General features: G+C 39.0%; 2 protein-coding genes and 2 pseudogenes across 5 annotated transcripts; 3 read left to right on the forward strand and 1 right to left on the reverse strand.

Moving 5' to 3' along the window:
* The first annotated feature begins 5,607 nt into the window (after positions 1 to 5,607).
* Positions 5,608 to 58,088, forward strand: RBM25 (RNA binding motif protein 25). Of its 4 annotated transcripts, none has more exons than XM_045822282.1 (19): positions 5,608 to 5,796; positions 14,534 to 14,654; positions 20,234 to 20,283; positions 22,035 to 22,202; positions 26,050 to 26,107; positions 29,298 to 29,458; positions 35,860 to 36,045; positions 37,614 to 37,667; positions 37,927 to 38,010; positions 41,447 to 41,733; positions 44,157 to 44,379; positions 44,485 to 44,574; positions 46,658 to 46,731; positions 48,222 to 48,372; positions 50,135 to 50,459; positions 50,822 to 51,096; positions 51,418 to 51,516; positions 52,431 to 52,478; positions 56,495 to 58,088. In XM_045822282.1, the coding sequence occupies exons 2-19, from the start codon at positions 14,549 to 14,551 to the stop codon at positions 56,585 to 56,587; spliced, it is 2,532 nt and encodes an 843-aa protein (XP_045678238.1). In that variant the 5' UTR covers positions 5,608 to 5,796; positions 14,534 to 14,548; the 3' UTR covers positions 56,588 to 58,088. The 4 variants fall into 4 exon arrangements, with proteins under 4 accessions (XP_045678238.1, XP_045678239.1, XP_045678240.1 ...); XM_045822283.1 differs by lacking the exon at positions 5,608 to 5,796 and adding an exon at positions 9,748 to 9,803; XM_045822284.1 differs by lacking the exon at positions 5,608 to 5,796 and adding an exon at positions 13,279 to 13,327.
* Positions 43,020 to 43,332, reverse strand: LOC123808044 (annotated as a pseudogene).
* A 2,989-nt stretch (positions 58,089 to 61,077) lies between the features above and the next one.
* PSEN1 (presenilin 1) lies at positions 61,078 to 121,648 on the forward strand. The gene is made up of 12 exons (XM_045822242.1): positions 61,078 to 61,217; positions 70,918 to 71,000; positions 71,094 to 71,233; positions 88,378 to 88,631; positions 91,976 to 92,117; positions 100,888 to 100,955; positions 102,866 to 103,086; positions 108,433 to 108,531; positions 111,172 to 111,258; positions 114,503 to 114,676; positions 115,694 to 115,812; positions 117,118 to 121,648. The coding sequence occupies exons 3-12, from the start codon at positions 71,147 to 71,149 to the stop codon at positions 117,271 to 117,273; spliced, it is 1,407 nt and encodes a 468-aa protein (XP_045678198.1). The 5' UTR covers positions 61,078 to 61,217; positions 70,918 to 71,000; positions 71,094 to 71,146; the 3' UTR covers positions 117,274 to 121,648.
* Positions 79,637 to 79,752, forward strand: LOC123809079 (annotated as a pseudogene).
* Positions 121,649 to 121,896: the final 248 nt, after the last annotated feature.

The following is a 121,896-nucleotide window of genomic DNA, read 5'->3' on the forward strand; positions in this document are numbered from 1 at the left end:
ACTCAGTGGATTGAGCATCAGCCTGCAAACCAAGGGGTCTCCAATTTGAATCCCAGTCAGGGCATATGCCTGGTTTGCGGGCCAGGTCCCGAACTGGGGGTGTGTGAGAGGCAACCAACCACACATTGATGGTTCTCTCTCCTTCACTTTCTCCCACCCTTCTCCTCTCTTTAATAATAAATTTAAAAATTTTTTAAAGTAAAATATATAATTTGCTACATTGAAAATATATGCAATGTGTATGTAAATTATGAAGCATAATAATAAAATGAAAGCCAGTAAACTGACCACTGAATTTATGAACTAGAACATGACCAAAAACACTGAAGTGAACCTGTGTGTTCTTTTCCAGTTTCATCACTGTTTCATACTCCAAAAGGGAAATAGTAACTCCAAGAGGTAATGATTACCCTGAATTTTTAATTGATTATTTTTTTGGTTTTTAGGAAATAGAGTTTTACCACATGGGTATGTTACTTTAAACAACAGATTACTACTTATGCCTGTTTTCTTATCTTTATAGTAATGGTATCATACAATATATAGATTTCTGACTTGCTTTTTTCACTCAACATCTTATAACTGTAGTTTATTCATTCCCTTTTTATATAATGCTTATGTGACTTTTTATAAATATGTTTATTCTCTTGTCAGATATTTCAGTAGTATTTTTTTTTCCTTTATGAACAATGGTGCCATGACCTAATTTTTTTTTTTAACATTCTTGAATGTGTGTCTTGGTGTATATATGCAAAAATGTCTCTACAAAATTAGGAGTGAAACTGCTCCATCACAAGGAAAGTGCATGCTTTATTTTTCTAGGTTATGCCAAAGTAGTTGTACTTCCACCAGCGATACCTAAGTGTTCCTATTCTATATCCTTGTATTAACAGACTTAATTTTTACTAATGAAATGGCTTTAATGTGACATCTCACTATGTATAGCCTTTCTGTGATTACTAATGGAGGGGAGCATTTTTCATATTGGATTCATCATTTGTCCTGGTTAAAGCATGGCTCAGAACAATACTTCCTCCCAGAAGCCTTCCCTGACTTCCCCAGATCCACAGACTAGACTAGGTGCTACTTCCAATACTATGTATAGTTTCTGTCATTATATTTTGACTAACTCTCCATTTTTAAAGCTACTTGAGTATCTCTTCTCTAGAGCCTAAAGCATAGTATAACTCATCATTTTATACGGAAAATTGCCCACTAAAAATTATTTTATTTTAAAAAAATATTTAATGTTTTATTTATTTATTTTTTAAGAATTTAAAAAAATATTTTATTCATTTATTTTTAGGGAGAGGGGAAGGGAAGGAGAAAGAGAGGGACAGAAACATGCGCTCCTTACTGGGGACCTGGCCCACAACCCAGGCATGTGCCCTGACTGGTAACTGAACCAGTGACCCTTTGGTTCACAGCCCATGCTCAACCTACTGAGCTACACCAGCCAGGGTTTATCTTTTATTTTTTTAAATATATAATCTTTATTATATTTTTTCCATTACCATTTAGTCCCCATATACCCCATCCCCACAGCAATCACCACCCTGTTGTCCATATCCATGAGAAAATTGCCCATTTTTCACACTCAATTCAAACTTATTTAGAAAAAAGGAATTTATTGGGTTATATACTGAGATGCCTAGAAGCATATCTGACTTTAGGAATGACTGAATCTGTGGTAGGCAGTTAGACAGACATCAGCAGAGCAGGGACAATGGGCCAGGTATAGAAGGTCACCAGGGAGGAAAGCCCCAGGTGCCTAGCAACTGGGAAAACCAGGAATCTAGCTCTCAGATTTATCTTTCCTCCCCTAGCATAGTGCTGGTCATGCGATTTAGATCCCCTGACCTTTCATATTGGTGGTCATGTGGCTGGCACCTTCCCCTGATCTCTTCTCCCTAGGCATGTTGCTAGTTATGCAGGTTAGACCCCCTTAGAGGGGGAATAAACAAGGGAGCCAGAGAATAGCCCTTAAGCATTAAGCCCCTAGGACAATGAGGTTCTGAATCCCATAAAATACATCTGGGCTTCAGTCAGGTTTCAGTTCCAGGCCCAGAAAAGCAGCAACACCAGACAAATGAAGACATGGCTGACACGAGGATCAGCTGCACTGACTGATGACCCTTTGTGCTGGCACCAACCGATAAGCAGAGAATCAGCAGAGACCATAATCCTGAAAGGACACACTTGGAAAACTGATAAATATTCTATTGGGATCCTCCCCTGAGACCTCCAGATAAACACCCTCAAGATGGAGGACCCAGTGGGGCTCTCTCCCTGGAGCACGCTCCTGCTATTCCTCACCCCCTTCCCCCAGGCACGTTTTCCTTGCCTCTGGTTCTCCTAAGCTCCAAGGGCCCTTTCTTTTGCCTCTGTCACTTGTTTCCTGAGCCCATTTCATTTTTTAAAAAAGATTTTATTTATTTTCAGAGAGAGGAGAAAGGAGGAAGAAAGAGAGGGAGAGAAACATTGATGTGTGAGAGAAACATTGATTGGTTGCCTCTTGCTTGTCCCCAACTGGGGACCTGGCCCATAACCCAGGCATGTGTCCTGAGAGGGAATCAAACCAGTGACCTTTCCATCTGTAGGCCAGTGCTCAATCCATTCAGCCGCACCAGCCAGGGCCTGAGCCCATTTCTTGTACAGCTCACTTTTTCCACCTGTGACTTTTAAAAAATTTATTTACTTATTTATTTATGTATTTTTAAAGAGGGGAAGGGAGGGAGAAAGGGAGAGAAACATCACTGATCAGCTGCCTCTGGTAGGCTCCCAACAGAAGACATGACATGTGCCCCTGCAATTGAACTGGCGACCTTTTGGTTCACAGGCCAGTGCTCAATCCACTGAGCTACACCAGCCAGCACTCACCTCTGGTGACTTATAAATAAATTTTCTTTTATAGTTTGAGTCTTGACTCTGAATTATTTTTCAGCCAGTACTTAAGGACCTAAGTTGCTGAACTGAGGTTCAGTCTGACTCTGCCACTAGTGCCTGGTGTGGTCTTCACGGTCGCCAACAAATCCATGTTCTCAGATTATATTGTCAAAAATCTCTCACCATCTCTTAACTGCGTTTTCTTCTGTGATGGTTTTATTCTTGTCCCCACTGGTTCCAAGTTTAACTCCTCCCATTTTTAAGTGAAAAAGATAGCCTCCTCCACTCCTGCACTTTTTTTCCTTTCTTCTTAGCATTATTCCTGATAAGATGAAGGAGCATAGTGTAATGGTTGAGAGCATGGACTCAGGAACCAGGCTGGCTTCATCACTTACTCTTTGTATAACCTTGGGCCAAGTTATATAACCTCTCCAAGACTTAGTTTACTACTTCAGTAGGTTACTGTGAGGATTAAAGTTGCTGATATTTGCAAGACGCTTAAAATAGTGCCTGATACAATGTAAGGGCTAAAGCAGCAGGCTTTGATTGGGTTATAAAGTCTATCCCTGTGTCCTAAGGGACCTGGCTATGGTTGGGGCTTTCTATTCAAACTACAGATATCTGAAGTAGTGGAAGGATGATTTCTTTTAAGAAATTTAGAGTGCCATTCCTGAAGATGGGAATAAATGTTGGGCCAACATGAACAACAAATGTATACTGCAAGAAAGTTAGCAAACTGTTGCTTGAGATAACTTCTTTCTCTTATTAAGGTTTTATTTACTTTACTATTAATGTTTTTTTTTTTCATTGATTCTAGAGGGAGAGGAAGAGAGGGAGAAAGATATGTGAGAGCAACATCAGTCTGCAGTCTCCTGCGCGTGCCTGGACTGGGGATTGAACCCACAAGGCAGGCATGTGCCCTGCCCAGAAATGGAACCAGCAAACTTACCCATTTACAGAATGACACTCAACCAACTGAGCCACACCAGCCAGGGATATGTTTTATTTTATTTTAAATCTTTTTTTATTATTGTGGTTTTAAGTAATATATGACTTTGTGTACAGTGTCTCTAACCACACAAAGGGATACAGAATAACCTGAGAGAATTTTGTTGTATGCCTCTGGTGGTGAAAAAAAAAAGGTACAAATTGCTCTTTTCATTTGCAAAAATAATTCGCATTTGACTACCACTTTACTGAACAAAGCGTTTTCGCCTTAATTTAGTTCTTGCAATAGTTCTGGGAAATATTTTGCCATGTATAATGCACACTTTTTTGCCCAAATTTTTGAGGGAAAAATAAGGATGTGCATTATACATGGGTAGTACTAATTCTGTATCTATATGAATGTTTTTAATTATTTTGTTATGCTTATGCTTTGAAAGAATAACTCCAGAAAGCAGTAACAATATCCATATGCAAAATAACACCCTCAAATATGATAATCGGTTTTCTTTCTAAATATAAATAAAAATTGAATTAAAAAATTAAAAACGAAAGGTATTTTTTCCTGAAAGTTTGGGTCTAAAACGTGGGTGCACATTATCTGCAGCAAAATACGGTAGGGTAGGTGTTATTAACACACCTCAATGGTAAGGAAACGCAGCAAGCAGAAACACAGATAGGTGTGTATTTTATAGATGGTAGTAATGATGCAGCCTTTTCCGTTAGTTTCCCACTGCATTTTATTTTCTGTTGGTACTCATCACGTATGATAATTTCTTTTATTCAACAAATATTTACTGAGCACCTGTTCTACGCACTGAGGATATAACAACGAACTACCCAATTTCTGTACCCCTTAAGTTCACATTCTAGTGGGGTAGGGGCAGACAGACCATAAAATAAGATTTAGTACAGTAGATGGTGATTTGTGCTATAGAGTAGAATTAAATAGGAAATGCAGATAGGAACTGTTTAGGTATGTTTCAATTTTATATCGTGATCTCCAGATAGTAATAAAATCTCACTCCCATTTACCACACATTTAGCCCAGCATCAGTCATTTTTGGAGACAATAACTTCATATTGAATAAATTATAAGCCTTCTTAAAAGCAAGCAGTGGGAGGGAAAAGTTTGTAAGTAGATAGTGTCCATGAAGTACATGTATTGAATAACCTAATCATCTGCAATTAGTGTCTATTAATCCAATTAGCAAAGTTCTTTTTAGCATGTTTATATTACAGAATGAAAACTGTGTTAAGCGCTTTTAACAGGTCGATTTAGGTATTTCAAACACTTAGCTATCTCTTTTGGCCCTACTGGTGAGCATGAGCTTTTGTGTGCTCCTAAAACAACGAAAACCAAAAACCCACACGGCCAGTTCTCCGGGTATCAAGAATAGTTTTCTAGGGAAGAGCGCCCTTTGGGGTTTCTACTGAGGTGCTGGGTGGTGGCGCAGTTAGCAGTCCATCGAACCTGAAATGCTGAACTAATCCCCAAAACAAACTAAGAAAAGTGAGACACGCTCTAACCCCCACGTAGTGCCCAGCCAAAACCTTGACCTCAAGATGGCGTCGCGTAGTCACAAGATTCAATCAGCTCCAATCAAAAATGGCAGGGTGGGTCGTAATTTACGGCTTGAGCCTTTCTAGTCCCCACTAGGCTCTCCTTCTCTATGGTTATTCGCCGGGGCGTGGGGATTGAGAGCCAACCATAAAGGCTCTCTATATGCGTTCTTCTCTATGGTGCTCCTCTCCGCTCCCCCGGCCGCAGTGCACGCCGGGCAAGAGGAAGACCTCCAGAAGCTCCCCGCGCAGCGCGGCTGTGTTTGCGTTGCGGCCTGTGCGAGTAGTCGCTTTGGAACCAGGTTCCCGGCGAGCGGCGCGCAGAAACCTCGAGCCGGTGGATTCGTCTCGTAACCCAGAGCCCAGAAAGCCTTGAAGACAGTACCGTTTCCTCAGCGGCGGGTGAGTTCACCCCTATGAACGCTTGTGGAAACCGAGTGCCTCGGCTGCGGGAGGAAGGAAAAGACGGGGAGGCTCCGCAAGGGCCGGGGTGGGACTAGGGTAAAGAGGGGGGCTGGGTGGGGGAGGGGAGGGGAGGGGCCGGGCACGAGGCTTGGGTTTCTTCATTTCTCTAAGGTCTCGAAAACCAGTGGGCCCGGCAGGAGCCCGTGGAGGCCGGACCTACTTACTGCCAGTGCTTTCCTTCTTGCATTGTCGCCCACTTTCCCTTTTCATTTCACGGTCGGTCGCAGTGAATCCGGTAGGCTCTTTCTGGGATCCACGTTTGCCACAAAACGATCGGTCTGCCTTTGGGGAGCCATTCTCGGAAGCCCCTTTCTGACCCGAGCCTACGGAGCCCTGAGTTGGACTTTCCGGGCCTAGGACTCGCTTGGCCTAGGCTCTGCCTAGAAGACAGCCAGCACTCACCCTTTTTAGAGAGGCGGTGGCCACCAACGGATTTCTTTCCCTTCCTCTTTGATCATTTAGAGCCCGCCCCTGAGTGAACTGCCGCCCCTCTCCGCCCCCCGAATTTAGCTAATGCCCACCTTTTTAAGCACCCTCCCGGTTTGCTAGTCTAAGATTGTGATGAGTATTGTGAGCCTGCCCCTTCCTCCATTGGAGGTTGCAGTAAACTGTATCTCCATTCATTCTAGGCGATGACCAAGCTCCACATAAAATGTGTTACTTCTTTCTCATCCTTCTTTGGTCTTCAGTACTGCTTTTTAAGTACGTTTGTCGAAATAGATCTAGGAGTATGAAGATTATTTTGAAGTTATGTAATACGGATTTATATTGCCATGGAAAAGCCAATTTGATAACTGGGCAGAATGGAGCGGACCAAAAGGAGGGAAGAGATTGGACTTTTGCACCGGACCACTGTAGTGTGAAGTACTGTGAATTACATAGTTAGCAATAGTATATAAACAACTTTTATATTGCTTTGGGAGATTTAATTTTTAAAAGATTGTTTCCAAAAATATGCAAGCCTAGAGAGGCATTTAGTTGGTCATCAATTACACATGATTCAAGTAGATACTGTACTATTCTCATTTTAACTTTTCTTAAATCCTTTGTTGTCTACATTTGTAAAGTAAGGATTGTAATAGTATTCACCTCTTAGGTTATTGGGATTGGAATTAAATAAGAAAAATACATGTAAAATTCTTAGTGCATTATCCAAATAGCATAGTGTTTAGTCTGCATTAACTGGTGGCGTTATTTAACAATTTTCAGTGATGTACAAGAGCCTAACCCTGATTCTAACATTCTTTCAGTGTACTGTGAATAGATAGTGAATAGACTAAAACTCTAACTTTTAAAGTCAAAGTTAATCCTTAACATGAAATTTCTCATTGGTATGTTATTACTAGAAAGAGGCACTGTGACACAGTGAAAACAGCCCTTGGATTGGTAATTTGAGGATTGTGGGGACCTTGGGGTCCCCAGCCACTCACTGTGTTCCCTTGGACGAGTTAGCTTTTCCATCTGTGAGAGGAGCATAAGTGTATCTGCACAAGGTAATTTGGGAGATTAAAAATAATATATGTTGAAGGCTTTTGTAAATGAAAGTAAATACAAATGTTAGTTGCTATTTTTATTAAATAATTCATCTTCTTGGGGTCACACATTTCCTTTTTTTGGTCACCAGAGTGGACTTCTTTCTTTCTTTCTTTCTTTCTTTCTTTCTTTCTTTCTTTCTTTCTTTCTTTCTTTCTTTCTCTTTCTTTCTTTTGGTAGAGAATTAAAACGCTCTTAGGAAGAAAATTATTATCCCGCTGTTACATATAGGCATCATGTGTTAATGGTAGTTTGACTAAGTTTATTTTGTGGTGTGCTATCTTTTTATTTCTCTGTGTTAAGGCTTTTAATATATTTAAAAAATAAGTTCATTTTAACTTTGGGTAACTACTTAAGATCTAATATAAATTTGGAATTTTCAAATACTTTCTTGTCCTTAGACTAGCTATATATTTTTCTTGCTTATACATGATATAGGGGAAAACTTTATTAACTGTATTAAAACTTTGGAAGCAGAAGTAATCATTGAGTCTTTTAAGGTCTTACAAAAAATTCTGTGTACTTCTTAAATCTCTTGATAGTCTTTGACACTACCACTGTCAGTCACCATGATTTTGATTGCTCAAAGATTTTGAGTAGCTTTTTTCCTACTTTTTAAATTTTGAAAATAAAAACCATTTCCACTAATCAGAATGAATGAAACTGCTTTTTTAAACTTTATTTTTACATAATTTCAAACTTAAAAAAAATTACGAGTTGTACAAAGAATTCTCAAATATCTTTCACCCAAATTACACAAGTGTTAACATTTCAGCAATTTGCTTTATCCTCTCCCCTTTTTCTCTATATTTTCCTTCTGAAATGTTTTGCTACTAAGTTATATTTGTGGTGTTACTTAACCCCTAAACATGTATTTCCTAAAAACAAGGACATTGTTTTATTTAACAACAGTACAATGATCAAAACCAGGAAATTAATATTGATGCAGTATTATCTAATCTACAGATCCTATTTTGCCTGAAATATCCTGAATTGGTATTGCTTTTTTTATAGCAGCTTTATTAAAGTGTAATCAACATAAAATTCAGTCATTGTAAACTTACAATTCAATGATTTTTAGTAAACATGCAGAATTGTGCAACCATTGCCCCAAAGGATCCCTCTTTCCTGTTTACAGACAGCAGGGTGGAAATCTCAGAAAATGACTCAAAACACTTTCTTTCATATGTGAAAAGCTTTCCTGTGAAAGAAAATGTTAGTTAAGCATTTCCCATTCATCTTTGGAGATAAAACACTTTTTCCTGGGAATAGTTTCGAAAGACTCCAGGTCTGGAAATTCAGTTTGAGAAATGATGTTTTGAGGGGCTTGCTTCGCTTAGGCTGGGGTGGCTTTGTCAGTCCCCTGTGTCTCACCGGCTATAAGCAGGCCAGGAAATGGTGCACGCTGCACTAATTCTTTACATGCATCCTGGAGCCATTGGACTAGTGGCTAAACAAGTATGTAACTTAAAATTTGCTCTTTCAGAATTAGTAAAGTAATACTTAGAAAAGAACCTGCCACATAATCAGAGCTATATATTTATTGAGTGAATGAAAAAGTTGTATAGGAGTATTTGCTGAGGAGAGTCTATTGGTTCATTTGCTTTTTACCATGTCAGAAATTCGGCACAGGGTCCTGATGGGGTTAGACTGTAAATCTCTCCCTGGTAGAAATATTTTGTTTTTATCAGGATAAATCTGCAGGGGCAGAGGAATGTGTATAAGCAGTAATGGTATTCTCAGGAGTGCAGAAAAAAAAGTGTAAAAGAGTATAGTGAAAAAGCAGAATACACTCAAATGTTGAATGGTAGAGATAAATCTTACTTAGAAAAAAATTTTTTTTTTTGCAGAGGGGAGACCAAATTTGTTTAGATAAAATTTATATACAGTAAAATGCACCCATTCTAATTTCAGTTAATTTTGATAAATGCATAAACCTGTATGACCATTGCCACACTAGAGATACAGAACATGTTCGTCATAGGTTCTTGTTTTTTGTTTTTAATATTTACTAGGTAAAAATGCTTTGAACCTTCTAAAAGTGCAGCACAACTATTCAAATAACTTTAAAATGCTATGTAAATCTTTTCAGTCTAATAAAAATAACCTCTCCATCTCTTCTTCTTAAATCCCACATACATGTGCTTAGCAGTTGGCTACCTTCATGTTATATCCAGAATCTAACAACTTCTTACTACTTTCACCATGCCACCTGTTCCAGACCACCCTCTCTCATCTGGATTATTGCAGTGCTGGTTTTTTTTTTTTTTTTTTTTAATCCTCACCTGAGGGTATGTTTATAATTTTAGAGAGAGAGCAAGGGAGAGAGAGAGAGACATCAATGTGAGAGAGAAACATCGATCAGTTGCCTCCCGTACGCACCCCTTCTGCGGATTGAACCTGCAGCCAAGGTATGTGCCCTGACTGGAAATCCAACCCCCAGCCTTTTGGGGTGTGGGACTGTGCTCCAACCAACAGAACCACCCAGCCAGGGCTGGAGGAGTATTTTGTTTTGACCCTTGTTCACCAGTCTTAACACAGTGGCTAGGAATAGTGAAAATATAAGTCAAGTTTAAAAAAAAAAAACCCTTTTAATATTTCCCAAAATCTTTATAGTGGCCCACAAAGCCCTATACCCTCTTCTAGTAATATTCAGCATTTATTTCTGTGTACTCTGCCCCAGCTGTTGGCCTTGCTTTTCCTTTTGTGAACCTTCCTTGTCCACCTCTGGCTGTTTGTATTTGCTGTTTTCTTTGCTTGGAAAGCTATGGCCCCCCAGATATTAAGAGGGCTTCTTACCTCAGCCTTGTTCAAGTGTTTGTTCAAATGTTACCTTGGAAAGGCCTGACTACTGTATTTAAAGTAAAGTACTCCCTAGCTAGCTCTCTTCTCCACTTCATTCTAGAAAGTAACGGTCAACTTAGAGTATTGCAATTATCAACTATAGGTAAAACCTGATAAACTTTGTTTATGGTTATAAAAGTTTATTCTTAATCATTTTCACATATGTTAAAATATATAAAACTTTATGTTGAGTCCTGGAGATGTGGCTAGATTGGAGTGTCTTCCCTTAAAACAAAAGGTTGGCCCTGGCTGATGTGGCTCAGTGGATTGAGTGCCTGCCTGCAAACCTAAGGGTCGCTGGTTCGATTCCCAGTCAGGGCACATGCCTGGGTTGCAGGCCAGGTCACATCCCCAGTAGGGGTTGCATGAGAGGCAACCACACATTGATGTTTCTCTCCCTCTCTTTCTCCTTCCCTTCCCCTCTCTAAAAATAAGTAAGTAAAATATTTAAAAAAAAAAAAGTTGTGTGTTTGGTCCCTGGTTGGGGAGCATAGGAGAGGTAACTGATAAATGTTTCTGTCTCACATTGATGTTTCTCTTCTCTCTCCCTTCCTCCCTTCCCCTTACTCTAAAATCAATGTACATGTCCTTGGTGAGGATTAAAAAAAACAAACCTTTATGTTGAGGTAAGTGGTTGAGACTCATTTTAGGATCTTTAAAATGAATAATATTTATCAGAGATCACCAGAAATGTTTGTTTTTTGAATTTCCATAAAGAGCCATTATCTTACTAAGATTACCTCTACCTTTGAAGTTCAGCCTATGAACAAGCAAGTTTTAAAGGATTTGAGGTAAAAGGGAAATATTTTATAGAAGAATTAGAACTCATTGCAATGGGTATATTGGCATAAACTAAAACATAACCTGGTTAACTCTTTACAGAATGAATTATACATTTAAAAACCATGAAATAGTGTTTAAATACCAAGAACTAAGTTTTTATAAGAAATACTGTTTATATCTAACACTTGGGGAAAAGGGATTCTGAAGATGAATTCATGGCCCAGTCTTTATAACTGTTGTGAGGCTAGGCACTGGGTCATTGTTAACATCATTCTGGGCACATGGGGGCTTCTTTATAAATTTGTTTAATGAGGTCCTCAGAGTTCATTTGTTTACTGATTCATTCATTTATTCAACAGGCATTAATACCAACAGCCCTCCTAGGAAAAGTGCTGAGATAAGAGTATTATAATACAGGAGCTTCTGTAAGTAGGACAGTAGCCCTATTTTAAAAGGAGATAGACTCTTGCCTTACAGAATATTTGTTTTTATTTTTGGACAGAAGTATTACAGATGGATTATGTAGAAATACAACACATTTATAGTCTTAAATTAGTTGTGCTTTCCTTTCTTAATTTATGCTGATAGCTACTTATATTTTAAAGCATTTCTAGTATTAGCTAAGTATGTGAAATGATGCTAGGAATTTATTTTACCTGTAAAACCTTCCAAATATTTTAAGTGTATTGTATTTGCTGAAGTTGAAGTTTAGATTTTACAGAATACTTTATACATCGACTTAATTAAATCAAAAGAACAATCTGAGGAAAACTACTGTATTTTGCCATGTATCATGCACACTTTTTTGGCCCACATTTTTGAGGGAAAAAGGATGAGCATTACACATGGGTACAATGATTACACACAGTGGTTATAATAATCCTGTGTATAACGCCCACAAAACTTGGGTGTGCATTATACATGGCAAAATACTCTATGAGCACAAAAGACGTGCTTCTCTATGACTTGCAAAGAAATGTCTAATAAACAGCTAAAAAGATAAGGGAAATGCAAACTGAAACGAGAGTATTTCACCTATCAGGTTGTTATAATTTAAACACTGATTTACTCTAGCACTGGTGAGGATATGAGGGAAGGACATACCCATATACTAGCAGTGGGACTATAAATCTGCACTGCAGTTCCAGAGGATAATTTGGGGATAATGTGTGGATGCATACAGGGGTGATCTGTATTATACCGTTGCACAGGTGCATAGGTACATGTCCAGTTTGTCATGTTCAACATTATTTGTAAGAGGTAAAATGTGGAGCCAACCATTAATGTTGCTTAATTAATTATTGTATGTCTGTATTGTAATAGTTTACTGCCTTACAAAGAACGGACTAGAACTTTATGAACTTACCTAAAGAGATGTTAATGATAAAGAGGGAGAAATGCACGTAACAATGTAGTATGATTATATTGTTTGCAGAAAAACACAAGTGATTGTGTATTAGTTTGTGTATAGAAAGATACTTAGAAGAATACAACGATATATACCAAACTGTTGGGATTAGGGGCGAGAAAGTGGAAGACATGCACTTTTTATCTTCCCTCTTCTGAAGGGTGAGTAAAACAATGTATGATAAAAGAAAATAGTAGAGACAAACATTTTTTAAAAGCTTCTAACAACTCTTAAACTCCTTCAATTACAGCATGTAGGTGGGGGACAACAGAATATATGCTGTTGATCAGGTCACTGCCTTTAGTGGCATCACTGATAATAAATCAACCCACTTACTTTGGTTGCTTTTTAAAATTGGTGCATGGAATCCACCTAGGACATCCTAATATTTTTCTACTTTCTCAGACAGATGTGGATAGTTGAATGTGTTCAGGAGAACATAAAATTTGAGGGGAGGAAAAGTCTTAGATATTTAAGTATTCCTTTAACTAAAAGTAAAAAATAAGTTCCTTTAAGCAGGGGTGTCCAACCCATGGCCCACCCCCCCGCCCTCCAGCTGCAGGCCACGTGCCCTCCATGATGGCTCTGAATGTGGCCCAACACAAAAATCGTAAACTAAAACATGATGAGGTTGTTTTGTGAGCAATGTGTTTAATGTGTGGCCCAGGGACACCAAAAAGTTGGACACCCCTGCTACGTTATTGAATGGTAATATCACAAACCAGATGAAACAGTTCAATGTGTTCTTGTGTTTTTCTTTCTTTTAAGATTTTATTTGTTCACTTTTATAGAGAGGAGAACGGAGGGAGAAAGAGAGGGAGAGAAACATCAAGGTGTGAGAGATACATGGATCAGTTGCCTCTCACACGCCCCCGACCGGGGACCTGGCCTGCAAACCAGGCATGTGCCCTGACCAGAATCAAACTGGCGACCCTTCAGTTAGCAGGCTGGTGCTCATTCCATTGAGCTACACCAGCCAGGACTGTGTTGTGTTTTTAAAAATCAAATGCTAGCATCTGATTACTATATGTCAGCTCTAATTTAAAAGAGCTTTACATTCCAAAATGAAAAAGAAAAGATAGATAAAATCAAATGCTAACATCTGATTCTTGAGTTTCTTTCATTCATTCACTTACTAAATTTCATTCAAGAATGGTTAAGAGGGTTGCTTTTTATGTTTAAGAAAAAATATGACTTATGTATCCCCCTTTCCAGGGGGGGCCTCAGGCTACTTTCGAGCAGGTGCTTGGCCTGGGCCAGACACTGGCTGTGGCCTCACATGCCACATACTGCTCTCCTGCCTATAAAAAAGGGGAAAAAAGAAAAATTACAACATTTAAAAAAATTATTGATTTTTAGAGAGAGGAATGAAGGAGAGAAAAAGATTGACTTGTTGTTCTACTTAATTATGCATTCATTGGTTGCTTCTTGTATGTGCCCTGACCTGGGATTGAACCTGCAACTTTGGCATATTGGGAGGATGCTCCAACCGACTGAGCTACCCCATGGAGTCTATGATTTTTTTTTCTCATTGTTATAAATTTTATTTTTACATTTGAATGTTTGGTTGCTCTGTGACCTGATGTCAGGAGATTTCCCCCATCCCCACATTCATTGCCCAGGTTTGTAGGTGAGGAACTGGCCCACACTGAATCAACAAATACTGTGTGACTTTGTAAATTAGTCTTCAGACAGGTGCTAATAGGTATTTAAAAAATGGATGCATCAGAACAGTTTTTAAAAGTAACTGTTAGAGATCTTCCTGGAATCTGAATTTGGTTTAAAAAGATTCATTGATATTTGGTATTTAGTTTTTGGATATTAACTGAACCTCAAAATTTTTTTCTTCCTTTATATGTATTCCCATACGATTGTAGGAGTCTATCCTGAATTTAGATCGTGTACATTTTGGGAACTTATTTTAGAAAAGATCTAAATTTTAAAAATTCTCAATGGACAGACAGAGAAAAGAGGGTCTTTGCCAACTCCTTTGGGTAAGAAAACTTTAGAATTTTGCAGATACTCTAAACATGAAGGCCAACAAACCAGACATACCGAATTGTAGAGTTTTCAAATAAAATGATTTGTTACGATTTCTTTTTTTAGACTGCTGCAGTAAGAATGTCTTTCCCCCCTCATTTGAATCGCCCTCCAATGGGAATCCCAGCGCTCCCACCAGGGATCCCACCCCCACAGTTTCCTGGCTTTCCTCCACCTGTACCTCCAGGTAATTTTGTGAATACTGTTGTTTTAACACATACTTCTGTCTTCTGTCTTTGCATTATTTACGTTAGGAAGATGGTATGTATGTGACTATTAGTAAAGATATCTGTTAACATCATTTTGGAAATGTGATCTCATTTTACTGTGGCACTGGTTTTCATATCTGGTTGAGTATAAACTCATTTGGGAATTTTTTTTTAATTACTTAAAAAATAGGTAATTGAGCCATGGGGTTCAAAAATTAAAAGGTGTACAGTTAAAGATTTTTAACACATAACTGTTGTTACTATCCTTTTATGGAAAGAGGAAAACAAAGCAGGGTTCTTGGTTTCTTCCTTGTCCTTCCACATAATTTCAAATGTACATTGCAAGAATAAGTATGCGTTCTTTTATTCATTAGTTTTTTTTCTTTCAATACAGATATGCAGTAATATCCTGTGTAAACTGTTCTGCCCCCTCCTTTTTAAAAAGATTTTACTTATGTATTTTTAAAGAGAGGTGAAGGGAGGGAGAGAAACATCAATGTGTGGTTACCTCTTGTACACCCCCAACTGATGACCTGGCCTGCAACTCAGGCATGTGTCCTGAGTGGGAATTGAACTGGTGACCCTTTGTTTTGCAGGCCAGCACTTAATCCACTGAGCCACACCAGCCAGGGCCCCCATTTTAGAAAGACCTTTCCAAATCACTATATAAAAGTTTCCTGTTTCCAAAATTCTGTGAGGTAAAAATAGTTTTTCAGGCCCCATCCCAACCCACTGAAGCAGATTCACAGAAATTGGGGGCCAGCAATCTTCAGTTTTAACAAGTTCGCAGGTGATTCTAGGTATCCATTTAAGAGAACCCACATTTGAGAACCATTGTCTTGAAGTACATAATTAACATTGCTTGGCTTGAGAGGAAGTTTGCTTTTGGTTTATGGTCATAGTATAGAAATTTTTATATTGGGTTGAAAACGTACAAAATCAGTTTCCCTTCCAAAGGATGATGAACGTTCTTAATTTGCATATTAGAAATATTCTGACATGGAGTCTGTAATTCAGGCTGAAATCATCAGTCTTCTAAATCGTCTAGAAATATTTTTTTCTTTTTTTAAAGATTTATTTTTTTAGAGAGGGGAAGGGAGGGAGAGCGGGAGAGAAACATCAGTGTGTGATCACCTCTTGTGCCACCCCATAATGGGGAGCTGGTGTACAAGCCAGGCATGTGCCCTGACTGGGAATTGAACCAGTGACTTTGGTTCACAGGCTGGGACAAAATCCACTGAGCCACACCAGCCAGGGCTCATCCGTAAATACTTCTGTTTGAGGAAAGCTTTTATATCAAGGACTTATAAGTTTTTAAGACATTTATGCATTATAGTAAGCTGTTTTAAGTTTTTCTCATAATCCTGAATGTGTTTTTGTTAACCATCTGCTGCCACAAGTGTAATATGAAAGTTTATATACTATCAGTTTAATGTCCCATGTAACAATCACTGAATTTTAGTCAGTAATTTAGCTGCTCTGTAATGGACTATGAAGGAATTTCTTCTGAAAGGGGGATTGAGAAGATAATGTTAAAACTGGATAAAGGTAATTGTTGACCATCAAATATTATTAAGTACAGAAGCCTGAACCACTTTAATTTGACCATCTATTTTTTTTGGGGGGGGCGGTCATATATCCTGATTTTCCAAATTTATGGTATTATATCTATTTTTTAAATATTTTATTTATTTACTTTTAGAGAGAGGGGAAGGGAAGGAGAAAGAGAGGGAGAGAAACATCAGTGTGTGGTTGCCTCTCACATGGCCCATACTGGGGACCTGGCCCATAACCCAGGCACGTGCCCTGACTGGAAATCAAACCAGCGAGCCTTTGGTTCACAGCCCGTGCTCAATCCACTGAGCTACACCAGCCAGGGCAATATAATATCTATTTTTAAAAATTTGTTGGTTTTAGAGAAATATTAATTTGTTTTTCACTTGTGCATTTATCATTTGATTCTTATATATACCCTGACCAGGGATCAAACTTGCAATCTTGGTGTGTTGGGATAAAACTAAACAACTGAGTTGCATGGCTAAGGCAAGATCCATTGTTTTTAAAGATTTTATTTACTTATTTTTAGAGAGATGGGAAGAGAGAGAGAGAGAGAAACATCAGTATGTGAGAGAAACATCTCCCAGTTGCTTCTTGATTGCCCCCACCCAGGGACCATATGCCCTGACTGGTAATCAGACTGGCAACCTTTCAGTTCTCAGGCTGGTGCTCAATTCACTGAGCCACACCAGACAGAGCAGATCGATTTTTTTAAAAGATTTTATTTATTTTTTTAGAGAGAGGACAAGGGAGGGAGAGAGGGAGGTAGAGAGAAACATCGATGTTTCTCTATCCATGTGGGAGAGAAACATCGATAGGTTGACTTTTGGTCATTCCCAGCTGGGGACCTGGCCCACAACTGAGCCATATGCCCTGACTGGGAATTGAACCAGGGACCTTTCAACTTGCAGGCTGACGCTCAACCTACAGAGCCACACCAGCCAGGGCAGATCCTTTTTTTTTTTTTAAATAACCTTTAATAGTAACCATGATACTTTAAAAAAAGCCCTTATGTTACAGAGTTGAGGGAAGAATAGTTTACTTCCCGTTTCTTTGTGAAGAAATTAAGGGATTGGGAATGAAGCTCAGTCATTTGCTCAGAATCTGGAAAGACTGTAAAAACATGAGTGCTTCAATTTTGTTACTAGTAGAATGGCTTTATAGACTATTTTAAATTCCTTTGAACTTTTATTATTTTTTTTATTTTTAAAGATATTATTTACTTTTTAGAGAGGGGAAGGGAGGGAGAAAGAAAGGAAGGGAGAGAAACATCAATGTGTGGTTGCCTTCCACGTACCCCCTACTGGGAACCTGGCCTGCAACCCAGGCATGTGCCCTGACTGGGAATTAAACCAGCGACCCTTTGGTTCACAGGCCAGCACTCAACCACTTAACCACACCAGCCAGGACTGAACTTTTAAAGAATAAATGTTAAATGCAACATTTACTGATAAACACTATATCAAATGTAACCAGAAGTGTAAGATCATTGGGACATTCTTCTTCTTTTTTTTTTTTTTTTAGAAAGACATTTTGGAAGGAAGGTGAATTTTTTTTTAAAGATTTTTATTTATTTTTAGGGAGAGAAGGGGGGAGAGAGAGAGAGTGAGAAAGAGAGAATGAGAGAGAAACATCAATGTGCGGTTGCTGGGGGTTATGGCCTGCAACCCAGGAATGTACCCTGGCTGGGAATCGAACCTGGGACACTTTGGTTCCCAGCCCACGCTCAATCCACTGAGCTACGCCAGCCAGAGCTGGGACATTATTCTTAAGGCTACTCCCTGATTTGTTAAGGTGAATCAGCATTGCAAAGCCAGATTTCCAGTGTTCTTGCCTGGTTTGGTCAGTGCCATAGTAGCGTGGGCATTAGTTCTTAGAGTGGTAATGCTGTTAATGCTGATTCTGCTTGCAACAGCATACAGTATTTCTTTCTAGGGAAGCATAGTTGGTTGATAAATTAGATTTTAGTTGCATCTCATTCACTGCTTGCATTCTATGTGCTGCGTCAATACTTTAAAAGGTAAAAAAATGAAATGGTATGCTAAACTAGTGTAATATTTGGAGACCACAATACCTATGCAATGTTTAATTTCCTTGACTTAGCTTGTAAGTGGAATTAATTGAACTCGTGAGATAATATATGTGGTGATCACATACATTAAATTAGAAAATAAAGTTGAAAAACAACCATCATTTTCCTTAAAAAGTAATGTATGTATATAGGAAAAGGAAGTTTCCCCCCCACAGTTCCTGAGTTTCCTTCCCCAAAGACAGACTTGCTTTCTTACGAACTTTGGGAGTGTAGCTCTCCAGAGATACGCTCTGCATATCGCAGTGTGTTGACTCCTTCCCACTTCTCTTTCCTTAGACCCTTGACTAGTATCACTCTCTTCACACTTGGTGCACTCTGCCTTTTTTCACTCTCGTGTGTGGATTTTTATAATGGTAGCAGTATAATTTTTAATGTAATTTCTACACCGCATGTTGAGATAAGAAACGTACAATAAACTTTTAGTAACTGTTGAAAAAGAAAAAATTTTTTCAATTTGTCTTTTCTGAATGGTCAAGGGCACCACATAGATTACAGTAGTGAACAAGGGAGTGTTCGGTGTTTTTCAAAGTTAAAAATGAAAAATTTAGATATGCATTGATTAATAGTAATTTTGAGCATCTACTGTATTTAAGTGCCCCACAAATGATCTCAGATAATCTCTCAGACACTCTAAGGAAATCATTACCTCACTACAATTGAGGAAACTAAAGCTGAGGTTAAGGAGCTTGCCCAGGGTTACATATCTGAAATAATAAAACTAAGAACTGAACCTGTTTACTTCTGAAGCTTATGGGTTTTTGTTTTTTTTGGGTTTTTTGTTTTTTTTGGTACAATCTTACATAGTTGTAATTGATAGCTATCTTGATTTTTAGAAAAGATTTTACTTACTCACTTTTAGAGAGAGGGCAAGGGAGGGAGAAAAAGGAGGAGAAAAATGCATGGTGCATTGGCCTGCACCCCAGGCATGCGCCATGACTGGGAATTGAATCCACGACTTTTCGATTTGCAGGCTGGCATTCAGTCCAATGAGCCACACCAGCAAGGGCACAATCTTGATTTTTATCTTTTAGAAAACCATGAAGTTCCTTTGAGTAAGTTATATTGAAAAGTAAATGGGTAGTGTTAGATGTTTAAGAGTTTATTACCAGTCTTAGGTGGATAATTATCTTAAATTGATGCTAAATTTGAATTGAGGAGTGATTTCAGAACTTCTTGTGCTATACTTAGAAGCATTTTAAAACTTGTATTGGAAAAGTAGACACACTCTACCCTCATTGCAACCTTTTTCTTAGTTCTCAAAAGTAAGATTTCTTTATTAGTTACCTGCACAAGGACTTGCAGTACAGTGGCTATTGGTGAGTAAGCAATGTAGTTGAAAACAAAAATCCAGTTGTCAATAGTGGATAGCCCATTGACAGCTTTTAAACCCTCAGAGCAGCAGCTTATGAGATTTTTCTATTTGATGGTGACTGAGATTACTGGTCTTTTTTGCATGTTTTCTGTTTTTATTAAAGAATCAGGAATAACATTCTTCCTAGGTTTCCAGATTAGTTTCTCACTTGATAGTTAAGAAACTTTTGAAGGATTTTTCATTAATATTTGTTAACCCATAAGTGAATTTGTGTTTGTGAGAGTTGCTGATTTTGAGGATGTACTGAACCCGATGAACATGAATCAATATCTAGTTTTATCCTCTTTAAGACAAAAGCATGTCGTGTTGGCCTTTTTGCTTTTAGAATAGTTTTTATGTATATAAGTTTATACAGATTGACCTGATACCACATTACTTTTGAAAAGAAGGCATTCATCAGTATCTCATTAGTCCTACATTTTTCCACCTAAATTAACTATGGCTGAGAATACTTGTACGTATGGCACATAGTTGATAGAGAATACAGTCATATATAATTGTGTGCTTACATACAACTCATTATGCTCTTTCCTTAGGAACCCCAATGATCCCTGTACCAATGAGCATTATGGCTCCTGCTCCAACTGTAAGTATAATGTTAAGGAGGAATTAGGAGATAACAGTAGTGATAGTACCTTTAAAGCTAGAAATCTTGATAACCTTAAATTATTTTAAATGTTTAAAAGAATACTAGGAAGGGTGTGAGCATCCATTTCTATCCTTCTCTTACTTGATTAAGTACCATTTTCACTCAGCTGTGCATATGTGTGGCTGTCCCTAAAATATACTCCCTAAATAAATAGTTTTATGGTTTCTCTCTCACTTCTTTTTAATTTTATTTTAATTGTTGTTCAAGTACAGTTTTCTATCCTTTACTCCCAGCCCAGCCCACCCACCCATCCCTCCCCACTTCTCTCTTATTGTTTAGACTCATTTATTTACTAGTTCAGATTTAGGACATTGGCTTTTTAAATTATTCCCTCATCTTTTTGTCTTGGTTTTGAGAGATAAGAGAATGGTATGACATATCTGGTCTTTTTTATTAAAAAAAAAAATGTAAGAGTGATCCTAGCCGAAATACAAACTTTGAAATGAAATTTGTGTTGAATCTATTTCTATTCTTTCCTCCCACCTCCCTAATTTTTAGCCTTTCCCAAGCTATTTTTTCCTCTTTTAGTATGATACCGTAGTTTTATTGAGGCCTTTCTTCTGGGGAAGTGTTTCATCATTTCGTCTTAGGTCTTGAATAATTAGCACATTCGTTAAAGCTTCTGTAGGCTCGAAGGGTCTTAGTTAAGAATGTTAATATACTATAACACATGAATAAATACCCCTCTCACCTGTTATTTAACAAGGTATTTCTTTTAGTTCATTGGTAGAATATTAGGCTTCATTTGGAATTCCACTATGAGAGAGGGTAGGTCTCATTATCTTCAACTGTTTTTATACCTGTGGCTTTTGAAAAGGGAGGGGAATGGTGTCATTCACATTAGAAGGAAGGTGGGAAGTAAGTGGACAAATAAGAATCTGCGGGTGGGGTGGTGGAGTGCAGCTTTTCTTGCACTAGACACTATTTTTGGTCATTTTGGAAAACTTCCGTATGACAGGTATGCTTAGTCTCTTGCATCTCATCCTAGGAAAATGGCATTTGGGGTTTGAAGCAGCTCCCCCAGTTCACCACTGTTTATTCAGTGCCTAATGTGGGTGTTTTGCTAAATTCAGTTGCATGTAAAATGATGAGTAAGACTATTCCTTCCTCTGGGAAGCTGAAAGTTATAAAGGGTAAATTTTAAGTGTGAGGGAGTGCTATGGGAGTATTTGAATATTCTGCAACAGGATTAGCAGGGGTGACTGAAATTTGCTGTTATACTAGTATAGTTATAAAGAAACTTCTGGGTATATTTGATAATTTTAAATCATTTATGATGTTTTAAACAATAAAAAATTCTCTTAAAGTTTCTATCGAAGTTATTTTTGCTTTTCCAAGTTTTTAAAAGAAAGGTAATTCAACAGTAGGACTTTACTTGTCATAAATGTTTGCATTAATGACAAATGCTGTGTGCTTTAGGAGCTTTAGATTAAGTATGTAGACCTTTTAATAATGATGTGCTATATACAGGGTGAGGAAAAGTCGGCTTATAATTGTATGAGAAGCAGTTTATTCTTGTATTATTATTTATTAATTATGATATCATTGTTCATATGAACAACTGTGAACCTGCTTTTGCCCCACCCTGTTTTCACTAATTTTCATTGATGTTTTTTGCCTAATGTTACATTAAACATGATAGGAAGTTTAATTGCCAGATCAAATTTTATTGCCTTTCTTCCTTCTAGGTCTTAGTACCCACAGTGTCCATGGTTGGAAAGCATTTGGGAGCCAGAAAGGATCATCCAGGCTTAAAGGCAAAAGAAAATGATGAAAATTGTGGTCCTACTACGACAGTTTTTGTTGGCAACATTTCTGAGAAAGCCTCAGACATGCTCATAAGACAGCTCCTTGCTGTGAGTCAAACTGTTTACTTCTCATTAACATTTTTTTTTGTTGTTAATTTTAAACTTGGGAAAAAGTAGAAAGAGGACTTCGAATAATAATTTTCTCCTTTTTATTTTGAAAATTTTCAGTCTACCAAAAAAAGTTGAATAGTACAGTGAGCACTCTTGTAACATATTTTGCCACATTCACTCTGTCTATAAACATACACTGCATACTTTGAGTAATCGGAGAGTAAGTTGTGACCTGACATTTCCCCTCTGAATACTTCTTGTGTCTCCTGAGACTAAAGACACTCTCCTACATGATCACAAAATCATTATTACACTTAGGAAATTTAAGGATGATACAGTATTATTAACTAATATACACAGTTCTTTTTTAATTTTTAAATTGAATTTCATCAATAATTTCCAGAGTGGCTGTTTTTGTTTTTGATCTGTGATCCAGTCAAGGCTTATACATTGCATTTGATTGTCCCACCTCCTTAGACGGCTTGTTTAATAAAGAACAGTTCCCTGCCCTTTGTTTGGTTTGCTTGTTTTATTTTTTGTCTTTTATGACACTTAACGTTTTTGAAGAGTCCATTTTTTTTAACAATATCTCTCCCAATTTGAATTTGAGTGATTGCTTATAGTTATATTTAGAGTAAGCACTCTGCAATAATACTTCGTGGCTATTATATTGTTCTCCTTGCCACACAGCAAAAGGCATATAGTGTCTCTTGGTTTTATTTTTGGTGCTATTTAGTTACTACTTGGTTAAGGTGGTCAGCTCTCTGCTTTGGGAGGGTACCTCTTCTCCCTTTGTCATTAATAGGTAATCTCTGGGTTTATATTTGAAGATTGAGTTCTTTTTCCCAGCAACCTTTATTGACTGATTGCTTTTTAAAGTTGTTATTGCATGAAAAGTTGTTTTGACTTGGTAAAGTCATTGGTTTTCTTTTTTGTCTTAGTTTTACAAATTTTGTTCTGGTGATACATGCACATTATTAAGTGAAATAATAATGAATGATTTTATAATGAAAACAGTTCCCATACTTCAGTAATCTCCCCTTTTCTTGGAGAAGTTAGTTTTAAACCTTTTCCTTTTTTATTTTATAAGTAATGTACATTGCCATTTATTTTGTAAATTGTATGATCCTTGCATCAAAAAATGATTAGAAAATAGCCCTGGCTAGTGAAGCTCAGTGTGTTGAGCGCAGCTGTGAAACAAAGGGTTGTTGGTTCGATTCCCATTCAGGGCACGTGCCTTGGTTGCAGGCCAGGTTCCCAGTAAGGGGTGCATGTTTCTCTACCTCTTTCTCCTTCCCTTCCCCTCTCCCTAAAAATAAATAAATAAAATCTTAAAAACAAGATTAGAAAATAAAACACCCACAAAACTGAGCTTTGTCAGATCTCAATATTTTGTGATAAAGTTGGCTTCGGATTCCCCCCCAAATAAAACATTACAATCGAAAGCCCCAATTCCCATATCTTTCTTTCAAAAGGTAAATTGCCAGAGATAGTGCGCTGTCTTAAATTTAGAGTTTATAGTCTCTGTATATTTTTGCTTTAATTACATATTTATAGATTGGTTAAAATTTGCAATTCACAAGTTTTAATTCAGTATTTCTTCACAGTTTGCTTTTTTCACCTAACATGTAGCTTTATTCACTGCTATGTATTGCATTGTAGAAGCATACCATGAATTGTCCATTTTTTACTCACGGTCACACAGATTGTTTCCATTTTGTTTATGTTTTGCTATATTATTACTGGTAATATCATGTCTTCATAGGTGAACCTAAAAATATTTTATTATATATTCTCTTGGAAGTGGAGTTTCTGAGGTAGGGCATGCTTATCTTCAGCTTTACAAGATAATGCCAATTTTTCCCAGAGAGGAACATTGGGAAGACATTTAAAAAAATACCTTCTTTGACATATAATTTATATATCATAAAATTCACCCGTATGATGTATAATTCGGTGGTTTTTAGTATATTTAGAAAGTGGTACAAACACCACCACCACTAAATGGCATTTTTTAAAAGATTTTATTTATTTATTTATTTATCTGTTTATCTATCTATTTATTTCTAGAGAAGGGGGAAGGGAGATAGAAAGAGAGGGAAAGAAACATCAATGTGTGGCTGCCTCCCATGTGTGCCATTTCCCGCCCCCCCACCAGGGACTGGGCCCACAACCCAGGCACGTGCCGCGACTGGGAACTGAACTAGTGACCCTTTGGTTCTCAGGCCAGCGCTCAATCCACTGAGCCACATCATCCAGGGCTCTTTTTGTTTTTTGAAAGATATTATTTTTTAAAGAGGGAGAGGGAGAGAAACATGGATGCACATTCCAACTGGGGCCCTGACTCACAATCCAGGTATGTGTCCTCACTGGGCATTGGAGCTCTCGACCTTTTGGTTTTCCAGATGAATCCCTCTGAGCACACCAGCCAGGGCTCCAGAGCATTTTCATCACCTGAAGTAGAAACCCTGTAACCATTAACAGTCATTTCCCATTGTGTCCTCACCCCAGTCCCTAAAGCCACTATTCTACTTCCTTTCTCTATGGATTTGCCTCTTCTGGCCATTTTATATAACAGAATCAAATATGTGGCCTTTTTGTTTTCTTTCAGTTAGCATAATGTTTTCAAGGTACATCTATATTATAGTTCATATTTGTACTTCAGTCTGTTTTGTGGTCTGATGTTACATTTAGCTGCTATACCACATTTTGTTTATTCATCAGTTGATTTATAGTTGGGCTGTGTCTACTTTTTTATTGTGAATAATGGTGTATGTGTGTAGAGGTTTTTTCGTGGACATATGTATATTTTTTTCAGTTTGAGAAACCCTTTTAAAAACCTGTTCCTGATTTATATGTGCAGCCTAGTGTTTTACTTCTAGGTTTTCTTTGGATTTTTAAATTTATCTCTCCCTCCCTCCCTTCTTTCCTTCCATTGTTCTTGTAAGACTTTTCTTAAGTGTCTGGTGATCTTTGTCCATTCGTATTTAAGAGTAAGGGATTAAAGGGCCTTTGTATAAGCTGCATTTCTAGAGTGCTGGGCATCATTATAGGGTAACCTAACCAACAGCCAGTAGTTTTAAATATTAGTATGTGGATATCTTTTTTCTTTTTAAAATATATTTTATTGATTGATTTGAGAGAGAGACAGGGAGAGAGAGAGCAAGAGAAACATTTGATATGTTGTTCTACTTATTTAGGCATTCATTGGTTGATTCTTGTATGTGCCCTGACCGGGTATTGAGCCCACAGCTTTGGCATATTGGGACAACTCTAAACAACTGAGGACCCGGCCAGGGCTGTGGAGGTCTTTTCTTTAAGGCTGGTGGGTTTCTCTATAAAACTTCGAGTTTCATGCCCAGTGAGCAAATATATGATTGACTGCCTATGTGTGTTGGGTGAAGGACCGAGTTCAAGCATTTCCTTATACTTTCACTTTCTCTTCCTGTTACCCACTCTCTGTATCTGTAGATTTCTTTGTTCTGTTGAATGAGTTACTATCCATTCATTCTGCTTTTTCAAAATTTTGTTGAGTTTTGCTGCTGTTTCCTCATGCTATATTGTATTAGACCTTAAGGTTTTGTACCTTTATATTCTTTCATTTTTATTTTAGTGGTTTCCCTGAAGGGCGATGTGAAAAATTCATTCATATTCAGCTTTGACATTACATATATATTTCTTTCATGTAATAGATTTGTGGGAATTGAATTTTAAGAAACTCAGTTGCTGATATGGTCTTTTTTCTTTTCAGTTATTTTCCTAGTGAGAATATTATTGTGCTTTTTTTGCATTATAAGTTCATTTATTTTGTTATGTAGTGACAACTTTTTTTTTCCTTTTTAAGAAATGTGGCTTGGTTTTAAGCTGGAAGAGAGTACAAGGTGCATCTGGAAAACTTCAAGGTAGGTACATTTTTCCTTATTTATTGAGATCATTTTAACCTGTGTGCATAAATCACTTTCGGCATGTTTTATTCTCATTGTCCTTAATCATGGGAGTATTCTATTAGCATTTTTTGTCTTATTGGAATAGGATTAAAGGCAGTTGAGAAGATGTTGCTGAGCATTGAGACAGTGGAAAAGTATAACAAGAAGGAGATAGGAAAGAAAAAAAATTATGCAGACCAGCTGGTTTCTTCTAAGATTACAAAGCTCTTTTTTACTGAGAGCAGGAGTGATTAATCGAGATGGGACAATTAGGACTTACCCAGAAAGTAGAAGAAAGACGATGAGATGGCCTGGTAGTCTTGAAAGCATATTGTTCTTTTCATGCTTGTTGATAGAAACACCTGCTTGATAGGCTTTCTTTAAACACCTTTTATTATGGAAAAATTCATATATGTTAGAATAGGAAGATCAACTCCCATGTATTCATCACTTGGTTTTAACATTTATCATCAACTCTTGGGCAATTGTGTTTAACCTATACTCCACCCATTTCTTCCTTATATTATTTTTAAGCAGACTTATGCATTAGATTATTTTGTCTGTAAATATTTTAGTGTGTGTCTCTAAAAGATAAGGGCTCTTTAAGAAACATTAAAATACTATTATAAGACCTAAAAAAATTAACTTTTTATTTCCCCTGGTGTCCTAGGTTTTTTTTGTTTTGTTTTGTTTTGTTTTTTAAACTATTTTTCTTCATATCATTAAGTCAATATTGACAGACCCAACATTGAGTCAATACCCAGTCAATGTTCAGATGTCCATTTCCCTCAAATATCAGGTTTTTTAATAGTTTAATTCGGGAACTGGGTAATAAGATATACACATTACAGTTGGATGACTTTTTTTTTTTAAGATGGAATGTCAGTTTTATTTTTTTTCCAGGTTTTATTTATTTATTTTTAGAGAGAGGGGAAGGGAAAGAGAAAAGAGAGGAAGAGAAATATCAATGTGTGGTTGCTTTTTGCACGTCCCCTATTGGGGACCTAGCCCACAACCCAGGCATGTGCCCTGACTGGGAATCCAGCTGGACACCCTTTGGTTTGCAGGCCAGCACCCAGTCCACTGAGCCACACCAGTGAGGGCGGATGACATATTTTAACTATCTCTTTTCCCTTGAAATATTTGTTGGAGAAACTGAGTCATTTGCCCACTAGTGTTTCTTTAGTGTGGATTTGCTGGTTGTCGATCTAGTAGAATAATATGCCATGCATCTTATCCTCTGTATTTTATGTAAACTGGTTAGTAGTTGTATCTTGAGACTTGATCAGACTTGAGTTTATGTTATTTCTTTGATGCTTTTATTTGTAAGAATTCTCTAAAAGTAATCTTCCATAAAGAGATATGTAGGGTATCTTTTTTTTTTATGGTAGCAGTTGTTGATTGTCAATGCTTCAGTGGATTTATTGATTGGGGTTTGCAAAATATGATAGTCTTGAAGAATTCTATCATTCCTTCATTTGAAAAACAAATATTCTTTACTTATTAGTAGAATACTTCTATAAGGATAAATTTTCCCCTTCATCTACTCTTTGCTTACTTTAAGGGTATAATTTATATTGAAAACCAGGACACATGCTTTGGATCTTCATTTTATTTAGTAAAAGCTTGTATCTTCAGCATCCTCTAGCAGTGACTTTTCTTTTAAAGAACTATTTTGAACTTACAGATTGAAGCATAATGAATTTATTATTTTACTTAATAGGGATTAATTGCCATTATTATTGTGGGTTAAGCTTAAGCTCTGATCAGTTAGTTTCCTCTGCAATTTTGGATTTCCATTGGTTTTGGTACAAGCCTGCCTTTGTTATCTGGCATGACAAGACATTCTGAGCTCACTCAAGTAGATTTTCTGCCTTGGACTTGAGATTAGCCATTTCTCTAAGGAGCTCTGGTTCCTTTTAGTAGGAAACTGCTTTCAACATCACAGTCTAGGAATTAAGTGTACTCAACTGTAAGAGTGGTTTGGTCTTTGCTTTTACATCTTTCCAGTACACATTAATTCGAATTTTGGACTAAGAGGTTTTTATTTATTCTTTTCTGTCATATGTCTGTATTTCCTTTCTTCTACACTGAGAATCCTGATTTTCAAGGACACCTGGGATAATAGACTACTTAATAATTACTGGCTTGCTTCACCTCACATTTCACACGCAGTAATTTCAGGCTAATACCAATGCTGTCATCAAAAATACAGTTACTGAAATTTTCGTTTTTATTGACAGATCTTTTTTTTTTTTTTTAAGATTTTATTTATTTTTTAGAGAGAGGAGAAGGGAGGGAGAGAGAGGGAGAGAAACACTGATTGGTTGCTCCTCACACGCCTCCAGCCGGGGACTTGGCCCTCAACGTGGGCATGTGTCCTGACTGGAAACCAAACAGCGACCCTTCGGTTCATAGGCTGGTGCCAACCCACTGAGCCACACCAGCCAGGGCTATTGACAGATCTTTTTGTCCTTAAGATATGTCACACTAAAAATGTATGGTCAAATGTCCAATTTCAAATTCACTTAGAATAGTTTTTCTCTGTTTGGTTATGTCATTAACTGTGTACATATTTGTATTTATTTGTTTAATTTAACTTTCAGTGTTTAGGTTACTTTTTAATTCTGTTTTATTATCTCTGACTTAAAGGCATGGTAATAATAGTGAGACTAGCCTAGTTACTAAAATGAAACAGATGTAGAAAAATTAGATGAGTAACTAGGATAAGAGATCATTACTTTTATGTAATGAAGTTTACAGTGAAGTTTAGCTTCTCAGAAAAGTGCTTTATTTACATTGGAACAGCCTGTTCTCCTTATTTGTAGGTGTTAGTCTGTATGGAATGAATTCGTGAAGTAATTAATAGTCTCAATCATCAAATTTGTTCATTTTATTAACTTTTTTATCAGCACTTCTAATACGTAGCAGTTTGCCTGATTAGAATTTTTTTCCTTTCCCCTCTTTTGTCTTCTCGCTTTTGGTTGAGGATGTAAAAGTGAAACCCCTGTCAAAGGTAATTGAAGGAAAGGGAGGAGTGAAATAACATGAATAATCCTTACATAGTATTACAATCCTTGGTCTCTATTGAGTTTAATTTTCCATACATTTTTTTGTCTTTCATAATTATATTGACATTTTATGAATTCTTTACATTTACTGCTAGCCTTTGGATTCTGTGAGTACAAGGAGCCTGAATCTACCCTCCGGGCACTCAGGTTATTGCATGACCTGCAGATTGGAGAGAAGAAGCTGCTTGTTAAAGTTGATGCAAAGACAAAGGCGCAACTAGATGAATGGAAAGCAAAGAAGAAAGCTTCTAATGGGGTATGTTTTCCATAGTGTTATCTTTTCTAGGTGAAATGTGCTCTTTTAATGTAAATACTTAATATAAATGAATCTAATATGGGGCTTTACAAGATCATCATGCTTGTGACTAACATGCAGAAGGGTGTTTTTAGAGTTTATAGTTATTTTAAGTCTTTTATCTACCCACTGTGGGTGGATGACTGTTGGTTTGCTTGTTCCAGGTTGGGATGAAGGTAGTAAGGGAGGCTGGACAAGGTTAACTTGCCAGAGAAAACATTGGTACAGACTATTCCAAACAGAGCTAATTCATTAAGGCAGCTTTGTAAGTAAGTACAAAATATATTTCAATCTACACAATTTTTATTAGTTGCCCTCTCCTTTAGAAGTACACGAGTTCTAAAATATTTAAAATAAGTATCAGTATTATTTTCCTCAGATTGGTGGCTGTATAAAGCGAAGCTAAAGTAAAGGAATTTTTGTATGTTGTGTTGTATGTATTATTACTTCTTCTCAACAAAGCAAAAAATACCTAAAATCTGAGCTTATATGTCTTTGTTATCCCTTTCTAGTTCCTTTTAGCACCTCAAGTTGAACAGATCCCAAATAGATTTATTATTATCTTTCTGTCTCCACAAAAACAAAACAGCCTTTTGCTTTTAAGTTTTATTATCATTCAAAATAGAATAGGTTTTTAGGTTCCCCTCCCTTTACAACAAATTGTACTTTGTTAAAAAACTCATAAAATAAAGCTATAAAGGAGAAATTATGTATCACTCATAATCCTATCACCATTAGTAATAACCACTGTAGACATTTTTGTTGCATATTCTTCTAGACAGTTTTCTGTATGGATGAAGGTAGTTTTGGTAGGAGTAGTTGTATTTGTCCTTTCATAAACACAGGATTGAATTCTAAGTATTGTTTTGTAAATAGCTTTTTTCTTACCTTTCCTTAGACTTTTAATAATATTTTAACTCATTTCTCTGCATTTAGTTTTATCTCATCTGACTGTTACAGTATTGCCTATATTTCAGAAAAGGAACTATAGTTATGCGAATCCCCTGCTCATCCATCCTTAATGGTTTTGAGTTTCTTAACAGTTTAAAGTCCATTTTCTTAACATAGCACTTATGGCCTGCCTCAGTCTACCTTTGTAGTGTACCCCGTCAGTCACCCTCCATTTGGTCACGTGTCCACACAAACTTGGTTTCTGCTGACATCTCATGTCCTTTTTGCCCATGCATGCTCCCTGTTGAAATTCTGTTCATATAGTTAGTATAACTAAAATGTTACTCAACTCGTGGAGACTTCATCAGTCCTACCCCTTGATTCCTCTCAGGCAGAATTAAATTCTTGTTTTTATTTATAGATTATAGAGAGGCCAAGGGAGGGAAGGAAACATCAGTATGTGGTTGCCTCTCATTTACCCCCCTACTGGGGACCTAGCCTGCAACCCAGTCATGTGCCCTGACTGGGAACCGAACTGGTGACCCTTTGGTTCACAGGCTGGCACTCATTCCATTGAGCCACACCAGCCAGGGCATATTCTCTCTTATATCAAGTAGGTTTTTACTGTTGTTCATGGCAGTCTGCTTTGTAGTATATAATATTGTATCTCTTTCTCACAGCCCTTTATACCCTTTTCATTCCCGTATCCTTCTCCCCATTTTTTGATTATGAGGTAGGACAAGAAGTTCACAGTGTGTGTCCCCTATATCTTGTACTTCCACAGAACCTAGGAAAAAGTCTTTCCATAGCAAGAATGGAATGCATATTTATTGAATGACAATTATAGTATATTGCTGTCCTGATAATCTTACTGTTCTTAGCTAGCTTTATAAGGAAATAATAAAACACAGCTTCTCTGGAGTGTAAATTGTATTTCAGATTAGCGTGTTACCTGTCACATCACTAAAATCTTTAAGAAAAAAAAAACTATGCCACAAGAGTTTTCAGATTTTCCTTGCTGTGATAATTGATTTCTTATTTATTTCCACTAATGAATTAATTGATTCATTGTTTTTGCTGTGTTTATTCAGATGCTTGTGAAGTGGTTTAATTTGTAGTATTTGCAGGTAATGTGCTCTGAATATGAAGTAAAGCCCTTCACTGTATATTTATATGAATAAGGAGATGCACAATTTGTGACTCTAGCAAGTGGAACCACAACTTAAATCTGCTTGTATCTTTCTTCAAGGATAGAACTGAAGCCACCTCCAAAAGAAACAATTATTTCAGATAAAATGAAATAAAAAAAATTAACAGATATTACTCCTGGGTACAGTTGTCAATGGTGCCCAGGTACATGACGTCACAAGACAAACATGGCATTATTTTGCTGAAATGTCAGTTTTCCACAACAATTTTGATTTTCAAAAAGTCAAGGGACTATCAGATAAACTTTAAAAAGTAACTTAGGCAAGTATAACTATATTGTGAAGTATAGAGTGCAGATTTGTCATTTTTCAGGATAAAATATGAGAGGTTACTTGTTTTTTCTCCTTTATTGTTGATTTGTTGAAGAGATTTAGAGAGCAGTGGCTTAAGATGGATGATATGAAAATTGAGACATTAAGAAATTTGTATGTTACTTTATTCAGGCATTTTTCTGATTCTAAACAGAAGAGAAAACATAGTTACAGAGTTCCCTTTGACCAAAAAAGAAACACAAACTTGTCTAGAAAGAGAGACTTTTTTCTGATCCAGAGTTTTAAGAGGAATTATGTGTCTCGTCTATTACCTTGACTGGAAGTTTTCATTGAGATTTTTCAGAATTTGTAGAAGTAACATTTTGACCTTTAGTAAAAATATTTAATTTATGGTAGCCATGCTGATCTAGTCCACCTCCTGTTGCTTTCTGGCTGTTCAGCAGTAGAGGTAGAGCTAGCTGCTTGATTGTCACAGGGGGTGGTTGTTAATCACGCATTCAAGAATGAATTCTTACAAGTGCTGGAAGTACAGATAATCTCTGGAAGGAGCCACTTACATTACATTTTAATTGGTGATAGTTGCTATAAGTAGGAATATCTTCACATCTTTGCCTGCAGATTAGTCTGGCTGAATCTACTTTTCATCAAAAGAAAGAGCTCTGCATTTGCTTAAGTTCCCAAAGAAGTTCTTGTTCTAAATGCCAGAGGAGCCTAGAAGACCTGTTTTCCAACTTTATAACTAGTAGCTTTACTATTGAAGCTATTAAATTTTCCTCTCAAAGGAGCCAAATTAAGTGGGCCACATAAATATCTCAGATATTTAATGGGTTTCTGTGATTCTGTTGTACTGCTAAACCCTTCATCTTTTGCTGTGCAGTATTAATTGAATGCACTTTTTGTGTCTGAAGTGGAAGGAGAAACCTGAAATCAGGAAATTGTTTATGGTTGAGGACCCAGAGGTAGAGCAACTTGAAACCAAAAATAACTGTTCTTTCTATGATATATCTGGTTATTTTTGTTTTCTTACATTTACAATTAGTTAAGAGATTTGGGCTGAATAGCTTTCCTTCTAAAAATGTACGTTTAAATAAAAGGTTTTATTTATGTATTTATTTATTTATAGAGAGAGGGAGAGAAACATCAGTGTGTGGTTGCCTCTCAGGTGGCCCCCACTGGGACCTGGCCTGCAACCCAGGCATGTGCCCTGACTGGGAATGGAACCGGTGACACTTTGGTTCACAGCCCCGAGCTCAATCCACTGAGCTACACCAGCCAGGGCTTTTAAAAAATATTTTATTTATTTATTTTTAGAGAGAGGGGAAGGGGTTAGAAAGAGAGGGAAACATCAATGTGTGGTTGCCTCTTGAACACCCCCTACTGGGAACCTGGCCCACAACCCAGGCATGTGCCCTGACTGGGAATCAAACCAGCAACGTTTGGATTCACAGGCTGGTGCTAAATCCACTGAGCCGCACCAGCCAGGGCCATTGAAAGGAATTTAGAATATAGAGGAAAGCTAAAGACAGACTTGGATGCTCTTCCATAAAGTATATTTTCATAATAAAGAACTTAGGTCTCCACAGTTGAGGGTTGGGTGAAATAGCCATGTGTGTTTCAAAACCTTCCATTTCAGTGAAAAGTTTACTGGAGGGTATACTCTTTAATTTCAACCTGTGGAGAAGAAGAGTTTCACTGGTAGGATTTTAGTGAAAGTCGCAGAAAGACCTTACTGTGATAGATGATTGATCTAAAGTAAGAAGGGAACACATCACCAGAATTATAGTTACAATATTTTTTAAAAACTATTTTAGTTGTTTACTTACAGTTCTTGTGTAAAGCATCTTGTCTTTATTTAAGATGCCAGGTAGAAAAGGTTGGCAACAAGAAGATTGGATGAAGAGGCAGGTTTGAGAAAGAAACTCTTAACAGTGGTTAGTTTTATAATATTGCACAACTTACATTAAAGTTATTTATATCACAACTTTCTCTTCTTCATTGTTAAATGCTTAAGGGCAAGGTTATTTCTTTTGAATTTTGAATTGCTTGCCATTTAGCATAGTATTCTGCATATGATAGGCTCTTTGTTGAGTAAATTCATTTAAGAAATAAATGCTTGTTGAGTAAGTATTCGTTGGAGATAGCTTTCAGAATGCTGATGGTTAAGAAATAACTGTTAGATTATATTAAGAAGCCACAGGGTTATTTTTGTCTTTCTTACACTGACAATTAAAGTCAACCTTGAGTAGAGTTGTATGCATTGTGACTAGGAGCCAGCGTTTGTGCAGAAGAGCGTGGTTCATGTTTGTGTATCTGAAAGTGTGCACTGTATATGTTTACCAGGTAAACTGATATGTACTTTGGGGCATGCATGTGTATACAGTTTTAAATTAGAAAAGTTTTTGTGCACACAAGTTTTTGTGCACACAAGTATGTGCACAAAAACTTTTCTAATTTAAAACTGTATACACATGGAATTGAGAGTTTCAGGTACACTGATACGTACTTTGGGGCATGCATGTGTATACAGTTTTAAATTAAGAAAGTTTTTGTGCACACAAGTTTTTGTGCACACAAGTATGTGCACAAAAACTTTTCTAATTTAAAACTGTATACACATGGAATTGAGAGTAACCAACTGGAAAATTATCCAGTGTTCTGAGGTCATTCTCTAAATTTTGTGGTCTAAACTGGATTAACTCCTTAATCAGGGGACTTGAAATAAAACTTAGAAACAAGAATAGTAGTACATTAGAAGCCAGTAATTTTTTTTTCCATATTGACACAAGTAACAGTCTAGACTTCTTTTTTAAATTAATGAAGTTTTATAGTCAGTTGCTTACTTGTGAGAAACATTACAATGTGAATTTTGTGTGTGCTTTTTAAAAAGGTTTTTATTTATTTTTAAAGGGGAAGGGAGGGAGAAAGAGAAAGAAATATCAATGTGTGGCTGCCTCCCCTGTCCCCCCTACTAGGGACCTGGCCTGCAACCCAGGCATGTGCCCTGACTGGGAGGGACTCCAACTGGTGACCCTTTGGTTTGCAGGCCGACACTCAACCCACTTAGCCACACCAGCCAGGGAGAATTTTGGGGTTTTGTTATGTTACATATGCAAGTCATGGGGGAGAAAGATTTGTGCAGTAATCAGTTGATTCTTACTTAGTGTATATGATTTTTATAGGTGATATTCCCACACTATAGAAATTATAAAAAGCAGAGGGGAAAAAAGAAGCCATTGTCTCAGCCCCTGACCTACCTGATGCTTGCATTTTATTGTATAAAATTTTCCAGTGTTTTTTGGTTCAGTTCACCTGCGCATGCTTTTAGTTTAAGTAGTAGCTAGCGTATACATAATATTATACTTTGCTTTTTTCATGTAATTAAATTTTCAACTGTTAAGTTATTTAGGAAACATTCTTTGTGCAACTATTGAGCAAGACAGTCTGAAAGATTGGGAAAGCTTCGCAGATGTTTAACGCAGTATGCTAGTCATGTGATTTAAATTTCTATGGCTAGTTAAGGATCAGAGTATTAGCTATCAAGGGAAGAAAGGACAAGAAAGTGATAAAGTACCAACATCAAAGGAAGAAACACTAAATGCTGTTTAAATTCTAACTGGAGGACTATGAAAGAGCAGCACAGGATGAAGCACTCCACCTTAGTGTATTTTATTATCACCATTCTTTGTCAGACCAAGCTAACTGAACAGTAGGAGGTCCAGCTTGAAAGAAAATGTTTGTTTTTTATACCCATTTCTTTTGAATAAACTTAGAGAAATATATAAAACTAAAACAAAAGTTTAGTTTTATAAAGTTAAGAGCAGAACCAAATCTACATTTAGTTAGGACTACAGGAATGTTTTAGAGAAGACATTTTGTTTATTTTGTATACTAACTTGTTTTAGAATGATTTTCATTTTCTTGGTTGATTTCTTCCTTCCTCCCCCTCCAACTTCTGAATTTGCCTTGTTTTTGTTTTGTTTTGTTTTAAAGAATGCCAGGCCAGAAACTGTCACTAATGATGATGAAGAAGCCTTGGATGAAGAAACCAAGAGAAGAGATCAGATGATCAAAGGGGCCATTGAAGTTCTAATACGCGAATACTCCAGCGAGCTCAATGCCCCATCGCAAGAATCTGACTCTCACCCAAGGAAGAAGAAGAAGGAAAAGAAAGAGGACGTATGTGTTACTGATTTCTGACAACAGTCATTTCTACAGTTTACTTTTTATGGTGTCACTCATGTGCTTTCATTTCACTTCAATTTCTGAGGGAAAAAACAGAATGACTAGTATTTATAATAATATACTGTTCAACCTCATTTGACCAATTAAGTTTACTTTTTTAACCAAAACATTTGTTTTCCATGTTTGAAATGTACTGGCATGGAAGCTTCTGCTTTGCTTTGGATTCAGATTCAGTAAGGTGAAACAAACGTTGAGTGATGAGGTGTAGGGACTGATATTAAGGGTTAAAGTGAAATGTTTTTGTTTTTGTTTGGCTATGAAGGAGCTGGCCATGTTTTGCCTTACTCTCCCTCATTATCACTCTGTCACTGCTCCGAGCAGGATGCTAGTCTCATTCACTTGAGGATTTTTACCCATTTTATAAATTTTTAGCCACCTCTCCTTATAAACTATGTCTCATATCCTCCGTGCACAATAATGCTGTTTAAATTCTAACTGGAGGACTATGAAAGAGCAGCACAGGATGAAGCACTCCACCTTAGTGTATTTTATTATCACCATTCTTTGTCAGACCAAGCTAACTGAACAGTAGGGGGTCCAGCTTGAAAGAAAATGTTTGTTTTTTATACCCATTTCTTTTGAATAAACTTAGAGAAATTATGGGGAGTGGGTTTTTTTTTTAAGATTTTATTTATTTTTATAGAGAGGGGAAGAGAAGGGAGAGGGAGAGAAACCTCAACTAGTTGCCTTTTGCATGAATCTCTGCTGGGGCCCTGGCCTGCAACCCAGGCATGTGCTCTGACTGGGAATGGAACTGGTGACCTTTCGGTTTAAGGGATAACAGACATTCAGCTCACTGAGCCATAATAGTTAGGACAAGAGTGATCTTTGAAAATGTTAGAATTATGCTATATTCATGGATTGCCTATGCCAAGAAAAAGTACTGTGAAACATACTGGATTTAATATCAAGGTTCATATTATTTTGGATTTTATTGCCGTATTAGGCCATCTTCAATGCTCTTTGTGGCCACATACATTTTTATTACTTGGCTTGTTCTTTCTCATGTGGTCGTAAATACCTGCCTGGTGAAATGCCAAAAATTGGGAATAGTAATTGGAAGAGTTAGTCAGGTACAGGCTAATTGAGGCCTGTGGAGTGTTCTCCCTTCCTCAGTAATGGAAAAGGAGAAAATAACTAGACAATGATGTTGGATATGAGTTTGGAAGAGAGGATCAAAGAAATCCTGCTCTATGGCAGAAATTATAGACACATTTTCTTGGTATGATTGTTTCCAAATCTGAATCAAAGAAAGAGCCCTGCTAGTATGAGACCATCCTCACTTCATTGCTTAGGGGAGTTGGAGGGAGAGGAGGTGATGGAAAAGGTTATAGAGTGAGTGAAATCCGTTCTTTATTTTCCAATAATTTGAAATCCAGAAAATGTCACAGATTCTGAATTGTTTATAATATAAACTTACAGAGCACAGTTTTGCAGAGTAATGTGAACTCTTACTGCTTTGTTTGTTTGTTTTTAAAAACTCTTCCTGGATTTTTTCGCAGATTTTCCGCAGATTTCCAGTGGCACCTCTGATCCCTTATCCACTCATCACTAAGGTTTGTTCATGTTGTAGGCTTTTACAATAACTGTGTTTACTGCTAATTGCCAGATTTGTGATTCTTGTTTATATGATTTTCCCTATTTAACTTTGTTAGATTCGTTACACTTATTTGTAACAAATTAGTAACACTTATTTGTTACTATATTCTTTTAATTTATTTACCTCTATCTTTAGTAAGACCTGTACAGATATCTAACCTTTATTTTCATTAGACTGATGTTTATGCATTCCCTCTTGTCCCCTTTGTGTTTTAGGAGGATATAAATGCTATAGAAATGGAAGAAGACAAAAGAGACCTGATATCCCGAGAGATCAGCAAATTCAGAGACACACACAAGGTAGTATTCTTGTTTTTTCCCTTGATACCAATCTAGACTTTTTACAGAATCCAAAGCAAACAGACAAAAAAAAATCAACCTTACATTAGGATATACTTTTAAATGCTTTTTATAGGTTTAATTGGTATTTAGATAGAAAAAAAACAGAAGACCAATACCATATTAAAGTGGACCATGACTTACTGTACTTAGTTTTTTCAGTTACTTACTACTCTGCAGTCATCTCACTTTAATATGAGTGAAATCTGATTTTATTTTTAGATTTCAACATAAACATCAAGGTCAGATTTAAACTAGATTCAAGGGGGCAGGATAACATACACTGTAGTGTATTTCTGGGGGCAGTTATTTAACTTAATCTTAGGAAAACCATTTCTTTAGAGCTGAGGTTAAAATTTAAGATTTATATTTGCATAGATTTAGTTGAGAGGGGGAGATTTAAAAAGTAGGTCAGTGGTTACCAGACTTACCAAATTTTAGATGCATGGAAGAACTGTAAATGCCCATAAAGCTAATCTATTCATTGACCCCCCACCATTATGATAGAGATCATATGGTGACTAATGCAAGATGAAACACTCAGCTTGGAAAGTAACAAGGAATAGGATGTAAGTATGAGCTTCTGTTTTTTATTATATTTATGGATGCCCCCTCAGAAAAATATGCAAAGGGGTAACTGGCTTGGAAATGGGTATTTGTGCATAGTAAATCCAACTCACGCGTTTCGCCTATTGAAAGCTTCTCTCAACGACAGTGCCTCTGTGAATGTTCACTGATGTTGAAGGTGATGCTTATGGACAGTGAAATGCAAACACTGCATGAAATATATTTTAATGTTACAGCTAAGATATTACTGGTTCTTCCTCATAAGACTGAGTGACCTTTAATTCAGTGAAATGTTGTGCCTATATTTTCTTTTATTTAATCTTAGTTTTTCTTACTGCTTTCAAAATTCCAAGTTGACAATTAATGCCATTGAATCAATGCTGCGAAACACTTATTTTCCAGGCCCAGATCTAGCTGACACACACAGTGCTTTTTCAAGAATTAAATATGTCTAAAAGCACAAATACAGTTCTGCCGAATCGATTTTTAGACTTAAAAGGGTAGTCCATGGGAAGTCAGTTTAGAGGAGTACTTTTGGTTAGGTTTAATATTGAAATCCAATGTCTGAGTAACCTTGAAAATAGTATACAGTTATGTGTGTGGTTTACTCCCTTTTTGTTATTTGTTTAAACCCTGTCATGTCATTGGTAAAAAAGTATGGTGAAGTTGTGTTCTTAATTAATTCAAGATACCTGCTTCAGAGTTTTGAGAAGCTGTTAGGCATTTGCCTAAGATTTAATTCACTACAGGGGGAATGTTTTGAATTTCCAAAACGTGCTTTAACAAAGTCAAAATGGAAAAGAAAAAATGTTTATTTTACTGGGTGGTATGGTTAAAGGAAATGTTTAAAACTTGAGTAACAAAAAATGAGCTCAGTGAACCTTTGCATGTTTTGGTATGAGTTTATTAAATAACCGCAGACTGTCAGGGTATCAGCGTGGCAGGGGGCGTCCATTTACAGCACGGACGAGTCTGAAGAGAGAATAAGGTAAGATTTACGATTTTTTCCTATCCTTCTCTCTTCATTGTTTCGTTACTTTCTTACATCAGTTTAGTCTCCATTTCCTCTTTCTTCAGTCTTTGTCTTAAAATATATATGTGTGTGTGTTTGTATCTATTTATTGCAGATATAATCTTTTAGAAATGTATTTAGTATGAACCAGATTCACTCACCTTTTCATTTACTTAGAACAAAACCTTTGAATTGAGTTTGAAACAAATTATTTACATAAGTGAAACTATACACTTAAGAAATTAAGTAGTGCAGTGACTAAGCAAGAGTTAAAAAATTGAGGAATTCTACAAAAGAAATTATTGGAACAGCTAAAATAATCTGTAAGTATTTATCTCAGGAATAAATTTCTTTATAAGTGTATGACACTGAGGTAAGTTTTATGTAGTCTAGCCTCATTGTAAAATTTAAATTTTTATAATTTTATAGAACTGTTTCAGAAATTAGAATTTGACCCTCTAAAGAGCTTACAGTTTCTGTCTTCTTTCTACCATTTTCTTTTTCTCTTTTCCTTTGTAATTTCAATGTATTCAGTTTTAGCTTTGCCTACATTCTACTTTGATAAAGACTGGCACAGCAGCTGAATATATTGATTTCTCACGCATTAGCCTTTCTTTCATACTCCTCTCTCAGTTCTCTGGTCCATGAGCAAGAGAAAAAGAGTGTAACAGGTAAGATTGCTTTTTAAAGTTGTTTTAAATGCTTTACATGACTGAGAAAAGAAAAAAAATGCACATTTATTGCTAGTTTATTTCAGTGACTCTGATCGTGGAACCAGAGGGATAAATATGTTTTGTTTTTGTTTTGTTTTCCTGTTTGGGGTATTTTCTTTTTCTTTCTGAGATTGTATAGAAATCGTGTGATACACTGGTAATCTTGTCAGGGTGCAAACTTGGTCTTACTTTGTTATTTGGTTTGTTTGTGAACCATGTACTTGCTCTTCCTCCCAGAAACATAGCTTGTAGGCAAGGTTAATCCAGTGTTGGCGATCCATGTCCTAGCACAGCATCTGTAAGTTCATATGCAATTGTTCCTTCCAAGGATGGATTTATCACTGTCAATATATTTTTATTGTCTTATAGGCATAAGGGGCGTAAATATGTTGCTTTTATGGTTAAGTTAAATAAAACTTATTACAATAATGTACATTTTTTTGCTTGAAGTGAGTGATTTTCAAACTTTTGCATTTGGTGGGCTATCCATCTTGTAATGATGGGAGTAAATGTTTCAACACAGATAGTAAAGCAGATCTTGGCTGAATTCACCTTGCCTTTTGGAGGGTGGGCACACCAGAGGGTAGATTATTTAGTTGGGTTACAGTGGCCTCTTTTCCCACCTCTTCTTTAAAACTGTAACTAGTAGCCTTTAGGTAATGGGAAGTCTGGGGCTGAAATTAGTATCAGTAGTCCTGGTGATTTACAGAAATTTATAATGGGAAGAATTACATTTTAGCCAAGCGATTGTATTACCAGAAATTATTGTGAACCAACACATTTGTCATGGTCATTTTAGTTATTACGTAATCGTTGAGTGGCCAGCCACACTTGACACAATCTCCCAGCATCCAAGATTGGAGATACCTGGTCTCGGTAGAGTGTATGGTTTTGCACGAAATCTAATTAGTCTTGTGATACTTTAGTTTAATTTGTCAAGTAAAACCACAAGTATTTGATCATAAAGTACCAGTGGGTTTTTTTTTTGTTGTTGTTGCTGCTGTTTTTTGTTGCCCCTCCCCCCCAATGTTGGGCAGTGCGCCGGGGAAATTCTGAATATGGGAGCTACAGAGTTAACTCTAAAAGTACTTTTATTGGTTTCTAGAAACTGGAAGAAGAGAAAGGCAAAAAAGAAAAAGAAAGACAGGAAATTGAGAAAGAACGGAGAGAAAGAGAGAGGGAGCGTGAAAGGGAACGAGAAAGGCGAGAACGGGAACGAGAAAGGGAAAGAGAACGTGAACGAGAAAAGGAGAAGGAACGGGAGCGGGAACGAGAACGGGATAGGGACCGTGACCGGACAAAGGAGAGAGATCGAGACCGCGATCGAGAAAGAGACCGTGACCGTGATCGGGAACGGAGTTCAGATCGCAATAAGGATCGGAGTCGATCAAGGTAAGGCTTCGTAGAAGTTACTGTGTTCCTGATAGCTTTAATCGAACTGCAGGTTAGCATTCTTAGGACTATTTATATACATGTGATGAGAGAACTTAGGCACAGAGCATGCCCGGCTTGCTATATTGCACATGTAAGAAACACTGGTGAGAGTAACAATTTTCATCTTTAAAATTAGTTTCTGCGTTAAGCCAGTTTTTACACACACTCAGAACACACACCACTGTTCACCCAGTTCTATGGGCAGGCAGGATTCTCTGTTGTCTTCCTGGGCCAGTGGCCTTTTTTTCCCTAGTTAGTGTCTCACTGAGGTCCTGTATACTGGGAATTCAGCTCTAGCACCCCAGCGCTCCGCCTCCGGTGTCCTTTATTGGGTCCTATAGTCCTCTGGACTCCTGAAACTCACCTCCCAGACTTTAATGTATTCTTTATGACTCCTAATTACACTGTTTTGTTGTATTTAGAATTTTTTCTTAATTATATTGATTTCAATTGATGAATCCCAAATTCTTTAGGAATGAGGAAGTAAAAAGGAAAGACAATGGAAAAGGGAGAAATGGGGGGGGGGGAGAAGAAAAGCACATCTTTTTTCTCAAGCTAGTTTTCAAACATTTTTTGAAAAGTGTGGGAGGGAGGGGGAACTGGATTGGGAGTAAAAAGGAGAAAACTGTATATGAACAATGATTAATAAAAAGAAAAAAAAAAGAAAAGTTAAATATTCTTTATTTGATATTACACATAAATGACACTAAAATGCCTTTAAGTAAAAGGCAACAGATTAGATACAGGAGATTTTAATTAAATTGGCATAGTTAGGACCAAAGAAGATAAAATGGACACTGCCGGCTTATCTTCAGCCCTTGCCTTTTAACAGGTTAATGAACACAATTTGAAACACAAGTTCAAAGAAACAGTGAAGCAACAATATTTTCTCAGTATTTAAACATGTTAATATAACCAGTTGCATAAATCTAAATATAAAACCAATCTTCTATAGGTTTTGAGATGGCATTCGCCATCTGTGTCAGAAGTTGAACATTATGAATCAAGTCCAATCATATTTTTAAAAGGGGAGAATAGTGATAGCCCTTGCTGAGCCAGAATTGCCATCACAGTTCTAAAAGCTGATCACACTCATTTAACCACAAGCCAATTTTATTTAAATCAGGACTGAGCAAAAGAAATGTTCTATCAGCCATCACGATCTAAATTCTGGTGTATGAGATCATTTTAAGTACAGTACACGTAAAGCTACAAGACACTTGCAATAAGTCAGTGGCCAACTATTACTCAGTAGTAGCTTTTTAAAGATAAGCTGTCAAATCTGCCCTTCTGTACGCTGCTTAATGCCAGCAAAGATCATTTTTGTTCTAGGAGTGTACTTGTTGGTATTCTTCAAATACTCTATCAGTGTAACCTCTCCTGAGGTGATGCCTTTGTTCTTGTTGGCGTCCCTCTAAGAAATCCAGGGGCCTAATCTGTCTTTCAGGCAAATAGACCGTGGAGATTAGACCTAGTCTTGTGTTCTCCTCTGTCTTCTGCAGTATGGCACTGGGTACGCTTCTGAACAAAAATCTTGCCCTTCTCAACATCACTCATTTTTAATTCTCTCTTTTGTTACACACAGTGCAGAGGGGTTCCCACTTGCAAGCTGGATGTCCCGCTCTCTATCTCAGATAAACATTTTTGTGTTGCAGATTTTCCATCTTACTGTAGCTGAGGGGAGGTCCAATTTAGGCCATTTTACCAGTTGCTGAAACTGGAAGTTCAGTGCTCTTACTATTTAGTGGGCATTCAAATTCTTTTCCTTCCTCCCCTGGAATAACTAGTATCCTTTTGAATAACCATCATTGAGATTTCGACCTATATAAAGTCAATGTTTTTGTATTTCTACTATAGATATGAATCTATAGATAGTGTATTATATTGTATGTAGACATGTATATTTGTATTTAATTAGACCCATGGCACCATACCATACACTGCAATTCAGTTTTATCATTCCAAATTAAACATTTGAGAACTTTTTATTGCTCCTAAATATGAATTTAATTTATCTGTGTAAGATGCCAAAATGCTCTTTTCTCCACACCCTTCCAACATCTTTCTTCCTTGACCACTAGTGAAACAGACTATCTTTTAACATGTTCATTAGTCCTTTTTATGTCTTATACCCAGTGTCTTTGTTTGTGTTCTGAGATACCAATATGCATTAACATTGAATTCAGAATTTGGGGCTGGAAATATATTCTATGTCTCTTTGACAAATACAGAGGATTTTACAGTTGTGCAGAGATCAAATGCTGAATTCTGGCTTGTGAGTTTGTATATTTCATATAATATATGTTCTCTCTTCCTTGGTTTTAAAGGAAAACAGAAAGGAGACTGACAGATTTTTAAATTTTTATCTTTTTTTTGTGTAGAGAAAAGAGCAGAGATCGTGAAAGGGAACGGGAGCGGGAACGCGAGAGAGAGAGAGAACGGGAACGAGAAAGAGAACGCGAGAGAGAGAGAGAACGTGAACGTGAGCGTGAGAGAGAGAGAGAGAAAGACAAGAAGAGGGACCGAGAGGAGGACGAAGAAGATGCATATGAACGAAGAAAACTTGAGAGAAAACTCAGAGAGAAAGAAGCTGCTTACCAAGAGGTAAATTGAGGAAATGCTTTTATTTGTAAAGCTTGGTACTTAGTAGCTTAGTCAAAAATTGAACCCTTTGTATACATTTTTAAGATTCTGAAATTTCATTTTTAGCGTCTCAAGAATTGGGAAATCAGAGAACGGAAGAAAACTCGGGAATATGAGAAAGAGGCTGAAAGAGAAGAAGAAAGAAGAAGAGAAATGGTAATCTTCTAGTTATAAATCAGTGATTTTCAGATATAAATGAGATCAAATCTTTACTCTTAACTAAAAGTAACTTTATAATTAAAGTGTATGAGCTCCCAGTGTAATTTTATTTTCATATATTTTAAGTAACCTTGAGAAACTTTCAGTACACCAAAATCTTTTTTCCTCCTATTTTTTATATTTTTGCTATCTGTAAACAAAATTACATTTTGACATACTTTTAAAGTAGATCTGTCATAGAGTATTACATAAAATGAGAGTTTATAGAACATTCTCTGATTAAGAATCTGCAACACCTTTGAATTTGAAGAGGCTTTGATATTCTGTATTGGGTGGTACATTTGGATGGAGGAGAGCGTCATGAGAAGACCTCTAGTTTCATAAATCAAAACGTTGTCTTCTGTATATAACACTTACGGATTATACTTCTTCCTCAGAATGCTATTTATTCTTTTGACTATATGATAGTCATAAAAAATACATCTTGTTTTTCACATTTGCATTGCTTGATATGTAAGAGTGAAGCAATTGGTTTAGGTTGTTACTAAAATGACAAAAGTATATTTTATCATAGTATTTGCTTTAGTAGTATGTTCCATGTGTTCTGTCTTTGCCAGAATTTCATGAAAGTTTCTTTATCTCCAGTTTGGAGATTATTCTTCCCAAAACTTCACTGAAGTTAGGAATCTTCTTCAAATAGCTTTTGAACATGAGACATAGAGGGAATTTTTGTAAGTAACCAAAAGGGTGCATGCAGCAACTAGATAGATAGTGTGGGTGTTCTGGATCGTACACCGCTAACGTTACTGAATTATTTAAAGTACTTTTTATTTCCGTGGATTGTAGCTCTCGTTCTAGAATTTCTTTTTCATCCCTAGGTTAGAAAGTAGGAAGAGAATAATATAGTAAGAGACATAATTATTTAAAGAAATGTTTGCCATGAAGAACATTGTGAAATAAATTTGAAGTGATTCTGCTTCCTATAAGCAAATCTGAAACCTATCTTTCTAGAGAAAAATTTCCTATTATTTTTTGTTTGGGGACTTAAAAAAAATAGCGTTTATTTGCTCGTTGTAAAAATGTTCAAGTAACAGAAGTCTGATGTAAAAAGTGGCAGTTTCTGCTCTTCAGGAGTGGTAACTTACATTTGTTTTAGTGTTTGCCTTTATCAGCCTTCCTGTGTTTTATTTAGGTATTTGTATTGTTATGGCTACCTGGTAGTCTGCGGGTAGTATTGTCAGAGAGATAAGGCATGTGCTGTAGCAAGTGTGAGAGTGTTTAAGGCATGGTGAAGGTGTATTCACAGTCTTTTGGGAGCACAGAGAGACTCGGGGAGGAGTGGGTCATAGAGGGGATTAGATTAGGAAAGTTTTAAAGAGAGGTAATACGAACTGGATGAAGTGTGTTAAAAATTTAGTGTAGTCAGAAACCTGCTGTTATCTGCTTTGTATGTAGATTTTATTGTTGTCCATATAGTATAGATGCAGATTAGGTATTTATACATATGTAATTGTTAGATATAGCTGCAATTAAATACAATATTTGTACTAAAATTCCAAAAACAGGAGTAAGAGGTTTATGTATTTTCATGGTGTGTATACTCAAAGTGAGACAGGCATACCTTTAGGTTGATGCATGAATGTGATTTAAAATTTTAATCCTGCATTTCACAAAAAACTACTTTGCAGCATCATTTACCTGCAAGTGAAACAGTTTAAAATATTTTTTTGTTCAGTTAACATAACATACTCAGTAAGATAACTTTCAGTTTTGTTTCTTGGTATGCTCAGGTTTCATTAGTTAGAAAATAATGCCTGTAGTTTGAAGATTATATTCAGAGAGGAAATTTATTATAGCATACTATATGTGGTTTTATTTTACAGATACGTCCTAAGTCTGACTTGTCTTATGATTAAAAGACAAAAAAATACTCTTATGCACATTTAATAAATGAAGTATATGAGAATTATAAAGTTCAAGTGGTATGGATAAGAAAAATCTGTTCCCAAGAAAGGGGGAGGGTGTAACCTAAATGACTTTTATGTTAATCTTGCACACTTTGTCCTTCATTTCCTCAAAGGCAAAAGAAGCTAAACGACTGAAAGAATTCTTAGAAGATTATGATGATGATAGAGATGATCCCAAATATTACAGGTAAAGAATCCTTGTTTTATGAACTCGTATTTTCAGCATTTTTTAGCTGTATTTTCCCTTGTCTAAGGAGTACAAATTCACAAGTTCTGCAGAATAAAAAAGAAACCAAAATCTTCACATTCTATCGTATAATCACCCCCATAGCTGATACGCTGTTGAGGGGAGGATGGTTGGGCAGTGGGGGGAAAGAGCACTTAGCAGAGGATCCACAATTATATGTATTTTTTTGGTGTGGGGGAAGTCTGTAATAGTATTTCATTTATTTTAAAGATGTCCAGTTTTTATAGCAAGTTATAACTGACCTTTATAACTGCCTAAGGTGGTCTAGAAATTGATGTCTTCAAGGATTTCATCAGTGCCACAAAGCAATCCGGACACCCTTATATCCCCTCCCCCACCCACTTGATATATTACTGTGAAGTGAGTGTTGGTGAAACCTACCTTCTTCCCTCATCTCTTTGTTCCCATGGCATTTCTAAATTACTTTGATGCCAGCACTTAAGTCACTACTATAAAATTGTTGGCTTTGCTCTGCTCTCTCTACTCCAAACTAATGTCCCTGAAGATGCGGACAATATTTTAATTTATAAAAAATCTACCCTGACTAGTGTAGCTCAGTGGATTGAACGTGGGCAGTGAACCAAAGGGTCGCCAGTTCAATTCCCAGTCAGGGCACATGCCCGGGTTGTGGGCCAGGTCACCAGTAGGGTGCATGAGAGGCAACCACACATTGATGTTTCTCTCTATCTCCTCTTCCTCTGTCTAAAAATGAATAAATAAAATCTTTTAAAAAATAAAAAACCTCATATGCCTCGTATGATCCAGCCATATAGTAAAGGCATTTAATGTGTAATTAAGTTTCATACACTAGAGCCAAACAATGGAAATAACAGAGTTAGCAACTTACTGAAAAAATGTCAAAGATCTGATTTTGTAGAAAATCCAAAGAATGTAAACTTACTGAATCATGAAATAGCAGTACATAGTTCAGCGTTCTGAGATATAATAAATTGCTAGTTAGAACCTCTTTTTTTTAGTGATTCTGCACTATTTTCTACGACTCTTTTCCACAAGGGAAAGAGTTTATTTTACTTGAAGATATAGAGTTATTCTTAGTGTCACAACTTCTTGTGTTAATTTTTAACAATTTGGCATCCAAGAGCACAAGTTACATATTGGGGTTTCCCTGTGGGGTAGGCACAAAACGAGAGCTTTCTTTCTTTCTGGAAGTTACTCGTCTGTTTTAGATAGTTTTTTAGAATGACTTAATAATAAGGCATGGTATTTAGTGATAATACAATGCTCACTTATTAAACAGTAATGCATAGAGATCATGATGTCTTGGGTGTTCTGCATATACAGAACATTAAGAATTTTCAGTCTGTTAGCATACAGCTTTTAGTATTGAAAGAAAGTGATTTTGGAGACCTCATGTGCAGTTGTTGGTGATCTGAGTATTGAAGGTGGCCTGTTATGATTTTCTTTTGCAGAGGAAGTGCTCTTCAGAAAAGGTTGCGTGATAGGGAAAAGGAAATGGAAGCAGATGAACGGGATAGGAAAAGAGAGAAGGAAGAGCTAGAGGAAATCAGGCAGCGACTTCTGGCAGAAGGACATCCAGATCCAGATGCAGAGCTTCAGAGGGTGAGTTACTATCGCATACATAACAGTATTCTTTTAGGATTATCAGGTCATTTATAAATTTTGTTTTATTAAGCTCATTGGAGTGACATTGCTCTCATGTCATCTTAAGGTGACCGTGATGTAGTTTAGTTTATAACAGCGATGCACTTTTATGCTTCGTGAATCATGCTGTTTGGGGGAGGTTATTAGTACTTTTTATTATGCAGTTGGTTTATTTATAAGTTTAATTATTCTAACCATTTTCCAGATGTTTTATTCCTTTATTTTTTTAATATTACTTAAGTTAAATGAATGTCTTTCAATGAGATTTTGCTAGAAACCTCTTTCTACAGTGTGTTTTTGTGGTTGGAGTTTCCTCTCTCACCGCCATCCTAAATTATTTTCTTTCCAAAGTAAAGATTTTTTTAAGTAAAACTTGCCATTTAAAAGGAAAAGACTGTTATAGGACATGACATACCCCATGCTTATTAGGAATAGAGAGTGTCACTTTTAGAGTTTTTAGCGCTGGGTGTATCATGAATCTAGTAATGTTCTAAACTTTTCATATCAACTTTAAAAATTTGGTAATGTGCTGTTTCTTAACAGAAACCATGTCTTCTAACATGCCCCTTTTATTTAAGTGTAGTTTACTTTTTAAATGTTACCACACAGGTATATGTATACCCCACTCATACATAAGTTTTATAGGTGAAATTACAATTTACATGCCATTTTCTGATGTGTATTTAAATGCGGTGTAATCTTTCACCCAGAATTTTACTATAGTGCTTGTCTTTTTTCATACTTTAATAAATATTTATTTTTAGAGAGAGGGGAAGGGAAAGAGAAAGAGAGGGAGAAAAACGTTGATGTGTGAGAGATACATCAGTTGGTTGCCTCTCACACACTCCCAACTGGGGATCCTGCCTGCAACTCAGGCATGTGCTCTGACTGGGAATCGAACTGGCAGCCCTTTGATTCACAGGCCGGTACTCAATCCACTGAGCCACACCAGCCAGGGCTCTTTTTTTTTTTTTATATACTTTCCTATTAGGGTATATTATTGGTCTTCTAAATTCTTACCATTAAAAAAAAAAGGCTTTACCATTATAATATTTAGGTTGGGATATTTTTTTAATTCTCTACCAGTGGATTTGAAATTTTATGTAGTTTAGAATATAGTTTTTTTGTTTGTTTTATGCACAGAAAAAATACTGATCTATTTAACTTTTTATAATGGTGTTGTTATTTTTTATTATCTTTCATAATTTCAGGGGAACATTCATTTTGTTATAGGCCTTAGACTCCTAAGTTCCCCCCACCCTCTTAATGTCCTTCTGTTCATGAATACAGTAGTGACTGCCACCCTTAGCATCAGCTAGGAGGAAGAAATGATAGCGTATGACCAGCTGAGGTTTTGAGTTGCCTCTTGTGTATTATGTGCACTGTTCTAAAATAAAACTTCTGGTTATAATTTCTTTAATAAAAATGCAAAAACATCCTTTTTCATTTTGAATCAGCCAACCATTATGTATTTACCTTTGTTAATCTGAAGCGTTTGTACAAGCCACTGAAGAAGGGTAACATGTAAAATATTTTGAAAATTTTGCAGAGTTTGTAACACTTTACAGATCTACTCAGCTTTCTGATTATAGAAGCAGTGTACCATTATTCCTAATGAAAAAGAAAAAAAGATTCTGTGACAATAAAATAAAACAAAAAGCCAGTTGAATTAAGTATAGCTCTGGTCTGCTTGAGTTAATCTGATTATTTTTGGTTTTAGATGGAACAAGAGGCTGAGAGGCGCAGACAACCACAAATAAAGCAAGAACCAGAATCGGAGGAGGAGGAAGAAGAAAAGCAAGAAAAAGAAGAAAAACGAGAGGAACCCGTGGAAGAGGAAGAAGAGCCTGAGCAGAAGCCCTGTCTCAAACCAACTCTGAGGCCCATCAGTTCCGCCCCATCTGTTTCCTCTGCCAGTGGCAATGCAACCCCCAACACTCCTGGGGATGAGTCTCCCTGTGGTATTATAATTCCTCACGAAAACTCGCCAGACCAACAACAACCGGAGGAGCATAGGCCAAAAATAGGACTAAGTCTTAAACTGGGTATGTTAGCATTTCCTTCCTTTCCTTCTTTTTCCCCTGCAAACACCTAAATTTTGCCTTAAGGAAAAAATGAATGTGCTGCTTGGTAGGTAGATAGAAAAATATTCAAAAATGCCTTTCTAGCTCACCATTGTTTTCATAGTTCTACTAGTGCTCCTATATCTGCAGCTGCCTCGAGTTCTGAGAAGAAGTGAAAAGTTAAATTTTCTAGCACTTGTGAGTAGTGAGTTATTTTTTATAGTTGGGATCTTCATCTGAGATTTGTGGAAGTATATATTGCGCTGCTTTTGAGGGGATGATGGGTTGTAAAATGTAACATTTGAAAAGGAAGTCGTCATGCTAATACAGTGTTTTTACTATAGGTGCTTCCAATAGTCCTGGTCAACCTAATTCTGTGAAGAGAAAGAAACTCCCTGTAGATAGTGTCTTTAACAAATTCGAGGATGAAGACAGTGATGATGTTCCCCGAAAAAGGAAACTGGTTCCTTTGGATTATGGTGAAGATGATAAAAATGCTGCCAAAGGCACTGTAAACACTGAAGAAAAGCGCAAGCACATTAAGAGTCTCATTGAGAAAATCCCTACAGCCAAACCTGAGCTCTTTGCTTATCCCCTGGATTGGTCTATTGTGGATTCTGTGAGTAGCAAATTGTAATTTGTCATTTTATAGGAAGTAGTTTTGAATATAGCATACAAACTCAGGTGGTTCTATTAATGACAAGTAGGGATGATTATGTGGCTGGAACCTTGACACTGAGAATTGAGTAGATTATTGGGGAATTGGTGGTGGTACTTGAAGTCTTTATCAATTAGAAGCAAATATATCTTGATATATACCTGTCTTAGTTGTGAATAACTATATTTTAATATTATGAAAACTCACAAGGCTATAGGCTTTTTTGTAAGTATAATAAAAAAGTCACTTCCAAAAATTTAGTGTCCATACTTTATTTTGCAGATATTGATGGAACGACGAATTAGACCGTGGATTAATAAGAAAATTATAGAATACATAGGTGAAGAAGAAGCTACGTTAGTTGATTTTGTTTGTTCTAAGGTTAGTCGTTTTCTTCCTTCACTACCAACATTTGTTTTATACTTTGAAATATTAAGATACTTTCTAAAATGAAGTATCTTGCAGATACTTGTGATAGTTTAGTTTCAATTAAGAGATTCATGGCTACTTAAATTAATCGCTCCACCCTATTTCAGATCCTTACACCACATGCTTTCATTTCAGAGGGTCAAAGAGGATAGAATTGCTGGCTGCTGGAAGTTTTGCTGTCTCCCTGCCCCTCAGAATGCCTTGCCCCTCCGTTTTTGTCTTAATGTTTAGAAAGATGCTGTAGTACAGCTGAGGAGGTTTTGTGGAGACAGCTGATAGCTTATCTCATCAATTTGTTAGTCATCCATTCATCCATCCTTTGGTGGAAAAGCAAAATAGTTTCCTTCATAGCATAATATTTACTGGTTGATTACTCTGTGATGGGCTTTGTTCTCAGCAGGTACTGTGTTAAACATTTTATATAACCTTATTGTCTTAACCCCCCTAACAACCTTAGAAAGTGTAAGTTAACTAGCATTATCCCCATGTGACAGATATTATAGTATATGGAAATATAGTACCATATTTCTGTAAAGGAGTAACTAATTACATTTAAAGAAATACTTTTCTTTCTCCTTATTTTAACATTAGAAATAGATTTAGATTATCCTTTGCACTTACAATTATTGTAGCATTAAAACTTGTAAGCTTGGATTTGAATTAGAAGACAGATGCTATAGATATTAAGATCTCAGGTTATGGTGTCAAGTATCCATTGAAGAGAGAGGGGTTTGGGGAATTAAGAAATTTATAGAAAGGTTCTTCAGCCATAAGAAATTTCCACACTAGTTTGAGGGTACCTTAACATTGCTAGACTATGTTGGTATTTGTTTGTTTTCAAAGTGACATTTACTTGTTTTTTGTAGGTTATGGCTCATAGTTCACCTCAGAGCATTTTAGATGATGTTGCCATGGTAAGTCAGAAATTCATTGGTATTCATATTTTAATTACTAGCTATATGAACAAGCTAACTGCTGAATATGATTGATCTTCTGTGTTGTTTCCAGAGTCTTTATAGGCCTGAATTAAAATTTGATATGTATTAAAAGAGGATAAAGACAACAACAGCAAGATACAATTAGACATCACTAAAGTTAGGGTTTCCTTTTGGACCAGTCTCTCCCCTCTTCCATGTTTCATGTTTGTATGTAAGATTTCTTGGACTTACTAATACATTTAGAGAACATTTGTTAAGTGCTTCCTGGGTATAACAGTGTACTAGAAGCATAATAATGTGGAACATCTGCCCTTGAACAATCAGGACAGGTATACAAATAATGATACCCTAATATACTTGCTGTAATGGAGATATGTAAAAAGGGACAGAGGAGATAGAGCATCTGATGATGTTGAGCGTTTGGGGAAAGCATCACAGGAATTACCATCTAAATTGAGACTTGAAGATTGTCTAACTGTGCTGTCACTTGGACTGGTAGTGTTGGATTGAAAGTGGTCAAACATCACATTCCCAATTGCATTTAATTTGGATATTACAGTAGAGTCCGTAGTTGCATTTATCTAACTTGTGGTTTTGTGAGAAAAGGAAGAGGAATATTGATGGTAGTGGTGAGAGAGTGATTGAATAGATTATGAACCCCAAGCTAGGAGGAGAAGGAAATACTTTTGGACCAGAGCTGGTGGTTTGAAGGAGCAGTGGTCCAATGAAGTTATAGTGAGAGAGTAGAATGTTTAAGAATACAAGTGGTGAATCAGTCCAGATGATGGCAAGGTACTAGATGTGGTAATGGGATAGAGTGTCTGGAGTAGAGGGATATTGTTTTTCACAATGACTTCAATGAATTGTTTGTTGTTGTTGTTGTTTAATTTTTATTTTAATTGTTGTTCAAGTAGTTTTCTGTCTTTTACTCCCATTCCCATCCCTCAAACTTTTTATTTTAAAGATTTTATTTATTTACTTTTACATAGAGGGGAAGGGAGAGAAACATCAATGTGTGGTTGCCTCTCACATGCCCCCCACTGGGGACCTGGCCTGCAACCCAGGCAAGTGCCCTGACTGGGAATCGAACAAGCATCCCGTTGGTTCTCAGGCCCGTGCTCAATCCACCAAGCCACACCAGCCAGGGCTGAACTTTTTAAAAAAATTATTTTATTGATTTTTTTTTTTTTTAGGGAGAGAGAGAGAGCAAGATAGAAACATCCATTTGTTCTACTTATTTATGCATTCATTTGTTGATTCTTATATATGCCCTGACTGGGGATTGAACCTGCAACCTTGGTGTATGGGGACAACACTTCAACCAACTGTGCTACCCCTCCAGGGCTGACCTGAACAAATTTTAAGCCTGGGTTATACACCTAGAAATTGAAATTAGTGCTTGTTGGGACAAGAATTGGAGAGAAATATGGGAACTAGCTGCCAGATTGTTCCTTTAATGAGAGTGAAAAATGGCATTTGCTAGATAGCTGTTGTTGGGCTGAAAGGGTACTGTCGTGCAGTGTCACAAACCTCAGTGGAGAGATACTGTTTGCAAGGGTGGTAACAGTGAAGATTCAGCAGCTTCCCCTCGCCCGTGGAGACTAAAGCTTTGAAAATGAGGAACTTTCTGAGAAGGCCATAGAACTGTCAGGGTCTTTAGGAGATAAGTCAGGTTTTCAGTTAAATTAAGGAGATGTACACATTAATGAAAGAAGTTGAGTATAATATGGCTAGTATTAAGTGTAATAGGGGTCCAAAGGGCAGAATGGGAAGGCAGTAATGAGAAGAGTCCAGGAGGAAGAAGAAACATGAACATGATATAAGATGACAGTTGACTGGGGGAACTTACATTTTGAGCTGCAGAGTTGTCAGGGTGGGGCATTGTGAGGTCCCTAACCAAAAGGAGCTCTAAGGTTGAGCTGTTTGTGTCCAGGCACTAGATGAAGATGTCTGAAGCCAGATAACATGTTTTCTGTCTCCCAGCCAGCTCAGTGCAGCTGTTGTTGGATTTCCAGATAAAGCATTTGCGAGAAGTTTGCTAACTCTATAATGCTGAGCCTTAGATGACAGGAGACAATCCCTGGGGGGTAGAATCTGAATTTTTATGACCTCTCAGCCTCTTTGAAAGGTTTTACTTGGGGTAGAGAGAGACTTTCTTCCCCACTTAGGCCTGAATTAGGCAATTAAGGAAAAAATCAGGGTTGTAGTTTTTGGTCTTGTTAGAGTTGTAATCACTGTCAGTGCCATGTGTCAGTGTTAATTCACTTTGGTCTGTTGAAATGTTTTTGATATTTGGAGCGTTGTTAGATTCTTTACTGCTTAATCACTTACGTAGTTTTGAGTGTTTTCTGGCTCCTTGTTGATCACAGTGGGACGGAGGAAATAGCTGAGCTGGTGCTGTCACCCCATTTTGGCAAAAGCTCACGGACCCTCAAAATACTTCTTATAAATGAGATTGAGTTTTTAGCTCAAGCAGTATTTTTGCTTTTAATTAAAAATAGGGCTTTTTCAAACTATGCCTTTCTTCATTTTACATAAATTAATGCAATTTGGTTGCATTTTGTGCCTCTATATGTATCTCCAAGGTGTGATTTCCATATTAGACTTGTAGCATAGTTCTCTCGAACTGCTTGCTGGTCAAATCTGGCTCATGAAAGGCTGATTAAAAGTTCATTATTTGTCATCACTGAGAAATTTAGGGAAATTGTTTGTTTGTTTGTTTGTTTGTTTATAGAGGGGATGGGAAGGAGAAAGAGAGGAAGAGAAACTTCAATATGTGGTTGCCTCTCACGCACCCCCTACTGGGGGTACAACTTGAGTTGCAACCCAGGCATGTGTCTTGACTGGGAATCAAAACTGTAACCCTTTGGTTTGCAGGCCAGTGCTCAATCCACTGAGTCACATCAGCCAGGGTGGTATTAGGCACTCTTCAAAGCACTTTGTACATACTAAATTTTAAAATGAACCAGTTTTATGTAGCCACTATTTTCTTTGTTTTACATAACCCAACAACGACATGTGACTAGTAAGAGGTAGAAGTGGCATTTGAACCGAAGTAGTCTGGCTAGCGATCCAGTTTGCTTAACTCCTAACTTCAGCTGATAACATTAGACCACAAATCTTCATGGCAGTGATACCCTGGAGCTTATCATAGATGCCTCCTATAGAAGGAAGCATGATATTCCATATTACCTCACTATAGCCTTGGTGTAGAGGGCTGGCTATGTGTGTGGGATAAGGGCAAGGGTGATGGCAAGGACATGATACCCCTAAGTCATATGTAGATAGGAAGATAATTTGATTTACTCATTTGTCAAAGGGATAGGACCTTATATTTATTCAGTAGTCTTGTGCCTCTCTACAGTGACAACATTGGTCACTTACTCTGTTTACTGTATCCCAGACACTGTATTAAATGCTTTTCATATATTCTCATTTATATTTAATTCAGTGTCGTATACATAAAGACTCCATAAATACTAAGTTTGTAAAATTGTTTTGGGGCAAATGCGCAATACTCTCTATTACTATGTAGTTGATACTTCTGTCTAAATTACTGTGTTCTTTATAACAAACATTTGCTTTCCTTAGGAAATAGTTACTCAAAACATGTATATAAATGTAGTATTTGTAAAAATAAAAGAATAAAAGTTGCATCAAGCCCTGGCCAGGTTGCTCAGTTGGTTGGAGTGTTGTCCCATGCACTGAAAGGTAGTGGGTTTGATCCCTGCTCAGGGTACGTACCTCGGTAGCAGGTGTGATCCCCGGTTGGTGCAGTGTCAGCATTCAGTAAGTCATAGAATTTTGCTGAGTGCATTTCTTTGTAATTTACATGTACTTCATAATACATTTCTCACACTAGACAGATTTCCTTCATTTTATTGGAAGTAAATGTTTGTCAGCAGATAACCCTTTCTATACCAGTCACCATTGTTATGAGATGCTGATTGCTTATCTAACCCAAGTTACGGATTTTCCTTTTTCTCTTTTAGGTACTTGATGAAGAAGCAGAAGTTTTTATAGTCAAAATGTGGAGGTTATTGATATATGAAACAGAAGCCAAGAAAATTGGTCTTGTGAAGTAAAACTCTTTTTACATTTAGAGCTCCATTTCAGATATCTTCTTTCCCATCCTTCAAAGGACTTTGAAATTTATTATTTTTTTTGTCTTCAAAGACATTTGTGAGACCTGTAATTTTTTTTTTAATGTAGAGAATGTGAATTTTTTTTCTTCCCAATTTGTTGATGCTCTGTGTATTCCCTTGGTTGTAAAGATATCTGAATCCTACCTTGGTTCTCTTTATACTCACCAGGTACAAATTACTGGTATGTTTTATAAGCCACAGCTGCTGTACACAGCCTATCTGATATAATCTTGTTCTGCTGATTTGTTCCTTGTAAATATTAAAATGACTCCCCAATTCTTTTGCAGAATTGCACTTAATATTGAATTGTACTGTATAGGAACCAACATGAACAATTTTAATTGGAAGAATACCAGTCACACCTATTACCCTTTCCCCTTGATCTGAATTGGCAAGCTTTCATGAAGGCATGAAATTTAAAATTACAGTGCGAAAATTAACAGACCATCCATTCCTACTGTATCTTTGTATGAATGTGTTTGTGTGAATGTACATATAAAAGTCTTTCCCCTAATTTGCTTTGGAGGGCTCCCTTAAACATTTCCTAATGGAAAAACATAATGGTAAAGGAAACACAGTGTCACGCCAATCCAGATGTCTGGGAGAGTGAGGTTATTAGTCTCCCAGAGCATGGTATTCTCTTCTGGCCAGCTACAGTCTTTTGAACAGAATGGGGTTTTCCTGTTGATAGCTGCCTGCTTCAGGCTCTTTTTTAAGGGAGTGTGAATCAGTAGTTTCTCCTCACCCCCTAATTTCATTGTTCAGAAATGAGGCAGATACTTCGATTCTGGAGAGTTTCATTTAATGCATTTTGCACTGATTGGTCCTTAGTTTAATTTGGGTGTACCCCTTTGTCTAAAAAAAATTCAAAATATAAATGAACAACTTTAAAAACAAAAGGTAAAGAAAGTTAAGCAATTTTACAAACTAGGAAAATTGACAAAATACAATTAGATTTCAGCATGACATTTTATAAAACTTATTTTTAAGGATAAAGTAAGTCATTTAAGGCAGTCACCACTAATTTTTTGTTTCTGTTTTTGTTCTGTAAAGGGTTTATAGCTTGTGTGTGTTTGCAAGCACATACCTTGCTTGCCTCTGCTCATCGAAGTTTAAAAATGCATTGATGGTGTCAGAGACACACATGGGACTTGCTTTATTGTAGATGAGAACTTCACCAGGGGGCAGAACTACCTGAAAATGTAACAAGTTTTAAACAGTTCTCAACACAAAGTAGGTGCAGCTATTCCCATGTCTGAGTATTTATTTAAAAGAAAAATAAAGATTGGGAATAGAAATAGGGGGCATAACTGAACTTGAGTTAATAGTTTTTTTTACATCTTAAGAGGACATTTGAAAACACTGTTCTTAACATTGAACCATGATACGGTTCCATTATGTAAATATTTCAAATATTAAAAATGTATATATTTGATCGCGGGAACTCATTCTTTCAGAGTCTTATTAAATAAATGGCATATTGTAATTGTGTGGCATACTAGAAACTTGAAAATATGGGCTGAGTTGATTTCTCTTGAGTATTAGTAACTGAAAGTCAGAGAGGGTATTTACCTTATTTTGGAGTGATCTACATGTCTATGGAGATACCTCCTTGTAGTGTTTCAGTATTTTAAATTCTGGTTTATTAAAGGAAATTTCAGAAATATGCTTCTTGCCACTTAACAGATTCATTTACTAGCCTTTTTTCGGGATGACCCTCAGCCAAACACCTTGCTCAAGCTTTATTATTCCTATCTTCTCTTACCATATTACTAATTCTAAGGCATCTTATTAGGTTATTTTTATGTAGTCAACATTGGCATGACAGTTTATTCAGGTAGATTTAATTTCCCTTGCTCTTGCTCTTTCACTGTGTTTATCTTAAAGGGCCCATATCTGAAACTCTTGGGGACACATACTACTTAATACTTCTAGAGAGATTTGCCTCAGAATTCAAGTTCATACATTAACATTTCTGCAGCAGAGCGGGAATGATCATGGTCACTGGGTTAAAGACCATTGTGTAAGGAGCTTCATGTCCGTTCACGTCAGGTTTTGCCACCAAAGCTTAAATTTTAAGGTTTTTAGAGTTTCTTGTTTTTCAGATTTATATATAAAGAATTGGACATGGATAAACTGGAGTATTGTGTCTGGGAGAATACACACAACATTTCTACTGAATTGCTTGAGCTATTTCTGGGTTGTCTTTACCATTTGCCCATAGTTTAATTTCAGTTTGGAAATCTTGGTTAATCTGTATTGCCCATTCAAGTTATAAAATTATATGAAAGTTCAGCAGTTAGAATACCAATATGCTCTTTTCTCATTTGACCTTGTAAATAAAATAATTTAAAATCTGTGTATCTGTTCATAGGAGGAAAGATAAGTTATGTGAAGGTCTTTTCCCCCCCAAACTTTAAGGTGCATCTGAATTACCTGGAGGAATCTTGTTAAAATGCAGACTCCAATTTAGTTGGACTAATGTGGGGCTTGAGGTTGATGATACCAGTGCTAACTGATCAAGGACTGTGCTTCGATGAGCATTTTATGAGTATTTTATCCTAACAGACTATGTAAATGCAGCTTAATTTTCTTTTTAAGTAAATTTAAAGAGAAAACCATTTTTCAGGCAAATAAACATACCTATTCTATATGTTCATGAATATAAACTAATCTCTTCCCAAAATATCGGAGAACAACTCTAATATTAGAGGCTTTATTCCATGCCAGTACCAGAACATTTCCTCCCTAAAGAACTTTGTTATTACTCTGAAGCTTGTCATAGTGCTTTCTGATAAACTTCATGTATAGTAGAGGCTGATGATTACTTTGCGGAGAGTGCTATTTCAGGTACTCATCAAGCATAAATACTGGATAATGGTGGACAGTGAGAAAACTGAGCTTGAGAGTCAAATTGGACTAAACACGTGTATCTTTTCTCCTTTCATATGGAGTAAAGTTTTTGTAAATAAATGTAAGCAGGTATACTAATTTGTATATGAGGCTTATTTACCCACCCTTTCTTCTTTTTAGATTGTATTTATTATTTTTAGAGGGGAAGGGAGGGAAAAAGAGAGGGAGAGAAACATCAATATGCAAGAGATACATCAGTCAGTTGCCTCTTGCACACCCCCAGCTGGAGACCCACCCAGCCTCCAACCCAGGGATGAGCACTGACTAGGAATCGAACTGTCAACTTTAGGGTTCAGAGGCTGGCACTCAATCCCCTGAGCCCACACTAGTCAGGGCTCTAGACAGGGCCCCAGCTCTTTCTAATGAGTTCTGTGAATGTTTCTACTATCCAAAAAACTGAAAGATTCTGTCAAAATGGTTTCAAATTTTTCCAGTCATATTTTAGCTACCTCCTAACAGGATGAAATTAAGAAGTAGTTTTTGCTCAGCAAAAGATGGTGAAATTGATTTGTGAATGCTATTGGATATATGAAGGCTATGGAAGGAATCCCAAATAGGCAAAGAAACAGTCTAGGTGTTAAGAATACTGGGAAATTCACATACGTGATTCAAACTCAGGATCTGTTATATTCATACTGTAGGCCAAAGTGAACTTAAAATTTTTGATAAATTGATAGGTTTTTTAAAATGTGGATTTGTAGAATTATTGAAATACTTGCTTACTTGCATTTGAATGCTTGTATTTTCATCCATGACCTTTCATTTTATTATATGAAGGCCAAATCAGGAATGGCAATCCAAAATGTCCAGGAATGAAAGATAATTTCTATAAGCAAAAACGAATAAAAATTCTTCTCAAGCCATGTTTGAATTAAATGACACTCTTGTCTGCCACATCACGTATTAGTTGGGTGATGACTCGTGCACAGAGTGGTGGCCAACTGATGAGCAATCGTGTGCCAGATACTTAAGCTCCAGGATTACAAAAATAATTCTTGCGGTTTGCATTTACCATTTAGAAAGAATGGTTCTTAAATTGGAGCCCAAGAATCTTAGGCATTTAAAATGCAGTTTCTCATGTTCTCTTCATCCACCGGAATTTTTGATCCAATTACGGGCCCCGATATTTACCATTTTAATTAGCATTCTCTAGATTGTGGTGCGGTTGATTCACATTGCGAAACATTATACAGAAGGTTCTCCAGAGAAGTGAAAGACGTTAAGTTTAAGATGCCATAGCTTGTAGGCCGGGAGAAGCACACACTGGGCCCAGTTCACTAGAAACTTGGATCCAGCTCTAGAGCTGTCTTCCCACACCCCACAACCTCCAGACTAGTGCGCGCACTCCCAGGTCCGAGCCCTGCTGGAGCGCAGGGCTTCCCCCGGTATCCGCACGCTCCACCGGAAGCTCCACCCCTTCCCTCGGCCCCGGCTTGCCCTCTCGTTCCACTCCTTTGCCTGCGGGCGGGTCCCCAACGTCGCCAGGGCCGGAAGTGACGACACCGGTAAGGCTTTTGGGCGGGGCCTGGGCCGGGGAGCTCCAGAGCCAGAGATTTCACATCGGAAATAAAACAGCCGCTGCTCACGAAAGAACCTCGGGTGCGAGCGGGCGGCGGCGGCGGCGGCGGCGGCGGCGGCGGCGGCGAGGAAGGAGTAGGTGCGTGATGGGGGAGTCCGGGGAGAGAGGAAGGCCCCCCTCATCCAGTGTCCACACGGGCGGCCGCGGACCTGGGCAGCCCTTTGTGGCCGCCTGGGCCGCGGAGCCGGTGTCCTCAGGATGAAGAGCGGGGCGCGGCCGGGCGGGGTCGCAGGAACCCCTCTAGGGAATTAGAGGGGCTGCTTGTTTCTCGGGTTACGGGCGCGGCGTGCGGTCAAATTGAAAAGAGTACCTTTCGGAGTCTTGGTCCGGAGGTGCTGGTTTCCCGAAGATGTCTCAGGGCGCAGGTGCTTTGGGCCGGGATTGACCGTCTTGAGTGTAGCAGCAGGAGGAGGAGGAGGAAGCGCGTACCGCCGAGCCTGGTTGAGCAACTGGTGAAACTCCACGCTTCATGCTGAGTGTGTCCTTGTCCAGGGAAGGTGAATGGCACTCGGGGCTAAGTTCCTTCTGTCTCACATTCGTGGCGGAAAACAGGGTCTGATGCTTTTGCCTTGATCGGCGCTGTCACAGGCGTGTATATGTCCGATGCTTTGCATGTGCCTTAGATACTTGCTTTTTTCTTCTCGCTCAGATTCTTTTTCTCTTATAGGAAAGTAACAATAATAAATTTTAAAGCATTACTTGCCTGCTTTGAACAACATGAATAAAGTATTCAAGGTTTACTATGGGGTACGAGAATAGTGTGCAAATAACTACGTACATGGTAGAGCACACTGTAAAGGTCACAACATTCGTTGAAGTTTGAGGCAGGTAGAGATAACATCTGCTTAAGAGAATCTTGTTATTTGAATTGCCTTTTGCAGTGGGAAGGTTTTCACTCTTGGGGTTGAAGTGGGGAGGAGAGTGTAACCAGAGAGTGTACTACAAACTGGGGGCCTCTGGATCTTACATTTCCGGGGATCCAGGCTGAGCATTAAATGACTGTTATGAAGGAAGATAGAACAGAAAAGTAGATTGGAGCCTGTTGCCTTTGGCTAATTTCAGTCACCTGCAAAAGCCATTTCAGTTCTTAACTCACTTGCAGCGTTCAACCAACTTAAGCCCCACCCCACCACTTTTAATAACAACTCTTTAACAATGAAAAAGGGAGCCGGTTGAGTGAGTGGATTCTTCCCCCTCCCTCCCGTCTCCCTGCAATTAATAGATGGTAGAAGTAGCATCTATTATGTGCTTTTTCATTCTTCTACACCTGGTTCTTGGGTAGACAGTTCCCACATTGCTGGATATACTTTCCTCTGAACGGATTTTAAGTTAAGGGCTGCTGCTAATCCTAGACTTTTGCATGAATTTCCATTTGTGGAGAACGGGAGGATTGGAGTTGGTCTCTGAGAATTTTAGCAGGGAAGATACAACATTTGTCTGTTGCCATAGCTTATGTGGTTCTCTTCCTCTCCCAAATCCAGATTCCCTTTGCTCATTCTCTGTTTATCAAATTTAGGGAAAGACTTCCTTCAGATATATTCTGAAAAACCTTTCAAAGACCTCTAATACTGTTTCTCCCTCTTGTGCTAGATGCCAGGCAGATTTGGAAGGTGATTTGAAAGTGTGGCACTGTTGTGGCCAGAGCTTTGCTTTGGGCACTTTAATGTGGTAGTTGGGGCTAGAATGGACAAGAGACTTGAGGTGACTTTGCATAATCAGATAAGATATAATGAGTGTTTGATCTTTGATGGTGGCATAGGCTTAGGAAGAGGAAAAACATGAATTGGGCATGGCAGCCAATTGAGAAGCAGGGAATAAAGTGTAAAGCTGACCAGGAGACTTTAAGTTTGGAGAATGAGGGAGGCATTTGCAAAAATAAGGAAGTTTGAGCAAAGAACTATTCTAGAGAAGAAGACGAGGAAGTGTTTTGGAAATACTACGAAGTGCCAACGGGTAAAGATGTCCTTTGGACAGGCGGAGCTGTAAACATGAGAGTCACTTAAGAAGACTGGCCAGTTGATACTGAAGCAGTGGAGGAGACACTTAAGCAAAGGAAGGAAGGGCACAGGGGACCCAGGCCAACCACATATGGAGCAGGTGGAAGAAGAATGAGAAGTTAACCACTTAAGGAGAATGAAGTGTCAGGAGGAAAACGTCTACAGTGCATTGTCACAACCGCTGAGGAAGGGAGGAGGGAAGGTCCAGGAAGGAAAAGGTTGTCATGGATTTTTAATATTAGGCCTAGTGTAGCAGAAAGAACTGAAAATTTAGAGCATTGCCATCCAATAAAAACATAATGTAAGCTACAAATGTTAATTTTAAATTTTCTAATAAATTTTTTAAAGGTAGAAAGAAATAGGTAAAATTAATTCAAATAACATTTATATAATTCAGTACATCTCAAGTATTTTTATTTCAACATGTAATTAACATAAAAAGGTACTTGTCTGTCTTCCTCTCTAGATAGTAAGCTCTTTAAGTAAAAGCATTAGCTGATTCAGTAGCGTCCTCAGTACCTATTGCAGTGTCTGGGTATGTAGAAGAAACCCAATAAATGCTGATAAAAGGGTATAATGTTTGGTTTTCACAGTGCCTAGTACAGCTTCTTAAGAGAGAATGCAAGCATTGCTGGATATATAACCAACAATTGACAAATGAATTAGATGTGAGTAGTCATTTTTTTTTCATTAAAGATAAGATGTATTCTCACCATTTCCACAGTGAATTTGAGGCAATGACTCAGGGTAATCATATTTTTCTTCTTTTTTTTCTTTTTATATTTTATTGATTATGCTATTATAGCTGTCCCATTACTTCCCCTCCACCCTGCACACCCTCCCCCGCCCATATTACCCCCGTCTAGTTCATGTCCATGTGTCATAAGTTCTTTAGCTTCTACATTTCCCATACCATTCTTGCCCTCCTCCTGTCTATTTTCTACCTACCATCTATGCTACTTATTCTCCGTACCTTTTCCCCCTCTCTCCTCCTCCCACTCCCCTGTTGCTAACCCTCCATGTGATCTCCATTTCTGTGGTTCTCTTCCTGTTCTAGTTGTTTGCTTAGTTTCCTTTGGTTTTGCTTTAGGTGTGGTTGTTCATAATTGTGAGCTTGCTGTCCTTTTACTATACATGTTTTTTTTTAGTCTTTTCTTAGATAAGTTCCTTTAACATTTCATATAATAAGGGCTTGGTGATGATGAACTCCTTTAACTTGACCTTATCTGAGAAGCACTTTATCTGCCCTTCCATTCTAAATGAAAATTTTGCTGGATAGAGCAATCTTGGATGCAGGTCCTTGTCTTTCATGACTTGGAATACTTCCTTCCAGTCCCTTCTTGCCTGCAAGATCTCTTTTGAGAAATCAGCTCACAGTCTGATGGGAACTCCTTTATAGGTTACTGTCTCCTTATCTCATGCTACTTCTAGGATTCTCTCCTTCATTTTTATCTTGGCTAATGGAATTACAATGTGCCTTGGCGTGTTCCTCCTTGGGTCCAACTTCTTTGGGACTCTCTGAGCTTCCTGGAAGTCTATTTCCTTTGCCAAATTGGGGAAGTTCTCCTTTATTATTTGTTCAAATACATTTTCAATTTCTTGCTCTTCCACTTCTCCTTTGGGTACCCCTATAATTCCAATGTTGAAACATTTAAAGATGTTCTGGAGGTTCCTAAGCCTCTCCTCATTTTTTTGAATTCTTATTTCTTCATTCTTTTCTGTTTGGTTGTTTCTTCCTTCTGGTCCACTCCATTGATGGGAGACCCAGTTTTCTTTCCATCACTATTGGTTCCCTGTGCATTTTTCTTCATTTCACTTATTGTAGCCTTCATTTTTTCCATCTAATTTGTGACCAAAATCAACCAATTCTGTGAGCTTCCTGATCACCAGTGTTTTGAACTGTGCATCTGATAGGTTGGCTATCTCTTGGTTGCTTAAAAGGATGGGTTCTGGGGCTTTCATTTGTTCTTCTGTTTGAGCCATCTCTCTCTCTCTCTTTTTTTTTTTGGTCTGTTTGTGCCTGTTATGTATGAGGGGTGGAGCCTTAGGTGTTCACCAAGGCAGGGCAACTCAGTGGCTGGGTTGTGATGCTATATGTGGGGATGGGGTCCGAGAGGGAACAATGGTGCTTTCTCCGCCCTCTGCAGATTTCAGTACCTTCCACCGCTTCCCCCAAGCAAACTGGGCCTTTCTGCTGCTGATACCCTGTGGGCTTGTGTGCCCCGTGGGTCTTTGCAACAACCTCTCCTATGAGGCTGGGAGTCTCTCCCTGTGCCTCAACCTCCACAGGTGTTTTCAATCAGTGCCCCAAGGCTCTATTTCCCAGCTCTGGTACCCTGGGACTGCCTGGTCAGCCAGCCGCCTTGCACACAGTGCCTTGCTTCACAATCGCCGCCTTGCAGAGTTTGCCAGTTGCCACCCTTAGGCCGGGGTTTGCCAGCCGCTGCTTGCGCGCCAAGGGTCTGCCCGCTGCGGTCTTAGGCGCCCGGTCCCAACGCTCTTTGTGCCGCTGGACTCCTCTCCGCCCAGCTTCCCGACTCCGCCCCTCCTACTGGTCTGGATGAACGTGTCTGTTTTAACTCCTTGGTTGTCTGACTTCCATACAGTTCAATCTTCTGTCAGTTCTGGTTGTTATCTTGTTTCTAAATTGTTGCTGTCCCTCTCTTGGTTGTGTGAGGAGGCACAGTGTGTCTACCTATGCCTCCATTTTGGCCGGAAGTTCATATTTTTCTTGCAGAGTTATTGAAATTAAATTTTGGGGGGATGGGAGATTCTTTATAATTATATAAATATTGATCATATAGTTCCATATCCATAATTCTGAAATCCAAAAGCTCCTGAAAAAACTGAAAGGCTTTTCATGATTCATTTTACAGCAAAAATCTAACCTGAATCTATGTAAATTAAGACTACTTACATGTTTCACTACATATTTATTAATGTGTTTGTGTTCTAAGACCCAGAGGGGGCATATAAAACATACAGTATTTGCATCATATTACTTTTATAAAATCCTGGGGGGGGGTGGTAATTCTACACACATTTAGTCCTAAGGGTTTCACATAAAGGATTCTGGATTTGTGAGTCTTCGTTAATTTTCATCCTTGTCGGAGTCCACACAACCATTATTATTTAAAAACAACCGGATAACTATATAACAGACTTCCCAGAAACTCAGTGCCTTGGAGCAGGCAAGTCTCTGCCTCCAGGTGTGGGTCTGTGGATCAGCTAGGGCACTTTGCTTTGCATGTCTTATCTTGGGGCCAGGGCTGAAGGGACTGCCACAATCTGCTAAGATCTCATTGACCCAAGCAAGTCATAGGATTGTGCCCAAAGGCACAGGTGGGTAGTACACTACATTCACCTTGAGGCCAAAGCAGCTCACAGAGCCAAGCCAACATCGCAGGAAAGGGGAAGTATGTTTCTCTCTTGGGGATGCGGAAGGAGGGAGTGAATATTCCCCGAATAATAGTCTAATCTACCACAGATGGTTCACAGAAGTAGAGTGGGATGGAAGGACGGGGAAAAATCAACAAATAGGCTGTATTACTATCCTTGCTCTTTTTAGAGTCTGCCACTTTCACAACGTCTCTTGTAGGGCTGGGGCAATTATTTGCTCCTGGTTTCTTAAAATTCAGAGGAGTCTTTCCAAGATATATTCCTACAATTTTAAATTAATTTTAAATCATTCTTATGAATTTTGGAGATTGGTTACATTTCTTGTTGGATGTGAGCTTTTAAAAACAAACAGAGACTCTCCCAGCCCATCCATATAATCAGAACGTGTGCTGGCTGTCCAGGAAGAAGCTGTCAAAATAACATTAAGGCTGACTAAATACTTTTGTGGGATAAAAATAAATTATAAGCTCATTTGACACTTGAACATTTCTTAGCATTACAATACAAAGATGCTTTTAAAAAATATTTTTGGTGGTTTTCTAAGTGAAGGAGAAACCAGTCCAATGGCTAGAGTCATTGAAACAAGCCACAAGCCCTTTGCTCTTCAGAAGATCATGATAAAAAGTCTCCATGAAAATGTTTGTTTCTGTGAAGTGCAAATTATATTTATATGTATCTCTGAGAGTGAAGAAAAAATGGTATTGATAATTAAGTAAACATGCTATAATAGTGTGAAGCTTAGTTGTTACCTGGGATGTAGTAAAAGACAGAAATGTACTTATTTTTAAAATTTGTATTTATTGATTTCCTTTAGAGAGAGAGGAAGGGCGGGAGGGGGAGAGAGAGGGAGAAACATTGATTTGTTGTTCCACTTATTTTTGTGTTCATTGGTTGCTTCTTGTATGTGTCGTGACTGTGTTTGAGCCCACAACCTTGGGGTATTGGGACAGTGCTTTAACTAACTGATCACCTGGCCAGGGCAGAAATGTACGTGTCTGTTGGTGCTTCCTTAAATGGTATTTTTAATACGTTTATTTTGTGATTTTAAACATTGCTCCTGTGATACTTTTTTAAGTGCCGACAGAAGGTTCTCTGGTTAGGCTTTTCTTCCTATTCAGTATGTCTGCGCTTCAGGATTATTTGTATTCTCTCATTTTTAGTTTCTTTGTATATAATAGGAATTGTAGTTGCACATCAGAAAAGGATTTCTTTTTCCTTTATCTGATTGAGCAAGTGTCTTGAGGGAAAGGATAATGGATGACAGTGAATCCAAGTGTTGTTTGTCAGTCTCAGAAAATCTTTAGCTCGTGGCCAGAGAGCGAAAACACCAAAATCTACTTATCTTTCTTCCCACTCCCTCAGCAATCCAGGTCCCATGAAAGGTTCTCACTCCCCAACAATTATCCTTTTTTGTTCTCGGGGCACTGCTAAGAATGTTATAGAGTCCAGTAGTGTCTTTTGCCATGCTGCCTAAACAGTGGGGTCATTGGCCTTCTCCACGGAGTCATCAGTTGTTTTCAGCTGTTACTGGACCAGAGTCAAATCTGGCACGGCCTGCTCCTTTCTTCGTCCAGACAATGTGTGTTTGTTCACCAGGCCTGACCGAAGACCCAGTTTAACCCTGTTGCCTGGCTCCTCTTCCTACTAGGCTCCATATAAAGAGGAGCTCTTCCAGGGAAGGTTGCCCTGTAGCATTTTGATTTTCAAAGCATCCGTGGAAGCCTGAGCTTTCTCTGGCTGAACTGGAAAAGACCTGGACTGGGCATAGAAGACCTGGTTCTGGAACTGGTGTTACTTGCTCCATAATTGTACACTGGCAAATTCTTTTACCTTTCCTGAGCCTTAGTTTTTCACATGTAAATGCAGTGGATGTGCCTTTGAACTAGTATTGGGATATGCTAAAGTGACTCCTGTATTGTTTATGCTTGCAAGATTTGTCTGAGAAAGCTCTAGTGTGATGATCAGTTTGTGTGGTTTGTTCTGATAGCTGAACAGCTCCTATAACATAAGGCTAATATGGAAACTACTTAATATTAAAATGACCATATTCTTATTATAGTTTATCTTACTGTTTTTCTTTCAGTAAATACTAGGACTGTATTTTAGGAATACTTTGGCACTTCAGTTTTTTATTTATAGTTACACCAGTTACTGAAACATAAGATCTCATTTACTGCTACTTTTTCTTAAAGATCTCATTTACTTCTAAGTGCTAGTTTTATCGTTAATACTCACTGTGTATTAATGCTCATGGTTGTAAACTCCTAAAGGGGTGGGGGAAGAGTTTTATGTAGAGGCAACCTAGTGTAACTCGTGAGCCTTGCTCACTGGATATGACCTTGGGCAAGTAAGTATACTTCTGTGTGCCATGTTATTTTCATCTGTGGAATGGGTAGAGTGAACATAATTAATTAAATCTTCTCAGTCACTGTCTCTGAGTTTTGATGTAAGTAGCTAGCCAATGAACTACATGTAATGAATGGATAATCACTTTTCCTCTCATTTTTATCTGTAAATGTAATGCACTTTATTTATTTTTGCCTGCATTGCTCTTTCTTGTCCTTTGCTTCTTTCATTTGGTTAACACCATCTTATTTACTTGTTTTGTTTGCGAAGGATCATATCAGAATATTAATGACAGGTTTCTAAGGGTTTTTCTGTGATAGAGCCATACTTTAAATGATCTGGTATAGTCTTCAGAGAAGTCAGTGGAGGTCATCAGAATGCATTCTGTGGCATTTCTGGGTTAGCTGAGGTGGCGGGTGCGGTGCTAAATGTTTTGTGGAAAGAAGAGAATGATGTATGCTGTTTGCTGATCATTCATGCTACCTTAATGTTAAAATTTTAATTAGTCAACTTTTAAAAATCTAGAAGCGTAGATCAGAACATTTACTATGAATACTTAGAAAATATAACTGTTCTATTGGAATCTACCTCTCTTTGGGGTAAACTAGCATACATGCTGCCAAGTCTTAATTTTACCCACTTTAAAAGACAGGGCCATCAGTATGAGTAGCCCTAAATATAGGCTTACTCCCATAAAAATCCATTTAAAATTTTAATTGAAGTATTTAGAAATGTGCACACAGATCATGGGTGTATACAGCTCAGTGCATTCACACAGACTGAAACCTTGTGTAACTGGTACTGAGATCAAGAATCAAAACATTACCAATCTACTCCAAAGCTTCCCATGTACCCCTTTCTGGTGAATAGCCCTCATAAAAGTAACTATTGTCTCTTTCTGTTTTACTTTATTTTTAAAAAATTTACAATTAATTATGTCTTATTTAGTTAATATTAATTTGCAATCCCCTGACCCCATGCCAGCTAACTGTGGTCCAAAATCGGAGGGGAGGAGAAAGGTAGGCATGGTGTAGATGAAAGCATGTAAGATGTAAGTGAGAGCATACCTTTGTAAAATTTTGTTATGATTTGAGTGAGCCAAATACAGGTCACCAAGGGTTAATTTGAACTTGATAGCTATACTAGAGGAAAAAGTTACTTTAATGTGCTTTTTATGAAAAGTTGTAATAAAAAAGTAGAGAATTTAGAGGGTAGAAGATCCTGAAAAGGGAAAATGAAACAGGATGTTGACAAAATGCTTTCATGTAAATAAGTACATGGTAGTGTTTTAGATACTGTGTATGAATTAGAATACTGCTTAGGTGTGCAAAAAAATTGTTTCCCTTTTGTATTTCTGAAGACTATGAAAAGGAAAGTTGAAGTCATAAAGAGTTGGCTGACGGAGATTAAGGTAGACAGGCAAGTGGGAATGTGGCCCCCAGGAAGGCGAACTCTGGCAGGCGGAGTGATATATGATATGTAAAAAGGGCTATGCTTGGATGCAAAGAGGGACCTGCAGCTGGGAGTCAGGAACCTTCGATTTTTGTCCTGGTCTGACCAGTTGGGTGATTCTTAGCCACGTCACTGAACTTGGGTTTCCTTCTGTTTTTTAACAATATGTATGTTACCCGTTCACCCTGCCTTCAGGAATTGTGGTAAGGATAAAATGAGATGATAAAAAGACTTGCAGAATTAAAAGCACTAAGCAGATATTTGAATGGAGATATTAAAAGTTAAGTTGGATGGTCAGCATAGAAAAAGAGATGTTGATGAGAACATTCTTTAAGATTATTCAGTTCCCTTTGCTCCGAATCTGAAATCGTTAAGTATCTTTGTGATTGAAAATATTTGGTTTCTCAAATAGGTCTACTCATTACCGAAGAGGTGTCTTGAATTGATAAAAGTTTGTCAGTTGAAGGTCATGACAAAGTAATAAATTCGTGTTTTACAGATTGGCCTTACAAGTATTTGATTGGTGTGCATGAATTTACTAGGGTTTGATCAACTCTGAGTGACATTGTAAAATCCTATTTCAGACCTAATCCGGGAAGGAGTCTGCAAGTGACAGCTGGCGAGGTCCTTAGAAAGCTTGGCCTGGAGGAGAACACATGAAAGAAAGGTTTGTTTCTGCTGAATGCAATTTATGAAAGTGTTTAAAAATAAAAGTACAATGGAATGCATAAAGGATTGTTTTTTTTTTCCTTCTTTTCAGGACCCCAAGAGACTTTGTTTTCTGTGAAAAGGTGTTTCTGTACAGTTGCTCCAATGACAGAGTTACCTGCACCCTTGTCCTACTTCCAGAATGCACAGATGTCCGAGGACAACCACTTAAGCAGTACTGTACGTAGCCAGGTACGGTGTCAGCCTTTGTAACTGCCTTTGCCAGACTGTGGATTCAGTGATCACGCTCCCTCACCTCCAAAAGAGGCTGAGGAGGCAAAGTACTTTCTCAACTTTACCAGTTCACATATTTTCTGAACTTCACCTGAGGGCAAGCATTGTACCATTTGGTGCTGGGGACACAAGGCTAAGAGACATGGGTGGTGTTCAGTTCATCTCTGGCGCAGATGTCACCTGCTCCATTGAAGCCTCTCCAACTTCCTCAGCTGTTCATTATTTTACCAATCTTGCTCTTACTCTTCTATAGGCTGAGTACATTTCCTTTACTCTTATTTTTTCAGCATCTAGCATAATTCCTGACAGTGCCCAGTAAACATTCATTGACAGAATGCACAATAATAAATGCAAGGCTAAGTGTAGAAGTCCTAAGCGAGTTCAAAGAAGAGAATCAAGAATGGGTTGTAATCAGCGGCATGGGACACAGAGACTCACTGGCTACACACGGAGACATCAAATCTTCCTGCGACTGCTAGCTGATCATTCCAGGTTGAATTTGGTTTCCACAGAGAGTCTGTGAGATGGTTGGGCAGTTGGTAGAATTTTTAGAGGTAGAGCCAGAATGGGGGAAAACACAGGGTCAGCTATAAGCTCTGCAGGGTGCATGAGGGCTGGAGCACCAGACTTCCTCTACCCTTTCAACCAGGGGGCAGATCCCTCCGTGGAAGATACCAGGAAATAGGTTCTGGATCAGTAAGAAGAATTTTCTCATAGTTACTTTAAGAGGGAAGGGACCCCCGCACACACACGCACTAAAAAATGGAATTTTCTTCTAGAGGGTGGGTCCCTTGTAATACAGGCTTCCCCTGCTAAGTGAGTGTTCTGGGAACCCATCTGTGTCAGTGTACCAGCTGACATTGTTGTGAGAGGCTGTGTTCAGCTTCAGTGAATTTATTTTGAAGACTCAGTACATTTGTCCATTTCATGATGAGTGATTTACAAGCACACCTGCCCACACCTGCCCACACCGTGCTGAGTGTTCAGCAGTTTTTGACCAAAACTAGTATGAACCCAGTGCCCCACCCTCCCTATTCACCTGCTCTCACCCCAAGCAACTTTTATTTGTTTCCCTGGATGAAAAAAAGTCCTCAAAGGGAAACATTTTGCTGATGTGGAAGAGGTGAAACAAAAAAATGGTAGAAGCTCTAAAAGGCATCAAAATCGATGAGTTAAAAAACTATTGTCTCGATAGGTATATTGATTGCATCAGTTGGGAAGTACTTTGAAGGTGACTGCAGTTTAAACATGTAAGAATAAATACACAATTTTTAATAAATACTGTTTTTTTTAGGGGGGTCCCTCCTACAGTATGTCTGAAAGAGCATTGACTGCTTTGTGGGCTGGCGGGTGCTTGTCACTTAAAGCAGTCACAAAGGCTGGAAGACTACCAGCCAAATCTACAGAGGGTCGGTCCATTGAATGAGCAGTGAACTAGAGCACTTCTCCACACTCTGAAGATTTGGAATTCCAGCTGAGGCTCAAATGGGAGGATGGCTTTACAAAGTAGACTTTGGAGGATGCGTAGGATTAGAATAGAGCGAGCTGGGGGAGGTCATTGCTGAGAGATGAAATAACACTAGTAGAGGAGGAATTTTCTTCGAATATAAATTGACCACATCCAGAGATCACGCCAGCAGAGGCAGATCACACTGTATTGCTAGAACATGTTTAATCAAGTGAAATCAAGATGAATTGAATATCACAGGAAGCCCTGACAGGGAACACAAACTACACGTGCAGTGTGTACCTGGACAGCTGTGTGGGGGCAAGGAGAGGGACTTCGCACCTTGCCCTAGGTACTGGGTTCCTAAAGAGGTGCGACGGACCGACTGACTGTGTGGCGGCACCTTTGTTCCTCTGATGTGCGCCAGCAACTTCATTTGCTCTTTTTTGCTGTTCCCCAGGAAAAGCTTTTTGAGAAGCTAAGATGGGGCTGGATCGTGACATTCTGTGGATACAGGATGTGAATGTTTGGATGCTGCAGACTGTACTCATTTGTAAACTTCAGATGAGGGAGAGGGAGAGTGGGAACAGCAGAAGTCAAGTCTCTTGGCACCTTTGCCTTACCCAGAGGAGCTCCTGTTTTATCTGTTTTACATATTCCTTGGACAAAAGTTTCCATAACTTAAAAGTTTTGGAAAAAACTCAGTTATATGTCACTCATTTGACACAAACCCTCCAAGGGCATCTCATCTCAGAATAAGATCTGGTCCTGAGGTCTTAACCCTCCCCCCACCCCCAACCCCTCCCTCTCTCTTACCCTCTTACCACCCTCTCTCTCACTCACTGCCTCCTCAGCTCTGCCTCTGAGCCCTGGGTTATTCTCCCACTCTTCTCAGATGGCTCCCCTTACTTTCTTCAGGTCACCTCATGAGTCACCTTATCAGTGAGGCCTTCCCCTGCTCGACTCCCCCTCCCTGTCACCTGGCACTCTACCCTTATGCTGCTTTTGGGGATGTGGCTCTGAGCAGTATTTCCAGCATACTGTTAACTTGAGGATTTTGTTTTCCTAACCCCCACCCCAAGGTGCTTGAGGTGGGGTACGTGATCTTTGCTTAGGCCTGTCTCCGCAGCTTCGAGAGCAGTGCATGGCACTCAGTGAGCTCTCCATACTAATGTAGTAGTATTTATATCCCTCAAGTTCGCGTTTTGTGGGCTTTTATGGTATTATTTTTCTGCCTTTCTTTACACGTTAGTGGCATAAACAAAATATCCCCTTGAAATAAAGGGTGCGCTAGAGGAGGTGCAGTGGACACAGGGTTGTTACTGATAACTCCATGTGTTCACGGTTTAGTTTTAGCGAGTCTTCAGCTAATGTTTTCAGTGGTGCCTTCCAGGTCTGTTAGGTCACCACAGGCTGGATTATAAGGCCTGATTTATTTGTTTCGTTTCGACTCTGCTGTCAATAATGTGAGGTCAGATAAGTTTTCGATTTGGTTATCTCCTTAAAAATGCCTTCTGTAACTTACAAAGACCTTCTGTATACATTCACATACTTTCCAGTTATCATGGGGTAGGTATTATTCCCATTTACAGTTTACAGTTTAAATTCTTCTCCAAGATCATAGAAAATTAAATGACAGACCTGGAACTTCAAACTGTTTTATAACTTAAGACATGTTCTAGTGTTTTTTTGGTTTTATGGTTTTTGTGCTTCAGATTGTCTTTACCTCCGAAAAATGTAATACTGAAAGGGTACATTGTATGAAAAAAATCCTGAGGAAGAAAAATACAAGTCTATTCATTTTTGCACTGATGTAATTTTTTTAAAGCCAAAGAAAGAGGAAAGGAATCTTAGTTTTTTAGCTATAAAGAAGCCATTGTATAAGTATATGCTTTGGTTGTTTATGGGAAAATGGGGGTAGACTCAAATTTAAATTGGACATAGATGACTGTTTTTATGGATTAACTGAATGAAGCTCTTTTATTTCTCCTTTTGGATAGTGGATTTGCTAAATATAAAAAGATTATCTGGCCTTTTTTCTATACTTTGTGATCTATCATGGTCCTTTGGTTTACTTTTACTATGCCTATTACAATAATTTGTAAGATTCTATTTTTCTGATGCAAAATTTTTATGGGTAGAGCTCTTTTTCTAGACTTGTCATAATTCTTTTCCAGAAGTCAGTTTCCATTTCATTTCTATTGACATTACAGGAATATAGTACAACTACAGGAAATTGAAAATATAAACTTCAGAATAGTGAGAATGTATGTTTTGATTTGGTATAGACTCACATCATTTATGTGGATTAGCTGAGAACTTTTTGTTTTCTTAAGATGCAAAAAGGTGAATTTTATTTAAGTCTAAAATTCATTTACATTGTATATTAGAGCAGTGATTTTCAAACCTTAGTGTGTGTTGGACTCCCCTGGAAGAATTGTTAATACCAATTCTCTGGCCCCAAACCCAGCGTTCCTGATACTGTAGATATGGGATGGGGCCAGAGAATTTGCATTTCTGACCAATTCCCAGATCTTGCCAATGCTTGTGATGCAGGGACCATAGATTAAGAGCCACTATATTGAGTAAAGAAATAAAAGGAGTGACATCAGAGAAAAACTATGAGATATAGAAACTGAATACTCAATATTTTTATTCATATTAGTTTATTCTGACCTGAACTTTCTAGTCCTTAAGGAAATTAATTGTCAATACCTATTTGATTAAGAATGGAGAAAATCATTTATTTGTTAACTAAAAAGAAGCCTTCAAGTAATCCAAATAATGATCAATAATGATTCTCTATATGAAGAAATTGTTGAAGAACATATATAAATCCATTATCTTCAGTTGCTAAATCAACAACATTAAAATGGCCTTGCCCTGGCCAGTGTGGCTCATTTGGTTGGATCATCATCTAGTAAGCCAAAAGGTCTCAGTTTGATTCCCAGTTAGGGCACGTGCCTAGGTTGCAGATTTGGTCCCCGGTTGGGGGGTGGGGGATGCAAGAGGCAATCGATTGATGTCTCTCTCTCACAACAATGTTTCTCTCTCTCTTCCTCCATTCCTCTGTCTCTGAAATCAATAAGCATTTCCTTGGTGAGGATTAAAAAAAGATATGTCTGGTCTTTATAAATGAAGTCATCTGTAGTATATCTTCTAAATTCAAAACTTTAAATGCAAAGAACTTGATTAAGTTGTTAGTAAATCATAGATTGACAGAACTAACTCATTTTCTAGATGATGGTGGGTCATTTTCTTCAAGTATGAGAAATCCTGTACAGTTAAACAGAGAGCAAGCCTATAATCTGTTTAAAGTGGTGTTTAAGTACTTGGGACCTTGAGGGGGGAAAAAAATGAAAGGAGTGATCTAAATTTAAACTAAATTGGGTTCACGGGTCCAGTCAGCCTTTAACAGTGTTATTGTACTGTTTATAGTAGTGAACTTGTTTTCCTGGTTATGTCAGTGAGGTAAGAAGAAAAATAACTTAAAATCATGGTGACTTCCAGAGGAAAATGCCTGCTTTGTATGAGAGTAAAGTCAGAAATCTTTGGCACCCATCCTACTAGTTCGTTGAGGGGGGAAAAAAACCCCTTCTAGGTTCAAGCCTAATACAACAGTGCCATAAATGTGAAATATTATCTCTAGCCAGTTAATGTTCACCGTTCAGGGCAGTGACAGTCTTCCTTGACGGTGGGGCAATGGTGAAAGCTCCAGCGTCGGGGAATCGGGAAGCGTGGGCAGGTGCTGGGTGGGGTTTGGTGTGCTGTTGGAAACATATTGCCTGTGATTAATAGTTTCAAGTTTTCCACATAACTTGCCAGTTCTTCAATTAAGCTACTCTTCTAGTTTTGTATACAGTGCATGCTTAGGAGCCTCGCATTTCTAATACCCTTTAAGTGTTACAGGATTGCAACTTTTTCTCATAAATTTATAAAAAAGTACTCATTTTAAGCCTTGGCTGGTATGGCTCAGTGGATTGAGCCTGGGCTGGGATCCAGAAGTTTGCTGGCTTAATTCCCAGTCAGGGCGCATGCCTGGGTGGTGGGCCAGGCCCCCAGTGGGGGCCACATGAGATGCAACCACACATTGATGTCTCTCTCCCTCTCTTCCTCCCTCCCTTCCCCTCTCTCTAAAAATAAATAAAATCTTTTTTTTAAAGGACTCATTTTAAGTAAGTAAATACTATGAGGATTGTTAATGTATCAACATAATGGACTACATGATAACTTTTAGACATGATGTCCTATTATATGGGAATGTATACGTGAAGTAATAGATGCACCATTTGTGAGCATTCATTGTAACTATGTACGTTATAACTGCTGAAAAACATTGCAATTTGGGATGTTGAAAGAATAAGTTGTTTCCTTATAAAATCACTTAAATTCATATTCAACAATATAAAATTATAAACTTAAGTGTGGCAAAAACTGCCGTGTACAAAGTCGTAAAACCAATGGGCAAAGGCTTATAATGTATAATGACAGGTGTATCTTAATATACAGAGAAGTCAAAAGGAGCATGAGTAACCCGGTAACAACATTACCAAAGGATACAAGTAATATAGATGGCAGAAGAAGAAGAAATAAAAATGGTAATGAATATATGAAAAGACTAGTTGATCAACCTTACTAATAATCAGATAAAGAAATGAAAACTTTTAATTTTCCTCCCATCAGTGAGGAAGGATTGACATCCATGGCTTATTAGATGTGGGGAAAATAAGACATCTCATGTGCTTTTCATGGGAGTTGAATTCGTATTTGGAGTCAATTGAGTCTGCAAATACACATGCCTCTTGGAGATAATTTGGAAATTAAATCTAAAAATGCACATATCTTTGACCTAGCATTTATTTTGTTTTATTTATTTATTTTTAGAGAGGGGAAGGGAGGGAGAAAGAGAAATATCAATGTGTGGCTGCCTCTCATGTGGCCCCCACTGGGGACCTGGCCCACAACCCAGGCATGTGCCCTGGCTGGGAATCAAACCAGTGACCCTTTGGTTTGCAGCCCACACTTAATCCACTGAGCAACACCAGCCAGGACTGACCTAGCATTTTTACTTGTAGAATTTTGTCATATAGAAACATTAGCATAAGAGTGCCAAGAAGTATAGGCAAGAATATTTATTGAAGGGTTATTTGTAATAGTGAGACTTTAGAGATAACCTCCATTTTATGTTACTTATAGTTTATCCAGTCAGTAATTTAAGGCAGGGATCCCCAACCAATGGTCCCGGAGAGGTAGCTGTTCTTGGCCTGTTAGGAATGGGCCACAAGCAAAGCTGGCTTGAGCTCTGCCTCTTATCTCCCCTGCCCCCATCCACAGCGGGCGAGCTAGCCAGCGAAGCTCACCTGAACTCATCAGTCCCCCACCCTATTCCACGGTGGGGTGAGTAAAGCTCATCACCTCCTGAGTTCCTTACCACCCTCCACCCCGCCGTCTTCCATGAAACCCCTCAGTGGTGCTAAAAAGGTTGAGGACTGCTGATTTAAGGTAATGGCTAATAGTAGGATCTAATGACCAGACTGTCTGAATTAGAATCTCTGCTCTAGGACTTCTTAGCTCTCTGATCTTTGGCAAATTATTCTGCCTCTCTAAGCTTCAGTTTCTTTATCTGTTAGAAGAAGTTTACAATATTAATAAATTCAGAATCTTTAGGATTAAATGAGATAACTCATCTCAAGAGCATAAGCATGGTGCTTAGCACATACATGGTCAATAAATCTCAGTATAATTATCATTAGTATTATACTGCTATTATAATATTTAAGTTTGAGGTACATGTATATTAATTACTGGCATCTGATATATTTAGTAACAAAAGGAAACTGCAGAACAAGGCTTTGAAAAATCTAAAGGTTCATCAAATTGCTCACTATATTCATATTGGGCAGAGAACATTTTCTTTGTTATAAATAAAAGTTTATAACTTAAAAAATTTCAGAAACTTTATGATGTTTCTTTTGTTTACAGAAATAAAACTTTGAAAAGGCAGGCAGAAAACAGGTTAAAAAACAAACAGGCAGGTACTACACTGTATGAAAAATAACCTCTACAATTTTTGCTACTTGAGAAATACTCTCCCTGCTTGAGGGTCCACACACCTTGGGTGGTTGGACCTGCACTTACATCGTGTTCTGAAGTAAATGGAAGGGAGAAAATTAAAACGAAGCCTCTGACTTAGTGGTGCCGGAGCTCTGCGGAACCCGGCTTCATAGGAACTCACTTTTCACATACCACTTCCTGTAGGACCCCGCCCTCTGTGAACTTACAACATTTATATAGTGAGTAATCCTTCCCTCTGCCACTGAAATGAAATCGTTTATAATGGCTACACAACTTTTTTCTGAACCTTAGAAGTAGCCTTTAATGGTACAACTGTGGAGGCACCAAAAAGATCAGTGGTCGGGCCAGGAGAGGGGGAGGGGAGGCGTAAGTAGGCAGAGAACAGAGGATCTTCAGGACAGGGAAACTATTCTGTATGGTACTATGATAAATACATGTTATCCTGCATTTTTCAAAACCTGCAGAAGGTACAACACCAATAGTGAACCCATGGGGCTTCATCATACACTTCTGACAGTATTTTTTTAACTTTTCCCATAATAAAAAGTATTTTAAAATAGCCTTAAAGATAATGCTAAGTTATCATTCTGTCAATCCCTTTTATCAATTTTATTTTTTGTGGATTTAAAAAAATTTGAGCCCTGGCTGGCGTAGCTCAGTGGATTGAGCGCGGGCTGCAAACCAAAGTGTCGCAGGTTCGATTCCCAGCCAGGGTACATGCCTGGGTTGCAGGCCGTAACCCCCAGCAACCTCACATTGATGTTTCTCTCTCTCTCTCTCTCTATCTCCCTCCCTTCCCTCTCTAAAAATAAATAAATAAAATCTTAAAAAAAAATTTGATCACTTCTCGGCCTTTTGGCTAAGACCAAGTGTAGTATCTGTTCTTATTAGTTTAAAAAATATTTTGGTGATGTATCTAAGAAATTGTTGCCTAACTTAGGTTCTCAAAATTTTTTTCCTACATTTTCTTCTTAAAACTTTATAGTTTAAGATTTTGCATTTAGGTCTGTTTAGTGAGTATAATTTTTTGCATATGGTATGAGATGTGGATCGAAGTTCATTTTTCTTCATTTGGATATCCAGTTGTTTCATCGCCATTGTTGAAAAGGCTGTACTTTCTCCAATGCATTGCCTTTGCACCTTTGGCAAATTCAGTTGTTCATGTGTGTGCCAGTCTGTTCCTGGGCTCTCTGTTGTGTTCTATTGGTTTATTCCTCTGTCTTTGCATTAATACTATATTTCGTCATTACTATAACTGTATAACAAGCCTTGAAATCAAGTCATGTTAGTCTTGCAACTTTCAAAGTTGTTTTGGATATCTTAGTACTTTGTATTTCCATATGAATTTTACAAACATTTCTACAAAAAATGTCTGCTAATTTTTAAAAAAGATTTTATTTTTTGAGAGAGAGGAAAGGAGAGAGATAAAAGAAAGAGAGAAACATCATTGTGTGGTTGTCCCCTGCACTCCTCTCCACTGGGGACCTGGCCCACAACCCAGGCATGTGCCTTGACTGGGAATCGAACTGGCAACCCTTTGGTTTATGGGCCGGCACTCAATCATTGAGCCACACCAGCCAGGGCAAAAGTCTGCTAGTTTGGATTGAGGTTACATTGAATCTGTAGGTCATTTGGGGGGTGGATGAGGTGGAGTGGTAAAATTGAAGCCTTAATAACACTGAGTCTTTCAATCCATGATCATATATTTCCACATTTATTTGGGTCTTCTTTAAAAAAATTTTTTAAATTGTGGTAAATAATATATAACATTTAAAATTTACCATCTTAACCATGTTTAAGTGTGCAGTTCGATAGTTTTAACTATATTCACATTGTGGTGCAACAGATCTTGAGAACTTTTTCAACTTGCAAAACTGACACTGTGTACCCACTGCACAGCTTCCCATTTTCCCTTCCTCCATGGACCCTTACAACCAGTTAGACTTTCTGTGGTTTTTTACAACATGTTATTTGGGCTGGACTACTTTAGATACTTTATATAAGTAGAATCACACAGTATTTGTCTTTTTGGTGACTTGAGTATTGCACTTAGTATACTACCTTAAGATTCCTTAGTGTTGTAGTACGTAACAAGATTTCCTTCTCTTTTAAGGCTGAATAATATTCCATTGTTCATGTATACCACATTTGCTTTATCCGTTTGTTGATGGACATTTGAGTTGCTTCTTCCCCCGGCTCTTGTGAATAATAACGCTGCAGTGATCACAGGAATGCAGATTCCTTCAAGACACTGATTTCAGTTCTTTTAGATACATACCAGAAGTGGGGGTGCAGGATCATATGATAATTCTTTTTTTAGTGTTTTGAGGAATGCCATGCTATTTTTTTTTTATAGCAGCCACACCATGTTGTAGTCGTAACAACAGTATGCGAGGGTTCCAATTTTTCTGTGTCCTTGCTAATGCATATTGTTTTTTCAGTGTTTGATAGTAGCCATCGTTACGGGCAGAAGATGGTATCTCATTGTAGTTTGAGTTGTGTTTCTGTAATGATTAGTAATGTTGAGCTCTTTTCATGTACTTTTTGGCCATTTGTATGTATTCTTTAGAGAAATGTCTACATTAAGTCGTTTGCTCATTTTTAAGATTTTATTTATTTTTTAGTGAGAAGGGGAAGGGAGGAGAAAAAGAGGGAGAGAAACATCAATGTGCAAGAGATACATCGGTCGGTTGCCACTCTCATTCCACCAACTGAGGGCCTGGTCCCAGCCAGGGAATGTGCCCTGACTGGGAATCGACTGGGCCACATCAGCCAGGGCCCTTTGCTCATTTTAAAATTAGGATTTGTTTTTTTAAAAAATATATATATATTAGATTTTTATTTATTCATTTTTAGAGAGGGAAGGGAGGGAGAAAGAGAGAGAGAGAAACATCAATGTGTGGTTGCTGGGTGCCGTGGCCTGCAACCAAGGCATGTGCCCTGACTGGGAATTGAACCTGTGATGCTTTGGTTCGCAGCCTGTGCTCAATCCACTGAGCTATGCCAGCCAGGAAAATTAGGTTGGTTTTTTGTTGTTGAATTGTAGAAGTTCTTTCTGTATTCTGGATATTAACCCCTTATTAGGTACATGATATGCAAATATTTTTTCTCCCATTCCATGGTTGACTTTTCACTCTGTTGATTGTTTCTTTGATGCACAGAGGTTTCAAAGTTTGATGGTGTCTCATATGTCTGTTTTTACTTTTGTTCTTTAATTTTCCTAGCAGTATTTTGTAGTTTTCAATGTATGGGTTTATTTGGGATTCCCCAAGATTATGCTTATGTTCAATGATTAGCTAGAAGAATTCACAAAACTCAGGAAAGCTGTTATACTCACTGTTCCAGTTGATTACAGTGGAAGCATACAAATTAAAATTAGCAACAGAAAAAGGCACACAGATCAGGGGCCAGGCACAAGCTTCTAGTTGTCCTCTCCCAGTGGAGTCATGGGAACAGTGCTTAATTCTCCCAGGAACAATGTGTGACAACATGCACAGAGTACTGCCAACCAGGGAAGTGCACTTGAGCCTTGGAGTCCAGGGGTTTTACTGGGGGTTGGTCATGTAGACATGGCTGACCGCAGCTCTGTGCCCCTCCCAAAGTCAAGCAGATACAGTGTAGTCCAAGACCCCCACCACAGACCACATTGTTAACAATGGGGCCCAAGGCCTTGTGGAAACAGAAACACTTTTAACAGACAGGATATTCCAAGGGCTTAGAGGTTACCTCCCAGGAACAAGGCCAGATCTTGTCATGTGCGGGGTTTGGACCCTCTTGACCTACTGACTTAATCCTTTGTTATACAGTGAGCTTTTCGCACCTTCTCATCCTTCAGGTCTCAGCTCAAGTGTCACTTCCTCGGAAAGATATCCCATGTATTCTTTATTACATCACCCTGCTCTAGTACTGTCCCACTTCGTAATTATCTTGTTTACTATCTGCCTCCCTCTGCTTGAAATCAGTTCATGGGAGCGAAAACCTCATCTGTCTTGTTGACTGCTGTACTGTTGGCACCTAGTGCACAGCTGGCATTCACTGATTCTTAATAACTATAGAATTATATCTAGAAACAAAAAAAGTACCATCAGCCAAATAGAAAAATGGCAAAGGAATGAATACTGAGTTCACAGAAAATATGCTCCTTTTGCCTAATAATAAGAGAAATAGATGTTAAAATTACATGGAGATCCCATGTTTCACCTATCAGATTCATAAAAATTCAAGCATTTCATAGCTTGTTGTTTTGACAGGGCTTGTTAAAATAGGCACTCTTCTGTGTTGCTGAATTGTTAAACTAGTACAACCCATAGGGAGGGTGATTTGGCAATATATGTCAATATCTCAACTGCATGTGTACTTTGACCCAGTAATTTTCCTTCAGGGAATTTATCCTACAAATATGTCCCCACACATGTATAACTTAATAGGGGGCATTCCAACTGCAGCAGTGTTTGTAATGGCAAGAAGTTCAAAGCAAGTTAAATGTCAGCCATTAGGGGATTGGCCTAATTAATGGAATATCATACTCTGGCTATATGGCTGATAAAAAAAATTTTTTTTAAGAAGAAGGATAGGCTTTGTGTACTAATGCATTTAAAAAATCTTTAAGATACACAGTTAAGCAAAGGAAGCAAAGTGCAGGACGGTGCATCTGTTTTGCAAAGGGGAATGAGAATACGTATTTGTAATTGCTTGTATGTCCATGAAGAAATGGATAGAAGTGGCAGAGAACAGGGACAGTGGTAACCTGGAAGATTAAAAGCTAAGTAGATAGTTAAATGAGAGCCTTTTTACCATTCACTTTTTTAATGCTCAGATTTTAGAACCATGTGCATGTTTTACCTGTTTAAATAAATAAATAAATAAATTGTGCCCTGGCCAGTGTGACTCGCTTGTTTGGAGCCTCATCCCATGGACCAAAGGGTCGTTCGATTCCTGGTCAGGGCACAAGCCTAGGTTGCAGGTTCGGTTCCCAGTCAGGGTTCATGCCCGAGGCCACCAGTCGATGCTTCTCTCTCACATCAATATTTCTTTTCCCCTCTCTCTCCCTCCCTTCCCCTCTCTCTAAAGTCAGTGGGCCTGTCCTTAAGTGAAGATAAATAAGTAGATGAATAAGTTGTACTTTTAAAAAAGACATTAAAACATAGTTTTAAAAATAGTATCCACCCCTGGCTTGTGTGGCTCAGTGGATTGAGGACCAGCCTGCAAGCTGAAGGATCACAGGTTCAATTCCCAGCCAGGGTCTATGCCTGGGTTGCAGGCCAATGTTTAAAAAAAAAAACCCAACTATCCAAAGTACTATAAAGAGAAAGTGTGTGTGTGTGTGTGTGTGTGTGTGTGTGTGTGAGAGAGAGAGAGAGAGAGAGAGAGAGAGAGAGAGAGAGAGAAACAGTGCTTTAGTTTCCCACGCTGGCTTCAGGGGTGGGACAGGGTGGGGTCAGCTAATGTTCCTTACAAACCAGAACAGCCAGTTGAGTAATATCATTGAGCATATTATGATTGCGTCTTTCATGCTAGACTTACTCATTTAAATCTTTTGTGTAGCCTGATGGGTCAGCTGTATGCCATAGAAAGAATACAAATTTTGAAGTAAGAAACTTGCATTTGACTCTTGCCTCTGCTGTTTTGTGGTGTGAGGTTTTGGACAAGTTCCTACCAACACCTCTCAACGTTTGAAAAGAATGATTGAGCCCTGGCTGGTGTAGCTCAGTGGATTGAGCACGGGCTGCGAACCAAAGTGTCGTAGGTTCGACTCCCAGTCAGGGTACATGCCTGGGTTGCAGGCCATGACCCCCAGCAACCGCACATTGATGTCTCTCTCTCTCTCTCCCTCCCTCCCTTCCCTCTCTAAAAAAATAAATAAATAAAATCTTAAAAAAAAAAGAATGATTGGGATACATGCCAGTGCTTTGTAAGTTGGCAAATACCGTATAAAGAGAGTTATTATTACTTGTATTTTAGTTTGCTTTGAGCATGAATTGGCGCATCAAGTTGGTCATAATTGTGTGGCTGAATATTAGTCACAAACATAACAACCTCAGCACAAGGCGTAGAAAATCAAAGTGTGACTTCCCTCCACTCGCCTGCCCCGCTGCTGTCTGTTACACCATGTCTCTGCCTCCAGATCCCCCCTTCCTCTTAACAACTTCTTTCCTCCTGAACTTGGGCCACTCCAGTGGCTTGTATTCAGCAAAAATTATCTTTTCTGGTAAGTGGTGTATATATTTCTACCTTATGCGCTTTGGAATTATTTCCTTTCTGTTCCTCATAGAGTTTGAGTCTTCATAAATATTTTCTCCATGAATTTAGAGAGTGACTTTCTGACCTTCAGGGCGAGGTAAAGGGCTCCAGTGCCCTTATAAAGATGAGGCCTACTCTTTTCTTTCCCTCCGTTGTCCCCTGTGCTGTTCCATCACTTACCATCTCCCTGTCTTGTAATGTCAGTCTCTTCCTGAACCCTAACTCTGTATTCTGACCCGACAAGTATGTGAAGTCTCTGTCATCCCTAAAATAATTATTTCAATTTTAAATCTTTTCTGTTGTCATATTTTTTTCCACCGAAGAATTATTGCCTTTAATTTCTCAAGTCTTATTCATTCCTCAGTCTGTTGTGATTTATGATCTGACTTCCCTCTTTCCCCTTTTACTTGTATGAAGAGGTTGGTGGACTTCCCTCTGCCAAATTCAGTGGCTTTTTGGCTCTTGTTCTGCCTGACCGTTGATGACACCTTTTTGAAATGTACTCTGCCTTTGGCTTGATATACATTGATTGCTGGATTTTCTTCCCTCTTCCCCTAGTCTCTTTTGCTGGTTTTTCCCCTATCACCTGTTGCTTAAGCTTAGAGGTTACTCATACTTCTTCCTTGTTTGTCATCTATCATCTCAGTAGTTTTCCTTCTACAGTTGGTGTATTGCATTCATGACCAACAAGTTCAGACTGTTCCTATTTTCCATCTATACTCTCTCTCTCTTGAGATTTCATCCACTTCCATAGCTATACAAGCTAATGACTTCCCCCAACTCTCTTCTGCACTTGAAATTCTTGTTAGCTGCCTTTGGACTTTCTTGCCTGGTTGCAGGTACTTTGCATTTTCCTGTCTCCCAAACTAACACCTCTCTCCTCTCCCCCAGCGTGCTCATCTCCTGTGTTCCCAATCTCTCTCATCTCCTGTGTCCCAATCTCTATCAGCGTCAGCACCACCTTCCTAGTCTCTCATGCTGGAAACCTCCAGAGTCATCCTCACCTCCTTCCTGACCATTCACAAAGCCCTGTCACTTCGGCTTCTGAATATGCCTCATACATCTCCTGTTTTCTATCTCCACTCCGTGAAGTTTCTCACAAATGAAAGATAATCTGGTGTGCCTCTTCCTCAGACTTGACATTTTTTAATGACTTTCTGTTGCCTACAGAACAAAGTCTAAAGCCCTTTGTTCTCTCGGCAATAGGAAGATCCTTTACAACCTGTTGCTAACCTTCTTCCTTTCCACCAGCCCTGACAGCCCTGTCCCCCAGCCCCCTCCGCCATAGTCACAGGTTTGCTCCGCGTCACTTGCACGTGTCTGTGCCACAGGTCATGTTGTCTCTGCCTGGAGCCCGTTTACCTTACCATCACTCTGGAAGGTTCTGCTCAAGAATCATATCTTTTATGTTGCCGGTCTCTACTACACAAAATTGTAGTCCTGTAGCACTTTGTTGATGTCTCTAATATATTTATTCTATTTTAAAACTAACTTATAAACTGCTTTTTAAAAATTTTTATTTATTTATTTTTAGAGAAAAGGGGAAGGGAGGGAGAAAGAGAAGGAGAGATACGTAGATGTGTGAGAGAGACATTGATCAGTTGCCTTACACATGTGTCCCAACCAGGGATTGGCCTGCAACCCAGGCATGTGCCCTGACCGGGAATCGAACCAGTGACCTTTTGCTTTGTTGGATGACACTCAAGCAACTGAGCCACACCAGTCAGGATTAACTTAAGAACTTCTTAAGGACACATCTACATTGTATTATTTTCTGTATTGCTACAGAAGAGTACCTGGAATATAGAATTTTGATAATTACCTGTGGGGTGAATACATTCAAAATAAAAGAGAACTCAGCTCACAGCCTGCAGAGCTCTCATCTCGTCTTGTGAACCAAAAATTGAGGTGTGAAGAACTTGATTTCTGTGGTCAGGCACACCTGGGTTCACACCCACTCAGTAACACAAGCTGTTGCCGTTTCCTTACCTGTAAAGTGGTGATGATGGGGTGGCTGTGAGAATTAAATGTAAAATGCGTTGTCAGTCCTTGGTACACTATAACAACTTTTTTTAAAAAGATTGATTTATTTACTTTTAGAGAAAGGGTAAGGGAGGGAGAAAGAGGGAGAGAAACATCAGTGTGTGGTTGCCTCTCACGCACCCCAGGCACGTGCCCTGACTGGGAATCCAACTGGCGACCCTTTGGTTTGCAGGCCGGCACTCAATCCACTGAGCCACCCCAGCCAGGGCCATTGTAATAACTTTAAGCTATTATTAGGTGTGTAATGTATTTTTAATGAATAATAGTAATACTCTATAGTAATATTATGAGTTACATCTGTAGCCAAAAACGAGGTACAAGAATGGCCTGTTCTCATATGATCTTTCTAAGAGAACCCTTTCTTAACCACGCTGGTGACATCTTCCCAGCATCAGTGACTGTCAGCCTGTTCTGTTGCCAGTGAGGAGGAAGAAGAGTACCTGTTACCCTTCCCGTTATCTGTTATCGTTATTGTTGTTGTTTGTGCTCTTGGGATTCATTTTACCCTTTCCAGACACTGAGTTTAGATGGGAACAGTGATACCAAGAAGGAAGTTGAGTTTGAAGAATAGGAAAGAAGAAACTCAGGATAAGGATAAAGGTAATAATGTGGCATTTGGATTAAGAGTCTGAGGAAAGTAGAGTCTAAGAAGGGTTCTCCTTCCGTCCCATCACTGACCAAGTGTTACTGTCTGCTGACTGCGTACAGGGCACAGTGGGGATGAGGCAGGGATATCATAATCATTTAAGGCCTAGTTCTCACTGTAAAGATTTTTTAAAATTGAATACTTGAGATCATTGTAGATTTAAGTGCAATTGTAAGAAATAATTACAGAAAGATCCCTTGTACATCACTGTAGGATTTTGTCTTGTTAGTAATGAAAGGAAGATAGTTCGATGTGTAACTGGTATAAAACCACAGGTAGAAAGCACTTCACAACTTTGGAAAAGCTCAGATTACTCTGCTTAAAGCTGCAGCAGATCCAGTTTTCGGGCAAGTGTCAGTTTTAAGCCCAACCTCAAAGGATGAGTGTAATTGTATTAGGTCGGGGATGGCAGGAGAGACCCAGGGGAAAGGGAGGGTCTGCGTTCCTACAGTGAATTTGGTAAATAATCTAGACTTCGTATCTGCACACATATTATAAATTGGTTCTTTCCTACCTCCAGATTTTAGAACTCAAGTAATGATGAGTCTATTGTTAACCCCAGATTGTTACATTTTATGTTTTTGATATAGAATGCCTTGATTCTACTAAGAATCTGACTTACTGACAAGGTTTTTCTTCTTGTGCTTGTAGAATGACGGTAAAGACCGGCATGAGCACGGCAGCGAAAGGCGGAGGCGGGGCAACCCTGAGCCGTTGTCTAATGGAGGACCCCAGGGTAACGCACTGCAGGTGGTGGAACAAGATGAAGAAGAAGATGAGGAGCTGACACTGAAATATGGCGCCAAACATGTGATCATGCTCTTTGTCCCCGTGACTCTCTGTATGGTGGTAGTGGTGGCTACCATCAAATCAGTCAGCTTTTATACCCGGAATGATGGGCAGTTGTATGTATGAGTGTTTTGTTTTATTATTCTCAAGGCCAGTGTAGCTTTCCTTTTACAGCATGTCATCATTACCTTGAAGGCCTCTTCACTGAAGGGCCAGGAAGGCTACAGAGTTCTTCTAGCCAGAGCAGTTGAGAGAGTGAGGGGTTATGTATTACTTGATGCTTTGAGTACAGAGAATGAAAGCTGTAGAATTGTATTTCTTGTGTGGTGTCACTAAGATAGGGCTGATTTGTTTGTAACTGAGCAGGTAAAAGCCTTGAATAGTAACCTTTCCCATCTCAGAGCCTTTAGGCCTGTTGTTCTTTGCCTGGAATGTTCTTTTCTTTTCTAATTTAGGTGGACTAATTCCTATCATCCTTCTCATCTTGACTTAAATGTTAAGGCCAAAGATAACTTCTCTGATCCTCCTAACAAAATTAGGTACTTTCTGGTGTTCTTTCTCACAGCAACTTGTTCTTTTTCACTTGTAACAATATGCAAATGTATATTAATTCACCTTATTTGCTTAATACCTGGTTTCCTTCTGTGCTGCATGTCTTATCAGGGCACTTTGTTTCCAGGACGAGGTATGTAACAAATGCTCAGTGAAAAGAGTTGTTAAATGAAAGGATGAAGATTAATGTAAGCTGCACTAGACTCTTGGGGAACTGTCATGTAGATTTTCTGGTGCTGTTGTTGTCAGCCCTTTGCCACCAAGAAAAATGCCCTGATTCATGTGTCACCCAGTTCTGTCTTTAGGACTCTAGCAGGGCTCAAGCAAATTTTAAATGGACTTTAGAATTTGAAAGTGGCAAGTGGCTGAAACACTGCATGGGGTTCTGAAAGCCAAGCTATTAATCTTTGGGAGAAAGATTGAGACAGTGAGTGACAGACAGACAGTGGCGATAATAGCCAAAAGGGATTGAGGGATATTCTCTGTGTAAGTTAGAGCTAGTTTGGCTACATATTGTAGAACAGGGGTTAGCAAGCCATAGCCCACAGGCCAGATCTGCCTGTCACCTATTTCTGTAAATAAAGCTTTACTGTAATGCAGTCATGTCCATTCTGTTATATATTGTCTCTGCCGCCTTTATGCAGCACTGGCAGAATTGACTGGTTGCAACAGAGAGCATATCGCCCACAAAACTTAAAATATTTACTCTCTAGTTCTTTACAGAAAGTTTGCTGACCCCCATCATTAAAATCAAAACAACTGATTTAAATGATATGGATGTTTAATCTCTCACCCACAGAGTAGTACATGGGTAGTCAGTCCAGATTGGTAGAGTGGCTTCACATTCATCAAGGACTTGGGCTCCTCCTTCTTCCTTAGCTTCTATATCCCAGGTTATTGTGGGTGCTGAAGCCCCAGCCTTTGTTGAGGCAGCAGGAAACAGGAAGGGGTAGGGGACGAAAGGACATAAGACATACCTCTCAGCAGAGTTAACTCCTCTTTTTGGAGTTTACCCAATACATTTGCTTTAAGTACAGAGAATGAAAGCTATAGAATGTATTTCTTGTGTGGTGTCACTAAGATAGGGCTGATTTGTTTGTAATTGAGCAGGTAAAAGCCTTGAATAGTAACCTTTCCCATCTCAGAGCCTTTAGGCCTGTTGTTCTTTGCCTGGAATGTTCTTTTCTTTTCTAATTTAGGTGGACTAATTCCTATCATCCTTCTCATCTTGACTTAAATGTTAAGGCCAAAGATAACTTCTCTGATCCTCCTAACAAAATTAGGTACTTTCTGGTGTTCTTTCTCATAGCAACTTGTTCTTTTTCACTTGTAACAATATGCAAATGTATATTAATTCACCTTATTTACTTAATACCTGGTTTCCTTCTGTGCTGCATGTCTTATCAGGGCACTTTGTTTCCAGGACGAGGTATGTAACAAATGCTCAGTGAAAAGAATTGTTAAATAAAGGATGGAGATTAATGTAAGCTGCACTAGACTCTTGGGGAACTGTCATGTAGATTCTCTGGTGCTGTTGTTGTCAGCCCTTTGCCACCAAGAAAAATGCCCTGATTCATGTGTCACCCAGTTCTGTCTTTAGGACTCTAGCAGGGCTCAAGCAAATTTTAAATGGACTTTAGAATTTGAAAGTGGCAAGTGGCTGAAACACTGCATGGGGTTCTGAAAGCTAAGCTATTAATCTTTGGGAGAAAGATTGAGACAGTGAGTGACAGACAGACAGTGGCGATAATAGCCAAAAGGGATTGAGGGATATTCTCTGTGTAAGTTAGAGCTAGTTTGGCTACATATTGTAGAACAGGGGTTAGCAAGCCATAGCCCACAGGCCAGATCTGCCTGTCACCTATTTCTGTAAATAAAGCTTTACTGTAATGCAGTCATGTCCATTCTGTTATATATTGTCTCTGCCGCCTTTATGCAGCACTGGCAGAATTGACTGGTTGCAACAGAGAGCATATCGCCCACAAAACTTAAAATATTTACTCTCTAGTTCTTTACAGAAAGTTTGCTGACCCCATCATTAAAATCAAAACAACTGATTTAAATGATATGGATGTTTAATCTCTCACCCACAGAGTAGTACAGGGGTAGTCAGTCCAGATTGGTAGAGTGGCTTCACATTCATCAAGGACTTGGGCTCCTCCTTCTTCCTTAGCTTCTATATCCCAGGTTATTGTGGGTGCTGAAGCCCCAGCCTTTGTTGAGACAGCAGGAAGCAGGAAGGAGTAGGGGATGAAAGGACATAAGACATACCTCTCAGTAGAATTAACTCTTAGGAGTTTTACCCAGTACATTTGCTTATATGTAACTTGTTAGCCGTTGCTTAAGTCTAGTGGCCACACCTGACTGTAATGGAGTTAGAAACTAAGTGTTGGCCGGAACATTGGCACCGAGAATAAAAGTATTTTATGCTAATGAGAAATAAGGGGAGGGTAGATGGGTGACATTATCTCTAGACAACACCAGTTGCAGTCACCCTGAAGTTGAAAGAGAATAATTATAAACCATATTACCATCCTCTGACAATCTCAGCCTAGGTAGTTTGCATTGTAGATTCTAGTTCTTTCGTAAATCACTAATAATCTGTGCAGAAAGAATATTCAGTGAGGTAATTATTTCAGTATATAGTATCCACTAGATGGAGCCATTTGTCTGGCTCACAACTCTCCATATTTTAGAATTGTACTCTTATTTTGAAGCACTTATTGTAGACATCTAATAGCTGTTTTCTTGGGTTAAAAATTATTGGCTGGAGTAATGAGATGGACAGAAGTGACATAAGATATTAGTTGAATCAAGGAAAGAAAACTTGTGTTGGAGAGAGTATGTGGTTTGGGGTATACATCCAATTAGCACTTACCCGGGGCTTTTGCATTTTGTTTCATTATAGGATTTATACTCCGTTCACAGAAGACACCGAGACTGTGGGCCAGAGAGCCCTGCACTCGATCCTGAATGCTGCCATCATGATCAGTGTCATTGTTGTCATGACCATTCTCCTGGTGGCTCTGTACAAATATAGGTGCTACAAGGTGAGCGGGCATGAGGGACAGAGCTTTACTTTCCACTGTGTTCTTCTCGTTAAGATTTTATTTATTTATTTTTAGAGAGGGGGAAGGAGGGAGAAAGAGGCAGAGAAACATCACTGTGCTCTTGCACACCCCCAGCCAGAGACCTGGCCTGCAACCCAGGCACGTGCCCTGACTGGGAATCGAACCAGGAGCCTTTCAGTTTGTGGGACAGTGCTCAACCTACTGAGCCACACCAGCCAGGGCTCCACTTTGTTCTCTTTATGATTGGGTTTTTCTGTCATATACCTTACTTGGTATAGGGAAAAAAAGTTTTATATTCCAGAACTAAGTTAATTTTTAGTTTTCTCCCCTCATTGTGGAATATTTGAAAAATACAAAAAGGCCTAAATGGAAAACAAATGTTTTCATATCACAATCTAAATGGTTTTAACATTTTAATTTGTGGTATATATGAGACATTCGAAAGAAATACATCCTAAGACCTTTGGGATTCCATCATTCACAAATAGTGTTATGGGATTCATATTTTCATACTTGAGCAGAAAACAATAAAGCCACCTTCAGGTGCTGGTTTAAGTTCATTGGTGATTAGCTCCATTTCTGCTTCTAAATTGGTGATCATCCATTTCCTCACCGCATCTCCTACAGTAGCGCTAATTCTTCCCTTGGGAAACACAGCAGGGGAGGTTGTGCAGGAAAGACCCAGCTTCTGCTCCCTGCTGCTCCCTAGCTCACTCTCTAGCTAAGTGGTTTACTGCTCAATTTCAGCCACCTGGCACATATTTCAGATTTGCCTCAAAAAAAAAAAAAAGACCATTTATTGTAAGTCATAAACCTTTAGGGTAATTCTCAAGTAAATAAATATTAACTTTCCAAATATCAAAGTCTGTCTATTTTCTTATGGTATTTATTTCTCTGTGTGTGTACATATATGTATATGTATATGTGTACAAAATGTGTGTGTGTGTGTGTATGTGTTTTAAGATTTTATTTCTTTTTAGAGAGAGGGGAAGGGAGGGAGAAAGACAGGGAGAGAAACATCAATCAGCTGCCTCTTGCACACGCCCAACCAGTCACCTGGCTCGCAACTAGGCATGTGCCCTGACAGGAATAGAACCCATGATCTTTCAGTTTGTGATATGACACCCAACCCAATGAGCCACACCAGTCAGGGTTGTTGTTTTTTTTTTTTTTACATGGATGATATAAAATACAATTAGTATGTGTCCTGTCTTCACTTTTACTTTTGCATAAACATTTTTCCGTATTATAAATACTTAGAAAATATGTCTGATCACTATATAATATTTACCTCAGTGAGTGCATTGTAATGTATTTTCCTCATTTAAGGTGTTTGCAGTTTTTCAGTATTCTAAAAAAATGTCTTTATGCATAGAGCTTTTTCAGTTTTTCAAATTGTTTTCTTAGGGTAAAATTCCAGACACAGAATTTTTGGGCAAATTATCTTCATATCTTGGTATGCAAAATTTCCTTTTCTAAATCATACTATTAATTTGTACTTAATACTAGTAGTGAATGAGACTCTCTTGCCTTATCCCACCTTCACTAGCATTGAATTTTTTTAAAAATCTGTGCTGATTTTTATAGGTTAAGCAAAATGCCCTGATTTGTGTTTAGTTGATTACTAATAAGCTCAAATACCTTTTCAGTGTTCATAAACTCTAAAACTATGCAGGTTAACCTTGTTTGTTGAACGTTTGAGTGGGTGGAAGTGTTAACCACCCGCAGCCTGACATTAGCGTATGGAGAAGACTGAAGAGGAAATGTGCGTGTGGTGATGACAGGTAGTCATCAACACCTAGCAATGCAGAGAGCGAATGATGTAAACCCATGTAAGAAACGTTCTGCTCCCGCTGTTTACATGCACTCGTATCTTAAATACTTTCCTTGATCCTGTTTTCACCATATAGATTGTCTGCATATAAGCGTTTACCCGCCAGTTTCATTTCTCTGATTGATTGGACTCTCTTTGTTACCTTTATCTGGATTATGTGCTACTTTCACATTTTATTGGGAGTGTGTTTAGGGCCATGTCCCCACCTGCACATCTTGGAGATGGGACTGCAAGTTCATAACAGCTTGAAGAGGTTGCTTTCCTGAGCTGCTTCCTTTCTGTGATCTCCCTGCTACTTTCTGGTTCTTTTGGATTTCCCTTTTTCAGAAAGGTGGACTTTATTTTCCCAGTGTCAGGGCCAAGAAAGGTGAGGACAGAAATACAGCAAGGGCCACTTGCCTTATTACTCTTAGGAAACTACAGCTTCTCCAGTCTGATGGGAAGCTTCCCCTCCCTCTTAAGTTTAAGACTCCTGCTGCCCTCTTTGTCACCACCCCAGGATGATTTGGGGGCTGAGTATGAAAGAATGGAGAAAATGAAAAAAAAAACCAGAAACTGAGATTTTGCCTTCTTGGTGTGTGGAGACCTCTTTCCCTCTTCCTCTCGCCAGAACTAGAGGGCTTCTGCACTTGGTCTCACTGCCTTGCTAAGTAATACCCACTCGGGTTGCGTTGCATCCTGGTGGAGGAGGGTAGTACTAGAGTGAAAGTAGTGACACTAAAATTCACTGTCTACTAGTAAATTCTATTAAAATTCCCTGGTACTTCTAATTCCCCAGCACAACTACCTCTCTTTACTTTTCAGAGTCCTCGTTAGTAGCATGCATTCTATCTAGCCTTTATAGTTGCATATGGTGGGTGAAATGGGCTTTCACTCCTTTTTACCTAGAACCTATCTTGTTATATAAGGTCTGTCCAGAAGGTATCCAGCTATGTAATATGAAAAATAAGAGACTTTTATTGAAGAAGATGTAAGAAGCATTGTACACAGGACAATAACACCTCAGTCCCCTTCAGATTAGGCACCTTGGGATCTCACACAGTTCTCTCAATCACTGTCAGTTGTATTTTCCTGAATCTTATTGACTGTGTGAAATCTCTTCCTTTTCAATGGTGATTTTAGTTTTGGGAAATGCCAGAAATTGCAGGGCACTAAATCCGAGCAGTAAGGGGACTGAGTCACCTAGGTGATTTGATATTTCACCAAAAAACTCTGCATAAGACGTGATGCATGAGTAGGCACATTGTCCTGATGAAGCTGCCATCACCCAGTTGCCCATAGCTGTGGCCTTCTGAATCATCTGAATAGCTTTCAGGGAGGAATGTTCAAACTTAATGCAAAATTTGATGCAGATTTGTTGCTCTACCTGCTCATTTTGAATATGATGGCCACATAGTACATGTGCTCACTCAACAGCATCTACTGCCCCCACTGACTAGTACTGTGACATCACTGTTTACTCATGCACACACATCCATGCAGTTGGCTGCCAGGTTACATCAATGTGGTACACACTGTTCTCCACACTGTTCTTATATTAATAACAGTATTGGTAAATTTTATGTTTCTTTTAGCTGTGTTTCATTTGTATATTTATTTTTTAAATTTTATTTATTTTAGCCCTGGCTGGCGTAGCTCAGTGGATTGAGCATGGGCTGCGAACCAAAGTGTCGCAGGTTTGATTCCCGGTCAAGGTACATGCCTGGGTTGCAGGCCACGATCCCCAGCAACCACACATTGATGTCTCTCTCTCTCTCTCTCTTTCTCCCCCTTTAAAAATAAATAAATAAAATATTTTTAAAAATTTTATTTATTTTTAGAGAGTAGAAGGGAAGGAGAAAAGGAGAGAGTCAGTGTGTGGTTACCTCTTACACGTGCCCGCAACCCAGGCATGTGCCCTGACTGGGAATCGAACAGGCAACCCTTTGGTTCGCAGGCCAGCACTCAATCCAGTGAGCCACACCAGCCAGGGCAAGTTTTGCTTCATTTTAGACCATCTAAAAGGTTCATATTCAGCCAAATTTGTACATTTATTCATTCATTTGTGTTGTTTTGATTTGCTTTTTAATGTTCAAGTCTTAGCAAGCACAGCCATTTCTAAAGTTGTTTGACTGGTTTTGATTCCCAGTATAAAATAAAAGGAACTTTTGAGTCAGAAATTCAGAAACTTGCCAGAACCTATTTGGAAATAAGTCCTTATGATTTGTTATATCAGTGGTTGGTTGTGCAATGTCTGTAAGAAGCACAAGAAGCTAAAAAACCAAACCTTAAAAAGTAGCAGCCAATTATAAATGAGTCAAGGTGCTCTGGCTAGAAATAAATGGTAAAGATTTATTTAAGGGTCTTGCAGTTTGCACACCAGAAACATGACTAGGCAATACCCAGAATGTTCCAAAGAAGAAAGAAAAGCTAAGGGTTCTTATAGTAAAAAGTACATTCTTGAGAAGAATCAATTCTGCATTCTTAGCTTCTGGATTCATCTGAGATTGCAAGTCCCTGGATTAGTGATTTTCAATGAGTGTACCACAAGAATTTTTAAAACATCCAATACCTGACTTTTTAGTCAGGGACAGTGACCTCTTTTTCCTTAGACTGTCAAAAAAAAAATGACAACAGCCAACATAACAGTAGCCATCCAGTGTAAATGAATCTAAATTACATCTATTTTTTGTAAGATTGGCAAAAAATACATTTTTTGGTGTGCCACAGAATTTTAGTAATTAGTTTGTGCCATGAGATGAAAAAGGTTAAAAAATCGCTGCTCTAGAAGACCCGTGGTCTGGATAATGGACGTCAGGTGATCTGGTTCCATGAACATTCTTTCCTTAGTCCTTCGGGGATAATCAGAGGGTTATTCAAGGGTTTGATGTATATCCAGGCATTGATGCAAAACTAGAAAGTTCGAAAGTGTAAGTTCCCCGGCTAATTAAAACAAGAATAGAATCATTTCCTCATGCCTCAACCTACTTGATTTTAGTAATTTAGCAGCTTCACTGTGGTGACTCCATTTTGTTTCTTCACTTCAAAAGGTAGAACACAGAAAAGGCAGTTAATTAATACTTACCATTTGTTGTGTTCCTGGCCTGGATAGTGCAGGGTTTAGAGCAAACACTTGCTCTTCTGCACCAAAGCAGGGTTCTTTCCTTTCAGAGCCCGTAGCACAGGAAATCTGACTAGGGGCTTTTTGCAGGATGAGAAAGACCTGTTTTACACTCTCACGTTCTGGAAAAGGGGGAGATGCTATTTAGTCATCATTCGAAGAGGCTTTGAGTTCAGATAGTAATTCAGAAAAGAATGAAATAAATGACCAATCTAAATAGTAAAACTGTTTTACAACCATTATTACAGGCAAAGGACTAATATTTTTATAATATGTAGATTACTTATAAATCATTAAGAAAATTATGAACATCTTATGAGAAATTTTAAAAATTTCAAGCAGGAAATCTAGATGGTTAGTAGCAAGAACCATATATATATATTTCCTCATTAGGAAAAAATGCATATTAAAATAACAAATTAACATTTCACCTACTGACTTGGTAAAGATTAATCCAGTCTTTTTATTTTTGTGAAGTCACTAAACCAGTACATATCAATAATCAATGATTAGAAAAAGTTTGTAGACTTTGAGTCAGTAATTTTGCTTTCATGATTTATTCCAAAGAAAGAACTAGAAATAGGGAAAAATATTTTCATGCTAGGATATTCATCCTAGCATAAATTATAATTGGAAAGAAAAAGAAACACCACAAATTTATGCATAAGAAAAGTTAAGTTTGGGGATTCATCTATATAAGTAGAATATTAGTGTCATTTAAAAATCATTTTCATGCCCTGACTGGTGTGGCTTAGTGAGTTGGTCATTGTTCTGTAAACCAAAAGGTTATTGGTTCGATTCCCAGTCAGGACACATGCCTGGGTTGCAGGCCAGGTTCCCAGTTAGGGGTGTGTCAGAAGCAGCCAGTCTGTGTTTCTTTCACATTGATGTTCTCTCCTTCTCTTTCTCCCTCCCTTCCCCTCTCTCTAAAAATAAAATCTTAAAAAAAAATTGTAAAAATAATTTTCAAAAAATATTTTGTGGCAGAATATATGTGTAACAAAAAGTAAGTGTGAAAGAGCAGAATGTAAAGCTGTATTATTACTTGATTCTAATTTTGTTAAAAGGTCTTCACACATGCCTACACATGCAAACAGAAAATATGCCTGAATAAAAAATATTAATATTAACTTTGGTTATCATTGGCCAGTGGGAATTGTTTTTTCCTTTTAGTATTTCTATATTTTCTAAATGTTATATGCATATGTTACCTTTACATTTCAGAAAAATGCTGTGTTTTAAAATAAACACCTCTATGTTCCCTTGCTGGAAAAAGAAAAAGTAAAAAGCAATTCTGAAGAAAGATGAGAATTTCTACTTTTTAATGTTTGTTTTAACCCTTCCTTAATGTGGAGCTTAGTATGGAATACCAATATACATCTTCCACTTTTTAAAGCTTTTCTGTCCCATAATATCACATACACTTTTTAGTTTTGTAACTTGGATTATTTCTAAAGCTGAGACTTGTGAGAATGGTTGGGCAGGATGCAAGTGGGCAGATTTCTTTCTGCCCACATTTTATTGTTTTGCAGAGGAAATAGAGTAAAGGCTCCCTTTAGAATATTTTGCTAAAGTTGAAGTATTTAGAGGACAATGGACAGGTGTCTTCAGGTTACTTTGATATGTAGGAAACACGGGAAGAAATGTTACAAAGCAAGTATAGTGAAATGTGAATGTAGACTGTAGGTGGTATATCAGTATTCACTGTAAAAATCTTTAAACTTTGTAGTGTTCAAAAATTTTTATGAGAAAGTATTTGTGGGAGAACACTAGAAATTAACCTTGATCAAGTATTAAGGAAAGAGAGGCAGCAAACATTTTAAAGAAGTCTTTTTTTCCCCCAGAGGAATTCATGATCACAGATCAATTACCTTGAGTGATCAAAACAGGACCACCAGAGAAAATTAACATAAATTCTAGTCACATCTAGACTTTGGTGACTTAGAGCCTGATGATCTGAACTCCTGAATCTGGGGGTCAGGGGAAGGAGATTTAGAAAATAAATGAAGACAAAACAATATTCTTGATTTGGAGAGGTATTTTTTTCTCTCCTTTTTTCAATGTTTGATTTGAAAGTTATTAAGTAGCTTCTTCTGCTGCAAAAGAATAAAATTCATTGAAAGCACAGCAATAATGGATATATGCACCTTGGAATAATTTCACTTTTGATTGGAAATTACTTGGCAATTTATCATGCTTGTCATTCTGTTTTTAAAACCTCCATAATTTTTGGTTGTATAGTAGTTTCCTAAATATACACATTATGTAAAATTACCATTTAAAATGTTCATCTTGTGTAATATATTATAGAAATCAAATTCTGATTCTATTTCTCACATTAACAAGCTATACATGAGTAATAGAGACTAACATTTATATGGAACCCTGAATTCTGAATGACAGTAATGGATTTCTAAGTGTTCCAAAGAATTCGTAATAGTAATACATTCCTAATATGAAATAAAAGTAGAAAGCATTCCAATACTTACTGAAACTTCAGATTCTGCATATTCTTTTATCAAATAGTTATATAGTTTTGAAAGCCTATTTTCCTTGTATAGTTAATGTGTGCCTGCAAAGGTCACCTAATTGAAAATTATTTTCAATTTTATTGAATTTTTATCACTTATTTTATTCAGTTTATTTCAGTAATACTACAAAATTCCTCCACTGATAATATTGCTACTTTATTTTCTTAAGTTACTTTATTGCTGTTCAGTTACAGTTGTCTGCATTTCCCCACCACCACCACTCCTCCCCATCCCAGCCAGTCCTACCTCCCTCCCTTGCTTCCACTTTCTCCATTGGTTTTGTCCATGTGTCCTTTATAGTAGTTCCTGAAAACCCTTCCCCCCACTGTCTCTTCCCCCCTACCCTCTGGCTACTGTTAGATTGTTCTTAATTTCAGTGTCTCTGGTTATATTTTGTTTGCTTTTTTCTTTTGTTGTTAAGTTCCAGTTAAAGGTGAGATCATATGGTATTTGTCCCTCACCACCTGGCTTATTTTCACTTAGTGTAATGCTCTCCAGTTCCATCCATGTTGTCGAAGAGGGCAGGAGCTCCTTCTCTTTTTCTGCTGCGTAGTATTCCATTGTGTAAATATACCATAGTTTTTTGATCCACTCATTTATTGATGGGCACTTAGGTTGCTTCCAGCACTTGGCTGTTATGAATTGTGCTGCTATGAACATTGGGGTGCTTAGGTTCTTTTGGATTGGTGTTTCAGGGCTCTTAGGGTATAATCCCAGCAGTGGAATTGCTGGGTCAAAAGGCAGATCCATTTTTAGTTTTCTGAGGAAATTCCATATTGTTTTCCACGGTGGCTGTACCAGTCTGCATTCCCACTAACAGTGCACTAGGGTTCCCTTTTCTCCACATCCTCTCCAACACTTGTTTGTTGACTTGTTTATGGTGGCCATTCTGACCGGTGTGAAGTGGTATCTCATTGTGGTTTTAATTTGCATCTCTCTGATGGCTGGTGATGCTGAGCATCTTGATAATATTGCTACTTTAAAGTTTAAATGTCAACTGTTGACTCTGTTGATAATTTGGTATTTTAGAATTCATTCTTTTCAAAATTTCACCTAATTCTAAAGGAACAAGTGTCTGTATATGTCTTGCTGAAATTTCTGTTTACTTATAAGTTGTTCAGCTCCAAGGAGTTCTATATAAGAACACACTGAACCCAAAGCCATATGTGTTCGGTCATTTGAAAAGAATAATATATACAGAAATAATATACTATTTTTGAAGTAAGAAATTTGTAATTTTTTAGGGCTATGGGATCTGTTAATTATATTGAAATTCTTTTCTAGGTCATCCATGCCTGGCTTATTATTTCATCTCTATTACTGCTGTTCTTTTTCTCATTCATTTATTTGGGGTAAGTAGCAAAATAATTGGTCTAATTTTTAGAAATTAATTCTCTTTGGGGTCTCTGTTAGTCATTTAAAGCCATGTCTTTTATTGATGAAGTACTCTTTAGTTATAATTGTTTCCATAGACAGGTCATACTTGGTATATATACGTCAAGTTAATATTACCAGTAGGGATATTACCAGTGCTGGAAAAAATCAGGAGGGATACCTGCTGAGGAGTGAGCATTCCCAACTCCAAACTGGACCACCCAGCACCCCAGGGTTCCAGTACCAGGGAGATAAGTCCCCATGACTTCTGGCTGTAAAAAACAGTGGGAGTTGAGGTGGTAGAAGAAATTGCCAGATTCTCAGAAGGCTCCTTTTAAAGGGTTCCTACGGACTTAGGACTTACTGAGACCTACCCTCTGGGATTCAGCACCAAGGCAAAAGCTGAAAGGGCACAAGTGACATACGGGAAGAAAGTGAAGTGACTGGAAACAAGACAAGTGCCAGGAAACAGCTCAGGCAAACCTCCAGCACCCCGGCAGTGGCATTGTCCCCTCTCTAAGCTCTCACCCCGTGCAGAGCCACAAAACTGTGAAATGGGTTTCTCCACCCTGGCAATCACCTAAGACTCCGCCCCACACGATTTACAGGTATGCCCTTCTACAGTAGGCCACGCTACTAAGACAGGGAGTCAAAGCATCTCTATCTAATACACAGGGAGGCTGCCAAATTGAGGAGACCAAGAAATATGGCCCAAATGAAAGATCAGATCAAATCTCCAGAAAAAGAATTAAACAAAAACAGAGATAACCAACCTATCAGATGTAGAGTTCAAAACACTGGTTATCAGGATGCTCAAAGAATTCACTGAGTATGGCAATAGCATAAAAAAGACCCAGGAAGAAATGAAGGTTACACTAAGTGAAACAAAGAAAAATGTACAGGGAATCAACAGTTGAGAGGTTGAAGCTGAGAATCAAATCAATGGTTTGAAACATAAGTAAAACAAAAGCATTCAATCAGAACAAGAAGGAAAAATAATTCAAAAAGAAGATAAACTAAGAAGCCTCTGGAACATCTCCAGATATACCAACATCCAAATCATAGGGATGCCAGCAGAAGAAGAAGAGCAAGAAATTGGAAACTTACTTAAAAAAATAAGGAAAACTTCCCCAATCTGGCGAAGAAAGTAGACTTCCAGGAAGCCCAGAGAGTCCGAAAGAGATTGGATTTAAGGAGGAACACATCAAGGCACAGCATAATTAAAATGCCAAAGGTTAAAGATAAAGAGAATATTAAAAGCAGCAAGAGAAAGGCAGTTAGTTACCTACAAAGGAGATTCCATAAGACTATCAGCTGATTTCTCAAAAGAAACTTTGCAGGCAAGAAGGGGCTGGGAAGAAGTATTCAAAGTGATGAAAAGCAAGGACCTACAACCTAGATTGCTCTATCTACCAAAGCTTTCATTTTAGGATGGAAGGGCAGATAAAATGCTTTCCAGACAAGATAAGGCTAAAGGAGTTCATCATCACCAAACCATAATTATATGGAATGTTAAAAGGACTTATTTAAGAAAAAGAAGATAAAAACTATGAACATTAAAAAGGCAACAAATTCACAACTGTCATCAATTAACTGAATCTAAAAAAACAAACTAAGCAATCAGAATAGGAACAGAATCTTAGATATGGAGATTCTGTGGTACTGGTTTCCCATTTATATGAATGGTAGAGTTTTCTGTTAAAATAACTTTAGGAAAAAAGTGAATTAATTTAAAGAAAAATGTTAAATAACAGCATAGTTGATATAAGATATAAAAATATGAAGATGTGATATGAATATCAAATGTTTGGGAACCCTAGTTCTAAGCAGTGCTTTGATAAAAATTATTGTACATAAATCATATTACATCTCTGTTTAATTTATTTAGGGAAGTGTTTAAAACCTACAACGTTGCCATGGACTATATCACTGTTGCACTCCTGATCTGGAATTTTGGCGTGGTGGGAATGATTGCCATTCATTGGAAAGGCCCTCTGCGACTCCAGCAGGCCTATCTCATCATGATCAGCGCCCTCATGGCCTTGGTGTTTATCAAGTACCTCCCAGAATGGACTGCGTGGCTCATCTTGGCGGTGATTTCAGTATATGGTAAAACCCAAGACGGATGGATACTTTGGTTATCATAGAAAGACCTCACTGGTGTGTTTTCCTTCCCAGTTATCTTGACTTACAAAAACGATAGTGGTTATATCCCACAGGACTTCAGTAAATAATTAATTAGCTATGGTATGTTTTTCATATAAGAATTTCAATTTTTTTGAGGTTAAGTTCTTAAAAAATGTTTTATTACCACTTCCAGTTTAACTCGGTGATAGACTAGTGGAGGGATCCACAGATTTCTGGTCAGAAGACTGAGATTCAAATTCTGTCTCTACTCTGTCCACCTTTATGACCTTAGGAAAGTGACTCAGGCTGTTTGAGCTTCAGTTTCCTCATTGGGAAAATGGGAAGTGTTTCCCAGAGTTGTATAGTAAGAGTTCAGAATATATGTCAAAAAGCACTAGCAGCGTGCTTAACACATAAAATGCTCATTTAATTTTTTTAAAAGTATTTATTTTTAGACAGAGGGGAGAGAAGGGAGAGAGGGAAAGAAACATAAGTGTGTGGTTGCCTCTTGCATGTCCCTTGTTTGGGGACCTGGCTGGCAACCCAGGCATATGCCCTGATTGGGAATCAAACCCACAACCCTTTGGTTTGCAGGCTGGTGCTCAATCCACAGACCCACACCAGCTAGGGCTCATTTAATTTTTAAAATCAAAATCAGGTTACCTGTTTTTTATAAGTCAACTTGAGTAGAATTATTCTTTTCAAAATAAAACTTCTTTGGGTAGTGTGGGATTGAAATTCAGTACCACCCAGTGTCACATGGGTTGTGAACAGTCAGAATGTACCCTAGCCATGAATAACCACAGCGGCTGTACAGATGTGTATTCTGGCTGTTGCCCTGTGTGAAAGCCAAAGAGATCCATTTGTAGAGGCAGTGTGTGGTTCCTGTATTATAACTAGGTAGTACTCTTTCATTCCTATACAGTTGCTTATCAAAATGTCAGGGGACCTATAATAGGAAGCCTCATTATCCCTACTTGATTGACAAAGAAAAAGTCTGTGAAACTAAAATTGGATTGGTTCTGTTCTCATATAAAACTAAAGTCGTATACTATCTATGGCTGACTTTCGTAATGACTTAGGTTGTATACTAGTACTTGATAGTCTGCAGAGTACTCATCAGTTATTCCATAGCTATGATTGAGGATGCCAGTTCTGAACTCAATCTGACCAGCAACTGGTAAACACTGTGTGGTCAGAGATTGTACTGATGTGTTCTGTTCACTGCCTTTTTCAACCACCAATTTGCCTTTACCTTCAGAGGGACGCATAACGTCTTTACCTAACTACTTGTGGGGTACTTCCGCAGTCCCAGCATTGCACATAGTCCTTGCCGGCTACATCTTAACCACATCCAGCTTTCTCCAGAAGCACGGGAATAACGTCACACTGATGATGTCATCCTGTGCAGAGATTCATTGGACTTCCTTTTTGAGGACATACAAATATTCAGGAAGGAGCTCAGAAAAGGGGGGTCCTGCCACTCCAGTTAAATTCCTGAAAATTATTATTATTTGGTAAACTGAGGGCTTCTGCATCTCTGACACTGTCAAAAAATAGCAATTGACCCTCTCTGCACCCACAATGTTAAAACAAGCCCCAATACTATTTATGCATTTTGGGGAATCTGTAGGCATCATATTCGTCACTTACAAATTTTACCTAAACCTTTTCATACTGTTACTCACAAAACGCCCATCTGGGATTGGGGCCTCCCACAGCAAAGGCTCTACAATCTGTCCAAATTGTAATACAACAGCCACTCCCTTGGCGCTCCCTCTCCCTGCCCCCAGAGAGTCGTTTGCTGTAGATGCTTTAGCAACCTCCTCTCGTATCTCCTGAAGTCTCTGGACCATCCATGATGATCATAAATTGATGACCATGATGATCATCCATGATGATCATGGATTTCTGGTGTGAGAAACCTCCCATCTCAGTTCCATGCTGTGCACCATTAGAATGGCAGTTTCCGACTGCATACAGAGCTCTCCCAGGCCCAGGTTCTCGCATACCTTCAGGATGTGTGACGCTCCAGATCCTTCCACTTCATGTTCTCTGTATCATGGAGGCAGCATTCTACAAGTTCACCCCAGCCACCAGGGCCTCCGGGCTAAGTCCAGAATGTTACCTACAGGAGAGAGCTAAGTCTGGGCCCTGTAGAATACCCCACCAACAGGAGAGGTTGTTGGCCCCTCCTCAGTTCTTTGTTATTTGACAAGGTACTAGAGAATGTCACCTCTCTCTGGGACCCTTGGCTACTCAGGAGCCCTTCAGGATGAAGTAGGTGAACAGCAGTGGAAGTTTGAGCACTTTATGGACTGTGTCCATACTACATGTGATGGAGCTCACTGGAGAACTGCTGCTTGTCATTCCTTATCCCCACGTCCTTGACGGAAGAATGGAATCTGAGGGTCAGCACAATTAGGTGAAGTTGAGGTGGTCATTAACTTCCACTGGCCAACACCTGGCTGCACCTGTGCATTTTTATAGGTTCTTGGGCCATTGCCAATGGTCTAGACATCTGGTTTGCCAGTGGTAGCAACAGCACCTACTTATGCAAGGTTTTCCTCTTTGGGGGATGTAGCTATGAGAATGTCTCGCCTCACAAATACCCAAAATATAAATCAAGGTTACATGTGTCTCTGTACATATTAAAGCTACAATACAGGTCTCACCTTATCCACTTTGGAGTTCCAGACACTGGGTTTTTGTTTTTGTTTTTTAATATTTTGTTTTTTAGAGAGAGGGGAAAGGAAGGAGAACGAGAGGGAGAGAAACATGGATGTGAGAGAGAAACATGAATTGGGAGCCTCTCATACACCCTCAGCTGGAGACCTGGCCCACAACCCAGGCATGTGCCCTGACCAGGAATCAAACTGACCACCCTTCGAACTGCAGGCCAGCACTCAATCCACTGAGCCACACCAGCCAGGGCTCCAGACATTGTTAATGATGACATTAACATTTCATTCCTAAAAATACACAATGCTGGGCTCTGAACAAGGTGTTCAGTGGAACTTTCCCCTTCCTTAGCAGTCTCAGGCTGCAGGCATGAGCACCAATATGACATGTAGAGCAAGTTAGAATTTAATTAAACATGCCATATTTCCATAATCGGGGAATTGTAGTGAAGAGTAATGATGAGCCTGGTTCCATTTTGGATATTTAAAAATAAAATACTAGTTCTGGAGAAGAACTTCCTGAGTTCAAATCCAGTCTCTTCTACTCTGTCACTTACTAGCTACGTGGCCACAGACACATTACTTAAGCCCTAAGTCTCAGTTATTAGGCAGGTTAAATTGAACAATACATAAAATACACATAGCACAGTATCTGTCAATAAATATTAGCTGTTACTTTTTTTTTTTTTGGTATAATCCTGTGAAGTAAGCAAGGCAGTGGTCCTTGTTTTACTGCTAAGAATCCTGAAGTTTTTAAAGGTAAAGTATTTGCCCAAGCTTACACTGTTTGATATAGAATGAGAATCCCAAATTCAGTATTCTTTCTACTACATTACTCTTTCTCTCCATCAACCCTTTATTTCTTCCAAACATTATACAAATATGATTACCTCTAGAGCTTTGAGTTCCTCTATAATACAAGACTTTTGTATCTAATATTTAGAGCAGCAGTTTCCTACCTTTTTCATCTCATGGCACACATAAACTAATTACTAAAATTCTGTGGCACACCAAAAAATATATTTTTTGCTGATCTTACAAAACAGCAGGTATAATTTTGGTTCATTACACAGAACAGCTGTTGTTGTGTTGGGTGTTGCCATTTTCTTACCTGGCACGCTGAGGGCAAGGAGGTCAGCGCCCCGACTGCCTACCTTGTCAGGTGTCACACGCTTTAGGAATCCTCGCGGCCTGCCGGTTGCAAATCACTGATGTAAAGTGATGGTTCTCAATTTCACTTTTCACCAGGTCTCAATACACTTTATTTTGTCACAAAGGTTATTAATTCATTTCAATTACTCTAAAAATAAGGGAGTTTATTGCTTAGCAGTTCTACAAGAAGAAGGGTGTCATAAAACCAAGATAGTGACAAGACATGCAGCTTCAAGCAGGTTGAAAATCTCATTATTTTGGAGTGCAGCAAATTTCCCTTCTTTTATCCAAAACGAACTGCAGTGGAAGCAGTAGAAGCAGTGAGAGTAGCGATTTCTTGCGTGTGTGTGTTTTGTTACATTAGTAGCAGCAGTAGTGTACAGACATGACCGTTTGAAAGCGTGAGGGTTTTTAACTAAATGCATCTAAGTGATTGTAATGTCAACACACACTGTTAAGTCTTCCTTCACAAATGTAGCAGTACCCATTTTATATTTTTAAATGTTCGAATTTTCTACATTCTGAATTTTCATGACAGAAAATGTAAGAAAAATTGCTGTTGATGGAAAGAGATGATGGTAGAATCAAGAATAATTTAGGCAACCCTGGCTGATGTGGCTCAGTGGATTGAGTGCTGGCCTGCAAACCAAAGGGTCGCCAGTTCAATTCCCAGTCAGGGCACATGCCTGGGTTGCTGGCCAGGTCCCCAGTAGGGGGCACACGAGAGGCAACCACACAGTGATGTTTCTTTCCCTCTCCCTTCCCCTCTCTAAAATAAATAAATAAAATATTTTTAAAAAATCATTTAGGCATATTGTTTCTCTCTGAGTTGCTGTCCTGTGAAAATACATTTGTTCTAAAACCTAAACATGAAGTGCCTTTGACAGGAGAACTAAAGAAATGTTAAACTCTCTCATGGAAAGGTTTATTAGTTATTTTGTTATGTTTAAATTTATTTCCCTTTTGTTTTAAGCTCCCATAAGTACATATACTACCTTTTAAAAGGAGAGGAGACAAATCTCTTCTCTGCTCTTCATATTTTGAAAAGTTTAATCAAATACCTTTATTAACTTCCTCTTAGAGTAAAGCTTCTGTGTCTCATAGGTTGGGTTTGTTTGGAAATGACTTGTCCCTGTTTCACCTTACTGGAAATTGACAAGTGTACTTACTGCTTTAGAATAGTTCCGTCTTATTATCTCTGACTCTTTTCTTCAAACTGGGAAGACTTATTCCTAGAACCCAGTGATGATACGTTGTAAACTAACCAAATAGTCAAAATGAAAATGAAATTTGCACAGGCCCTCGGTATGGTTTTGTGTATTTTGTTTAGGTTGCCCCTCCGTCAGTTTACCTGCTGTTTACTTCATATTCGTTCCACATCTGTTTGCGTAAGAAAAAATTAAACTTTGTCTGCTGGTTGATTTCTCTCTAACACACCCATTTACAAGTTTAGCCAATACTTTTTTTCAGATGTCATTTCTATTTTTCTTTCTAGATTTAGTGGCTGTTTTGTGTCCAAAAGGCCCACTTCGTATGCTGGTTGAAACAGCTCAGGAGAGAAATGAAACTCTATTTCCAGCCCTCATTTACTCCTGTGAGTATTCCGGGATGGTGTTAAATTAGTAAACAGCTTAGAGTGTGTAGGGACTGACACATGTAAATGCGGTCGTTGTCCTGGTGCTTTGTCTCTCCTGAACGCACGGCATTTTAATGGGACTCCTGCAAGTCTCTGTTTTCCTTGAAAATCACTGTCTTCTACCTGACACTGGTTCAAGAGTTTTTAATATGTGTACAGATAGAAGAAATATTTAGAGGTTGGGAAGCCAGTATTCTCACTTGAAATCTTATTGGGCAAGTGTTACTGAGTACTTGTTATATACATATATTGCAGGTGACCCTTGCCCTCGCTTATGAAAGAATTGTACTGTTCCTTCAGAATGGGTTTGCCTTTTTTTTTAGTCATACTCTTCCCATCTTTCTTTTTTTATATATATTTTATTTATTCAGTTTTTTAGAAAGTGGATGGAGCTAGAGTGAGAGCGAGAGAGAAACATTGATGTGTGAGAGAAACATTTTCTTTTTTTTTTTCTTAAATATTTTATTTATTTATTTATTTCTAGAGAGGCAAGGGAGAGGGAGAGAGAGAAACATCAATGTGCGGTTGCTGGGGGTCATGGCCTGCAACCCAGGCATATGCCCTGGCTGGGAATCAAACCAGCGACACTTTGGTTCGCAGCCCGCGCTCAATCCACTGAGCTATGCCAGCCAGGGCCTCTTCCCATCTTTCAAATGGGCATTGACCCAATCTCCCACAGAGCACTGTGAGGGACATAAAGATAAGTAAGATCCTTTACTTTACCTTCCCTTAGCTCATTTGCTTACAGTTTAGAGGTGAGATAGGACAGGTATATACATGAGTGACATCCAGGACAGAATGTTATCAGATTCAGAAGAGACACAATGAAAGTGTAGAGAGAGTTCAAAAGAGGGAAAATCTGGCTGGGGAATCAGGGGAGAGTTCCTGGAAGAGAACATTTTGATTGAATCTTTTAAAGATGGTTTGGATTTCAGCAAGCACAGATGGAAATGGACTCCCAATGTGGGCTTGTCACAAAGAATGGATTGGTGGTGTAAATGTCGGATCTCTATATAAATTTAAAGTGTTCAGTTTGACTAGAACATGAAGTACAAAATGGGGAGAGTACTTGGAAGAGTTTGGAAAGGCGGATTACAGCTTAGAGTGCCTGGTTTAGATCTCTGTACGCTTTTCATAATCCCTGGAGAATCCTGAAAGGTTCTTGAACAGAAGAATAAAGAAACAAGAATAAAGAAGAAAACGTGACGGGGACCAGATGTGACCCACAAGCCTGAAATATTTACTATTAGGCCTTTTATAGAAAGAGTCTATTGACCCCTAGTTTCTGTAGTGATATTAAATGTTAAAGGAGTTTGTAGCAGTATTTTTTCATACTTGCATAGATCAAATAAATACCTGCTGCCTTTGTTGCCAAGAAGGCTACAGAAATCCATAAGCCTTGTGCATGATGGTTGCCTTTCTGTTTCTCTTACGTGGGTTTGGATTCAGTTGAACAGGGTCCTGCCTGGTTGGCTTATGCTGGCTTCGATCAGTTCATCGTGTGACATCACTGTATGATGTAACTTGTTTGACCTCAAGTAACAAAGCCACGAATAAGTGTGCCTACTATACAGCCTTCATCCTCTTTGATTGTACATTTCCTTTATATTATAAGAGTATTAGGAACATCGGTATAATTATAAAATCAATGATAGAAAGCCAGGGAGACATAGATGCCAAGTATTTTGTTTAAAATTGCTTACTCTGACTGGATTGGGCTTTTGGGTCTTGCCGTAGCCCTTATGGTATGTGTTTTCATGTATTTTTATATTATTGTTGGTGTATTTTCAAGATAAATTCCCAAAAGTGGTATTCCTGGGTTGGAGGGTTAATGCATATGTAATTTTGTTAAATGTTCCCAAATTCCCACCCAGGAGCATCTGGGCCATTTTTCATTCCCCTGCAATATAGGAGAAGCCATTTGCCATTTTAAGGTATTCACGTTGTCTCTCAACTGATATGTAACAGAGATGTGTGCGTGTGTACTTAGATTTATATAGGTACGTATTTGTGGAAGGGACATAAAAGAGGCCAGTGGACTCTCCCCTTGGTTTATTGCTTTCAACCTTTTTTCTTATTCTCTCTGTATAATGTGGGTTAGTAGTATTAAAAGTCCCAGAAGTGAGACATAATATGAAGGAAACTTATTCCATGCATTTTTAGAATTATAATAAACATCTGAAACTCTTGGGAGCCCATGTTTGTTCTCTGATTTGGTTCCAAGAAGTAATTTTTATCATTGAATTTATGCCATTTCAGGATATTCAACTAGTCCACCTATTGTCTCAGTGGAATCTTGCTGGCCTGACCAGTTTTTCTTTTGGCTACTTTTCAGGAACTGTAAATGATGAACCGTTTTACAATAGCAGCTGCAGTTTTAAAGCTACAGTAACATTCAGTTTCAGAATTTTTTTATGTGCCAAAATCAAAGAGAACATTTTGTGGTTTTTAATATACATTTACCTCTGATTGTTAAGGATTCAGAAGGGTGAATTGAGGGGATTGGTGATCTGTGTAGAGAACTAAGGGCCTGTTCTCTCTCCATGCACTTCCTCCTGTGTTTCCCGTGCTTACCTGGACTTCTGTCTTTCTCAACAGCAACGATGGTGTGGCTGGTGACTATGGCGAAAGGAGACCCAGAAGCCCAAAGGAAAGTGTCCAAAAACTCCAATTATAATGCACAAGGTAGGTGACTTTCATTTGGTAATGTCCTGTTTTTTTAGGGTCATAGTCATCTTACAGACTGACAATGAGTTATAAAGTGGTGATTTTAACCTCTTTCTTTGGTCATAGATTCCGTTGAAAGTCTCCTGAAAGCTGTAGTAATAGAGAGAAATATTAAGGGGATCAGATTCTGCAAACCCAACAGGACAGCCAGAGCACCGTAGGCTAAGAATTTCTGCCATGGAATCCCACTAATACCATTATGGGAAGGTTCAAGTTGAGGCCGATTTTAAAAAGAAAAAGTATGCTCTCCCTCCAAACATGTTAAAAATGAGAATCTCTTGACTGACATGGCCAGAGTAACTTAAAAATAATTTTACTTTCATATGTGATGCTGTTTATACCGAGAAGATGAAATCTCCCCGGTGGACTTGGCCTTCCGGAGGGGCCAGTGGCGAAGGCCTGGGGCGGGAGGTTGAAAGGTCCGGCGCAGAGCCTGCAGACGACGTTAAGGAGAACTTAGGTTAGGAGCTGGTGTTGGGAAGAGGTGACCAACAAAACTATCCATAGTCAAGAAAAAGGAAACTTTTTAAGAAAAGCAAAAGACTGACCTTAGGAGGAAGCTGAAAAACAGGCCGAATAAAGGGTGGGGAGGGAAGTGAAAGGGGCCTTACCCGAGTTCCTCCTTGTCAGGAAAGGAAGCATTTAGGTTTTATAGAGTCGAGGGAACTGCTGTTGAAGCTGTTGGGTGACTGAGAAAACTCCTGCTGGAGGCCCGGAGGTATCAGGCTCATTCTGCGGCGAGCAAGGCAGCAGAACAAGATGAAGTTGCACCAGCAGTAGACCTGGTAGAGAAGTAGGAAATATATTGGAAGTAATTGCTACAAGTCTGGTTATTGTTTTAATGTGTGCTAAGCTAAAGAAAATTAAAAGGTTGGTTGTTTATGAATATATAGGTTTATATTGTATGTGAGTGTGAGTGTGTGTTTGGCACACGAAGGCTTTATTCTTTTGACAGATGTTGATTGAGCACCTGACTGTATGTCTGATAATTGTGCTGGGCACTGAGGGTATAGCGCTGGAGGGAGGTATCCCAACCCCCTGGAGCTTATAGCCTATTTGGGGAGATACAGGCATTCAACAAGTAATTCATACAGCTGTGATAAGTCCTATCAAGGAGAAGTGTGAGTTGCTATGAAAGATAGTACAGGCATCTCATTTCTTCTGGAAAGTCAAGGAAGGCTTCCCTGAGGAAGTGGCAATGGATGGCCAGCTCAGGAAGGGAAGAGCTTTCCCGAAGAGGAAACATGGGCAAGGGCCTTGAAGTGAGGAGGAGCTGGATGAACCGCAGTGTTCTTTGGTGGGCCTGCTGCTGGTCTTTTGGGCGGGGCAGTGCTTCGCGGTGTGGGGCTTCTCACAGTGCAGAACTTGGACCGTTTCTGGCTCCTCGCCCACTAAATAAGTGCCCATAGTGATTTCAAGGTGTGAGGGTAACCAGACCTCCCCCATCACAGTCGTTCCCAGACACCCCCTGGAGGGGAGGCACCGCCCTCTAGTTGACAGCCACTGCTGGAGGAGCTAGATACTAGGCTGGAGCACACGGGCGCAGGACTCCGAGAGGGGTGTCTGTACAAGGACCACACAACAGCGCGGGGGGTTATCTGAGTGTCAGCTCTGTTAGGAGTTTGAGGATGAGTTGGTCATAATACACAGAGAATTAGTTATGGGGGAAATGAGGCAGTTTTCTGGGCAGCGGGGAGGAACTCATACAAAAGAAGCATATGTAATTAGAGCATATTCTGGTTGTAGTAAAATAGTTCAGTAGTAAATACTGTTTGCGTTATGATAGTATAAAAACCTACCATAAAATTATGACATACTGAGAATATAGGGAGAATTAAATTTGCATGCATGCACGAGTATGGGAGCTATGCTTTATTTCTCTGAAGGAAGCAACTGAGTTTTAACCTGAAACAAAAACATCAGATATGGTGCTGTGCTCGTGCTGCTGATCAGGAATTGCGGAGGCTGACGCCAAAAGAAACAGCTGAAAGGGCTGAAAGTGGGAGTGAGGAGGGGAGGGGCGGGGCAGGGCAGGGACTGCTGTTTTTATTTATGATCTTATGCTTCTATTTTATAAACTCCAAACCAGGGAAGATTCCAGTTTTGTGGAGTCCTGGTTAAGAAAAAGAATACAAATTATAAATATAAAATAGTGAGGGCCCCTCCCAGAAAAAACAATCCATGCAAAGCGAGGCCTGAAGTGTGCAGGCTTTATTTATTCGTGGTAAATCTACCTCTGCTGTGAGCACGTGTCACTTTTCCTTTTAAAAAAAAGGAAAGGATGATCAACTTCACTTAACGCATTTTAATTATTTTTGATGTGCAGATCATTCTCGAGATTGGCACGTTAGGCTCACAATGCTCAGCCGGACCAGCCGACATTGTGAGGGAATGACTGGCCCATTAAAAACGCACTCCCCCCCTCCCTCCCCCTCCCGCTGCCAAGAATGGTCCCCTTTTGTAACCCAGTCACTAGAGCCAGTGCCACCGGTTACAAGCTTTTAGCCGTGGACATCAGAAAACCCGACTCACTTGCTTTAAACAGAGAGGGAATGTGTTCTCTCACGCGCCCAGAATCCTGAGGTGTGGACGTCTGTGTGACTGGTTGATTTTGTGGCTCACTGGTGTTGCCAAGGGCTCAGGTTCTTTCCGTCTTCCTGCTGTGCCGCCCTTAGGTATAGGCTTGGCCCTGGCCCCTGCTCCTCGTGGTCACAGATAACAAGTGCTGTTCCAGGCATCCTGTCCAGATAGAACAACACCCGGGGGAACAGAGGGGTGGTAGTGTCTCCCTAAGTTTATCTTAAACAGTGAGGGAAATCCCCCCGAACTCCCAGCACACTTTGCCGCGTCACACACTGACCAGCACCAAACCCGCAGCCTCAGAGCTCTCACCGGGGAGAGGAGGGGTGGGAGTGCCGCACGTGGCTGGCTCCATCGGGATTTACCACCAGACGCATGCTGGAGGGAGCGGTGGAAACCCAAACACGTCAGACTCTGCCCTCAGGAAAAGGGGTGGGGGGCTGGCTGCTGTGTAAGCAGCCAGCAGGCCGCGCTACAGCCCGTGTTCTGTGGTTTCAGGGCCACCCATCCCAGTTACAGTGACAGTCAAGTAATAACTACTTCCACGTAATTTTCTTAAAGACATTAAGATTTTTTCTGAATATTAGAGGTGTATATTGGCATTTTCTGCTTTCTCCTGCAGGCACAGAGAGTGAGTCCCAAGACCCCGTGGCAGAGAATGATGATGGTGGCTTCAGTGAAGAGTGGGAGGCCCAGAGGGACAGCCGCCTGGGCCCCCACCACTCTACAACGGAGTCGCGAGCTGCCGTGCAGGAGCTCTCCAGCAGCATCGTCGCCAGCGAGGACCCCGAGGAAAGTGCGTGCACCCCCTCGGGGGGTGGGGGAGGTCATGGGTTCCTTTAGGTGCTGCAGCATCCCCCTCTCCCCAGACAAAGTGACTCGAGAGCCTGGCGGTCTAATTCTATGTGACAGCACAGCTTTTAGTGGCAAGTACCAATAGTCGGTGCTTTTCTCATAGCTCCATGTGTTACTGGGCCAGGTTTTCCTCAGGTTTTTTAAATTGGCCCTTTGGCATTCGTTTTATAAGGTCAAAGATTTATTTGAAATTGTTTTTACAATAAGACTTCATAGCTGCAATATGCTTGTGTAGAAATACTAATATTTTTCACTCTTCGCTGTAAGAAACCTATGGATTTGAATGCCTCAGCCTTTTACATTAGTATTTTCTTTGTTGGCAAGCTCCTTCTAACTTCAGATTCATATTTTCTTTTTCTGGGACCAATATAAACTAATAATCGACATTCTCTCATCTTCTTAGCATCCACTCCTACACAGCCATCTCTGACTGTGTTAGTGTTTTAAACCAGACTTATGGTTACTTACAACATAAAAGTCTCCATTTACATTAGAAACTAATTTCTAAAAAGTCCATAGGTTGTCTGGAACAACCTTTTAAAAAGCAGCATTTATGGCCTGGTTGGTGTGGCTCAATGGATTGAGCACCAGCCTCTTAACCAAGCGGTCACCGGTTTGATTCCCAGTCAGGGCACATGCCTGGGTGCTGGGCCAAGTCCCCGGATGGACGTGTGTGAGAGGCAATACCATTTGATATTTCTCTCCCTCTCTTTCTCTCTCCCTTCCCCTCTCTCCAAAAACAAACAAATAAAATCTTACACACACACACAGTCAGCCACAGAATCTGAAACTTCTATTGTGAAAAAAAGAGAGAAAACCTAGCTCAAGCCTAATTTTGTATGATATCATTTCCTGACTTCTTACTCAGTGCAGGGTGGAGTGGAGCAGTGACATTTTTGAATTGTGAAATCATAGCAAAGAGTTACAAACTTTTTATGTTTGTAATCTTTCCTTTTAGGGGGAGTGAAACTTGGATTAGGAGATTTCATTTTCTACAGTGTTCTAGTCGGTAAAGCTTCTGCAACAGCCAGTGGAGATTGGAACACAACCATAGCCTGTTTTGTAGCCATATTAATTGTAAGTATACACTCATGAAAATGTGTCAGAACACCTCACCTCAAAACTCTGATGATGCCACCGCTTGGGGGCAGTCCCGTTTTCACCCCGGCTGGGCTGATGTTCCCGTCATCTGGGGATTTTGTACAGCAAATGATCAGACCCCACCTAAGTAGTTCTCCGAGTGGCCACACGTTAAAATCACCTGGGCCCTTTGAAAACTGTGTGTTCCCACCCTGAGGCATTCTTATTTAATTTGTTTCAATAGTATATCTTATTTTTAAAGTTCCGCAGGAAATCGTGGTAAGTGCTTCTGATTAGAAACCGCTGCTTCGGGCAGCATAGATGTGTAGAAAACCAGCTGTGTCTGAAAGGGGCGAGCAGGTCCTCACTTAGTCCCTGAGTGTGGTGGTGCTTTTGCATTTAATGCGACCACCTCAGCACATGGGTTCCTCTGGGCAGGAAGCAGGAGGCGAAAGAAGTTAACATGATGCCTCCCGTGGATCTTGCTTATGGAGCCACAGCAGGAACCTTGGAGCCTTCAAAACTGTGATTTAAGTAAATAACTCTCAAGATATTTCTTACGCCTTTTTTTTTCACTGAAGATAGAATCTCTGATGTTTCATATGCAGGCGGAGTTAGATGAGAGCCTTTACATTGCATTTATCTTGTGATTACTCTTGTGGTTTATAATGATAATATAACCAGGCAGAATTTTCATGTATTTCATTTCTTTTTTGAGGTGAGTTTTCTGGGTGTGTTGTATCTTTTAAGAAGGAAATTACTTGTTCTGGATAAACTGAAATGATGCTTAGCCTTCCGAACTTATAGTTAGTACCTCGGTAACCACAGTAAAAAATGGACTATAGTATATGGCTGGTCCGTGTTCCCAAGAAAGCAGCAATATACTTTTCATAAACTTTTATTGGCATATTCAGTGCGCATCTTTGTCCCCCAGCCTCCACCCCAGAATAAAAAAATGCTCTTCACCTCTGGGATTTTAGCCAAACTAAATTCATAGTAGCCAATTCAATATTTTAGATAGAAATTTTGGTCGTATTTAATTTTTTTCAAAAATAGTTTTATTTATTTTTAGGTTCTAATCCTTACCTAGAATTAGGGGTTGAGGAATCAAGAATCTGTTCATTGTGAACTCTGTGTTGCAAAGGAAAATGAAAGTTGTTCCCAGGTTTAATGTCCTAAAATTTAACCTTAAAGGATTGTGTTTGATTATCTAAATTGAAACCAAGACTTGTGATTGAGTTGTTTTGCACAGAATACTTTCATAATTACACCTGAGTTTGTGTCTCCCCCCCTCCCCCCCAGGGCCTGTGCCTTACATTACTACTCCTCGCCATTTTCAAGAAAGCGCTGCCGGCTCTTCCCATCTCCATCACCTTCGGGCTGGTTTTCTACTTCGCCACAGATTACCTTGTGCAGCCCTTTATGGACCAGTTAGCATTCCATCAATTTTATATTTAGCGGATTTGTGATTAGACTCCCATGGATTTTTCTCCTTTAACTATAATAAAACCTGGAAGGACAAACTTGATTTTCCTGTGTCCACACCTAACAAAGTCAAGATTGCCAGCTGGATTTTTTGCAGCTTCCTTCCAAGTCTTCCCGACCACCTGCACTACTGGGTACTGGAAGGAGGTGTCTACAGAAAATGGTTCTGAACATACATTACTGTGGTGGACGGACGGAGTCCCTTGGTGCAGAAACCACCAGATCTGCGGGACAAGGCCGAGGAAAAGCGATGGGCCGAGGCGCCGCCGTGCTGCCACCAGCAGGCTGATGCTTGGCCCACGCGGCTTCCATCAGCACTGCAGACTCTCAGGACTACCGTTACCAAGGTTAAATGAAGGGGTTTAAACCAAACAGGACTCGTCATCTTAAATCACACGTTGAAAATCAGCCTACTAAGTCTATACTCAATTCTAAACCTTTTCAGGAGGTACTGTAAGGAGAGCAGGTACCAGCAGCAAAATGGAAAGGTGGAAAGGGGTTCAGATTTTCACTTTCAGACTTTTTGCTGCCGACTTACCATTTTTAAATAAGACTCTTTTTTCACCTTGAGTCAAGTCAGATGTATAAGTTGATTTTGACACTCTTTGTTCTCGAGCACTGACTCATCCCCATCTATGGTTGCCATTTGCTCCCGAGGCCAGTGTGGGTTTCTCTGAGGTTGCTTTGTCTTAAAAGTCTTAACCTCAGGTTCCAAATGCAGTGATTTCTGGAAATAATGGAACTCTAACTCAGCAATTCTCTATCACCCTTAGGTAAATTCTGGTTTATCCCAAATTCCTAATTTTTAGACATAGTCCTAGGTTTGCTGGCCCTCAAAGCCTTCTGTCCCCCATCTCTCCCTTTGCCCCCCCCCCTAAGCAGTTCTTTCATACAGCAGACAAGACAGCTCAGCTCTGTCGTGGTAGCAGATGATCCCACTATTCTAGGATTTTACTTTGCGTGGTGCGAAGACTGTGTTACGAATCAGTGCTATCAGCCGTGCTCTCTGATTTCTTCAGTAGCAAATACAACGAAACCCAAAGACAGTAGCATTAAAGAAGAGTGAAATGGCTGGGGAAGCACTTTCTGTCCTGGTTTTTCTTTTTGCAGTACAACCCATTGTCTCTGATAGTAGGTCAGAATTTAAAACAATAGCCAGAAGCCACTGGTTTATAAAGTTGTGAATGAAGTGTATCAGTACAAAGCAAGAATCTGGAGAAAGCCGTGACTGCGCTTGGTGAGCTGGGGGAGAAGCAGGTGCCAACGGAAGAAAGAAGGGTCCTCCAGCAGCCGTGGGACAAAATGAGCTGATGTCCTGTGGGCAGATGTGAAGGAGGAGATCCAGATTATTCCTCAAGGACCTCTCAGTGCGTGTTGTGTGGCTTCCCTCCTGCCTGACCTTTGGTTTCAGTGGACCTTCGTGTGAGTTGGGCAGTGGAGCCCGGGCCCGTGCAGTTCCATTGGACGGTGAACATAAACAGAGCCATCACCTGTGGGCGCGCACACCTCTACGGGAAGCTTTGCTGGGCACAGCCCTTCCTTTACCACAGGCAGCCCTTCGCCGTGGTGACCGGACTGTAAGCGTCTGTGAGAAAAGCTTGGTTCCTCCGTGTGGCTGGAGAAAGACCAGCTCTTCCTTTCTCCTGCTTTCTCTCGGCCTCTCGGTCTCATTTGGGATTGGTTCTTGGAGTTCAGAGTATTTGTTTTCTGTCGTGGAGTATTCTTTAGAAACTAACTTCAGGCTTAGTGTGCTGGTCCTAACGAACCTGAGTGTGGGCAGAGACTGGCTCACGCCGGGCAGTTGAGAACTGCAGGAGAAATAAGTTGTGCGAAGAAAGAGGCTGGGAGTAGTAGGTTCTCTCATCTCTGTTTTGTTTTTTTTTAGCCCCCTTTTCCAAGATTCTCTTTTTCCCTGCAGACCTGTGGCACCATGGGTATTCTAGAAATGCGCACGATTCAACAGCTACAGCAGAGCCACCTGAGTACCAGCTTGTGGTCTGAAGCCGTCTCGAGGGCTGATCTCGAGTAGTCCATCTGCGAGGGCATCTTTCGTGAAAGGCTCCTCCGAAGAGGCTGTGTGGTGTGCGTGTGTGTGCGCGCGAACCCACCCTTTGTCTGTGTCCTGTGTCGAAAGGTGGTGACAAATCTGCCCCTTTCTACAAGACAGAACCACATCTCAGCGTAGAGAGAACACATCTTATTTCTTTAAATCACCGATCTCAGGCACAGAACTTTCTCTTCAGATTTTCTTTTTAGAATCAATTCAGTTGTTTATTGAAGGTATCAAAATGCTGGTCTTCCACCATGAAAAACCAATTGTCACTAGAGAGAGAAAAGTAAAAATTCCACTAAGGACATGCCCTCACGTGGCTGGGGTGGCTGTGGGGCCCGTCAACAGCAAGGATCAAGCGTGACCAGCCACGCCAACCCCGCTCAGCGGGAAGAGGGAAGACGGCAGGAAAAGGTGTCCACCGGTGTCCGTCTGACCGACCTTCAGAATGAAGCGTGTTTGTGTGCAGAGTGGTGCTACAGACTAGCCTGTGCATGTACCAAGGGCTCACTTCTCTGTTCTTGATTCTCAGGAGGTTCGTGTGTAGTCTCAGCATCATGGCTCTCACTGTCAGTGATTAATTTGCCAGAAGTAGAAGCTTTCGAAGCAGCTTGAAACATTCATAACTGAGCAAATTACTGATTTCACTCTAGAAGCAGCAACTAAACAGGTGGTGTTTTTCCTCTTAAATGCTCGGATCCCCATTTCTAAAAGTTTCCCTTGGTTTTAAAAACCCTCCTTCTGTAGTAGATGCTCGAACAAATAATACGTTCAGTGCTTTCCTTTTCTTGGCTTCAAAGAGCCCTCCATAAGTAGCCTCGTTCATAATTTGTAGAATGTGAGGTCGAAGTTAGGCTTCCACATAAGGCCTTCCGGGTCAGGGTCTGTAGGGAGCCTCTGATTTGGGCCCCCACCCCCGGTGCCCAGCCTTGCATGTTCCCGCATTTGCCATCTGGCCCTGGAAGGAAAAGTCTAGATGTCACTATGAAAAGAAGAGTTCAGGCTCTTCCATGCTGCTGGAGTGTAAAGACGCAGACAAATAAGCTCCGCCCTCAGAGTGCAGCTGCCATCCCTTCCTTTCCGGTGTGCACCATCTTCTCCGAAATACTGGGTGCTTGTCAGGGACCCCCTCACGGTTGCTGTTACTGAGGGCTTACAGAACTGATGCTAGAAAGGTGATTTGATTCTTCCTGAAACCCATCCTTAAAGTACTCCTTTTTCTTTAAGTTTGCCTTTGGCTAGTCGATGAAGAGCGGTTGGCCCACTGTTAGGAACCCTCACCTCCAAGGGCACCCCGAACGTTGGGTCTGGGGAGAGACTTGAAGACTGGACATTGGGTTTTGCCCTGGAAAGAAACAGTGTCACCATCATAAGTTTGGGCCCAGAAGTGATCCTTGTAATCTCCCTGTGTTTTAACTCCCCAAACACAGGAGGTGAAAAACAACAGTTTCAGCCCTTCATGCCCCTTTTGAAATTGCCGAGCTGCATGTACCAACAAAGCTGCCGGCATGCTCGCGTTCCCAAACTACCCAGACAGCCTGATCTGAACAGCCCTCCCTTCTGGGGGAAACACCTCAGGTTTGTGTATTAAAAATTAGCCTGGAGCCCTGGCTGGTGTGGCTGGAGTGCCAGCCTGTGAACCAAAAGGTCACCAGTTAGATTCCTGGTCAGGACACCTGCCTGGGTTGTGGGCCAGGCCCCCAGTAGGGGGAGATGCATGAGGCAACCAATCAACGTGTCTCACACATTGGTGTTTCTCTCCCTCTCCCTCCCTTCCCCTCTAAATAAATAAGCAAATAAATAAAATATTTTTAAAAAATCAGCCTGGAGCTGAAATGAACACCTCAAAGCCCCTCAAACCTCCAAATGAACCCCAGGGCCTCGGGCAGCTGCAACATTCCCCTGAGGAGGTAGCCAGGTCCGCCCTGGGCCCTGGAGTGTGGTGTGAGCACTTCAGTCCGATCTGAGTAACAGGGAAGATTTCCCAGAAAGCAATTTTCCTTTTAAAATAAACAGTTGTTGCAACAGGGCAGCTTCAAACTCGACTGTCGGGAGTGGCGAGTGCGGGGCTGTCCGTTCTCCCGAGTGACCGGCGGGCTGGGAGGCTGATTCAGGGGGTCATTTGCGCTCACGTGCTGCTTGTCTGGCTTTTGCTTCTACAGACACCGCTTTGTACATGATTCAGACTGTGAATACATCTTTTTAAAAGATCTTTCAAATTCTTGTTAAGATAATATTTTGATAGATGACTGCAGATTTTCTTGTATTTATCAAACGAATAAAGCCCGCATGAATGCAGCTGTGCCGGTTTCCTTTCGTGAAAGCAGCGCGGTGCGGAACTGGACGCGCTCCGCGGCGACCGGGCACGGTTCAGAACCACGAACGCGGTGCCTCCACCCTCCGCTCGGGGTGCGGAGGTGGGGTCGAGCAGGCCACCTCTCTGGAGGGCGCAACATTAATCCATCGATGAGAAGCCTCAAAATAATTATTCTTAAAATCTAGTTTCTGAAAACTTTCTTCTGGAAACTGTTTAACTCAGATCAATG

Source organism: Phyllostomus hastatus, unplaced genomic scaffold, assembly GCF_019186645.2.
Source record: "Phyllostomus hastatus isolate PE091 unplaced genomic scaffold, TTU_PhHast_1.1 phas_scaffold_501, whole genome shotgun sequence".
Classification (NCBI taxonomy): Eukaryota; Metazoa; Chordata; class Mammalia; order Chiroptera; family Phyllostomidae; genus Phyllostomus; species Phyllostomus hastatus.

Coding starts and splice junctions, on each gene's coding strand:
- PSEN1 (XM_045822242.1), top strand. CDS start 71,147: ATGACAGAGTTACCTGCACCCTTGTCCTACTTCCAGAATGCACAGATG. Junction 88,632..91,975: donor ACCCGGAATGATGGGCAGTT/GTATGTATGAGT, acceptor GTTTCATTATAG/GATTTATACTCCGTTCACAG. Junction 103,087..108,432: donor GGCGGTGATTTCAGTATATG/GTAAAACCCAAG, acceptor TTTTCTTTCTAG/ATTTAGTGGCTGTTTTGTGT.
- RBM25 (XM_045822281.1), top strand. CDS start 14,380: ATGGACAGACAGAGAAAAGAGGGTCTTTGCCAACTCCTTTGG. Junction 22,203..26,049: donor TCATAAGACAGCTCCTTGCT/GTGAGTCAAACT, acceptor TTCCTTTTTAAG/AAATGTGGCTTGGTTTTAAG. Junction 26,108..29,297: donor TGCATCTGGAAAACTTCAAG/GTAGGTACATTT, acceptor ATTTACTGCTAG/CCTTTGGATTCTGTGAGTAC.